Here is a 143389-nt window from a genome sequence, read left to right as displayed (position 1 = left end):
AAAGAGTACTAGACTGGCCTGCCTGCAGTCCAGACCTGTCTCCCATTGAAAATGTGTGGCACATTATGAAGCGTAAAATACGACAACGGAGACCCCGGACTGTTGAACAGCTCAAGCTGTACATCAAGCAAGAATGAGAAAGAATTCCACCTACAAAGCTTCAACAATTAGTGTCCTCAGTACCCAAACATTTATTGAATGTTGTTAAAAGAAAAGGTGATGTAGGACAGTGGTAAACATGACTCTGTCCCAGTTTTTTGGAACATGTTGCAGCCATAAAATTCAAAGTTCATGATTATTTGCTAAAAACAATAAAGTTTATCAGTTTGAACATTAAATATCTTGTCTTTGTAGTGTATTCAATTAAATATTGGTCAAACATGATTTGCAAATCATTGTATTTTGTTTTTATTTGTTTTTAACACAACGTCCCAACTTCATTGGAATTGGGGTTGAATATTACAGTTTTCTTCACACATCACTGCTTTGTGTTTTGAATGAAATATTAAGCGTTGGCCAAGCAAGGCTGGTTGTGTTCAAGTCTGGCAGCGACACTTTTAAGTTTTCAAAATTCATTTGAATCAATGTACTTGGCAAGACTGAAGGCACATTTTCAACGTCTTTGTCTTTAGACTTGGTGAAGCAGCATGTGACTAAATATCCAAGGTTACTCTTGTCAGCCCTGTTCTAATTAACAATTGTATGTTTGTTTGTAGGGCTTGTGGGCATGACCCCCTGTATCTGAAACAGCTCCTGGAACTTTTGAAAAGCTTGACCCCAAAGCCAGTTTCCTTTAGGAACACGCTATTTGGTAGGCATGTCTATGATGATTAGACCTACAAAAACGTCTCAAGAACCTTTGCCGAAAAAGACAAAGGAAGTGTGCCATTTTGGTTTGAAGCAGCCATTTTAGGAGTCATTTTTGCCATTTCAAACAGATTTTGACCGATGGCTACCAAATTTGAACTCGCTGTACTAAACAGATGGGTGCCGCTAAATCGTCAAACAAGAGTTTTTGCTATGTCTTGCTAACTACATTCTAAAAATTGCAACAGTACTCACTTAGGAACATGAGATTTGGTAGGCAAGTTTATCATTGGTAGAACCACAAGAAGTCTCACAAACCCATGCCCAAAAAGAAAGAGGAAGGGTGCATCTTTGTTTTGAAGCAGGCATTTCATGGTCACTTTGACAATCTCCAGGGGTCCTTTTAGTAGAGATTTTGTGCCATAGCATTCAAATTTGAACAGTGTTTACTAGACAGATAGATGACCCCAAAACTGAAAATCACGACTTTTTTTTTTTCCATTTGTGTTGGAACAAAGCAGTGTAGCTTTAAATTTTGCAAACTGCATGGTGGGACGCATCAAATCCCCACCCCCGATTTATGAGTTCAAGACCCGATGTTGAACTTTGACAGGCCATTATTGACATTTAGACATTGCATAACGTCATATTGTCTCAGTGACATGATTTCACGATAAAAACAGGGAAAATGTAAATGCCGCTTTGGCCCCGAGCGGCTTGCGCTGCCTTCAGGTCCGTCGTAAACCGTGTGGCCCGACAGCAAGTGAAGCCTCAATTACGGCAGCAAGGTGAGAGGATGAGACAGGCTCATCCATCACCGGTGGAGAGGACCGGCGAGGTGAGGCGAGGCAAGACGCTCGGAACTGGCAGCTGCCTGTTCTGAAAAAAACTTGGAAGTATTGTTGAGAATTACGATGCAAAGCTGCTGCCAACTTTTCAATGACACTCTGTTCCGTATGGCCAAAAGCACAAGGATGCCTTTTTTCCCCCCAACCCACTCAACACAAACAGCAACTGTTGTTCACCCTCTTGTGTAGTCATAAAGTGATGCCGTCGATATGTGCTTTAACAGCTTCTCGAAAAGTGGCACCAAATGAACTTTTAACAAAGCTGACTAGCAGTACAACAACTTTTAAATCCAAGATGTGTGCCGAGTAAGAGATTCTAAAATTATAACAGGTAAAGCCCTGAAGAAGCCATAGCAAATACTAGACAGTCTTATAAATATTTAAAAAATAAATACATAAATATAAAAAAAAAATCAGGATCTAAATATCTATCAGAAAATCTAAGTTAAACTGCATTAAAAATGCATTACAGCTGATTAAAAGTTGTGGAATCTCTCATGGGTCTCTGTAAGAACCACTACTATTTGTTTTGCATACAGTTCCTACTTGCTGCAAAATGATGGCAATGTTTGAAGTTTCCATGGGAATTAACTGGAAGTTATGATTATTATAAGGGAGAATATGATGTGAATTTTACTGGATTTAACAGGATTAACCTGGAGATAAGAAACATTGCACATTATCCTTTTTGCAAAATATTGATTTAAAAAAGTTGTGACACAAATATATTTGAAATGATTCAGTTGATTCAGTCCAAAACATCGATTTATTTTGTGTTGTTATTGTAGTCAACATCTGTTTATTGTTCGCTACATAAATTTATTTAAACTTAAAATTCATTCTACAAATCAAAGACAGTTTTCAGTGATATTAACTCAGATTAATTACCTTAAAGCCACCCATCCATCCATCCATTTTCTATACCGCTTATCCTCACTAGGGTCGCAGGCATGCTGACTCTGGGCGAGAGGCGGGGAACACCCTGAACTGGATGCCAGCCAATCGCAGGGCCCATATAGACAAACAGCCATTCGCACCCACGTTCACACCGACAGTCAATTTAGAGTCTTCAATTAAGCTACCATGCATGCTTTTGGGATGTTGGAGGAAATCAGAGTACCCGGAGAAAACCCACGCGTGCCCTGCGATTGGCTGGAGACCATTTCAGTGTACCCCGCCTCTTGTCCATAGATAGATAGACGGCGATTTTTTTTCCGGGGGAAAATCTGTTTTTCAGCTCCTGTGATGGGTAGCTGCTCATGATGAATTTATTCAGTCTCTTCAAACACGAGATGCGCAGAATGCAAAGTGTGTTTGTGGACGACTGGTGACTCCACACAGCATATGGCTTTGTTTAAAGGAAGCCTTCCATGTTTGAAATGGCCAGACGGAGAGATGCAAGCTTGAAAACAAAGCCAAGTCCTCCGAGGTGGGAATAATGTGGGTCACCCCCGCACTAAAAAAGCACCAAGAACCTACTGGCAACTTCAAGTTTACTCCTTCTCTTCCCCTTGCCTCCGACATTGGTTCCTTCCATTCAAGATTCCAAACACATTTTCAGTATGATTAGCAGGGATGTTCGTGTGGCAATATCAAATCTGTGGCAGTAATTGCCCCGGCAGGCAACAGATGCGCTTTAAAGTGCTAATGCAAGAAGCGGCGACGAGCGATGCGAAGCTGGAGTCAGCACTTTCGCGGGACGGGGGTGCGGAGGGGAGCGCTGATAACAAGGCCGCCGCAAAGTCACTTAAAAGTCAATCAATGTTTAGGGCAAGTCGGGAGTAGAGCACAATCCCGCTTTGACCAGTAAAATGTTGGTTTCAATTGTTATGAAACCATTTTGGCAACCCCTGTGGGCTTGGGAAACCTTTGCCAGATTATCCCGGAGTGTTGATCTTTTTGAAGGGTTGACCAAAAAAAAATAAAAAAATCAGCCATCATACCGCCCAAACCTCAAACTGGGCTTATTTCTCAGCCATTCAACTTGGGCGCTGCGTGTGTATTGATTGGCGGCCGGGAGAAGGCCAAAAGCTCCAGTGTTAATGATCCACCGGAGAAATGAAGCCTGCTTGTGGCTAATTGTGTTTGTGTACATACGGTTCAATGTGAGGATGTGTGGCAGCCTATTGACATGCACACCAGCTGAGTAGTGTGGCTTCTCCAGTCCCGACACATCTTTGTACTACTGAGCCGCACGACAACGCACATATGGAGAAATGCATTATGGTTAGCAAAGGCGGTAACAAGGTAATACCTTGAGGCTAAAAGGGAAAATTAGTCGAAGCGGGACTTTTGCAGCATTCGACGGTCTTTTGTGTTGTTCATCTCAGTGCTCACTGAATACTACAGCAGTGGCATGTTTAAATCATTATGTCTTGCTCAGAGAAAAGTTGTCAGGTAAAGCTGTAGGGATTTAGATGACACACCTAAAGGCTTTCTCCAGAGTGGTGTCTTGAAAAACAAGGATAATTCGTTCTAGGACCATGCTTCTAACTACAAACGTGCACATCTTAAATCATCTTTTCCGTTGAAATTAATAGAAATGCCACTGATTCGTTTCAGACTCACCCCAAAAAAAAAAAAAAAACTTGTAATGTGTCTCTTAATGAGAAAAAATACTCCATAATATTTTACTTCATGAAAAAAAAAATACAGTCATGACATAATTAAATGGAATTAAAAATAAAATTGAATGACCATTGTGCTATTCCTGGTGTGCATACGATGGCCAGTTGGGGGTACTAAAAGACAAAAAAAGGATATACAGTTCATTGAGACATCTCAACTCCTCAATCAGCTCAACAGTACGGCCTTAATTTTAGTCGTTCCACGCAGAGAATGAAGAATATGACAGTGAGTACTGTCATTTTGTCTGTCAATAAAACGTCTGTAAAAATCTGATCACTATCAGCACTGGCATAGTAGCACACTGCACATGAGTTGAATAGTTAAAAAAATTACAAACCATGAATCAACTCTTTCAAATGATCCCGTTGTTTAAAAAAAAAAAAAACTCAAGTCAGGTTTCACTATTTGGCAAGTTGAAGCTGCTGCTGCTGCTTTGGCTTTCCAATGTTAAAATTTCAAGTTATGAGGGTCCTGTTGATTAATGATGAAATACTTTTTGTAAAAGACAACGTACGGTAGGGTTTGTGGGGGGGGGGAACATTGCAACAACTGCATTCGATTACCACTGCTCACTATTTGGACAGAAGGATTGCTTATGCACTGTTGTTAACTAATGGTATACAGCAGTTTAAGATTTATAAAACATTCATTGACAACTAAACAATTAATAAAACATTCTTAAAGGTAACCCTTGTTAAAAAGCGCTATTAAACCTCCAAAGTCAAACAATCTGTTATTGTGACTCTGGTTCACTTTCAAGTTATAATTTCAAAATATTTTTCCCATAGGAAATAATGTGAATGGTATGAATTTCAATGAATCAACAAACACCATTTTAGTGGCATTTTGTGTTAATATATATAGTGCTTTATTCACTTATCACTTGTTCATCAATACAGAAAAACAACTCCCTGTTTATATTCCTGTGAGCAATAAGAGAAGAGAGCGACGTCACATGGTTTGTTGCAATGCATTTTGGTGAGCTTGGAAGTTTTTGCCGTGTGAACACCGAAATAAGGGGGTGGGCTGGGGCAGCAGACTGTTTACAAACCCATCTTCACTGAGCAGAATGCTCTGGGGAGGACGCATGCTAATCAGTGGTTAATTAGCTCAAAGCGCTGGAATCAAACTGTCAACGGCACGTTGACTCGTATCATGAAGACGACCGCTAAAATTCTCACGCTAACCGCCTTTCAAAGTCATCCAATTTCTCCCCTGTGTGGTGTGGCGGTTGGGTGGGATTAACGACCAGCTGAATTTACGAGGCAAAGTTATGGATAATGTTTACCTATAAATCATTTATAGTCTTCGACCCCATCCGCCCACCCTTGGAAATTACAGCCTCACCTCCAGAACATAAATTATCCATCAGGTTTCAATCAGTCGTCTCTGGAGCGCCCTGACTGCAGCGTCTCTGACCAACTGGAAGGCTGCAATGCAAAAAGTACAGCTACAATGAACCAGGGATTAGTCATACCATATGTACATTTGTATCAGTAATATCCCGTTTTTTGTGGACAAGTGTCAGTTGCCAGACTAGCTATTGTACTGTAGCTACTAGTGTACAATTTTGACTTGTTTTCCAGTTCTTGCCACATTCCAGTAAAACTGAGAAATTAAACATTTCACTACCTCAGACTTGCTGGGAAAGGTGCAATGTCAGCGTTTCTTACTCCAGAAGTTAAAGCAAATTGATCTACAGTGGCTTTAATGTGAGGCAATAGTCTAACATCATTCACCAAATAAACGTAAGAGAAGACTAAACACAACAGGTGCATCTCAATAAATTTGAATATTGTAGAAAATGTATTTTAGGAGTTCAATTAAAAAAGGAAAACTCATTCAGACTCATAGTCTGGAATTTATAAAAACAATTAAAAATCACATGAATTCAAAGAGTCTATTCACAAACCAAAAGAAATAAATGATTGTGGTCGTCAGCCATGTTTCATTTAGGCTTACGTTTAACTTAATTTGCCTGGAATGTTTGAAGTAAGACTTAATTGCCAGTAGATGTCAAAAGATGGTGGCAAATGACTACTTTTGTCTAAAGCAAGCTCCTCAGATCACTTCAACAGTGCCATGGCACCACAATGCCACCAGATGGCATCTGCAATACTGTTATTACTACAGCAATAATAATAACAGCAAACACCGAATATCAGTTTTTCAGTAAATAACGGAAGATAGTCCCCCGCCCCCACCCCAAAAAAACAAAACCAAAAAACCAAATAGGCCAATTTGCATTCATTGGGGTTCCTTCTCACAAACTTGAAATATACCGTGAATTAACCATGATGTAGTATTACTAATTGTAAGAGTAGTTGCATTACTATAGTAGTAGTATTGACATCACAACAATACCATAGCCCATAAACTCACATAAAGAACAATTATTAAATTCAATTCATTAAAATCATTGTGCCGACTGGTTAGAGCGTCTGCGTGCTGTACACGTGTGTTTACCTGCTAACATGGATTAGATCCTGAACATACTGCTGAATGGTAGACAAGTTAATACATGCTGTGTTTAACAAGGACAAATAAAGCCCCACATGGTCTAGCAGTTAGGATTATTTCAGTTAGATGACATCGTTACAGGTCCCATATGCTTAAGTGGTTAGGATTTGTGGTTTGGGATTGAATGGTATCAGGGTCCAGCAGTTAGAGTTCCTGATTTCTGATAGAATTCTTACAGTTGCTTACGGTCTTGTGGGTAGCTTTCCTGGTTTATGAGTTAATAGTCACAGATATCACAGGGTAAACCAGTTTAGTTAGTACTTTAAAAAACAAAGTTGTCGGCAGTCTTGGAAGGGCTAGCAATTAGGGATTCTGGTTTTACTGTAGATGGAATAATTCCCATGGGGTCTAGCAATTCGGGTCCCTAGTTTAAGATGGAATAGTCACAAGTACCTGAAGTTCTTACGATTGTGTTCTTAGGATTCCTGATTTTTGAGAAAATAGTCACAAGTGTCTTTGTGTCTGGTATTTGAGGTTAAGGTAGAAGAGACTTAGAATTCCCGTATGGTCCAGCCGGGTTACAATTTCTGGTTTAAGATAGAATAATCACAGGTTCCGCAGGATCAAACAGTTAGTTTTCCAGGTTTCAGATAGAATTGTGGTGGTGGTCCCTTATGTTCTAGATGGAAATGCAGTACCTCGGCATATATTGTATAAATTTTGACATCTTGGGCGCAAACTTTAAGTGGAATGTGAGGGTATCCTGTGGATGGTTCAGCGCATTTGACAGAAGCATTCATCTTGTCCTTGTTGATGCATTGGGTCTCACAATTCTGGCCCCTGGTTTAAGATTAAATAGTCACAAGTCCCTGAAGTTCTACTGTTACGATTCCTGGTTTTATATGGAATAATCTTAAATAGCGGCACGGTGGACGACTGGTTAGAGCGGCTGCCTCACAGTTCTGAGGACCGGGGCTCAATCCCCGGCCCCGCCTGCGTGGGTTTTCTCCAGGCACTCCGGTTTCCTCCCACATCCCAAAAACATGCATTAATTGGAGACTCTAAATTGCCCGTAGGTGTGAATGTGAGTGCGAATGGTTGTTTGTTTGTATTTGCCCTGCGATTGGCTGGCAACCAGTTCAGGGTGTACCCCGCCTCCTGCCCGATGATAGCTGGGATAGGCTCCAGCATGCCCGCGAGCCTAGTGAGGAGAAGCGGCTCAGAAAATGGATGGATGGATGGATGGATGGATGAAATCAGCGTGTAGATATGTCATCATCTATATCATCTCTGCATTAAGGCTAAAATCTACTGTATTTAAATAACCCTCAAAATATAGCGGGACATTTCCGACAGCAGGACTCCTTCCCAGTTTTCTCAAAGGCAACATACGCTGTGTTATGCTAACAGACAAAAGCTTCGCTCAGGCTTTCTATATTCAATACAAACCTCACACACAAACAACACTCGAGTCTCATCCAATTATGGCAAAGTATGCGCGCATGAACTCACAGCAGATTCCCTGATTACAGTTTAAATAGGTCAAATCCAAGGTGTCGCTTTTTAGAAAGACAGTTAAACTAACTGCACACTTCACCTGAAGCTAATCTCAAGTCAACTTCAAAGGCAGAAAGCATAACAACAATGCGATTTGAAAAATCACATAAAAAGGACAGTGCTTGGAAAACCTGTTAGCATCCAGGCAGAGGAAAGTAGCAACAGGAACATTATTCGAATCACATTTGTCATCTGAAAACAGCAAGAGACTTTATATACCCACACAAAGCTATGAGCCTCATTATGCACAGGTGAAACTAATTAGGGCGGGGCTAGCAATCAAAAAGAGTGGGAAAAGGGACAAGCAGGAAATGACCAAATATAAAACAGTTTATTTTATTATTTTAGATATTTTAATTTATTGGAATTAGATTATCCATCCATCCAGTCATCCATTTTCTACCACTTGTCCGAGGTCGGGTCGCGGGGGCAGTAGCTTTAGCAGGGACGCCCAGACTTCCCTCTCCCCAGCCACTTCCTCCAGCTCTTCCTGGGGGATCCCGAGGCGTTCCCAGATTAGATTATATAATTTAAAAATGAATAATAATGGAAATAAATAAATAAAAATAAAATAAAAATAGTTTCATATAAAGTAATTTAAAAACTCAAAAAGTAATAATTTTTAAAAAGTTATCCTCATAATGATTTCTTTTACTAGAGTCAAATCATGTTTTTATTTTTGTTTTCATATTTTATTTGGCTGTGATTGGCTGGAGAGCAGTTCAGGGTGTACCCCGCTTCTCGCCCAAAGACAGCTGGGATAGGCTCCAGCACGCCCGCGACTCTTGTGAGGATAAAGTGATTTTATTTGGTTTGATATTTTGGGTACCTGTACACCTTGTAATTTTGTATAATTAGGTATTTTTATGTATTATAATATAATTGTAGATGATGTGCTAACCAGTCATCCACCATCCCACCCAAATGTTTCATTAGTAATTAAAATAATCATCAGTTATCATAAATAACATGGTAAAATGTCAACATAATTTAAGTAAAAAAGGATTATCCTTTATGAAGTCGGTCACGACAATCTAGTTATGTTTTATTTTATTTTTAGATTTGACATTATCTGTACTAGCTATCTGGACTGGCTTTCAATTATACATAAAGTGTTAATAATCTATTATAATTGAACTAATGAAAACAAATGATAATCAGGGTAATTAAAATAAATATAAAATTAGGTAAAAATGATTAATTATTAAATAATTTAAAGAGTGACCAAAAATAAAGAATCATCATACATTTTCAATCTAAGACTAAAATGTATTTTTTTATATTTTTTTATTTTGTTTTTATTTGGATCACCACGCACAATGTCTGTTGCATAGATTATTAGTTGTCTCACTGTGTACAACCACATTGATAACAACTGGCAGTGCCCTTTGTTCCTTAATTGCCCAGCAGGGACAAATTAAGTTTACTGGACCTGAAAAGGGAAGTGTCAGTCAAGACTGAACCTTATTATCTTTATAAAGGGATAATTTTGTATCTGGTATTGGACCTGTTTTGGTCAGAGGTTGTGAATGTTCCAAACATGAATGATTTTTGTATCCTTTGATGGGGACAGTGAACTGGAAACTACAAAGTATTTGCCAGTGTTCCTGTTGTCAATGTTTTAATCTGAACTGCCACGGGATCATTACCTGAGTTGGCCCAGAGTTTAAAAAAAAAAAAAAAAAAAAGGAGCCAGACAAGGGTTTGGGTTGGAAAAAAATAATCCTTGGACTGTACTGGCAGTATTATAATTTGTTTCAGGGGAGCGGTGTGTTTAAGGATGATAAGCGAGTGCCGGTTTGGTTGAAGAGGAGTCAGCGGCAGCTTGTTATCTGTGTGGAGCAGAGGGGGGGAAAGCAGCAAAACACCCTAATAACTTTGAGAGACAGGGGGTTAGGGGGTTGTGTTGATGCTGCCACTAGCAAAAGATTTTGGGCAAAAAAAAGTACGGCGACTTAGATCAACATCTGCATATGCTTGAAAATCATCTCTTTTTTCATCATTGCTAATGACTCCCAAGGCTGTGTTCCTACAAAGCCGTCAAGCTCACACCACCGCCGGGCATCCGCCGGCAAATGTCGCAGGACCAGACCGTGCGTGCTTGCGCCTGTTAGCATCGTCGATACGTGGCCAATCATTATTCACGCTGCGTTGCAGCTGCAGAAAAGATGCAGCACATGTCAGGATGCGACTGTCAAGTGACCCCCACTGCACCCCTCCCTTCCCCTGCCTCCCGTATGATGTGAGGAGGCAGAACAATACTGGAAAAGCTAAAGTGGCTTCTGGAAAATTGCACGCCAAGATGATTTTCAACACAGCAAGACTGATATGGTTGATTGAGCGCAGCCTATTTTTGTTATCGGGTGTAAATTGAAGTAAAGTGCATGTTTAGCTTCTCCAGAAGGTAAACACACCGGAATGCACCTCTTTTTTTCCTGTCCTAAAAAGATGAATGGTGCAGTATACATCACAACACGAGCCATCTTTTGATATGAAGCCGGCCATGCGTGACAAGATGAGACGCAGTGACTGTACCAGGCTACGTCACAATGTTAATGACCCCATGGATATTTCTGGCCAGGATGTGCCTCGAAAAAGCAGTCGATGACCCTCAACCGCGTGAGGCCAGGTTGTGGAGTAGCAAGAATGAGTAGGGTCACGGGAGCACGGGAGCATATCACTATTAGCACCAAAGAATAGCACCAAGAATATTGTAGCACTGAACTTCAGCTCTTTGTTTTGGGACACACTGAATAAAATCTCCTCATAACCATAAGAAGAATATTTTGTTTTTTAAAAAAAACACTATTCAGAAAAGAAAATTAACGAAAGAAGAAGAACAACAAGAAACACCTCCCCGAGTTACTCTGAGGTGATAATGTGGCAATTCTAGGCCCTCTGTGAGACATAGACCCTATGTTGTGTCCTCGATCTATCCAAAGGTCTCCTCCCTGGCTAGTTTGACCTCGCCAGGAACACCTCACCGGGGAGGCCTCCAGGGGCCCATGGCATACAGTATACAGAGCGGCTCAGCTTTGAGTTCCTCCTGGATGACTAGTCTCAAAGAGTGAGCCCAGACACCCAACAAAGTTCAACTCATTTGTGACCTTGTCCTTTTGGTCACTGCCCAACGCTTGACTAGGTATGCAGCAGAAAAAGATAAAGGCTCTCATTTGGTGGAGGGGGCAGTGATCTAAATAGGGATGCTCAGATTTTCCTGTCACTGTCCACCTCCCAGAGTTCCTCTGAAAGGATACTGAGGTCTTCGCCAGTTTGATTTCCCAGGAACACCTCATCTGGGAGGCATCCAGGAGTCTCCCAAAATATGACCAATCCCTTAGGCTGAGCCCAAACACCTTGCTACAGGAAAAAAAAACAATTTACACTTGTACCAGCTACTGATCGATTTCCACCCAAAGCTTGTGACCATAGGTATACGACAGAATAGGAAGGGCATGGGAGATAGCAGTCTAAGTAGGGATGCCCAGATTCCCTGTTTCCTGGCCACTTCCCGAAGTTCCACCGAAGGGGTACTGAGTTGCTCCCAGGCCAGCTGTGAGACATAGTCCCTCCAGTGTGTCTTGAGTCTGCCCCGAGCTCTACTCTACCCAGGAACACCACACTAGGGAGAGGACCATAGGGCATCTAGATGTAAGGTCAATTTCAAGCCTGTTCCCTTGACCGATGTGCTGTCAGAAGATCTGGAATTAGTTCCCAGGCGCTATGTTATTGTCATCTACTGCTCCTCAGTGATGTACTAAAAACAGAGAGCACTGCACATTGGAATTATAAAGAACATTTTCGTTGAGATGTGCGAGCCACCTCTTTCTCCTATCCTCTCTAGATGTGAGAGAGCAAGGACTCCCTCTGTCCCTCCTGGATGAACTAGCTCCCCACTCTTTCGAAGGATAGGCACTCAGCGTATGTACCAGTGACCATGTCCTTTCGGTCACTACCCAGAGCTTGTGACAATAGCTGCCTGTAAAAGACTTTACACCAATTTTATTGGCCTTATCGGTATCGGGCAATAATTAGCATTTATGCTAATCGACTTTAATGTCATAATTCGCCAAAAGACATTTACTCCGTGTCGCCATCGTGCACAGTATATTTGAATACAAAAGCTAGTTTATTTTTTAGCCTTTTCGTGTGTCTTTTGGCATAGTCCTGTAAATATCTGACGGCCAATAAAGTTATTGATAAAAATTTTTAAAACATGTCAGCTGTGTGGAACAGACAACACGTCTGGGACAGACAACACGTAATATCAGACTACAAGACAAATTTGCTCTTTCACAATTGCACTATGTCAGACCACAGCAATAAAATCTCGCATTCCGATACCACCACATCCCTTTTTTTCCGATCACTGGGCTTCATTGTGTCAACGCAAATGCGATCGGATACACTCGTTTCCATGGCGACGACAACAATAATGAATCGCGCCGTGTGAATTGAGTGCTTTGCCCTTTTTGTTTCACTCTTTTTACTATGAGAGTCTGGCACTGCAGACACCACACCGATCCAAGACTCCGTCGATCTCGCTACTCAAACCTAAGACCCAGAGATACTTTAACTCCTCCAATGCGGCAGAATTTCAGTCCGAAACCCCTTTGTACGTAACCACCTAAACGTGGTTGCGTAATCCTAGGAGATATATTGCTGGTCTTCCAAGGGAAATTGGCTCTTGCAAAAACCACAACAGTGTGGGGCAACCTTGTGTGTTGACCTCCCTGAAGACATGTTCCTGGCATGTCAAAGACCTTGGAGTACACCCAGGACACACTGGAAGGACTAATGTCACAACTGGTATGTGAACTACTTGGACCTGGGAGAAGTGAATTTAAAGTAAAGCTTTCATAAAATACAATTTCAATGTTTTTTTCTAGTAAACTCTGTCAGTTTAGTCATTGTGACGTGGCCTGAGCCTGTCAAGCAAGTTTTGAAATGTTTTCTTCAGAGTCAGTAACCTTGTCACAATTAATCTCCTCCTCTCCAGCAGAGGGAAGAACAAAGGTTACTGGGCGACTGGGAGACGTTACTCGTGAAGAAGCACAAAGGTTTTAGATTTAGCCTTGAACAGTCTGTCTAGGACCATTGTTTTTATTTTTAAATTGTTCATGTAGATCTACTGTACTTTATTCCACCAAAAAATACCGTACAGGAAAATTAAATACATAATTTGAGACACCAGACCAGGGGGAGAAAGCAGAAGTGCACCAAGGTGATTTAAGCAGCACTGCAGTAAATAAGTCATCAGGAGTGCAGACACCTTGTGTGCGGAGCAGTTAATTTAAGTTCCACACATTGTGTACATTGTGTTCATTTATCATTGGCGGGACGGGCTGTTTTTCTTGCGGGGAATCTTTTAGCCATTAATCTCAATTTTATTCGCTCCGTCCAATTTAAACACACTTCTTCTGTCTTTATGGTTCACTGATGTGAAAGATGTTACCGGAGGTTTGAAATCAGCAACTTTCTATACATTCTATTCTATATATTCTTAGTCCAGTGTAGTGTAAGGGATCAGGGTTTGCATAGTTGTTAGTTTGTTGGTTCTGTGGAGGCTTTGTTAGTTAGTTAGTTAGTCTGCTAGCTATCTTACGTGTTCTGATAGAGCTGGTTAGTGCAGGGTTAGTAGCTGTTGTGACTTGTTACTCGGCTGATAACTAGCTAGGTAGGTAGGTAGCTAGCTAGCTAGCAAGTTAGGTAGGTAGGTAGCTAGGTAGGTAGGTTTGTAGCAAGCTGATTCATGGCAGGTTTAGTTACAAGGGTAATTAGTCAGTCTGTCACCCAGCTCATTAGTTACAGGGGCTCCTTGGTCTACGCTAATCCCAACATTCGACATTTCACGTCGTCCGTTACAAATGGCGCGTGATGAACTACTGTAATTTCCAGTGTGAGAATACATGGTTGCCCGACATTAGAAACCTGTCACCGCCGTACTTACTGTTTTTCATTTGAATGTTTTATATTTATGGCTGAGAAGTGTTTCTCATACAAATATTTACTGTAATTAATTTACTGTTATTTTTCAATTGACTTTACTACTGCGCTAGCAGAGGTTAGTGATAGACTATAGCGCATTCCACCTTTTGTACAGGGTTAGTACAAATTTTTGTACAAATTTGGGTTATGTAGCCTCCACAGGAACAGAACGCCATTGTAAATTGAAGACGCCGTGGTGTTAGTTAGATAGCAGAAATGTGCAGTCGAGGACAAAAAAACATTTCGTTCCATCTTTTGTTCCACATGCATGTCTATGATTATCATCAGCAGACGTCCGAGTGGCAGCTGATGTCATCACTTCTGTCAGCCATCAGCCAGTAGGTCAGCTTCATGCCTCTACGGCCTCATCATGCAATTTTAAATACTGCGTTCTCCCCTCGCAAGTGTCATCAGAGTGAAAGGCTACTGGAAAAATTTTATATTTTTGGCGGTTTGGGAACTATTTGGGACCAAATAGGAAGAATGCCCCCCACAAGGATTACACATTCAAATGAAAATGGTTTCTGCTTTGATGTAGAATAAACATGTTTATATAGACTTTTGACATTCAAAACAAACTTGCTTTAATACGGAACACTAATTCATTGAAACTTGGGAGCATATTTCCAGAAAAAGAACTGTACCGTAGAGAAGTGGTTCTCAATTAAACTGTCAAATACAAACAACCATCAAAAGGGTATGCAATTTTAATTTGGCAAAGTCTGCACTCTGCGCTCAAACTATCCATAAACTAAAATGTGTCCAAATTTTACTTAGGGGGCGTTAATATTTTTTTTAGATATTAGCAGCAGGACTCTATGCCCCACGAATAGCAGGGGAACACTATACATATTTTCTTTTGAATTAATAGGTGGTAATGTTTGACCAACTATCAATGAGCTGTAGTTAATGTAGCATGTATCGTCTGTAGCTCATGAGACTGGCCAATTGAAGTAGCGTGTGAGTGAAAGAGCAAGTGAGTGTATGTAGTGTAAATCCAATATCCTAACATTCCTTATTTATCATCAGTCCCATGCCATTTATTAAAACATGAATGTAAGACAAAAAATCCACATTTCCCAACTTCAGGTGCCGTTACTGGTTTATTGTTCACCTTCATCTTCTTTTTTTTTTTACCCTGGAAAAGATGCAAATGAGTGTTTGATTGGCATCCCTGAAGGAAAAACAAAATGTCTTCCTCTCGCCATGAAAAATGAAGCGAAAAGTTGCATCTACCACAGGCTCCTTCAGACGTACATGTTTAATTCCGAGAGAAATACTGTTTCCGGGCTCTTTAGTTCAGCGCTCTTAATTAACTGCGGCGAGATAACAAGCGGGGAGTTGCAAATGTGGCCTGGGACCACCCGGCGAAACAATATGGTGCTGCGGAATAATTCTCCCTTTCAAAGGAACGACATATTTGCACTGATTTCCTTTGCACCGCCGAGCCTTCGTTACTCGTACCGTTTTAAATGAGAACACAGCCGTACAGTCGGACTGAACAAATGCATAGTGGAAATGTACCTGCACGCGTTTATTCAATTGCTTACATGCATCACATTTATTGATGTTCACGTCCAAATAATTTTCTCTCGTCCCTCATGTACCCAGTGTAGGTCATCTTATTAGCCGCTTTACACTTGACCTGTTTGCACGATCTGACGTGCACCTTCAGTCACGACTGGCATTTACCGCCACGGGTTTCTTTTTTTAAAAAGCAGCATTTTTAATATAGCTCTGGCACATTTTTCCCCCAGGAAAAAACTGAAATCATCTCGTTCAGGGTCTAACTGTCACCATTATAGAATCTTTATTAACTGCACAGGCAATCTTTTAACATAATGTTTCAAGTTTCTTTATTGTCAAGTGTAAAATGAAGTTACCCACTGTTAACATTAATAATAGGCTAATACATTTTGGTTGAATTTAGAGCTATGCATATTGGGAGCAGCTGAATTCCAAAGTTTACTTTTAGGTGGGTTTTTTTGGGCGGGGGCAGGGACACATTTTCCAATATTTGCCAAAAAATGTTGATCAAGTTCTGAATTGTATGATTTTAGAGCAAATTTTTATTGAATTCGAAGTTCTGTGTGACTTTTGAGGCATATGTCTCGCTGGATTTTGGTGGACTTCAAAATTACACAATCCTACTTTCACTTCAAAGGTTTGAAATCATTTGGATTTTTCAGGGGCGTTTTGTCTATATGACTTACATTTTCGGAAAATAGGCCTCATGCATAATTGTCACACGTCTGCATCAATGAACGGCGCTTTAAAATGCCTTCCTCTTTCATTATGCAAATCTTAGTGTATTTTTTAAAAACGTCACCTGGTCCTCATCGCAATCGTTTCTTTTTCTTTTTTTCCTTTTCTGTTTTTGATTAGCTGACATGTAGCACAGATGGCAGAGACAACCCTGGCAGAATTTCAACATGAAAAGTTGAGGGGCAAAAGTTGATTCCATGTCAACAACAAGGAGAGACGCTGATGAGAAGCGATCAAAGGATGAGAAAACTGCGTGTGGTACCTTCGTTAATTAGCGGCAACGAATATGGAGCGCTAACAGTGCTAATACATACTTATGGATGTACTTGCTTCAGTACGAATTGATCATTTGTGACAGTTTCATATACTGTAAGCAATTGCTTGGCGAATAGTGAACAATTCTTCAAAAAAGACGCAGAAAATAAAGACAATCACACGTTGTGTATTTTAAACAACCACATAGCTTTGCCTCCGCTTAGCTTAATGCTAACAAATAGCATCTATGTGGCGATTCTAACGCTTTAAGAAAGTGTGCAGCAATACAGGTAAACAGACAATATATCACAGGCATTTATCGTTAACCTAACAGCATAATTGCCTCAGTCATTTTTAACTTACAGTCACAATATCGGCAAAATTTACAAATGTGTTTACTAAAAATTGTGTTTTTTTTTTGTTTTTTTATGTCTGTGTAGATTCTCAGTCTTACAGGTCATGGTAATCAGCAAAGGTTGAATCAAGGCAACTTGTGTTTGTGCTTCTTTTCCGAATAGGTTCAAAAATTACTTAAGCTATTAGTCTAACGAGAATCTTTATCCTCTGCGAAAAACAAAAATTATTACTGCAGTTTACTGAGTCACAGTACAGTGGTGCGTCGCAATAAGAGTTTCATTTGTTCCGTGACCACGCTCTTGACTCAAATCACTCTTATCTCAAATCATCTTTCCCAAATGAAATGAATGGAATTGCCATTCATCTGTTCTAATCTCCCCTAAAAACTAAACAAAAAATCTTGTCATGTGTTTTTAATAAGGAAAATAGCTATCTATAATACTGTACATTGGGCAGAATCCTTGTATCTCCAAAAATGTTTGATTTTGTGAAAAAATATAAAATTGACCAAATTTGGACATATGAGGTTTTGAACTGACATAAATATTATATAAAGAATTTAACAGTTTGTGCATCATGATTAATTCAATGCGGCTTCTTCTGGTGTGTACGACTTGACTACCAGAGGGCAGTAAAATACATTCACAAAGACACAAACAGAAGAATTTCACAACTCCTGTAAGTGACACATTAAACTGCAGTAGGCTAATTTTTATCGCAGAGGATAAAGAATATATGCCAGTGAGCAGTTATATTGTCTGTCTACATGTGTTGAGGCACCATTTGTGTTCAAATAGCCATTGCTAAAAGTATTACACAGCAACTATCGATCTTATTCGTTCGCCTGTCAATGGCGTTTTTCATTGTGTTAGCATTAAGCTAGAGGAAGCCAAAGTTGTGTGGTTGTTTTAAGTACACGATGTGTAATTCTCTTGGTTTTATGTTTAGTTTGACAGTAAACTTCAACTGGGAGTGGTAATAAACAGCTTCAAGCCCCTTAGTTTAAACTGTTCACTAGCTGCCAAACTGCTGCTTGTTGTCCAGTGAGTTGAGTTCACTGTAGTGCTCGACGGCTCGTACGTCGTAAAACTGTCACTACCGCCACTGCATAATTTGACTGAGAAAGATTGTATGACTCGAATTATGACATGCTTAATCCAACAAATGACTTCTTGACTCGACTTCTTGAGTTTTGTCACAGTAAGTTAGGAGTTGCCTGAAATATGAAGGTTAAAACTTGAGACTTACTCATGGCTTGCACAAACTATATGTGACTTACTCCCACTTGGAGTGGATGCATGGCTAGATGGAGGTTAGGACCTTCATCCGACACTTTGGTCCATCCTGGTCCTCCGATTAGGCGACCTTGTGCCTTACTTAGATCCCCAAGTCATCCCAAAGTCAGAAGCTAGCAAAGATTTTACCACCATCCCACCCAGGGAATATGACAGAATGACACGAAACAGATGAGTAAGTATTCATTGGCTCGTTGTCGTCTCTATCTGGTGTCCCCGCACTTTCCACCACCCCCATCCCTCCTCTCGCCATCACAGCTGTGAATGGATTCCAAGCGCACCTTCTATGAAAACGTCTTTGATTTTTCCATTTATTTTCTGCAGCTCTCCCTCAACGACTTGAATCAAAAAATCAAACGGAACGCGCTGTTTTTTTTTTTTTCTTCCCCGGGCCATTGTTTTGCTAATTGTGGGTTTTAATTGAATATAATGTGAAATCTCTCGCTGCCACAATGGAGTAATCCATTCGCCCACCCGCTTATTCGAGGCTCTGACAGGAAGCAAGGTTTCGCGGCCCGGCAGCTTGTGGAGAATCAATTGGCTGTGGCTGGAGGAGGAAAAGAGAAGATCACGCTGACAGATTAGGAACAGGCCACTCCACACACACACACAAGCACGCACACACAAACTCTCATAATCATGGAACATAGTCATAGAGTTTAAATTCATTTTCCTAACGAATAAAGGTTCATTTTGCTATTGATTAAACATTGAAACCTTGGAACTGTTTTAAATGATGAAATCATCTTCAAAAGGAGTTTTTAGGAAAATTCTTTGTTAAATAAAGTCGGATTTAATAAAGAGTTAATAAAGTTTTGAAACATTTGTGTCACATTTCACGTGACAATAACGAAGGCACTTACTAAAATCATCATGTGAGATGTAATAGCATGCAGTTTTACACATCTAAGAAAACACATTATTTTACCCAAACTGGTCGGCTCATGTTTGCTAATAACTCCAAATTGGCAAATGATGAGAAAAAGTGCTTTATAGGATTAGGATTTAGGATTTATAGTAAACTGTAATTAGCTAATAGTTGGTGAATAAGGCCTGTTCCCATTCATTTTGGAGATGAAATTGAATTGATCAACTCTGAGGAAAATAAAGTGATTAATGACATAATCGATAGAATCTTTTTTCAGCTGACTTTGGGCAAAAGGCAAACTAGTTGTGACTGAACCAACAGCACCTCCGCTGGTTGAAGTATAATAGTGCGCTCCAAAAGATGAATCGCTTGCTCTGTTAGCGCGATCCCGCTAACTTTGTGCCTTCACGCTAAGCAGGCAGCGAGACGGAGGTGGAACGGCGAATTTAAACAGTGTCAAAAGCTGCGTTCATCGGGAGCTCAGATAACAGGAACACAGCTGCGCCCGCCTCATCGGCCGCGACGCCCGCCGACGCGGGGAAGAGGCCGAGTGAGACAGGGCCCTGACGAATCAGCTGCCAGCAGCGAGACAAATTTGATTTCTCCTTTTTTTTGCTGTGGGAGTGGCACCCATTTTCACTCAGCAGCATCCAATGTAACTTTGAAGGATTGATTTTAAACATGAGTTAACTACTGAGCCAATTTTTAACTCTGTTGCTAACAAAAACAGCAGCACCCATCGAGGCAGGTAATCGGATTGGATTTTTCATGTTTTTTTCTCCATGAGAGAAGATAGAGAAGACATGTCAACCGACTTGATTCGAGTCAGACTTAAGTTGCCAATTTTAGGATTTGGGACTAAAACTTGACTCGACTTTGACTTGAACTACATGATTCGACAAGTACCGGTACTGTTTATACAGTATCTCATGAGCCTAATAGCATAATTGCCTAAGACGTTTTTAACTTACTGTCACAATATCAATAATCAATATTTGTGTCTGTGTAGATTCTCACTCATACAGGTCATGGGAATCCACAAAGGTTGAATTGAGGCAACTGGACTCTTGTGGTTTGAATTTGTTGTTGTTGTTTTTTCTTGTTTTCCGAAAACATTAAAACATGACTTGGCAATGGCAATTATGGTATTAGGCTGAACAATTTCAAAATCTGCATTTTCAAGAGAGCATGCCATCAGTTTTGTTTTCGAAAAAAACATTTTTTTTTTGTTTTTTTTTGTGTAGTGTACACAAACCTGGCAACCCAGCAGTATGCAATAACAAAGGGAACGTCAAAGATTATTACATATGGATTCAAAGATTATGTTTCTGATACAATTGCGAAAGAACTGCCGCTGTATCCTGAAAAGTCGTGATTTTGGAGATGTGAGGATTCCACTGTGACAGTGACGATATGTGATTTGTTCCGACCTTTGCTAACCGCTAAATCTAACTTAAACAGAAAATGAGGGATTAAGTGATATGCTGTAACAGTCTGGCGGTTACTCTAAGGTTTTGTTTGTTTGTTTTTAGAATTGCATGGCTGGATCAAATGCAACCTAAACTGCGGGGCTTCTGAAGGGACCTTCTTTAAAAAAAATCTTCTACTTAAATTGATGTTTGTTTACGTGACCGCTGAAACACTCTGGCAAAGATGTCGCCTCAAGGTCGGAGATAATAACCTATTAAGTGTCTAACTGGATTACAAGCAGCCATATTCGCACGGTCATGGAGAGTAACCACCCCACCCTCCGTATCTCTTTAGCTTTTTGTCTTTTGTACCTCGTGACCACTTTTTTACAGAATGCTAAGACTTTATTCCTACGAAGTGGCAGAAGTCTGCAATATGTATTCCACTCCAATAGCCACTACTCCTACCTTTCCCTGACAATGCCATAATCCCGGCAGACACATTTTTCAGGGAATTACCTTCACTGCATAACAACCTAGCGACATTTTTCTAATGAATGTCTTTCTGATCGACCCAGAGCAACGCAGACAGAACACCGAGAGCAAAGAAACATCCCGGCTGTCGGGCATCGGCGATTCAATTCAGAGCTATTCTAGCAGGAGCGCTTACGTAACGTCTTGGAGGAGGATTGTCGTGAATGGTCGCATTCTGTTTTGATGCCCAGGCAACTTCCTGGGAGAAACACTGACCTTCACCTCAATGCTCCCCTGTGCTTCCAACAACATGTTCAGTTCAGAGAGACTCATGTAAATGGAAAAGGCCTGTCAGGGTGAGCATTTATACACCACTTTTGTTCTGAGAGAATGGAATTCAAATGCATCTAACATTGAATAATTCAGAAATATACCAACATTTTGGGGAAAGGTTTGCATGTAAAGTGGCACGAAAGTATAGAAATTATATTCGTGGTACATTATTATTCACAAATTCACTTAATCACATTTTTCCCTGTGCAAACGGTCCCCAGCTGTTCCCTAAAATAAAATAAAACATTAAAAACACTTTTTGTGCTCTTTTTGAAACGCCCGAAGATACCACAAAATATTGCCAAAACCCTGTCTAAATGGGAAAGTAGTACATTAATTGTGTCACGTGTCAAGTACTATATAGTAAATATAGTGAAGTGATACTGTACATGTCAACTGAAAGTCTGAGAGTCTAATACCTTTGCATCTGTGGATGCAGCAAAATTTGTCATTCTCAATGAATAGATGTTTGGTTGTTGGACAATGGTAAAGTGGCACATCATAATTCAGCCTACTGCTTGAAAAGCATAAAAAGAAACAGTGGCTGCGTTGAATATGCAGCACAAATAATGAGATGAGTCACAGGACATATTTGAACACAAAGCTGTCCACATGAGCGCTTTTACCAGAACACACCAGGGGTGTTATGCGTGTTTAGCACAGGAAACACACACAATGGGTGACTTAAAGAGAGTGTTATCTTATGGGGTACGTCACACGGCGGCCTCCGGGCCTCCACCAGGTCCAGGCAACGGGACGTTTCCGAGTGACTCATGTAGGACGCGGCGCTAAATGCCCTTTAGCGACTTCTCTCCCCGAAGAAGAGCTGTCGAGGATGACAAGCTCCTCGGCAGGAGGGTTGGTTCTATCCCAGGAAAAAAACATGCACAGTGAGACAGATGCTGCTCGCATGTGGGAAGTACTCTGAGCATGTCCACTTGTCCTTATCTGCTAGGGGTGTCCAAAGTCTGTCCTGAAGGTCATTTGCGCCCTGCATTTTACAGTAGCAAAGTATTTGTACTTTGTTACTTCCTACCACTGCCATAAATCACAGAATAGCAAAACCCAGGAGCATTTTTGTCTGCAGCTCTGGAGTCAGGAGCACAGCCTAATGGGAGGGTTTGGTAAGAAACATAGAGTTAATGAATGTCATCAATCTGGAACACTACGTACGACAAAAGAAATGTGTTTCTTCTAAAACGCCGAGCTGTCACTGTCTCGCCTGTAAAAGAAAATGGGCGAGCGTCGTTACGAGGTCATACAAAGAGTAAGGAAGCCATTTACATCGGAGCATATTTTTTATTAACGCAGCAAGGAGGGCGATGAGCTCCCCTGATCGTTGCTTATCGCTGAAGCAAAGACAGGAGCATCAACTTGGATGTTATTATTCTGTCAGGGAAACTGCTTTAATTAATCACAGAAAAACATGGGGGACTTTCTCTCTGTAGGCCAGCTACAAGTTTTTATGTCAGTAAAGCTGCAGTGATACAGCAGATGGTACAAATAGTTTCAGTTGATTAGGATTAAGATGCACAGGCTGCAACTATGACAGGGATGGACTGGAAATTCATCCATCCATCCATCCATTTTCTGAGCCGCTTATCCTCACTCGGGTCGCGGGCGTGCTGGAGCCTATCCCAGCTATCATCGGGCAGGAGGCGGGGTACACCCTGAACTGGTTGCCAGCCAATCGCAGGGCACATACAAACAAACAGCCATTCGCACTCACATTCGCACCTGCGGGCAATTTAGAGTCATCAATTAACCTACCATGCATGTTTTTGGGAAGTGGGAGGAAACCCGCAGTCCCCGGAGAAAACCCACGCAGGCACGGGGAGAACGTGCAAACCCGGGTCCTCAGAACTGTGAGGAAGACGCTCTAACCAGTCGTTCACCGTGCCGGACTGGAAATTACATACAGAAATTCCATATGGACCTGGAAGCTGTAAACAAATTGCTTCTACTGGGATTAAGTACTGAGTACAATGGAGTTCCGTTCCTATGATGGAGACGTAACCTGCATTTGTACGTAAGTAGGAGGGCACCGTAGTCTATCACTAACTTACGCTAACTTAGTAGTATAATCATCATTACAGTAAATATTTTTTTTGAAATAGGCCATCAATATAAAACAATCAAATGAGCATTAAGCATGCCATCTACCTAGCTTTCCTACTGGAACGGCAACTCATTTTGACATTTATGTAGAGTGGACCTTGTATCAAGCCTTGTAGAACACGTTATCACCTTTCCTCATGTGTACTTAGCTATCTTAGTCACTTATTTACTCATTTTCTGTAAAACAATGTCAAGTATTGTGAAAAGCATATGTAAGTTCCAGCTATCATTATTATTACTACTACTACTACTGTAATTGCAGGAAATGTTCACATTCATGTAGCATATAGCCAAACATTGTAAAAATCTGTGCACTAAGAAGTGAGCCTTGTGGAACACCACCAATCTCTATCTGCAGGGGTCCTCAGTTTACAACAGTGTTCCATTCCTACGATGGAGACGTAACTAGAATTTGTTTTGGAACCCAGCAGTCTCTCAATAGCCTACGCTAACACAGTGGTAAAGTCAAAACAGAAAAACACATTTTCACTTTACCAAGCAGCCTGCTTCATTTTGTCCAATTTGTGGCAAGCTAGAATTCAATTATCCCACTTTGTAAGCCTGTTTTTCATGTGAACAAAATGATTAGCATCCATATTAATTTATAACGACATCCGTCCTCCTCCTTCCTCCTCCTCTTCCTTCATCTGTTTCATCCACTTTCTTTGTCCTTCATGTTTCTTCATCATCCAGAATTTCTTCTTCTTCTCTTCCGTCTACGCTCCTCTGTGTAACCTTGCGAGTTTTCCTTTAATATTCATGGCGACCGAACCCAAGGGGGATTCTTGGCCGTGTCTCTCTAATTTAAGCCAGATAAGATTCATCATTCTTGCGCTGATTTAATATGCGTCACGTGAACACCTCGTGAGCTGGTAAAAGGAGTGGTGGTGCAGCATCAATGAGGTCTAATTTGAGGACGGGTCTCGTCCACGGGCCGATGGCAAAGGACCCTTTTTTTTGTTTCATTCGCCCCAATACTCTCGTTCAATTCATGACTTTTTTTTTTTTTTTGTTCCCGACGAAACTAATTCCATCAGTTTTAGGGCTATACTAATCCTCGGGGCCTTGGAACACCTTAAACCGGCCCTGCTAATACATTCCTGCATATATAATGTCACGGAAAGAGAATGAAACCAACTGTGTACTATAATAATGAGAGAATGAAATACACTGTGACAAATATCTAGAAAATGTAAAATAATGTGTGCAATAACAACTAAAGAATGACACATACTGTGTGAAGGTGAGAAAAGTATACTGTGTGCAACAAGAATGAGAGAGTGGAATAAAACATACTTTTTATAAAGTACAATATCACTGAATGCTATTTTTCCTCATTAAAATACAGTGGACACCTGCATACTCGTGGTTCTGAAAACACTGTATAGGGTTGTCACAGAACGAATTAAACTTCAATGTAACATCTCAAGGCACCACTGTATTCTCGAGGATTAAACATGCCAAAATAAATCTCTAGACTGAAAAAGTTTGTCAAATATTAACTAGGGAATGAAACATAAACTGAGAAACTATGTAGCGAATGAAATAAAAGGGTGATAGGTCACACTTTGAGCACATCTCTCGATGGTGCACACATACAGTAGCGTGAATGTGGATGTCCTTATCTCGCCATTATGCACGCTCTCACCTCTGCCCATTATCTTTCTCTTTTCACCTCGCTATGCTAAGAGGCCATTTTGTATTCCTGACACACGTTGCCGGGGTTATCTTATCTTCTCCGGGGCCTTTGAAAAGGTTCAGATTCTGCATTTAAAGTAAGAAAAAAATATATTCCAAAGACAACTGAGGTGACTTGTGTCACTGTCCTAACAGAGTGAGAGGGCTAAGTGTAGCGAGTCTGACAGCCAATTCATCTTGACTATGAACACGGACGACAAGCGATATCCTTCGGTACGCATCAATCTATAGTGTGGGCCTTTTCAGGGATGTTGTTACTTTATTAACAATCTTTTGGGGGACTTTAATTCAAGAATATCAGAGACAAACTTGATTTGCAACTGTGCAGCCATCCATCCATCTAATTTCCCAATTGTACTTATATGGTTCTATCTTGTCCATCAATCTGTTTTTCAAGTCGTACTTACATCGATCTATCTATCTATCGGTCAGTCAGTCCACCCATCGATATATCTTTCTCCTTCTCCGGCCAATATCCGTTTCTCCTATTATACATCATCAACGTGTTGGTCGGACGGTTGGTCCATCCACTAAAGATTACAATATTCAATAAACTTCATTCATGTTTACATATATCATACATTTGTAGAAATAAATGATACAGATGTGTTTAACTTTTGTCTAAAGGCACCAGCCATAAAGTAAACAAAATTTGAGCCCGTTCGGCTTCAAACAATCATGTAATCAAAACGCAGTCATGCTCATTAGCATACACAGGAAGTCAGCTATGCCATTTTCAAGGATTGGTCACATGACGTTTATTGAGGATTATACTTCTATCCATCTATCGGTTCGTCCGATCATTCGTCTGTCCATCGATCCAACTGTCTTATCTGTCGATCTGTCTTTCCAATTATATTTCCATTGATCAATCAGTTAGTCGGTCTCATTTTTCCCAATTATATTGCGATTAATAGACTCGGACAATGTTACTACACTTGGAAGAGCAAATTTCAATTCTGGCAGTAGGGTGACCCAAAAAAAATAAATCATGTCAAGCATCTCGGGTTTATGTTCGCCCCCCTCCGAAAATGTCAGCACTGCTCCTCTTTCTGCGTATAAAACAACCACCCCGCCTCCTTGCTCCCTCCTTCTTGCCTTATGACAGCGCTTGTCAAGCCGACAGGCGCTAGCGGGAGGCAAAGCTGGCCGTTTAATCAGATGAAAGGTGTGAAAGCGATGCCAAGAAAGTGTCATGGCTGCTAGAGAGACGCCACAAAACCCCCCGTCACCACATGCAAACACCAGCTACCAGTCCCCGTCACTGGCTTCTTGTTTGGAAAAAAAAAAAAATCTATCAAACCCTTAAGCACCTTGCCTTGCTCCGAGACATACACCACTCACAAAAAGTTAAAGATATTCAGTCTTTTGGGGGAATTTTTTTAACCTAAAATACAGTATAACTTTTGCAGGTGACCTTAGTTTGACCTTCTCTAAACTTTTGAATGCACGTCCAACAAGGGCTGTCATGAGCAAATCTTTTTAGAATCGAATATCCTATGTGAGCGTTCGCAAAACATCATCGTGACGTAATTCTGCCGCATGTGCATTAACATTGGTTGGTAGAAGTCCCATTCACCTTTATATAATTTTGGCTAAGAAACCTTGTTTTCGTGTTTTTTTTATCGCCATATGCAAGTTTGGGCCAGCTGACACCAAGCAAAGCTATGCTGCAAAGCTTCTGTACAACAACGGCAACCAGAAATTGCCTTAAATACAAAGTTAGGCACAAATCTGTCCCAAGACCTGAGGCAATATATTTGATCCACTACTTTTAATTTCGGTCTACACAAAAGATTTAATGAAAGTCTACAAGTCTCTTCACGCATAGAAGTGTCAATCTTTCAATTGTTGATTGGAAAATGTTCAGACGGCGAAACATCTCCATACGTGACGTGTATTTGCATATTATAAGGCGCATATCCATTTGTAATTTGTATACGATAGTAGGCCTACTTAAGAGGTAAAATATCACCCAAAGTAACGGATGCAGCAAGTGAGATGCAAGTGATTACCTAATGTGAGATTTACATTTTGTTTGTGCCAAATATCATTAAATATGAACAATATACAGTATGTAATAACACAGTATTATATTGCAAAACAAGTTATTACAAAGTTAAGTGTCTTACCATTACAATTGTCTATTACTACTATTACAATGGCCGAAAGCAAACATGGTTGGTCAGTATACATTTCCAAGGACGTCCACTTCAGTCCCTAAAAAATCAATCAGTGTTTCAATTTATGGGCGTGGCAAGTGATACCATAATTGCATTCCGATTTCTTATTATTTTGTCCCCCGCATAAACATGACAAGCATCAAATATCACCTGTTTTTCTCTCATTACGCTTTTCCCACAAAATGTCAATCCCAACAGAGTGTGGCTCTAATCGTGTTTGTCCTGAATGCTAATGAGATCCCAGTGGGCAGATCCAACCATTTAATTTGAAGACATTTTTTTTTTTTTTTTTGTCCAGGGTCCAAATTAAAATCAACTGCATATATCAATAATATTGTTCAACATAGGGGAGCAGTGTGTATCAAGATTTGGAAGTCCTGGAAATATAGTCAACGAAAACACTGTACAATGTGACAATTGACCAAAACTTGGAACAATAAGCCTCGAAATTCGCATACAAATTCAGGAATTCAAGCCAAATTTGGTGAGAAGTTTAGCCTCTAAAGTCACAAGAAAACATCATAATTCAAAGTCTAATGGGATGGGATGGGAGTCGAAAGCTGGTTCTTTTTGATAACCTGAAACTTTCAACACTTCAGGGTTACTCCACAGTGCGTAAATGGCGATAAGGTGCGCAAATGATAGACTTAAGTGGACAACAGAAAGGGCACAGTCAGAAAAGCCCAGATCACCGCGCTTTTCAGACTTAAACACATGGGAGATTATGCCCAAAATATGGAATCTGACCAAAAATTGTAGGGAGGGAGAATACTATAAAGTCACACAAAACTTCAGAATTTAAAGGCACCCAAAATGGCACAGTTCAGAACTGGACCATGATTTTTGGACAAATGATCATCTAATTTACTTAAGAAAATTTGCCTCTAATTCGAATGCCCTTAAATGTGAATGCCCATAAGAACATATAGTTCAGAATCTAAATACTTTTTCAATTGGCCTCTAAGTTGAAAAAAATAAATAAATAAAAATCCAGAATTTTGCCCCAAAACATTTTCAGGACAAGTGTGCCTCTAAAGTTGCAAAAATGTCCCCAAGATCATAGAGTCTGCCTAAAATTTGGCTTTCAAGTCACACAAAACGTCAGAATTCAAATGCGCTCAAGATTGCGCAGCCACGTTTCAACCAAATTTGCCTTTAAAGTCTCATAGTTCTTAATGAAAAAAAAATTTCTTTTTAAACTAGCCTCTAACATTTTACAGAACTTCGGATTATAATCACCCTAAAATCGTATAGTATAGAATTAAACCTTTCTTGCCTCTCAAGTGGTACAAAACTTTCATTCTTGACGTCTCTGGAGACACTGGAGGATTGATGATATTGACATTTTGACTGCTGTTTGACAGAGGTCGGCTAGTGTCGCAAGTAATTTATTTGAATTAATCCATCTGAGATTCCCCCTCACACAAAAAAAGAAAAACTTAATTTGTCAGAGATCAGAAACTGAACTGAAATGTGTCCCGGAGCAAAACACTTTGCGCCTGCAGCTATGCCCGCAGCAAATGTGGTGTTTTGAGCCAAATGCTAATGCTAACGGAATGGAAGTAAACTCAAAACTCAATTCAAAAGGCTTGAAATATTATACAATACCATAACACCCTTTGGAGTTACACATTTAATGAGTCTCATTATAAACATTCTTATTTTCCTCACGAGAAGCAGCTTTTTATCCATTTTTGTAGGGATGTTAAGTCTTTCTTCACCTGAACATCAAGCCTTCATGCCTCGGAATGTAGTTATAGGGACGAGGATTGGGAATTAATTAAGCGACATTAAGTCATTTGTGTTGGAATTTCCATGGCAATCTGTGTCTCACTTCACGGAAGAATGCATCACTCCAAACCTGCAGCAGTCGCCACATTTAACCTTCCATCTCTTCCTTAACTAGTGGCTCTGTATTAGTTCTAAATTAACATTGACGATGAAACATATCGTGGGAAATATTAACTAGAGAATGAAACATGCAGTGACAAATGTCTAGAGAATGAAGCCACGCAAACTCCACACAGGCGGGGCCGGGATTTGAACCCCGGTCCCCAGAACTGTGAGGCGGATGTGCTAACCAGTCGCCAGCTGATTTTTTTTTCAACAATACCAAGATAATTAAACATATTATACCGAGAGTGAACTGGAAAAGAGAGAATGAAGAGACTCCACCAGGTCCAGGCAACCAATACCATGTTGAAATACAGCTAGAGAACAAAACTGATTAAACGATACCTACAGTAGAATGTGAAACATACAATTCATCTAGATAATGAAACACACTTTTAAACTATACCAAGCAAATGAAACGTACTGTTTAAAAATATAACTGGAGAATGAAACATGCAGTGTTCAAATATACAGTTACTAAAGAATGACAGTGTTTCACAATAAACTATGTTAGCATGCTACTGTTTTTCATTTGGTGTTATGCTAATTCAAATACAGTTTACATTCACATCCAGCAGCCACAATCCAATTTCATTTCAAAATTATTATCTACACTGGCCTAAATTTTTTTTAAATACGTGACGTGTTATTTTTGTACCCGTCTGGTTTTTTTCCCCGTCCTCGCCTCGTCAGCGAAGAGGACGTCTCCAGTAATCATGTCCGAAATGAGTTTGTGACAAAATGGCCGCCGTGGGAGCTGACTGCTGAATTATGAAATTAAAAATAAAGGATTTATTATACATTTACAGCCACTATGAGAGCACATGCAGCACATTAACACACAAAAAGGGCGTTAGCATGTTGCGCGTGCTAATCGCGATAAAGGACATCCATTGAGCCACGCAGATATTGATTGGACGCCACTGGATTATGACGCCGCCTCATGCGAGCTCATCCGACGGGATTATGCAAATGAGCCAATTGAGGAGGAAGGCGGTCGTTCCCCCCCCCCCCCCCCCGCCAGTCGACTTCAAAGCAGCCGCAAAGAATTAGCGCTGGGGCTAATCCTGTTGAAGGAGCGAGGAATGAGGAAGCAGGAAGCAGGGTGTCCACTTATATTAATGTACGGGAGTACAGTAGGTGAGAAAGGTGAGGAAAATAAGCAAGTGAAAAGGTTTCGGCAGGAAAAACGGTGACTCACAGCCCAGGAACAAACATTTAGAGGTATATAAAAAAGAAATCGTCTGCAGGAAAGGGAATGGGAAGAAGGGAGCGAGCGCAACAAGGAAAGGATCAAAGTGAATTTTTACAGAAGAGTGCCACCACCTACCGCATTAAGTAGCAGGAAAGTCAAGTTGTTTTAATTTTTACTTCCCCTCTCAAAAAGATTTAAAAAAAATCTGAATAATTTCAATTGACTTGTACGGGTAATTTATAGGCTATCTTGGTCTCATTTTTATATCACAAAAATCTGGCCTCTGAATAGGGCTGTGTAGACTTTTTTCTATCCACTGAACATACTATTTCCTGTTCTATGGTTGTCATGGCACTTTTCCTCTTTGGAACAATTTTGCGGCAGCATCACCTAAAACAAATTAAAGGCAAAGGAAAAGCCTTTTTGAGTAAAACTAGAACTGTGACATTTAAAAAAAATAAAATAAAAAAAGCCAATTGTGAATCATTGTTACAGACACAAATGAATGTATTAACTGATAACAGCGGAATTAAATTAAAAGCTGTGATTGGTTTGTGTGTGTGCGTGTGTGTGTGTGTGTGTGTGTGTGTGTGTGTGAGAGAGGACATCATGTTAGCCACTAGCGCCACCACATGGCCATCCTGAAAATTACACCCACTAAAGCCTTCTTGATTTAACGCCACTTGTAACTTTTAATACTTGTAAATCTTATTTTTCGCAGCGAGGCTATTAGATTAAAATTTTATAGGACACTCTTCAAAATAATTTCAATATTTTTATCATTTTTTTGTCTTGTCTTGAAATGATTTATTCATGTTGAAAAAAAAGAATAAACATTTAAAATGTAAACCCTGTAACAATAAGTGAGATATGTATACTACAAATGACACATTTTCTATATCATTAAAATGGAAAAGAATGTAAATGTGACTCTACTTAATATTTTATGTCAACTGGTTTCAAGCGATTGTATTTTTTTTTGTTGAAATACAAATTAAAGTGATGATGCGTCAAGATAACATTTTTAATCTTCAAAGAAAAGTGATTGACATTTTTTTTATTATTATTAAAACACGTTATCGTTAACTGGAATTATTTTTTCCAAACGCCCAAAATAATACATAATGATAAATAATGAAATAATAAAGTATTGTATTGTATTGTGTAAACATAATATATAATAAACATTTTTAAATCTAAACCAATCTGGAATGTGCCAGTGAAAAAACTCATTTATGAGAATATCTGACTGTACATATTACAACTCACCAAGCTAAAGTGTTTTTTAAATGTCTGAAAATAAACATAATAATATGAACTATCCAGGCACCACTGTAGTGGGAAAATATTTAAAAGGCAAAAAAATAAAAGGAATCTGACTTTAACCCCCCGCCCACCTCTTCCACCCCCAAAAAAATATATATATATATATAATATATATTTTTACAATTAAAATATCTCTTACATTGTTGGCTATAATAAAATTTTTCAAAATCAAGTACAATAAAGAATTCATCCAGTTATGCAAGCAATCCATCCTAATTCAGACATGTGAATACATTTGTATATAAATTATTATTGTCCAGACAGGACATCTTAAAAAGCGCTAACTCAAGGGAAAATTGGAGCTAACGTGCGGAGCTTTTTGCCGTCGTGACTCTGCGATGGTTATTTAGGACGTTTGTCTGGAGCTGATCCGCACTAATCCGGACGCTTTTCACGCTTTGATGTTCATGTTGCTCCACTTGCACCCTTCATCAGCACCCGTCGCTTCTTATGCTGCCAGAGAAACTGAAAGCATTAAAAAGTCTACACACCCCTGTTCAAATGTCACATTTCTTATATTTCTTTCTTCTTTATATATACATATATATTTAAAATAAAAAATAAAATAAAAAAGGGACCAAGAGAAATAATTTCAAAACGTTTCCCACCATAATGGGACCTACAACCTGTGCAACTCAATTGGAAGAAAAATAAATATTTTTGAGACGGGAAGTAAAAAAATAAAAAATAAAAAAAAAACAATTGTTATAATGTATAATATAATCCCTCTACTGGGGATGTGGCTGTGTTCAGAATTAACCAATCACATTTGGGGATGTGGCTGTGTTCAGAATTAACCAATCACATTCAAACTCATGTTCAACGGGACTCGGCACCGGCACACCTGTCACCATTTAAAGTACCTGATAACTCCAAATAAACTTCAGCTGTTCTAATAGGTTTTCTCTGACATTATTCCTGACAATCTTAAAACAGTAGACAAGAGTCTGTAGGAGATGTTAGATTTTGTGCATATTTTTGCACACTGTGACAAAAACATTTTGAGTGAATATATTTAAATGTATACAGTATCATTTAATACATTTACACTATTTAAAATATATGAACATTTGCAGAAATATGATAATACCTACAGTATTATTATACCTGTATAACGATATTTTGAAATTAATGCAAACCTGTAAAAAATTTGCAATAAATAAAAATAAATCACCAATTATTTAAATTAATTAAGGAATTGAAAAAATGAATGAATCCACTTTATTTTCAAACTTACTTACAAAGAAATTATTATTAACGTGAACAATAAATAATAAAAATAACTGCAACCATTAATTATATTTAATAACAATAGTTATTAAAAAGTATGTTTGATTAAATTACTTGATTTACCCCCCCCCCCCCCCTTTAAATTAATGAATAAATAAATAGCTATTAATTAAATGAACTTACCGGTAATTAAAATATGATTTAAAAATTATTAATTTAATTGATTTTTTTTTTTCTTTCTTCTCTTGAGAACAAAAATGAGAAAAAAAACTATTAATCAATGCAACAAATATTACAGGACTGGATAATGTCAATTCTTGGTGAGCCGGATGAAAAAAGAAGACGCCCACCCTTGCCTTTCAACACAGAGGGCATTGCTGAACATTATATTGACGATATCTTCTTTAATCACCCGTTATTAGTCTTTTGGATTTCAAAATGAAACAGAGCCATCCTTTGACTGTCTTTTTTTTATTGATTTGTGTTCTCCAATGCACATTACAGACAAATAAATCACAGCGTTACAACATCTACTCAGAACATCCAGAAGAATATCTTGAAAGCAGTAAGACTCCACTACTGCTACTAAAGCAGTATAGGCAAGGAAACATCAAAAGGCAAAACAGTGCTGCTGAATGGAGTAGTAAACAAAGCAAACAGCTGCTTCATCATTACAATTCATTATGTTTATACATCACAGAATCGTGTCTTGGTGAAGCAGCATGTGGCTCATTTCTCAAGGTTTTTTTTTTTTTTTTTTTTTGTACACTCTGTAAACAGTTGGATGTCGACCACAAGGCCACAGCAGCTGCCTGTGTGGGTCAAAAGACCTTGTGTACTGCATTCCCTACGTCTGTCTGCTTTGTACAATGTCTCCTGTTTCTTGCACAAAATTCACTTTAACTCGGATTCTTGATTGACTTTGTAAGCGTCCACTTTTGTTTATTTTAGCATAGTTAGATTTAGTTCAACATTGAAGTTTTAGTTCAGTTGTTCAATTTGGAAAGCGTCTGGTTTAATTGAGCTCACGTTTTTAGTTGGGTTGGTCAGTTATACTTGTTAAGTAGCTTGACAGTTAAATTTACTTGTATTTCATTGTAAATGTTTGAATCATTTGAAATGTACAATTGTTCATTTTTACTATCAACATAATTCAACCAAAACGTTTCAATTGAATAAAAAATGGAATAAAAAATTCTATTAAAAAGAAATAAAACATTTCATTGAAAATTACAACCAGATTGATTTTTTTTAAAATGAATATACATTTTAATTAATTAAATTATTAATTATTATGATTAACAAAAAAAAATATCAAATTAAAAAGGAAATTACATTTGAATGTTAAAAATCCATTAAAATTAGATACAAATAAATTAAATGAAATAAATCCATTGTCAAATAAATACAAAAACAGAATACAAATACAGCACTTTTAAAAGGTAATTTAAAAATGGAATACAAATGTAAATGAATTGAATCAATTAAAAACAAAATAACCAGAAGTAAAACGTAAATTGAAAACATTTTTTTAAATCCTCTACAATTAAAGTAAACAGAAACATCCATTGTCAACTAAATTTTAAAAAAGTAATTATTGGAATAGAATACATTAAATTAAATTTCATGTAATTACATTTAATCTAATAAAACATATAATTACAATAATCCAATAAAAAAATATTAATCAAGGAATATTGTCGTGGAACTCCTGTTTGTTGCCGAATGTCAGAATTTTGACCCTATTATGGTTACATTATTAAAACAAATGACAGAAATATTAAGGTTTTGTTGAAGTATGTGGCGTGTACATTAAGACATACAGTATAACGTCAATTGTTTCTTCCATTATTTTATACCCTTCTGTTGCATTGACTAACAGTGCCATGTTTTTTTTCTTCCCAACTTACTTATATCACGCCATCATTCCTAAATGTCACTAAACTGTCAACAGAGCTCTACTAAAGCCATAATAAATTCATTAAAAAAATACAATAAATCAAAACAAGCATGTTGCAACTCGTCTACACCAAATGAATCGGAATTATTGCTTTGGCTGACGGCGGACATTAAAAGTGTCACATTCCATGGATTTAAACAGAAACAATCGTTAATGTGAGAAACATTCATGATAGAAAGTGTTGTTTTGGGGGAAATAAAGGCAAATGGGAAGCATTATAATGCTATAAAGACACCATTTAAAACATACACATTCAAAATGTTGGCAAGGAGGTGGTCATCGACTAATATAGAAATTTGACAGCTTGCAGTGTCGTATTATATGTACACGTCATTATTTTTTACTCGATTTTTTTTTTTTTTTTTAAGTGCGAGATTAAGCAAAATGAGTGTAAAGAGTCGAAGTGGGGAGTAAGTCACATAAGTGCAAGTCATAAATAAGTCTCCAGTCTTAGTAACCTTCTAGTTTCAAACAAGTCTCAAGTTAACTGTGGAGAAAAATCAAGCAAGTCGAGTGGCCACTAAAACAACTGGCACGTGTGGTGCATTCGATCAGCTCTCCTAGCACCCCCCCCCCAAAAAAAAACCATGATTATGAAGCCAATGTCTTTATTTCCTTATATGGTCGCATCTGGTTTGGAAAGAGAGTAGTGTTTCCATAGCAACCTTCCTGGCTGGCCTCACCTCCAGCTGCAAGGGTCTGTTCTCCAACTCCTAAAAGTATATGCTCTTCATGGCTGTAGCGTAGTGTATTGGTAGCATGTTGGTTTACGACCAAAGGAATGCATTTTAACAGACAGGGACTACAAGGGAGTGAGTGGAACACACATTTCCACAAATGAAGCAATTATTAATGAACATCATATTTATCCGATACCTCACACAGTATCTTTAAAAATGCTGATTTTCAGATGTAAGCAGGCAGGACCTTTCGAGCAAGGTACATTCAACTCCACAAGTAAGTCGAACCATTGTGCAGGCTGTGGGGCTCTGCAACTAGTTATCATGAGTGGCCAACCGCTGGCAACTTTTTTTTGCCACGATTCGAAATTCAAGTCACAAGTGAACGGCTTCACAAGGTCACGGATGCGACAGCCAATCCAAAATGCTATGTCGTATCACATGAGCTATTACAACAACAAAAAAAAGATGTTTTAAAGTATGAAGCTAGATCCAGTTAGCCACCGCCAAGCTGTACCAATAAGTACAAATATTGTTTTACAATAATACTTAACAATATTTATGATTTCATATCTACGTGGGACTAAAAAGCAAAACGCGGAGGGTCTCTGTCGCCGAAATGCTGGAGTGCAGTCAATGAATAGCGTGATCAAATAGCCACGCTGTTGTCTTTATTTCTCGGTATTTTCAAATGCAACTCCCTTAACTCACTTCAACATAGTTCCTTGACACCAGGAATATAGTGTTGCCTGGAGATACAAGTTTATCTCGTATCTCAAGTCTACGCTCACAAGTCAAACCAAAAAAAAAAAATAATTGCTCGAATGACGGCTCATTGCTCGAAAATCTAGCAAGGCGAGTAACTCGTATTTCAAGGCATCACTGTACTTTTATTGCTTTGGTCTGAGCACAAAAACAGCTAGAAAGTTTCTTTTTTTCAGAGAATAACAGAGTAAAGGTTGAAAAAAAATCTGATTGGTGAATTCGCAAATATGATGGTGTTCAAGTCAAGTCGAGTCTTTCATTATTAAATCTCAGGTCTTAACACTGGCGACTGTCTGACTTCAGTCAAGTCATGTGAGTCGTGTCCCCCACCTCTTGGTAAAGAGTGCCATACAATCATTAAAGTAAAAGTGAGACGACGATGGTGCGACAATCGCTATGGTGATGTCTGATGCTGGTGGTGTGAGTGCGTGTATATCTAGATATATACTGTATCTATAAGCCGCCGGCAGTGACGCATTCATGACGTTAGCCCGAGCGCTTTTAATGACGGGCCTACCGGGACATCCGATGGTGGGGTGAGGGCGGCCCTAAAGGTTGACCAAGTGGAGGTCGGAGGCGGAGAAGTGTGGGCACAGAGCCGCGTCCGGGTCCCGCAGCTGCCGTAGGACCCGCCGGTGGAACTTGCCCCGTACGCGGTTGAACTCCATGATATCGCCGGGGTCCTCATCGATCCAGAAGCGGTGGAACTCTTGCATAAGGTAGCCTGACACACACACACACACACACACACACACACACCTTAAATAGTGCTCTATGGAGGCTTATTGACTTGGTATTATAAATTAAACTAAGACTAAATTTCATTAATTAATTAACATACTAAGGTTTTTCAGCAGTTCTGGGTGAAGATCAACGACCACTTTCAAGCAATCACTGGAGTCTGGCTGCACCAAGTTTTGATCTTAAGGGCCATATTTGATCTTTAAAATTGGGACAGCTGGGAGTCATTTGGAGATGGGGTAAAAATATAAATAAATACAATTAAATTAAGTTAAAAATGTGCATGTAAAACATGTAAAATTATTTTGATAATAAAATAATTTGTGCTCATTTTTAGATAGCACTAATTATCACTATATCCGATTAACCAATTATTTAATAAACTATTTTGAAATGAATATGTAAAATTGCTTATTTTATTAATACGTACTTGTTATTTTAGTATTTCCAATAAATCAATATATAATTTAATGAGATAATTACATATAAAAAAGAAGACATTTTAATCAACCGATTTTAGGGCGGGAAATGCTCAATCCAACAAATAAAACCATTTATTTCAATATTCAAATAATAATTCATGGTCATTTCTTATTTCATGATCTATAACTAATTATATCTTACTTATATTTGTTTATTATTAGTTACAATAAATCTATTAGCTAATTATTTAATGGATAAAGAATGAATAAATACATTTTAATAAACCAATTCTAGGGGTAAGTGCTAAATTAACACAACAAATACATTTTAATTATAATTCATGCTTTTTAAAATTGTATTATTTAGGATTAATTTAGTCATAATAAATTTACTATGTAATCAAATCAAATATTAAAATAAATCAAATAATAATAATTAAATATAAAATATGTTAACATTTTATTATTTTTATCTTTTGCAATTACTAAATTATTTAATGCAATAAATGAATTTTTAAAAAAAAAGTAGAAGCCTATTTAGTTGCAAGGCTCAGGCTCTAGCCCCGGTCGTCATGGTAACCAGTAGTATATGGGGCGGGGTATGCCGTTGCTCACATGCATATGTCAATAAAATGAATGTAATAACATGATCCAAAAAGTAGTCAGTGTTCCCATAAGAGTTGACTCACAGAAGGTCTGCTGGAGGTGCAGCAGGGTGGGCATTTCAGGCGCCACGTTGTACAGGTGGGTCTTCAGGGCGCCGCTCACCAGCAGCGAGTAGGCCAGGTCTGTGATGTTGATGCCCACAATGGCGAAAGAATAGCTGGAGGGTGGGAGGTCATCAAATTTTAAAAAAACAGTTCATATTAGTTGAGCCTGTTCCTGTATTTTATTTTATTTTTTATTTTTTATTTATTTTTATTTTTTTTTTGGGATTGTGGACTAAATTTCCATTTCCATTCGATTAGGTTTTTTTTACACAACAGACCTTCATCTAGATTTGTATTCTTATTTGTTATACTACTGCATATATAAATATATTACATGATTTTATTGTACTTTCTATTTATTTTGCCCCACGATTGGCTGGCAACCAGTTCGGGGTGTACTCTGACCCAAAATCTGCTGGGATAGGCTCGAGCATTAATATTATGGTTAATTAATGCTCATATTAATACAGTAAGTACATGTAAAAAATGGTTATTATTTTGCATGACTTTTTACTATTTCGATTTAATATTTCTTCTTTCTTTTTAGCACCAATGAGGATTATGTGTGCTTTTACACACACCAATTACACTTGTGGGGACTCTTACCCAATGGCTTTGTCAACATTCTTCTGCTCCCATTCAGATATGTTTGCCTCGCTGGGAAGGACACACACACAAACATACGCGGGCACACACACACACACACACACACACACACACGCACACACGCCCCTAGTAGTCAAGGGTTGGTCATGATTTACTCACAAGTTTGAGTAAAGTTTGATACAGTTCTTGTACTGAATCTTATTCGATTGTGTACCTAATGAAGTGGCCAAAAAGCGTTTAAAAAAAATGAAATAAATGTAATTGAAATGCTTTGAAGCAGGGTTGGCAAAAATGCTGCCCTATGAGGCCACTTGTGCAATTCATAAATTTAGTATGACATGCCTCCTGGATGGACACAGGTCCCCCCTGCCCTATTTTAAAATGGATTGCTGTGTGTGTGTATGGAATAATAACAATGGTGCACGGAACGTGGCTGATAAAAGCGGGTGAGTGAGCGTGAAAATGGAGTACCTGCGACTCCCGTGCGCACTCCTGCACCAGGCGTGGGAGCGACACAGAGGAGGGAAGCGTGTGTCGAAACAGACAGAAGAAGCTCACTGAGATGCTGATGGCAAAGCAATACAAAGCAGCGATGCAATCAACAGAAAATGAGGAGGCAGAGGGTCGAGCTGTGAACAATGGTGAAGAGACCACACTATATGGACAAAAGTATACGACACGCTTTTTAATCTGTCACTTGAATCTTAATTCTTAATCACAACAAGCTTTTTGGACAATTGAAGGCTTCCAGTTTGTGGGAACTGTGGGAATTTTCTGGAGTTCTTCAGGGAAGTGTTTTAAATCCTTTCATTATTCTATGGAACCCTTCTTGTCCTTGTTGGAAGTACACAAAATCTAAATTCACGAAAGTCTTGCAGAAAGCTGTGGCAGTCACCTCTGAACATCCATCCTCAAGTACCAACAAGTCAAACAAATTTTGTCAGGGAAGTGTTTTAAGTACTGTCATTTTTCTACAAGAGTCGAACCCTTCTCATCCTTGTTGCAAAAATGTGTAAAACATGAACAAGGAAGTGCTTTAGGTCCCATAATTTTTCTACAAAAGGTCAAACTTCCTCGAGTAGCAATCAGTCTGACACAATTTGGAGTGCAGTTCCTCAGGGAACTGTTTTCAGTCCCATCATTTTTCTACAAAGGTTGAACTCTCGTGTAACAATCATCCATCCATTTTCTGAGCCTCTTCTCCTCACTAGGGTCGCGGGCGTCCTGGAGCCTATCCCAGCTATTATCGGGCAGGAGGCGGAGTACACCCTGAACTGGTTGCCAGCCAATCACAGGGCACATACAAACAAACAACCATTCGCACTCACATTCACACCTACGGGCAATTTAGAGTTGTCAATTAAGCTACCATGCATGGTTTTGGGATGTGGGAGGAAACCAGAGTGCCCGGAGAAAACCCACGCAGGCACGGGGAGAACATGCAAACTCCACACAGGCGGGGCCGGGAATTGAACCACGGTCCTCAGAACTGTGAGGTAGACGCTCTAACCAGTCGTCCGCCGTGTAACAATCAGTCAATCAGTCTAACACAATTTCAAGTGGAGTTCCACAGGGAAGGTCCCATAATTTTTCAAGGTAACGGGACCGTGTCGAATAGTTTTGTCCATATGTCGTGAAGTCGTGCATGTGTTTGTGTTGCCGACAGTGAGCATGATGTACAGATGAGGTCACTTCTGTTATAGTGGAAATAACAATAATACAATAAATCCTGCCTGAGAGTCAGCATAAAGTTTTCTGACATACTTGTGTTTGGGCAGTAGGGAGTCATGGAGCATCTGCAGAGCCGTCGCCTTGTCGTGTTCCGCAAAGTATCTACAAAGAGTGCTGAAGTCAGCTCAGCATTTTAGTTTAGCACCCTGTACAAATACAATGTGTCTATCTCACAACAGATTGTGGAGACCCAGCAGGCCCATGCCTCGGAAGTCCGTCTTTGGATCGCTGCCTTGGAATCCAATCTCACACCATTGCTTCGAAATCCGTCCGGTCAGAGGAGTGTCAGGACGCAGCTCCTTCCACAACTGTGCAAAAAACACAACAATAGTGACTTGTGAGGCCATCTTCAAGAGAACACAAGCTACAAGGGTACTAGATGGGATTATTTGGATTGATAAACCGCACACCTTCATCAGCATATCCTCGTGTTCTGCATTTTCACAGTCGTAAGGCTCCCGCCGGAGCTTCTCCACCTCGGCCACCAAGTACCTGTAGCCCACAATCTGCAGCAGGCTGGCCTGTAGGGAGATGCCCAACCTGGGGGGAGGACAAACACAATGGTGGAAGAAGGTAAGAAAATCGCCTTCTACTTCACTTTGGCTAACTTTCCTCATTTGAAGAGTACTCAGGATGAGAAAGTAGCATAGCGACTCAACCCTTTGACGTTATCGATCTACAATGAAAATGACAGCAGCAGCAAAATGCCCCCGTGCACTCTCATAGCTTTGAAAAGCATTTGAAACTAGACCATTTTATTTTGTCCCTTTTGGATGTTCTTGGGTTTTTCAGCTAGTCCAAAATAAAGTTATAACAATTTCTCGTTAAAAAATATTTTTTAAATGATATGGAAAATATTCTATTATAAAAATATTTTAAAATCAAAGATTTTAAAAAATATATATAAAATATTCATAAAGAATGCATTAACATATATATAATATAAAAACGTATACATTATATCAACTTATATATATGTATATACATTCATATAAAATACCAATTAAAAATGCAAAATAAAAATAATAAACTACAACAAATATTCGATTAGAAAATATGTATATTTGTGAAAATCCTAAAATAAAAAAATGATATTGCTATAAAATACAAGGATAAATATATTTTTAAATACTGTATACAGAATAAGGAATGTATTATTGCACTTTTTATTCTGTTCACTTTTATAATTCATGCTATTGTAATGCTCATTGGAGAGTTCCCGTTCTTGGGGTAGATTTTTAACATTTTAGGCGTCTTTTTTTTTTATTTTTTTTTATTTTTTTTATACAGTCTCTTAAACTGACATAAGGGTGTGTATATAGGCTCACTGAGGGTTGGTGTCGGGATTGATCTTCTTCAGAGTCATGATCTCGTCAATGGTTTTCTCCACTTTGTCGGGGTGGGTACTGAGGGCGGACTGAAGCAACTGCAAAGAAAAGATGTTATACATTTCGTTAAAAAAAAAAGCAAACAGAATCATGTTGATAATTATTAACCTTTAATATTACCTCATTTTTGGAGTACTTCAGAGATGACTCTGTAAGAAAAGCATCCCACAAAGTTAGAGAAGATGCGATAGTATGCTCAAAATATCAGCAGGCGTGCACGCGCTCATACCGATCTTGAGTGTCCTGCGGGCGCCGTGCTTGTTGTTGTAGCAGATCCGCTGTAGTTCACAGCGTCCCGTAAACTTGCGCGCCACGAATTTCAGGCCTCGCCACAGACATTTGCAGTAGAGGAACACGAAGAACTGGGTCAACACTCTACAGGGGAGGAGACGGAAGAAAATTACACATCTTGCCTTCACAAAGGCATTCAGTCATTGCTTTGGTGCCATTTTGTGGTAGTTTGATGCCAATGATTTATGTTGACGTGAAGGGAGGAGCTTCATTTAGTCAGGATATTGCCCTATTTGTCTCCGGGTACTCTGGCTTCCTCCCACATTCCAAAAACATGCATGTTCGGTTCATTGAAGACTCTAAATTGGCTGTAGGAGTGTACGTGAGTGTGAAAGCTTGTTTGTCGAAATGTGCCCTGCGATATACTGGGACCAGTTTAGGGTGTACACCGCCTCTTGCCCCTAAGTCACCTGGGATAGACTCCTCCTCCCAAATGAGGACAAGTGCAATATAAAATGGATGAATGCAATTCATGTTATATTAATTGTATTGTGTTTGTTTAGTAACAATCAGTAGACAGTTTGGAGTGGAGTTCCTCAGGGAAGCGTTTTAAGTCCAGTCATTTTAGTCTATGATTTCAGGATAAAAGAGCACTTGTGTGTGTGTCACAATACTTTTCTCAGTATGCTGAAGTCTCAGGAGATTTGCTGATGTCACGGGTAATAATAATTTGAACGTACAAGTTTCCTTTGGCTTTAAAGGCATATTTTTCCAAAACATTCTGGTCACACTAAAAATTGCTCGACTTTTTGAGGTTCTCGACTTCAGTATGTTGATTTTTGTGGTCACACTCACGTGTGTTCTAATATTTTGTCTCATACGCACGGGCGTTTCCAATATTTTGTCCCAGTAGCTCAAGCGCCACGACACAACAAATGGAAATGAAAATAAAGGTGGCTCATAAAGGAACATTTTAGAAATATTAGACACTCAAAAAAAGAAAAAGCTATTTTTATAGGTGATGCTGAGGAGTTAGAATGGAGACACACCTCACGGGACATGCATGCTGACCCATTAAGGCACTATGTGGGACATTACTAAAAGAAATAAGTCCAACAAGAATGAACCAAAAGAAAATTCAAGTTTTGTTTTGATTGTTTGCACCCGAACGAGATAGAAAATGATGGCTAGATAAAGCACACCGAATCCATTGGCCCAAACCTCTGCGTGATCAATAACGCCAGCTCAATGCAGTAAGAGCAACAAGGGGGCTATAAATAGAACAGACGGGGGAGGGTTTGTTTACATACTGTACATAGCAGCTTCTTACTGGGTGGGATCTACACAGGGCTCAAACAGGAGTACTGGGAATTAATTTCTTTGGTGTGAACAGTTTCACACATGAATTCCATCAGGAAACGAAATGCAAGCTCGCCACACCTCAGGAAGTGCTTCATGATGCCCGGCGTCTTGTCCACTGGAGTTGCTGCTGGGGGATGACCTGCAAAGAGAACATGATGATGGTGGGCTTTACATAATGTATGTATAAACTATGATCAAAAAAGGCTTATGATTGATTATGTATAAAGAGCTTTTGGGATCAAAAGAACAAAATTAAACTATATTATGAGAATAATGATGAGAATCCAATCTTTCAACTCTTCTGAGAATAAAATTATATTCAAGAGGAAAAATAGATAACCAGCAAATGACGTTTTATGTTTTAAAAGGGAAAAAGCATTTATTTCGAGAATAAAGGCATTACCTTTTGAGAAAAACATTTTTTGTTAAAGAAGAAACGTGTACTATGCATACAGTACTTGTATAATGACAACAAAGTCAGACAGGTAATCTGAATAATAATTGTAAGAATAATTTTGAATTGATTTGAGAACTAAATAACAATTCTTCCCGAATAAAGTTGTAATTTTCAGGGAAAAACAGGTACAGGTATATTTATTCGAAAATTAACTTCAGAATCTTATTAGAAATTGTTTTACTTTTTTTCCATACATGACTGACTACGTGAGTTGGAGGGGAAAAAAAGCAATGATAATGTCTCAAAAACATCTTAATGCTACAAGTCAAGTCATATATTCAAGAAAAAAAGTAGTTTTTTCCAATTGTATTCTAATTAAGACTTTTTTCTTTAAAACATTTTTATTTTAGGGAAAACGTATAAATGTTTAGAAAATAAAGGTAGATTTTGGGGTGGAGTCTTGCAGAAAAGTAATATAATATTTGGGAATAAAAAAGTAATTGTTTTTAGAAATAGTACTATGTTCTCGAAAAAAAATCATCATAACATTACCATTTTTCTCTAAGAATAGGACTTTTTAATCTAAGAAATTTAAGAAAATTATTTTTTTCTTTATGGAATAGATATGACTGCTGTGATTTACAGGTTTTTTTTTTTCTTTGGAAAAATACTTCACATTGAAAATATATACATATTTTTCAAAGATATCCTTAATCCTCACTTTAAAAAGAAAAAAAAAAAGCATGAAACATAGTAAACTTTTTTTTTCAGTGTAGACCAAATAGTGTGTACTGGTGGTTCGCATCCGCCCCGCCGGCCCTATGTTTCCTCCCGCCGCCGCAGGCCTGCATCTGAGGAACTGTCCACGGTGCGCAGCCTTGAACGCGCGAGCCATCTCACTTGCGTGTCTACCCACTAAATTTCCTCTTTTACAACGCGCCACGTTTTCAAATGCGTGACAAAATCAAACCGGAAAAAAACAAAACTGATTTTCTGATGGATGATTAGCAAAAGCAGATTTGCATAATCCGCAACCATGCGCAGCGATGCCCTCTGCCTTGCAAGGTCAGCACGTCATAAAATGCGTCATAAAAAAAAAAAAGATCTTACCGTTTTTAATCTATTAAAGGGAGTGCAAAGCGAAGCAGGCGACGTGCGGCTTCGTGTCTCCCCCGTCACTCGGCTCCAGACGTCCGCTTCGCCTCCATGATGACGCCGTTGTGCGAAGATGCAGTCGATAGGGGGCGCCAGAGCGCTCGGCATCAGAAGACTGACGTCACGTGGTTAGTGATGAGCCTGCAGATGGAAAAAAAACACAAGGTATTCACAATATTCTGCACACAGAAAGCCGTTTCAAATATTAAACAACAAAAAAGACAATAATACACATACAGTTTAATAAATACCTCTCAAAACGGAGCATTACCCGGTTTTTTTTTGGAGGGGGGGAAGAGACAATTTCATGCAGCTCTAGTATTGCATTACAAAATGAATCAAATTTTTTTTTTTTTCAGTAATTCAGATCTGTTTAATTGTAAACAAGTGATAATTGTATTTTTGGCAAACAAAAGGCATTGTTCCGACTTCGTGGTCCACAAAACTAGTTGACTTTTCCACATAATTGAAAATAAAATTAATGCAAATAAAATGACAATCGTGTGATAAAGTCCGATACCAACATTTTAAACTTGAATTTTGGGGGACAACATAGGTAGGTTTTTATTATTAGTATTAGTATTTTACGTCAACATTTTCTGCATAATTGTATTAAGGAAAATAAAATGACATTTGTGTGAAAGTCAAGACACTGAAATGTTTTCCCACTTGTGCTATTTGCACAAAAGTCGACTTTTCCACATAACTGCATCAAAATTAAAATAAAAAAAGATTAAAAATAGATAAGCAGAAGATGGATGCATTGATTGATGGTCAATAAAATGACAATTGTGTGGAACCATCTGACATAAAAAATATCACAAAGTAGACAAAATGCATTTTTGTCACTTTTGTGGCACACTAAAATGTAGACAATCAATATTTCATGTCAAATTATTCCAAATATTTCAATTAAAAATAAATGTAAGTTTAATAAAATGAAAACAAAATTGTGGACAAAAAAAGTCAGGTATCAAAGCACTTGAGATGAGAAAATGACAATACTGAGAATATTAATGACATCAATAGTAAACAATTGACAAATTTTGGGCAAACAAAACAGCTTTTATGATCAAATGAAAAAAATAATTAGTTTAAAAAAAGTTGACTTTACCTGATATTTTATGTTACACCTGTCCACATACTTGTAAATATATTAACATTACCTTCAAATTAATCTTAAAAAAAAATACATTTAATTAAAAATTACAATTGCGTGGGAAACAATTTTTTTTTGCAAGTGATGGTAGTTTGAATATTGCGTCTATCAACATTAAAAGAGGCTTGGATTTGGCCCGTTTTAAAATGGAAATTTTACAAAACAATGCAGTGCAGAACTACAGAATAAATTATGAGAGAGCAGAAAATATCAAATTAATGGCTCTAGCAGCAAAAAAAAAAAAAACATCTTGATAATAAATAGTCTTTGCGCCGTGAATGCCCTTTGTTTTAACGAGTAACATGCACCATATATGTAGCAGTAACTTTTAAACAAATTAACAGTAGCTTTTCTGGAAATGAAGGTAAACATCAGCTTTTTCCTTTTTTCGTAACAGCATGATGGAAGACAACATTCGAGATCCCTTTCTTACAACAGAAAGACTTAGTTCTTCTTTTTTTCTGTGGTCAGAGCGCAGAGACCACCGTTACGTTATTTTGTCCGTTTCTGTCGGCCGGCAGCAGGCGGTCTGAGGCGCACAGGGCCTCCTGGTCCGAAGGGTCCCCGGAGTCGGGCTCGGGCTGAGCCGAGTGGGTGGGCAAGGCGTTGAAGGTGACGAAGCCCACCATGATGAGGATGAACGCCATGATGTACAGCGGTGAAAACTGGAACAGAAAATGTTAAATAATTCATTTTTAGTAGTGTATGTCACCTTAAAAAAAAGTCTTCATTTGACAAAGAAATCACTGTCGCACAATGAACATAAGTATATTAGCGATTAGGCATTGGCAAATTCTCAAATTTTTTTTATTGTTTAAATGACAAAAGGTGAGTGACTGTGTAACGTGCTAATGCCCATATTTGTTTGCCCATGTGTGATTTCACATCAGTTTGTGCTAGTGTGTTATTTAAGATAGTATGCTAGCTAATACTATTGATGGGCCTCACGTGAAGGTGGTTTGTTTGTGTTAATAATCATAATAAAAAAACTACTGAAGATGGTTATTTATGTAACATGTGTTCATGTTTGTGTACATGCTAGATGCATGGTGTTTTTACATTGTGATTGTCTTCGTTTTTTTATGTGCTTTGCCGCCATCTCGTGGCATCTATATGCATTTACAAACCGCTTTTAGGCAGCTGTTAGGACCGACCCCGTTTGCAATTCACAAATTCACCTGTTGGAGCTGGGATAGGCTCCAGCTCACCCACACTCCGAATGAGGAAAAGTGCTACAGAAAATAAATGGATTAAGACATACGTTGTTGTTTTTACCTACCGTGTAGTGAAAGAGGAAAAGGCCACAGAAGAGGCTGAAGAGGTCAGCGGTGAGCAGCGAGAGGTTGACGGCGGTGGCGCTAGTCCTCTTCACCACGACCGGCATGAAGCTGTATAGCGCGAACATGCACAGCACATACATGGCAAACAGCATGGCTGAACCACCCAAAAACAACACAGGAGATAGGTTAGAGCAGTGGCTCTCAAACTTTTTACACCAAGTACCACCTCAAAAAATACTTTGATCTGGATTTGCACCACCATCATGATCAACATTAAAACATGGGAAAATGTTTGTGAAAAACGAGAGAGGCTTTAGTCCATTTAATTTTATTGGAAGCCACTGTAACATTATGCATTTAATTACATTTTATTCAAAAACCTTTACTTACATAATAATTCAATGAATATGTATAACACAGAAATGTCAAATAAACATTTTAACTAAATACATGTCGAAAAAAGAAATTCTAAAAGATTAAATATAAATGTATTGTACTCAAGAGTGAAATACAACTCAACTGTACTTTCATTTGTGGACCACACTTTGAGAATCACAGGGTTCGCGCCAGGATGTCGGCCCAAACTCATTATAAAATATTAATCGTTTTTAAAAGTTAAGACAAAGAGTTGACTCACCAATGTGAAAGTTCCACTTGATTTCCTTGACTGCACTAATTTCCAGTGCGGCTCTGCAAAGGATAACAGGTTCAGCATGAGGACATTAAGTAAAATATTTCAAATATAATAATTGGAATAATTACTATAATAAATAATACTATACACGTAGATGTATATTATATACAAAATCTAAGATAATATGAAATATAATAATTATGTAAAATAACTAGTATTTTTTTTTTAAATAAAATTCTCTTTTTCAGAGCCGCCAACATAAAAATTCACTTCCATAACTTGTCCAAATTTGTCAGAATTTCCGTATTTTCAAAATTTTGTCAAGAACATTACCTTGCGACAGTCATAATCCTTAATAAATGAGGGCTTCAGTGTTTGTAATTTTAATTTTTTTTATTACAACAACCTCGTAATCGGGGACGCAGTAACATTTGCGCAACCATTGTCCCAGATTATCGCACTACTCGTCACTTTAAACCGCATACACTCCTTGAAGTCTCAGTGCCCTTTGCACAATGGTCATTGCACCGGACTATTGCGATATTAGCCATTCGAACTGCTCTACGTGCTAGAGGACTCTGCCTCTTTTTGCACAATTGTTTTTTGTCAATGTCTTTATGTCTCCAAAGTGTTCTGTAAATTGACTGTCTGTTGTACTAGAGCGGCTCCAACTACCGGAGGCAAATTCCTTGTGTGTTTTGGACATACTTGGCAAATAAAGATGATTCTGATTCTGAGTTACAGCCTGAATCAAAGTACCAGTATATAAGATTTTCACGTTCCATCATCAAAAATATCTTCGTCTCTGGATTATTTTGCATTTGACCAATTCTGTTTTCAACCCTGGTAACAAAAAAAGCAAGTGTATTCAAGCAGATGAATCAGATCGCAAACATCAAAATTAAAACTCTATTTTGCAAACAAATAAATGACATTGCTGATAGATTGATGAGGACAGTTTATGTATGGACAATAATTTTGGTCTCTATTTTATGCAATGTACTTCATGTACACGTCTTCTCTTGCAAGCTAGTTATTTTCCTTCATTTTCCGTACCGCTTGTCCTCACTAGCGTCGCGGGCGTGCTGGAGCCTATCCCAGCTATCCTATATTACAAATATTTATTAATAATAATAATATACTTTTAACCCGGTCACGTTCTAAACTGGGTGAGTAGTTTTACTTTATTTTAGTCAATTTGTATATTGCAAGAGCACTGGCTGTACAGTTAACGGTTTCACAACGGACAACATTTTGAACCTGGGACTGATTAAATCTCTATCCAATGCGACTAGCAAGGGCTCACAAATTTTTGACCATATTCTAATTTATTGACATGCATCTCTATGTATATTGTAAATCACTGAATGCTAGCAAAGAAAAAAAAAAAAAAAAAAAAAAGGAGGTTTTTGTGGTGTAAAACTCACAGCTGAATCCCACTGACGATAGTCCCAAAGAAGCCCATCATTCCCAAGAACTCCACCCGGGTCCGGTTCTTCACGGTGAACTCCTGGCACAAGTTGGACACGGCGTAGAGGACGGCGCTGATCAGCACCAAGCCATCGCCCAGCACCACGTCACTGGCTGCAGAACCCATTCATTAATGAATGATGGCGATTGAACGCGGAGAGGATAGACAGAAGAAGGCCTCCTTACCGGATCCCTGCTCTCTTCCGGCCAGGATGTCGGCGCCCACCATGGCGCCCACGCCCAGCAGGCACACGGTCACGGCGATGTAGTGCAGCGGCCTGTAGCGAGTCTTCAGCAGGAACCAGGACATGAGCATCAGCGCCGGTACCACGAAGCAGTCCAGCAGCTGCAAAACAAACAGTGGTATTGATATGATATGAATGCGCACATTTACAAATACATTTTGCACAATAAACATTTAATGATATGATTTAATTAATTTTTGACAAATAAATTATACAAAATTAAAATTACACATAACAGTGGATACAAAAAGTCTACAATCCCTGTTCAAAAGCCAGGTTTTTTTCCATGTTGTACTACTTCAATTGTATAACTATACTGTATAAAATAATGATTGCAATAATTAGCAATTTATAGAGGAATACATTATTGGGAAAGGTGTGCATTTGAGGTGAGGCATTCATTTGCAGCCAGCAATAAATTGAGGCACGGCACTTAATAGAGCGGATGCCACTATTTGAGGAAATACGTTACTAATCCACCATGTTTACGTTAGCATTGACGGACGGCAGAAGCACCAAACTAACTATACGCGAACACTGCTGACTCTCACCTGGATGCTAGTCAGCGTGGTGTAGCGGTACGCCTTCACGACCGTGTAGTTGGCCTCCACGTCGGCCACACCCATCAACAGGTACTTCCACCACTTGGTCTTCAGCACCTGCAGGAAGTTTCGCTCTCCTGTAGATGCACACAAAAGGCGTACTGCGGTGCTGCTCTTATTACAGGCCAAACGGCTTGTTCAGTGGAGCAGGGAGAAAACATTAAGGCGACATAAAAGATGTGGCGTGAACACGTGTCAGAGCCTAGTGAAACGCTAATCGCCGTTATAGTACCTGCGGCGAAGCCTCTCCTTAACTTCCACTAACAACCCAGGCTAAATTTAGCTCCTCCCCGACACAAAGCTTGTCTCTCAGTCGAGATGTATCACTTCAACATACTTCCTTGACACCAATTCCTATTTAGACAGGGCTTTGGCGGCTGGCAGCATGTGGCATTTCAGAAAGAGCACAAAAAAATGCAAATAGGTCAATTTTTCAGCGAATAGCTGGGGTTCGTTTCCACCGGAACAATAAAAGGTGAACAGTGAACTGCAAATATGCAGGGGATTACATTGGTGCCTTCAGATACGAGTTTTATTTGTACCGGGACCAAATTCGTAACTAAGAATCACAATTAATGTTTCCTCAATGAAATAAATGGAATTGCAATTTCCAGCCCCCCTCCCCAAAAAATTTTTGTAATGTTGTTGTTTTTTTAAAGAATGATATTGTAACATACAGTAATGACAATTAAAAAGAATGTAAAGAAATGAGACGGGGGGTTTTTTTGCTTCAATTCATGAGACATGCTGTTCCTTCTGGTGCACGCACCTTGGCCACCTGAGGGCAGTATAATACAGACATACACCAATGCATGGAGACGTCTCAGCTCCACAGTAAGGCACAGTAATACTAGCCGTTCTTCACAGAGGATAAAGAATATATACCTGTGTCTAGCGGTGTAACGATTCAATTTTCTACATTGATGTATCGATTTATATCAAATCAACAACAAAACAAAACAAAAATCGGCCAAACATCGGCTTGTATCTTGAAAAACTCCTACATCGGGTCACCCCTGTCTCAAGGCACTACTGCCCTGTATATACCTTTGTGTGTGCAGAGAACGGTGGTGTAGGCAAGCAATAGCAAGGCATAGTTGAGGAAGCTTTGCAACATGGGCGTCTCCGCGCCGGCGTCGGCCAGGTACTGGCAGCTCACTGCCGTGCCACAGATCATCAGGGACAAGACTTGGCCCATGACCAGGGTCTTCAACAGATCCCTGGAGGAAGAGAACATGAGGATCAACGGCCAGTACCTCAGATGACGTGCCAACGAAAACAGGCCCGCATTCCAAGCGCTCACCACGTGAAGACGTCCCTCAGCTTGTAATTGTACAGACCGCAGGCCAGCCTCAGTTTCCCACACATCTTTTCATCCACTTGGGCCTCCATCGCACTATAAGATTACAAAAGAGATGTAAAAGAATTGGCGTCCTGGCTAACGAAAGGAGTGTGTGGTATCAGTCACGCTGGAAAGTCTCATGCTTCCAATTACTGTGCAAGATTGTCTTGCTGGATAGTGTAAGAATGACTAAACTAAATTGAGGCACAACAAGCTTTTCAGTTCTTTTTCTTTCCCCTTGCTTGCATGGGTAACTTATCTTCTGTTGACACGAATTCTCCTGATAAATTGCCCAAGTACAGTAAGACACAATAAAAAAATAAATACAATTTCAGTGTAGCCTAAAATCATCACGATAATCTGACATACAGTATAGTCTCCCACAAAGATCACTTTTGGGCAGAGCTTAGAACTAGCAACGATTACAAGTGGCCGCCATCTTTGTGGAATTTTGTAACTAAAAAAAGAAAATCAGGGAATGATCACTTCAATTGGTCTCTAAAATCCTTCATAAACAATAAATTCAGGGGAAAAAAAACAATTTATTACTAAAGTACAGGACCTATTCTACTGCCCACACTGCTCTTGAATTATTAAAAATGAATTATGTTGCATACACACTATTTAGGTCAGTCAAGAGTTTTTAGGGCAAGTGATGCTGTTTGAATCTTCACAGTAATTTTGACAGGTCGACTTGGAGAACCCTTCGAAATTTAGATTAATGGTAGATAATTTTAACTGAAATTTGCCAATCCGAGAACTGGTTTCCTGAGTAGGAGACCAAACGAAAGGGCCGAGGAGATATGTTGCAAAATAATAAGGTTTTACCGCTTTACGCTAATTTGAAGGCACCTTTTAACCAGATTTTCTATAGTTCGATAGCACACAAAATCATTTCCCAAAAATGTCTTTTTTTTTCTGACACAAAAAAACTCAATTCATCAGTCATCCCATTTTCAAAACTCGTGGTGTGTGGCACTCTGGTTGAAGTGGCCATTCCATCCAGACAGACTATGTGTGATTTTTGGTTCAATCTTGTCACGTTGTTACTAGAACACGTGAGTGGTCCTCATTGATTTGGAAAATCTACTTTTATGTATAAAAGCAAAATATCAGACATAACCAAGGTTCACCCCACCAAAATGACTGATATAAAATTGTAGTTTTACATATTACCATCAATGTGGTTTTACTGTAGAAATGCCACGTAGAAATTCATTAGTTCATTCGATGACTCAATGGTAAGTTTCAATGACAACAAAAACGAACAGACAGCATAGATTTTTACCTTGACCTAATCAGCACTTCTCTTTGACACTTGAAAGAATAAAACAACAAAGATGCACTACATTAACTCACATGATTCTGTGACAGTCCGAGAATGTCAGACGAAGCCAGTCCCCATTTCTTCCTCTTACTTCGGCAAGAGTGGGTCTTATCTCGCTGCCGAACCGGAAGGGGCCCCTTTCCCTCCTCTTTCTCCTCCTACTTCTCCCACTGGAGATAAAATGAAAGCCGGTAACACTTCTTGTGTACGCAGTCAGACTTTTCGCTACTTTAATGGGACATTTAATCGCCGCTACCTCGGTGTAATTTGAGGGGTTGAATTTATCGGAGTCGCCGATCTTGTTTCTGCTGTTTGGAGAGGTGTCGCGTGGTATGGACGTCATCGGAGCGTCGACCTATCAAACTGCTAGGGTGTTGTTACGTCACATTTCAGCATGGCTTTTAAACTATGATAAAGAAATTGAAATAAGATTGGATAAATGAATTAAAACAATCTCATGCGTCAAAATGCGCCATTAAATACATCAAATATTTCAGCAGCAATGCTTTTAGAAATAAATAATTAAATGAACAGAAAATGGATGGATGGATAAATAAATACAGAAATAAATGATTGAATGAATGAATGAATACATAAACAAGAAATATAAATAAATAAATAAATAAATAAATAAATAAAACAACCTCATACGATTTGGTCAAAATAAAAAAAAATACATCGAATATTTAAGGAGCCAGGTTGTTAAAAATAAAAAAAATACACAAACATAAGAAAAATACGATACAAATAGGATAAAATAATAATGAAATTAAATTTAAAAAAATAAAACAACCTCATAAGAAGAGCATATCCATCCATTTTCTGAGCCGCTTCTCCTCACTAGGGTCGCGGGCGTGCTGGAGCCTATCCCAGCTGTCATCGGGCAGGAGGCGGGGTACACCCTGAACTGGTTGCCAGCCAATCGCAGGGCACATAGGAACAAACAACCATTCACACTCACAGTCATGCCTACGGGCAATTTAGAGTCTCCAATTCATGCATGTTTTTGGGATGTGGGAGGAAACCGGAGTGCCCGGAGAAAACCCACGCAGGCACGGGGAGAACATGCAAACTCCACACAGGCGGGGCCGGGGATTGAACCCCGCACCTCAGAACTGTGAGGCTGACGCTCTAACCAGTCGGCCACCGTGCCGCCAAGAAGAGCATACAGGTCATAAATAAATAAATAAATAAATAAATAGCCTCATGCTATTTGGTCAAAATACACCATTAAATACATGAAATACTTCAACAGCAATGCTTTTATAAATAAATGGTTAAATAATACATTAATAGATTTTTAAAAACGCACACGACTTGATCAAAATATGCCATTATATACAATAAATATTTTAAGGGCCTAACCAACTACTAAAAGTTAGGTTTTACTGAAATATTATTTTTGTATTATATGAAGTGGCTGGGGAGAGGGTAGTCTGGGCGTCCCTGCTGAAGCTACTGCCCCCGCGACCCGACCTGGATAAGCGGTAGAGAATGGATGGATGGATGGATATTCACTATATTACACTTGCTATAGTCAACTGTTTCACACCCTTTTCTAGTCTAGGCTTTTCCAAACTTATAGTGTGACAGTTTCATTTTTATGGGGTTAAAATGCTGCAAGATATTTTAGTGATCAAGTTGCCTGCTGCCACATAATTTCTTGACGAAACAGCTTTCTGATTAATTGTTTTTAAAAGTAGCTTTTCAGCCTATGACAGTAATTAGCAGGGCTCTCTATAGAAAGCAAGTTGATTTGATCAAGGCAACAGCTCTATTTTTATAAATAAATCACGTCTGAGGTTTACTGTGACCAAATGTGAGGGAGATAAGGTGACACTCATTGCAACACTCATTGCAATGAGTGTCAATATGCTTAAAGACTGCAACTGACAGATTGTCCTGCAGTTATATTTGGACAAGACTCAAATCAATTTAGTTATGGTATTAAGTTATAAAAAGCTCTATTCTTCACTTTAAAACTGCACCATTAACCTCAAATTAATTGAAATATGGCCAATTGACATCACAAAATATGACCTTAAAAGTAGTCAAATGAATCCTCCTCGTTTACTCTGCAAACTACTCTTCTTATCCTGATGTGAAGGATGAATTCTTTGCACTGCTGCAGCAAAACATCGGACCAAGGTTGTCACACGGAGAAAGAATGATAACACACATCAAAACTATCCGTCAACACTTGGCTTGTATTACCATCATTTGTAGGTACGATTTTGGTCTTTTCTGTTCATTGGAAGACTTGACTGTAATAATGCAAGTATAATGTTAAATCTGGCAGTTCTAGATACAATACTCTCGGATGTGTTATACAGTGTGTGTGTGTGTGTGTGTGCTTTTTCTTTGGATTTTGTTTGTGTTTTTTGTGTGATGACACAAAAGAAGGGTGTCAGTGCCAAAGAGGAAATATGATGATAACTATGGATCAGGAAATAGTTCAGACACACTGTTACAGGGTCATGCCCCCCATCCCCCAAACTCCCCCAACCCCTCTTGAACAGGAACTGGGCGTAGTGTTTACCATTGTTCCGAACTTTCGACTGGAGTTATATTTGTAATGTCAAATGTTACTTTAAAACATTGTCTGTACAGTTAAGAAAGGTTTAAAAGGCTATGGAAGGTTCCCACTGTACAACTATGTGATGTATTATTGTTTATTAAAATATCATATTATTTTTTGATGTAATGTAAATACATTTGCTGGTTAAAATAGACTGTATGTTCTACTCCTTTAATAATTAAAGTACTACAAATTCTAAGTACATATTCATAATAGCCAGAGAGCGATATGATAGACGAGCTCTCGCGAGATTCGGCGAGACTATAAGTTAAGGGAACATGGCGACGTCTAATTTGCTAAAGGTAGGAGCCCCCTCCAATTTAATTAATTCCCACTTATCGGCCGCCGAAGAGTGTGTCACCCGCGAGCCGCCGCGTCGCCGTGAGAGTCTTCCGTTTCCGGAAGTCCCCCGTCGGCCCACCACCGCCGGCGTTGTCCTCTTTGACGCCGGCGCAGGGAGCAATTTTAACTTGGCTAGCATTAGCTCCCAGCCAGAGATTTAGCTCCATGGCAAAGCACATTAGCTTCTTAAATGAGGGGAGTGGGGAAAGCGGTAACATGCGAAGGGTAGGAAGGCCCGGTCAAGAGGGGTCCACGGAACTGGGCGGGATGGGTTTTTAGTCCGCGCAACCCCACACAGGAGCCGTGATATCATCTGTCAAGTCAGTCAGGCACACAGGAATCTGCAGCTGACTGGCTGACCCCCTTCAAAACCACGCTAAGGGCTGCCAAAAGGCAACTATTTTCTGCACACGCCACACTGAGTCCTCACTGGCGTCAAACACAGCATGACAATCACCTATTTGGTTTGTTTTTTAATACAATAATCATTCATATGGGCAAGGCAGCAGAGGTACACATTTGTTGCATGCCAAGAATTTTCTTCTTGAAAATCCTCACTTGGAATGATATACTGTACTTGATGTATTTTGCGGCTCGACACGGGGGTTTTCAAATTTGCAAGGTAGATTATTATTATTTTTGTTATTTCCCCCCCCATGGACCCCTAAATGCAATGGTAGTTGTTTATTTTTTATGAACATTTCAACTAAAATATTCAAAATATGTTTAATAGAAACACTATTTAATTTAATAATTATTCACATTCAATTTGTATCCATAGTTTAGCAACACGGTCGTGTGGTTAATGCGTCTGCCTCACAGTTCTGAGGTTTGGTGTTTGAATCTGTGAGGAGTTTGCATGTTCTCCCCACATTTGCGTTGTTTTTCTTCCTCCCGCATTCCAAAAACTTGCATTTTCGGTTCTTTGGAGACTAAATTATCTATTGGTATGAATGTTTGTCTATATGCACCCTACGATTGGCTGGCGACCAGTCCAGGGTGTATCCATCCTCGGCCCTAAATCAGCTAGGGTAGGCTCCAGCGCCACTCGAATGAGGAAAAACACAATAGAAAATGGATGGATGGAATTGATGTTGAATTAATTATTGCTATTATTGGGTAACAGTCAGACACAGTTTGGAGTGGAATTCCTCAGGGTAGTGTTTTAGGTCCTGTCATTTTTTTTTTTTCTATGATTGAAGATGAAGGGACAGTTGTGTGTGTCCTTATACGTTTGTCCTCACAGTTCTAAGGTTCGGGGTTTGAATCTTCTGTGTGGAGTTGGCATGTTCTCTCCGTTCTTGCGTGGACTTTCTCCCGTAGTATGTCTTCCTCACACATTCCAAAGACACGCATGTTAGGTTTATTGGAGACTGTCATGAGATAAATGGTCCTTAATTGTGAGTGTGAATGCTTGTTTGTCTATATGTGCCCTGATATTGGCAGTATAGAAACCACAGTCTCAATCTCAAAACTGTGAGGCTGATTAATGAACTACAATCAGGTTCTGTTGAAGTGAGATTGACTTGGGAACAAAAACTATGAGACTAGTCCATATTGACTATATTGTCACTAATATAACCACCCCCCCCCCCCCCCCCCCCCCCCCAGAACAAAGGCTCCCTTCAGTTCGAGGATAAATGGGACCTGATGCGTCCCATCGTACTAAAGCTGTTACGGCAAGAGTCGGTCACCAAGCAGCAGTGGTTTGACCTTTTCTCGTGAGTTTGGCTTATTTAAAAAATATTAAAAATTCCTAAGGCAAACTACTCATGCTTGATGTCTTCACCATCTGCAGAGACGTCCACGCCGTCTGCCTGTGGGATGACAAAGGTCCCGCTAAGATCCACCAGGCCCTTAAAGAGGACATCCTAGACTTCATCAAACAAGCACAAGCAGTAAGGCTGAAATTATAATGCCGTATTTATCACTTTAACATACCTACTACATCTCACTTTTCATTTACAGGCCAATTTATTTGTATTAATTCCTTCAACTGGCTTGCTAACACACTGGCATATTCCCCACTGCTTTCCCCTCGTTAAAGCCACTTGTCATAGCGATGCTGCTGTGACTCAGGAGGGATTGAGTCTTTAGAGGATATCGAAAATCATGCCAGGGAACGTTACAAACACAATAAATAAAGCAGTGTATATTGGAGTGACGGCCGCTAATTGAGGAAAGTTAAACCTTTTTTTTTTCCGAGAAATAGGAGACGTGTAATTGGAGTGGGGCATTTATTTATTCAAGTGGCGACGCAACTGACAAATTAAATGCCAGCTTTACAGATGCCATGCCTGCTCTGCAATGTGTTGTGGTAATGATGTTTATCTAATTCAGTGATTAGTAGGATAGGTTTCCATGGCACACCTGATGAACTCCCAATCACTGCATTTGAGGGATGGCTGGTATTTTTAAGGAAAATTCATCCAATGTGTGCCGCATTTGTCTCAAAGCGGGTGCTGAGTCACCAGGATGACACGGCGCTGCTGAAGGCCTACATCGTGGAGTGGAGGAAGTTCTTCACACAGTGCGACATTCTGCCCAAGCCGTTCTGCCAGCTGGAGATCACGCTGATGGGCAAGCAGGGCAGCAACAAGAAGTCCAACGTGGAGGACAGCATAGTCCGCAAGGTGAGCGGCCGAGCGTTGATCGTTCGATTGCCACGAGGTACAGTAATGACCGTCGCTTGTCTTGAGCCTACAGTTGATGCTGGACACGTGGAACGAGTCCATATTCTCCAACATAAAGAACAGGTTACAAGACAGCGCAATGAAGCTGGTCCACGCCGAGCGGCTCGGGGAAGCGTTTGATTCGCAGTTGGTCATCGGAGTGCGAGAGTCCTACGGTGAGCAACAGTCGACTGAAGTGGAACCATGTGCCAAGCCAACTCTGGCAGCAAACACATACAAAAAAGGGAAATCAATAGTAGCACAAGTGGCCAAATACTGTATTTCCTTATGTTGGTTTATGGCGCTTATTAGGGGTGTGACTTGTTAAATGTCAGTTTTATAGATACCACATCTGCCTTGCAGGAAATGTGTGTGTGTCATGGTAAGGATGCCTACTGCACCTTTTTTTTTTTTTTTTTAATTTAATGACATTTTTTTTTTCAAAATATCTTTTTCTGAAGGAGAAAAAGTAGATGCCTTTTTGGGCAGCGGCATATATTGTAGTGGAAGATGCACACGGGGATGAGTTGGGGCAGGGTGTGACACTCTTTGAGGAAATACAGTATTCAAGTCATTTTAACCGTGTATAATTCCAACAGAGGCTGCTTTTGTGCAAGAACAGACATTTGATTTTTTGACTCGAGAAAACGTGTTCATGATGTTCTTCTCTTTTTTCCGGCAGTGAACCTGTGCTCAAATCCTGAAGACAAGCTGCAGATCTACAGGGACAACTTTGAAAAAGCCTACATGGACTCCACCGAGCGCTTCTACAGAACGCAGGCACCCGCCTATCTCCAACAAAATGGTGTCCAGAACTACATGAAATACGTGAGTATGAGTCATGATTGGATTGCTGGCATTTAATGGCTAAATTGAAATACAATTAACATGCCAATACATGCTCGTTTAGGCTGATTCCAAGTTGCGGGAAGAAGAGAAACGTGCACTACGATACTTGGAGACGAGGCGTGACTGTAACTCAGTACAGGCAGTGAGTATTACACACTAATACACAATAAATAACACTTTTTTATATTTAATATTTTGTACCTAATTGTATTTGTGCACATGGCCTTCCCTCCTACGGTAAGTGAACATTGAACCATTCCGACTAGGCCTGCAACGATTAATCACAACATTCAAATAATTCCTACGCCTTAACATGCACGTTATTGTGTGTAATAATGTAAAATCTATTTTTATTCAATTAATTGATGGACTAATTGGTTAAAAAAAACTTTCCCCAAAATATTTGATTGCTGTAGCCTTAATTCCCACATAGATGGAACCATGGCATCGTCCAAAATGTCTTTCTGAAGGCTAATTAAAAGAGAAAAAAAACGTACTACTCTTCTTCATATTGTGGTTGATTCATTACTAAATGTTAATTCCAACGCAATCGACGCATGCACATAGGGGAATGATGACATTTACACATCGTTTCACACGTACGAGGAGCTCAAATGAGTCTTAATATGGATTAAGCTTGTCTCTTGATTGATTCATTAGGCGGTTTATACTGTATAGTGTACATTGCTGGGCCAATAGCCAGTCCACATTTTCAGAAATAACCAAGAGATAACAAAAAATGTCAACAAAAAAGTTATTTTATTTCACACACGATGGATGGGCAGGCATTAAAAAGTCAATTTTCCATCATATGTCCCCTTTAACGTGCAAATGTCTGTTCTGCTTCCCAGTTAATGGAGTGTTGCGTCAACGCTCTGGTAACGTCCTTCAAGGAGACCATCTTAGCCGAGTGTCCAGGCATGATCAAGAGGAACGAAACGGATAGTGAGTACTAACTTCACTTTGGAGCCAGGAATTGGCCATGACTCAAACCTTCACGTATAGCGTATCAATTGGCTGTTTGTGGCTCTTTCTGACGCCAAAGAGTTGCACCTGATGTTCTCGCTGATGGACAAAGTACCTAGCGGAATAGAGCCCATGCTGAAGGACCTGGAGGAGCACATCATGAGCGCCGGCCTTGCAGACATGGTGGCCTCCGCCGAGACCATCACCTCTGTGAGTGCCGCAAAGGAACCTTTTTCTCTCCTTGACTCCTAATTTTTGGTCTTCTAGGTGTATCTCTGCTTTACACAAATATTCAAATTATGTAGTTGCTAAAAAAAACAAAAAAACATAGCATGCCGGGGAACCTTCCACACACACATCAGGACCCTCAGTGGAACCCAAAAACAAATAATAATAAAAAAGCACTTTTTAGGGCGATTTTTGTTCTTTTTGTCACATGCGCCCCCTGTCAATACGTGTGTCTCCTCTTTTGTCGCAGGACTCTGAGAAATATGTGGAGCAGCTGCTCACGTTGTTCAACCGCTTCAGTCGGCTGGTGAAGGAAGCCTTCCAGGATGACCCTCGTTTCCTCACCGCCAGAGACAAAGTGAGTCCCATGTCGGCCAGTGCCTCTTTTCCACTGCATGGTACCAAAGGCTGACATTTTCCGTACTTTTTCGTTTTCCTTGTTGGCGTTCTGTATAAACAGCACAAGGAAATGGATTTATTTCAAAAAGTAGCTATAGCCTCTGTGGTGGTTGTGGACTAAAAATAAATTGCAGTGGTGCTATATATTTTTTTTATTTACTTTGTTTTTAAAGCTATAATTGGAGTTTCACTGAGCATAATCCATTTTAAAACATGCATGAGGCGATACAGAACATTGGAGGGGTTGGTTTGTTTGTTTATTTGTTTGTTTGTTTAGCGGAATTTAAAAACAGTGCAAGGAGGGAAGGAAGCCGAGAGGCCTTGTACAGGATTCCACTACCTTGAGATAATCATATCAAATTTAAATTACTGCATTCACAGAACATGTAAAAAAAATAAACTGCAGACAGAAACAACGTAAATAACACGAGTGAAAAATAAGGGTTTCATGACAATAAGCGGAAAAGAAATGAACCAATGTGAAGACTCAGGACAAGATTTGATTTATTTTCAATTACTTTTTAAAGGCTGAGTAAGATGATATTGATCTCAGAGATACTGTATATCCAAGTCATTCCAAAGTTTGGGGCCTCCTGATGTAATATTGAGCTGATGACAAGCTATCCGGCAGAAGGGTAGACAAAAATTGCCACCGTGTCTAGTTGGGTTCAAATGAAAGTCACTTGAGAATGAAACCATAAAACATAGAAACATCCATTAACACATGTTCTTTCTTTGTCCTATAAAGTTTTTATAGATGAAAGAGAATGTCTGGAGTCTCCCCTTCACCAATTGATCATAGATGTTGCGATCACAGCATGCATAACATCACTCCCGTTCGCTACAAGCCAAGTTCAAAGTAAACAAACAACTGTAGTATCTGTTGGCGAGTAACACATGTACACATACAGAAAGATAGTCTCCATTCTGCAGTCCCATCTAGCTACGCATCACTCCTCAACTTCTCCGGGCCACTTTGCTGATGCTCCTCGTTCAGCTCGGCTTCCCGCCGCTGCCATCTGTCCATCTGTAGTGCACCATCGTGGAAGTCCACCAGCTCTGACATTTCTGCGGCTGTTACACGTGTGGTGTCTAACAAGGCGACGTGGTTTTCTCCGTTTCGGCGTGACAGTGTGACAAATGATTTTGTTTGTTCTCAACTTCTTCTCACCTCTTTGCAGGCATATAAAGCCGTCGTCAATGATGCCACTATATTTAAATTAGAACTACCCTTGAAACAGAAAGGGTAAGACATTTTGTGTGAGGTTTTTTTTTTTTTCCTCCGCAATAGCAAACACCACTATATCACGTGACTGTACTCACTGCGTTTTGTAGCGTGGGCTTGAAAACACAACCCGAGTCCAAGTGTCCGGAGCTGCTGGCCAACTACTGCGACATGCTGCTCAGGAAGACTCCGCTTAGCAAGAAGCTCACATCGGAGGAGATTGAGGCCAAGCTCAAGGAAGTGGTGTGTTTTATTTTAATTTTATTGTTATCTTGTATGAGCACACAGCCAGGTGCATTATTTGTGGTAAATGACATATGCCAAACTGCTTTGTCAGCACTGAGCGCTATTGTGAACATGTCCTACAAGATTGTAACTTGGCCACGACATTAGGTACATCCATTGTCATTTAACACAAGAGCTATATTAAAAAGTAATCCTTTACAAAGATACCATGTTTCTTTAAACTGTAACTATAATAGAAACCGTAGTCTCACGGTTTAGTGCCTCCCTTATCCATGCATCCATTTTCTATCGCGCTTCTCCTCATTAGTAAATGTGCGAACATTTGTTGATGAGCCTATTTGAATTCCTTTGCTAAGCAAAAGAGCAGCACATACCAAGACGTGTGAAACAATCTTTCATTAGTTATTCACCAAAAAAGGAATAACACAACACAGTTGGCATGTGTTCATTGTATTCATTGGGAAACATATATTTCGAGTTAATTTTGTAAAGGCAGCATTTTTTTTTAGTACAGCTCTTGTATTGGCGCTCATATAGATAGTGTACCTAAAAAACTGGCCCCTGAATATATATTGCATTCATATCATGTTTCTTTTCCAAATGTGTGGTTTTTGCAGCTGTTGGTTCTGAAATACGTCCAGAACAAAGACGTGTTCATGCGCTACCACAAGGCCCACCTGACCCGCCGCCTCATCCTGGACATCTCGGCAGACAGTGAAATTGAGGAGAACATGGTGGAGTGGCTCAGGGTAAGATCCAATGTGAAAGATTGCCAAACATTCTGCCTTCTACTACCCGTCACCAAGGTTTTTCTGTCACATCATTGATCCCAACAGGAAGTCGGAATGCCGGCGGACTACGTCAACAAGCTGGCCAGGATGTTTCAGGACATTAAAGTGTCAGAGGACCTCAACCAGTCTTTTAAAGAAATGCATAAACACAACAAGCTGGCTCTACCAGGTAAAAGTTACTACTGTTTCAACAGTAGTAAGTTCAGTTTCTTACAATGTCTGTTAACCAGTCTCTGTGGTTCTTTAGCTGACTCGGTCAACATCAAGATCCTGAATGCCGGCGCGTGGTCGCGGAGCAGCGAGAAGGTGTTCGTCTCGTTGCCCACCGAGCTGGAGGACTTGATCCCGGAGGTGGAGGACTTCTACAAGAAGAACCACAGCGGACGCAAATTACACTGGCATCACCTCATGTCCAACGGCATCGTGGGTGTCTCAAACACACACAGATCTCATTTGGTTTTATGGCTGTAGCTCATGAAGCGTCTGACAGTTCAGCGTAAGACTTCTTGTTTTATTTCTTCCCACCCAGATTACCTTCAAGAACGAGGTGGGCCAGTATGACCTGGAGGTAACCACCTTCCAGCTGGCTGTGCTCTTCGCTTGGAACCAGAGGCCCAGGGAGAGGATCAGCTTTGAGAACCTCAAGCTCGCCACTGAGCTACCCGATGCAGAGCTGCGACGCACACTTTGGGTATAATACACGGAGGGATAAACAATTATGAAGAACCTGGATGAATTTTGGAACCTCCAAAATGGAAAACAGTCCGTGTTGTGATGCTTGTTGACGTCCAAGTTGTTCTCATTTAAAAAAATATATATATTTCCATTAGAAATAATATATTGTCATCTAATTCATTACGGACTTAAACTTTCACTATAGTATTAGCTATTCATTTTTCAGTGTTTTAAGTAACATTGTAACATTTTTAGCTGAAACTAAAATAAAACTACTCACTCACATTTTAGACACCTGATAGACATGCTGAGTAATGGAAAGTAAAAAAAGTTTCTCTTCTTATTTTCATGCTAGTCATAATCAGCGACATGCTTTTTAGCATTTCCTTGTTCAGATGAATGAGGTTCCGGTTATCCGTGACTCTAATGTGGACAAGTGGCATAGAAAATGTATGGATAGATTTATTTTTTATTTTTTTATTTTTTTGGGTTGAACTCCAAATGTTTCAATTTTTCGGGGCGTTGCGCTTTGGAGGTCTTTTTATTCTATAATTTTCACCCTTCATGCTTTGTTACTTCAATTCATTATAGTCCCTGGTGGCGTTTCCCAAGCTCAAGCGGCAGGTGCTGTCGTACGACCCGACAGTGTCGTCGCCCAAAGACTTTGCAGAAGGAACATTATTCTACGTCAATCAAGAGTTTTCCCTCATGTAAGCAAAAGTCATCCGTTACCGTATTTCCTCAAATAGTAGCCCCTACTCTAATGGACGCCTTGTTACCATGACTCAACAGGTGTGTCATGCTCTTGAACAAATAAAGTGTTCCTTTTTGGTTAAAAAAAAAATGGTACTAACTGTATATAACTCAGATCATAAACTCTATTGATACATGTACATTAAAAAAAAAAAATATATATATATATATATACACACACACACAGACTTTTTATTTTGGCGTTGTAGGACCGTCGTAGGATTGGTCGTGGATTATATCACACTACAAGTTGTCTTGTCGTCCCTAACAAAATATGTCAGGCCCGATCTGGGAAGTCACCCACGAGAGCAAATTCGGCCAATAACGCTGCTAAAATCCTATAGTCTGATCCAGGCTTGAGCCCATTGGAACTCTGTTACTAACCAAAACAGCTGCACCTAACAAAGCGGATAAACATTCTCTCAGTTGAATTGAAAAGTGTGGTGTGAAAACAAATTCCCTGCGCAGTATTAAACATGTTATGTAGCTCTTTGAATTTTGAGGACAATTAACACTCTAGTAGACTGACGTGGTCACTCCACATTGTGTGCCTCCATGTTGTGACCCGTTCCACCGTGTCTGCCTCAATTTGTGCTGTTTTTCTGCATTTCTTTATAATAATCCCCTTTTATTTGGTTTTAAAATATACTTTCACTTGACATACATTGTAATATACCGATATTGTTTAAATTTTATTTAAAAAATTAAGGCCTCCTCTTTAAAAGACACCTTCTTCCCATTAGAAGGTGAATAAATAAACTCCCCCATGGGCCATTTTTTGGGGGGAGCAATACAGTAAATTAGTATTTTATTTCCTTTAGCTATTTTGCATGGACTGTGTATGAAAATACAATTTAAAACTAAATGTCAAGTTCCCCCTTTGAAAGAACATCCTGTACATTGATTTGGATAAATGTCCTGTTTTTGTATATATAAATATGTTTACAGAAAAAACTCCAAAGTTCAGAAGCGGGGAAAGATCAACCTGATAGGTCGACTGCAGCTCACCACTGAGCGAATGCGAGAGGAGGAGAACGAGGGGATCGTACAGCTCAGGATACTAAGAACACAGGTACACAGCCATCACCATACTGTGTAGCGCTCTCCCTACTGGTCACCCACAGTGTCACCTTAAATTTTTACGTTCTTTTTTTTTTTTTGGGTAAGGTAAGTGGGGAATGAAAGGTGATGCCCACCATGTCATTCTAAATGATGGAAACTATTATAAATGCTTAAATATATGTATTAATTAACATTTGTTCTATTATTTTCACCAACGATTTAGCATTTATAATCTGGATTTTATTGGACATGATGCCAACAGTATTTCCCCCCCCCAAAATGACTTAGAATACGGTGTTCCAAATTATTATGCACAAAACAAATGGGTTTCACAAAAAAAAAAAAATATCTGGAGAGAAAGTTACATTACCATAAGAGCCCTTGTGATATTCCTAAACTAGTCTGGCTCCCTCTAGTGGTACACTAACTAATAATTGCCTAAAAGCACTCAGTTTTACATTCAGTACATTTGCATTTATCTTTACAAACTGTTTCTAAACATTTATTTAGGTACAATTTTTGTTGACCTTTTATGTGCAATATGTTTTAATTTAATCATTTTGGTAAAACATTTTATTTTCCTTAAAGTGTAATGCTAACATTCAAACTGCATAATCTTACAATAACATTAAACATACTTTTTAGGAATATAAACTCAAATTTTTGATGAACACTTAGGGCTCCCATATTTTAATGTTGCTCATGATGGTGGTACTAGGAGAGCTAAGTATTTTTTTAGGTGGTACTTGGTGTAAAAGGTTTGAGAACCACTGAACCGAAGCAACTCTTCTCCATTGAACTTGTAAGTTTATGGCTAGCTTCTGCCTGTAGGTTCTCAATTGGGTTGAGGTCAGGGGTTGATGATGGTTATGGGGTTCGTCTAATTTGGCTCATTTGAGAAACTAATTATCGTGCCTATCTGATATTTTTCAGTGATCAAATCATATTGGAGAAGCCACATAAAATATTGTAGTCACCATAAAACTTATATGCGTATTAATTTGGAACAGAGTGTATGACTAACAGCTCTTGATGTCATTTATTTTCTTTCCCGCACAGGAGGCCATCATCCAGATCATGAAGATGAGGAAGCGCATCAACAATGCCCAGCTGCAGACGGAGCTGGTGGAGATCTTAAAGAACATGTTTTTACCACAGAAGAAGATGATCAAGGAGCAGATCGAGTGGCTCATTGACCACAAGTACATCAAGCGGGACGAGACCGACATAAACACATTCATCTACATGGCATAGCACAACAGTTTGGACTTTTGGCTTTTTTTCCCCCCCGTCAATCGGGCCTGATGGACGCTAGAATACTTCCAGGCCCACTCAACCCCTGCGCTCCACAAATTTCCACTCCCCCCCTTCCTCTATTTAAAACTAAATCCTGTGCAGGGAGGCATGAATTAAAAGACTATTTAAAAACACTTCCTGCCTTAAAGTTGTATAAAGAAGAAAAGCAAAGTCTGCACCTAGTGGTTGTAACTGTTTTTATTTGGGAGGCCGTCATTCATGGTTTACTCTTTTCGGAATGTTACTACGGCGTGCCGGCTAGCTCGCTCCCACCAGACGCTTGTGGAATTCTACAGACAAACGCTGGAGGATCTGGGGGAAAACATCAGCGCTCCACTTTTTTGTTTTCCAGTGCGAGCGAAGCCCTCACGGCACTTCAAATCCAGCTAGTCGCTTCTTGGCACCGTGGGGGGTGGGGTTTGTTTGTGTTGTTGTTGTGAGAGTAAGTATCACTTAATCAGGACTTTTTTTCTGCATACAGTGCCAGATCGACAAGTCACCGCTTTTATCCCTCGGATTCAAATCTCTGTTTTTCTGCAGGGGAGATTGAAAGATGTAGGACGGACGTTTTGGATTTCGAAATGTCCTCAGGGTCAGCGGAGAGCGGTGTCATAGATTTGAACCGGGTGAGGAGAGGCCCGAGTCAGTATTAAGTATCAACAGCTTTTCAGCGGGGTGTACCGTGAGATGTGAATAAATGAAATAAACAGCACCTTAACATGAAAGTATGCCAAGATGCCTTTTTTTCCCCCTGCCTTTATCATACAGTCTGTAAATGTTCACCTCCAAAGTGGTACTTCAGTCCCATTTTTTCCACACATGGAAAAAATGTACAAGGTGTGTCACAAACGTTTCTGGATTAGTGTCCTGAAATGGATGAATATTTTCTAGAGTCCTACGCACTCGAGCCTGACTGATTTAGGATTTTTGGGGCTGATATCGATATTGGGGGCTAAAAAAACGCCGATAACTGATATATCGGCCGATATATGAGACAAATCGCCATAGGCTCTCAGTGTGTGGTGTATTCAAGATTAACACAGCACACGACACATATGAGAGTATGAATGGTTCCTTCTCTCTATTCCCTGTGATAGAAATGATGTAGGTGGCGGGATATTGTACTGGGCAGCCATTTCGATTTCTATGGTTATCACTACACCTTACTCTCACTAATTTGAGCCAAAGTAAGTCGAGCGATATTTGCTGACGTCTCACGTGATGACTGTTTGTACCACTGAAAGTTGGACCATGGAAACCAGAGGGGAGCAATGTTGGCCAGTAGGTGGCATCAGAGCAATGTTGTTGTTTTTTCTTTGTTTTGTTTTGTTTTTTAAATGCAGTTTTATTGGTTTTATTATTCAGTGGAAATTTGGGCCGAAAGCATGTATACACTTATTTTTATTATTGTTATTGTTTTTGGACCATGTACTGGGACTAGTGATTTGAGTCAAGAATAAAGAAAGTGGATTTTTAAGCAGTATTAGACAGGTACCCGAGGAAGGCAGAAAAGTCGTTTTAAGCAATGGAAGGAAGGATGCAAAAGAAAAATCAAGTCTGAGGTGGAAAGAAGGCAGGCATAAAAGCAGATTCAAGCGAAGGAAGGATATAAGAATGTATCGATAACAACTTGGAGAAGAAAAGCAGGGAAGAAGTCAGAAAGAAAGGTTGGAAAAAGGCAGAAAAGTAGGTTTGCTGAAGGATAAACGAAGCATGGAAACAAAAAGGCAGGTTAAAATGTTTTGCTGAAGAAAGGAAGAAAAAAAGGTCTGAGGGAAACTAGGAAGGAAGGAATGTAAACTGAAGCAAAGGAATTAATATTGTAAGGCTTCATGGATAAAAAGAGGGTCTGAGGGACGGAAGGTAGAAAAGGAGGTTAAGCGAAGGAACTAAGGATGTAAGGATGCATGGGAATGAATGCAGGTGTTTTGATGAAGGAAGAAGGGATGTAAGGATGCCTAAATAAAAAGTGAGTCTGAGGGCAGGAAAGAAGGGATGAAGGAGTTCAGTAAGGTAGAACTGTAGGTTGATGTATTTATCTTATTTCTTTACATATAAGTAGGGAATGGCAAAGAGAACTGGCCCGACTTTAATTAGGCGGCTCGTTTTCCTAATCATAGCATATTGCATCCTCTTGTTATTTGTGACAAAGAGCTGAGGGATTACAGCAGGCCGCTCGACTCTGCGCATGCTCAGTCTGTCTCTGATTCCCCCTCATCCCTTCCACAATTGAAGACTTCCTGGGAGTAGCTTTCAAAATAAAACTCAAAACCATTTTTAGGGAGCGTGTTTAATGTTAATTTTAGTATATTATGAATTGTAGGAGTATTGGTAAACATTGTAGGCTTTGAATAAGCAGAATGTTCTGATTTAATAGGACAAAGCGTCGAGTTTAGTTGATCATCTTTAACGGTGACGCTAGCTACGCAACTAGCGCTGTGAAGTTATGCCGTCGCGCAACAGGCTTAACTTTATAAAATATTATTTCTGTATTTCTAGTTTAAGGTTGACTTAATGTTGTTAAAAAATTATAATACAATATTATTTATTTGTTTGAAAACGCAACCAGCTTCCGGTATCACCGCGGAGTGATACATGCTGGCTTGACGCTCGCTTTTCGGCTGAGGAGGCGGAGGAGGAGGAGAGCGGTGCTCCGGCGGAGGAGAGGACCAGGCAGGGAGCGAGCGAGGCGAGGAACCCCGGCCGGCCCCCCCTCCCTGCCCCCGGAGAGAGCGAAAGTCGGAGCCACTGGACTCCCCACCGCCCCCCACCCCCCACCCCCCATCCCCAGCCCCCGGAGGAGGACCCGAGGGAGAGAGAGAGAGGGAACCGCGTTTCCACGGGAGAGGCCTCGGTGCAGGTAACCGAGTGCTCGGCATCGCTCGCCCCCGGGGGCGCAGGTGCTCGCGTGGGGGGATGCGACGGTGGGGCGGCTCGGTAAATCTCAGGAGAACCGCGATGCTATTCCTTACTTAATACTTCATTGTTTTTGTACTTACTCCCCACAAAAGGGTAAAATAGGGCATAAAAGCATAACACTGGACATCCTTCATGCATACACTGCGCATAAAATAGCTGAACATATGTAATAAGAGCACTACTGTGCTATTATTTGTGTACATCTTATGTTTTTTTTCCGAGCAGACTTTAGAAAATAAAATAAATCATAGCTCATGTCACATGATAGTCTTTAAGAAACACCCCATAATCCAGTGTTTTCCAATCTTTATTGAGCCAAGGCACATATGTTATGTTAGAGAAAATCTCACTGCACACCACCAAACAAAAGTCACAAAAAGTACAGTGCTACCCTGACTTAAGAGTTTATTTCGTTGCGTCTCAAAGCTTGAAACTCAGTACATCAAATTAGTTTTCCTAATTGAAATAAATTGAAATGCTTTTAATCCATTCCTCACACAAAACAGCACATTTTTTCTTACATGTTTTTAATCAAGAAAAACAGCATTGTATTGTATCAAAACTTCATTAAAAAAATGTAAAGAAATGAACTGTTTTTGTGAAGTGTAATTACTGTACATACTGTAGTACAGCGAACACACATATTTGTGGTTCTGCAAATTCTGGGCAAATTCTTCTGATTCGCCAATTTGTGGATTTTTTTTAACCTATCCTCTACTAAGCGCAGAAAAACTCACATATTCGCTGTATTTGTGCGCCATTTTGTGACATTATGTGCTAAGAAACTATGTTGAAGAGAATTTAGCTTAATTTAGACAAAAGTAGTGCTTTGGCACATATTGTGGCAGCTTGGTGCCAAGGAGCTATGTTGAAGTGAGTTGTGGATCCTCATTTAAACAAAAGCAGGGCTTTGGGGCCACCTTGTGGTATTGTTGAAGTGGCTTGAGGAGCTTTAGACAAAAAGTAGTGCTTCGGCAGCCGCTTGTGATATCATGGTGCTGAGGAATTATGTTGAAGTAAATTGAGGTGCTAAAACGAGCCAAAAGTAGTGCTTTGGTGGCCTCTTGTGGCATCATGGTGACAAGGAACTAAGTTGAAGTGAGTTGAGGAGACAAGAGTAGTGCTTTGGTACAATATTGTGGCCTTTTAGTGGCATTTTTGGAAAATCATAAACCATTTTAGTGAGGGTCTTAAGGGATTTAAAAATAATAATAATAATTTGACATCTACATTTTAATAATTCTATAAGGCAAAAAAAAAGAAAAGTCATAAAAAGCCTACGAGAACAACTTTATTTGAGGTTAAGCAGGGACACTTTAAATGGTGGCAGGTGTGTGCTGACTCCCATTTCACATGAATCGGAATGTGATTGATTAGTTCTGAACACAGCCACATCCCCAATTGCAAGTAGGTGTGTCCACATGTGCAACCAGATTTTCCCAGTTCTTTATTTATACTTCCAATCGCCAAAATATTTTATGTTTTAGTTACAGGTCACATTAATGGTGGAAAAAAAGTTTTGAAATGATTTATCCTGGTCTCATTTTATGTTTGATCGCAAAACCTGGCATTTGAATAACAGTGTTTAGACCTTTCATATCCCGTGTATGTTTTTTTCAACCTTACATTTTTCCGGGGAATGAATGATGCCCCTCTTCTGACGCCGCATCCATTTCATACAGCCAAAGTCTCTAATTGCCATGTGATCCCATTCATTGCGAAAATATCAATATTAAATGCCCCCAAAGTTTATTAGCCTCCTCTTTGGCCTATGCTTCACTGCCTGACCGACTTTAGTGACTATCGACTGGTATGTTTTTGTGTAATAGTCACAGAAAATCGTCTCTTTTTTCAAGCATTAAGGAGCAATTTTACAGATTGCGGCAATTTTTAGGAGAAATAAAACATTATTCTCCTAAACTTAAAGCGACATGGAACAGAAAGTGGAACAAACAATCGCAATTCTGGGTTTTATCAAATTTTGTGTGATTGGTGGAAAACAAGGAAGTGAGAGATGAGGAGAAATCTATTTTTCTTCACTTCCCCTGCTTTACCACCCAATGTAATAAGTAAGTAAGTAAGTAAGTAAGTAAGTACAGTGGTACCTCGACTGACCCAATTTACGAGTTTTTTTTTTTTTTTTTTTAATTAAATTCTTCAGTTGTACACAAAAATTTGAGCACTAGCTATAGTGACAGCAAACTTCACAACAAGTGGCAGTTTGGCAGATTGTGAACAATTTTTCATAATGCCACTCTCAGTTGAGGATTACTATCAAACTTAACTTCGTGTACATTCAACGTAAGCAGTGTAAGTAGGTCTTACGAAAGTCTGCTAGCTTTTGACGCTAACACACTATGTAAAATGCCATAGACGAGCCAACGAAACTAGCATCAATTTTGCGATCATTGTAAACCATCCATCCATTTTCTGATCTGCTCATTCTCACTAGGGTCACGGATGTGCTTGCGCCTATCTCAGCTGACTTCGGGCGAGAGGCAGGGTACGCCCTGAAGTGGTCGCCAGCCAATTGCAGGGCACAAAAAAAAAAGGGCAGGGCACAAACCACAAACAACTATTTGCACTCACATTCACAGCTACGGGCAATTTAGAGTCTTCAATTAACCTACGATGCATGTTTTCGGAAAGTGGGACTAAACCCACGCAGGCATGGGGAGAACATGCAAATTCCACACAGGAGGAGGCTGGATTTGAACCCGGGACCTCAGAACTGGGAGGCAGATGTGCTAACCTCATTCTAAACCTTTCAACAAATTGTATTTGAACACAAGCGCTAGCAACACATGCAGAAAGAGCATGCAACAATACTCACAGGCACATATTCTTTATCCTCTGTGAAAAAGGATGAATACTATTGCAGCTTTTCTGTTTCTTCATCAAATCTACGTATAGTTTGTCTGTGTGGGTTATACTGCCCCCCTGGTGGCCAAGATGCACTTTCTAGAATGAGCAGCATGATGCCCATTGAATTATCATGATACACATACTGTTTAATCATTTACATTTTATTCTATTATGTTATTAGTGTATGTTTTTTAAAGTATAATTCTGTAGTGCCATTTTTGTTATAATAAGAACACATCACACCATTTTTCGGTGTGTTTTTTGGGGCACTGCAATGGATTAATGTCATTTCCATTCATTTCAATGGGGAAAGTAGGAGCAGGTTTTGAGCGTGGTCACGGAACATATTAAACTTGAATAAGCAGAATGTTCTGATTTAATAGGACAAAGCGTCGAGTTTAGTTGATCATCTTTAACGGTGACGCTAGCTACGCAACTAGCGCTGTGAAGTTATGCCGTCGCGCAACAGGCTTAACTTTATAAAATATTATTTCTGTATTTCTAGTCAAGGTACCGCTGTCGTACAAAGCGAGTAAATGACACGGCCCATGTCAATTGTTGATTTTAGTACTTAATAGGCCTAGGCAATTTTTGTTTGCAAAAATACTATACTATTGCAAAGCCGGCAGAAGTGGACACGCCACCGCTGAATAATGTGAGGATCTCAAGGCCTCCTCTGATAATCAACCAGATCGGTATACGGGATTTATTTGGCGTTGGGACGTGGGAGATCACCGAGCAGCCAGGCAGTGTCGCATGTCAGGGCCAAGACTGCAGTTGGGCTGGCAGCAGGAGACCATGATGCTCCAGAAGGGGGGGTGGGAAGCCTGGGATAGCCCTCTTCCTTCTTCTCTTCCTCTTCCTCCACCACCCTCAGTTGCGGGGTAGATGAGGTATGAAGTGCAAGAACCCGCCTTCATTCTCTCCCTCTGTCTGTCTGTAGTGTATGCATTACTGCTCCGTCTTCACTTCTGTGGGTTTAATCAGTCTGTCAGCGGAAGCAGACTCAATCAGTCACCCTGGCACCACTGCTGCGTCCCACCCCCCTTTAACAGCAGAGCACACTTGTCCCTGATCTCTGACCAGCCAGAATGTGCCGCTGCCTGCTGTGCGCAGTCTTGATTTCACGTTGCTTATAATCACCCTTCCCAGGGTGGAAAATTGCCCGTTAGGGTGTTGTTGGTTTTTTTTTTTGTCTGTTTGTTTGTCACGACTCCTCTACAAAGCATCAGTCGTGACTGTCAGTCTCCTACACCAGTCTTACTGTAAAGTGACATATTGCAACTTGAGGCAATATTACCCTTTCAAAGATGTTTTGTCATTCTATATCAGAGGTGGGAAAACCTTTTTCTCAAATGCCATATTTGATTTTTAAAATGAGCAAATGGGCCAGGATGAGGTTTTAAAAAAGAAGTATAATGTGTACATAAAATAGTCTATTTCAATAATAAAATGTTAATTAAAAGTATTATTATTGTATTATGTATACTGAATTTAATTATAATTAATTAACTGCTTATATTATTATTGACTAGCATATTTAATTAACTGTCATTATCAATTATTTAATAAAATAAAAACAATTCAATATACATTATGTTTTATTTAATAATTGTATTATTTTAAATATTTAAATGAAGCAATTATTTAATGAGTGAAATACATTTATGAAATACAGTTTAAATAACTGATTTTGTTTGGGGAAAAAAGACAAAATGAATGCAACGAATATTCATCCATCCATTTTCAACACCACTTATCCTGGTTAGGATCACGGAGCGCTGGAGCCCTTCCCAGCTGACTTCGGGCAAAAGGTGGACTACACCCTGAACTGGTCACCAGTCAGTTACAGGGCATATACAGACATGGACAACCATCTGCACTCACATTCACACTGTCACTGAGTGGGAACTGAACCCACACTGCCCACACCAAAGTCAGGCAAGTGTACCACTACACTATCAGTGACACAAATATTCTATGTTCTATGTTCTATATCTGTGGTGGGAAAACCTTTGCGCGTTTTGCTTGGACATGGGCCAAGTAATGTGTATGTTAAATATATAAAATATTTTTTTAATAATAAAATATTCACTATTTGACCTGCAATTGGCTGGCGACCAGTCCAGTGTGTATCCCGCCTCTCGCCTAAAATCAACTGGAATAGGCTCACCAGTAACCCTAATGAGGATAAGCTTTATAGAAAATGGATGGATTTATATTAATTATTATTTTATTCATTGTTATTATTATAAATAATGTTATTGTAATTAATTGATCGATTTGTGGATCCAATAAATGAAATCCTTAATTACAAAAACAAAAAAGGTCAGACAGTCGATCTTTGCGGGACTCCTATAAACAGATTTCTCATTTAGATACATGTTTTCTTGTCCTCTTAACCATATTTGCATTCACAAGGGCCGCATTACAGCAAATATATGGGACAGTTTCACTTCGAATGATGGCTTCAAACACTGTTCGCTATGAATGCTATATGCAGACAGTCCAAAAACAGGAAGAAGGAGGCTAAAGAAACTTTAGGAATGATTTGATAAGCTCGAGGCGCACATTCTCGAAGTTGCATGCCCAGCCTTTGATTAATGCCCATCATCCGACGCGCTGCATTGCCCTACACTATTATGTCCACCGTGCTGAAACATCTGTTCTTGGGAGCACTTTATTTCCTTCCACTGACTTCCTGTGGACGACTGATTATTGATGGAAAGGGTCATACTTCCAGCTTCATTTTTCTGCATTGCAGCAGCTGACACGTTTTTTTTTTTTTTTCTAAATCATGCACCAAGAGGCAAAGCTGGAATTCTTGAATGTTTTTTTTTTTTGTTTGTTTTTTTTTAACTTGGCAATTCAAAATATCAATTAGCACCCTCCTTTTTCATGGCCAATCCTCAAAATGATCATCACATTTTGACGCCATGCTCCGCCCACAAGCAAAAAATAAATCAACTAACCAATTATTGAATGAGATGAATAATTTCCAAAAATACATTTTAAATAATCAATTTTAGAAAATAAATAAATAATTAATGCAACAAATACGGTGTACTATATTCTTTCTCAATCGTGTGCAAACTTTTGTGCAGACAGATGGGCCAGGTGATTTGTAGAAGAAGTAAAAGAAGAAGTTAAACTGTAGATATGTCAAATATTTTTTCATTAATGAGATTATATATTTTTAAATTATAATTAATAATATAGCTTAATACAGCATATATATAATATAACACAATATAGCGTGTCTCATCTGTCTAGGATACCTGCTTCCCATTGGGCCTCATTTGGTCTAACTCCCGAGTATGATCCCAAAATGGCCGTTGTAAACAAAAAATGACCATCTCCCTGTTTAATTTCGGCTCTTGTGGTCCTTGAAACTTTGTCGTACATCTTGTCACGATAGACATCTTCACCCATCTCAACCCATTTCCATTTCGTGGTGATCGGTCAAAATGGTGTCGGGGAGCCGAGAATCTTAAAAATGATGAACAATGTAACGTCGCCCATTTTGGGTACCTGCTTTCAATTGGGGATTATTTGCCCAAAATGGGCAACTTCAGGCATGGGTCCTTGAGACTTTTTCGTGTGTCCTGTCACAATTGACACCTCTGTCCAATTTCATGTCGATCAGTCAAACTAGTGTCGGGGACAGTTTCATTGTTTTTTTTTTTTTTTTTTTTTTACTTTACGAGAATCTTCGAAATGGTGATCAAACTTTGAACTTCACAATGTAGTGAGTGTCGCCCATCTGTCTAGGCTACCTGCATCGAATTGGGGCTCATTTGTGCAAATTCCCTCATAAGAATTTAAAGTCAAAGAACAAACTCTGGAATTTGCCCAAAATGGATCCATCAAGCCAAAATGGCCAACTTCCGAACCAAGGCACCGAGCCATCTTCAAACTACAACCTCAGTAATACTTTATCACCCAGTTTAGGAGTTAATCGGTACATGCATACTGGTTTATAACATCTTAACTGATATTGAAAATGTGCGAGATCACACATGACGGGTTAAATTTGAGCATTTCTTGTAATCTAAGGTCAGCAAAGCCCAGATTCTCGGATATCTCTAAAAGATTATCCAGACTGATTATCCTATGGTGTGGGATGTGTTAAGAATTATTTTTCCTCCCCGCGGGGTATGCTTGGAAAGGGGTCGGGGGTTAACAATCGTAATTGTTAAAAATGTTCAACGTTTCCGATCGCAAATGCTTATTCATGTGGTTTCACTGTTCAGTTTTGGTATTACAACATCTGGTTTGGAGATATCGTTATGTGTATGTTGTGCTGTGTTGGTCATCACGACTATCAGAACAGTAATTACAAATGTGGCAGTATTTTTCTTGGTGGTGCTAGGTCTGTATTTAAAAATTTGGTTAAGATATTAAAAATGGGTGTGTGTGTGTAGAGATACAATGCAAGAGTTGCAAGAGTATCCCAGTTTCTGTTCTGCCAAAACATCTTGGGTACGAATAGCACTTATCCAAAACAATCCGTTGAGTGATTTTATGGATAATGAAATGCAATGTTAAAACATTTGATGGGGTAACTCAATCTTACCACGGTGTCCAATGAATAAACATTGTACGGATGGAGGTGTACAATAAATTGTCCATTCGTCTAATTCCACAGACCCCAATATTTATGGGGAAATCTTTTGCACAGTCTGCAATCCAGCCTCATTAGTATCAGATCAATACTCCGACGCTAGCGCAATCATCCAGGTATGACATCAGTATTGATATTCATGAGATTGACCAATCGCGTTTGCCAGACGAATTAGGTTAAATGATAGAGAGGTTTGTCCAGTGGCGTAGTTATCGATCAGGACGGCTGCATTTTAGCACAGCCCGGCCCAGATTCTGCCTGGTGTGTGGGGGCTGATCAATGCGGACATGTCTGCCTCTGCATAGCTGTGATAATTAGGCCCTGGAGGACGTCAGGAGACAGATTAATCATTGGAAACCCAGAAGATTCAGGTACAAGCGCAGCAGGACTTTTAGTTCATACTGAGACGGGTCTCTGTGGAGGTGTCAGTCAAGTGTGGAGGCGGATGCAAAAGTGTTTGCTTGCAGTGATGGGACGTAACAAAGTACAAATACTTTGTTACTGTATTTAAGTAGATTTTCCAGGTATCTGTACTTTACTTGAGTCAAGTCATGTGATTTGGGCTGACCGCCCAACCAGGCTACATGTGCTTTGTGGACTTGGAGAAGGCTTTCAACTGCGTGTCCCTCAGGGAGTCCTGTGAAGGGTGCTTCCGTGAGTATGGGGTCCCCCCTGATACAGACTGTTCGGTCCCTGTACAACCGGTGTCAGAGTTTGGTCTGCTTTGCCGTTAGTAAGTCGGATCCATTTCCAGTGAGGTTGAACTCTGCCAAGTCTGTGCCTAGTCACTGATTCTGTTCATAACTTTTTGGGACAGAATTCAAAGCACACCCCAGGTGTTGGAGGGGTCTGGCTTGGTGGCCTCTGTATTGCGCCTCTGCTTTTTGCAGAAGTTGTGGTCCTGTTGGCTTCATCAAGCCGTTATCTTCAACTCTCACAGGAGCGGTTGACAGCCGAGTGTGAAGTGGTTGGAATGAGATTCAGCACCTTGAAATCTAAGGCCATGGTCCTCAGTCTGAAAAAGATGTTTGGGTGCCATCCCTAGGTAGGAAATAAGATCCTGTCCCAAATGCCCCAAACGTTAGGAGTTTAAATATCTTGGGGTCTTATTCACAAGTGAGCGAAGAATGGAGTGGGAGATCAACAGACGGATTGGTGCAGCGTCTGGAGTGATGCGGACTCTGCATCTGTCCATTGTGGTGAAGAAGAAACTGAGCCAAAAGGCAACGCTCTCAATTTACCTGTTGATCTATGTTCCGACCATCACCTATAGTCACCTATGGTAAGGTATGGTTCCTGACCGAAAGAACAAGATCACAGATACAAGCGGCCAAAATGAGATTCCTCTGCAGGTTGTCTGGACACGCCCTTAGAGATAGTCTGAGAAGCTTGGTCATCAGGGAGGGGCTCAGAGTAGAGCTGTTGCTCCTCCGCATCAAGAGGAGAGAGATGAGGTGACTCAGGCATCTGGTAAGGAGTTCTGAGCATGACCCACCAGGAGGAGGCCCCTGGGAAGACCCTGAACATGCTGGATGTCTCTCGGTTGGCCTGGGAACGTACCCCAGAAGAGCTGGATATAGAAGCTGGGTAGAGGGGAGTCGGGGCTTCTCCCCTTATGTTTCTGCCGCCGTGACCTGACCTCGGATAAGCGGAAGAAGATGGATGGCTGGAATTCATATGACGCAAGTCCCCGGCCTGCGCCAGTTGATGTTTTTATAGCGTCTTTTCCCTCTGCGCAGGGCTGCAGCATGTTTGCGTCGGTGATGGCCTTTGAGGGACAGCAGTACTCCACTCTGAAGAGGCAGTGCCTGCAGAGCGGCCTGCTCTTTGAGGACCCCCGCTTCCCCGCCACCGATGACTCACTTTTCTACCAGGGCAACAGGATCGGACGCGTGGTGTGGAAGAGGCCGCGGGTAAGTCGCTTGAAATAAACGGTCAAAAGTACCGAAATCTCAAAAAAACAGGTAGAAGGCACAGAATGTTTATTAACTTAAGCAAGTGTTGAAAACAAAGGCCACAATTCTTGTCCACTTGTCTATGCTGCAGTGTTATTCTCTGCAGTCTCCGCTTTGCTGCGACGCTCCTGTCGGATATAATCTGTCTCCTTATCGTGATGACCAGTAAATTCAGGAAAATCATGTTCTCCTAAAAACAGCGAAAATCAGAGAAAAAAAAGTTTTTGTTTTACTCCACAGTCTCCACTTTGCTTCAGCGGCCCATTTTCTCACCGCCCTCAGTCTCCTCTCACATGAAATGTACCTTCTTATCAGTGAATGCAGGAATTTTACATGTAGCCATGTAAAAAAAAAAATAATAATAACATTCTCTAGACACTGCAATATTACACTCCACAGTCTCCATTTTCCTGCAGCTCTCTGTTTTCTGGGTGCCCTTAGTCTCCTCTCAAATAAGATTTGTCGAAATAAGCAAGAATGTACACCACGATATTGCGATATTTGACAATACACGGCACACATGCTAACGTTATCTTATCCTGTGTCTTAGCTCTGGATGCTGCAATATTATTCTCCACTCCCTGATTACCAACCATTATGTCAGTAATCATTAATAGTAGCTCTACGAAGAAGTATTTGTTTCTATCTGCTGACGATGTGGTTGTGGATGGAGTAACCTTCTTCAGCAGTGGCGACAGGCGGCGTGCATTGCCATAGAAACTGGGTCACACAGATTATATGTTTTGGTCCGCGCGGATGTCAGTCATGCGGACCGAACGCTGTGAGACGAGTGGAAGGAAGAAGAAAAAAAAGCAGGAGGAGCCAAACCGAGCACATTGTAGCATTATATTTTAAAATCACACGCCGTTGATTTGCCCTCTGTATTCACACGCATAGATAAACATTATTCCCTCTATTCATTCCTCAGATTAACTCCCGCACAAGTAGATAACGACTGCACTCTAGCAAGAAGGTTAGACTAATGCACCTTTTAATAATGAAACCGTAAATGAGCATTATGACAATAACAATAATGGACATTTACCACACGATTTCACTCCAGCATGCATTTGTTCATGGGAACCATTAAGCACGTTTCCTCGTCTTCCTCCTAATGGCTACTGAAAGCTCGCCGCCACTGTGTGAGGGTTTAGGGAAAGTGCAGAATAATCAAGTTTAACAGCAAACTACTACAGGAATCCAGAGAGAAGCAAATGTTCTGAACAATCATAATTGAAAGTGCATTTAGTTTGTTAGATTTAAGAATTTACTACTACTTCGACACGGAGGTCTGCGGTGTACCTGCGTCCTGACATAGCATGATTGGAGGTTATGAATGTCGTCACCCCAAATTTTGGGGAATTTTAAAAAAATATATTTTTCGTGAAATAGTGGCTTTTTTTGAGACTTTTTTTATGTGAAGTATTTTATCTTTTTAATTCGTGATTTTTTTGGGGGGTGTATTTTTCGTGATTTAAAAAAAAGGCTGAATTAAAATGAAATTGTGGTGAAAAAAGTTGTATTCTTATGAAAAAAAGTTATATTTTTTCAAGAATTCTTTTTAATGAAATAAATGAGATTTTTTTAAATGAAAAAGATTTTCATTCGTTTTTTGTAGCAATTTGTTTTTATCAGTTGTATTTTTGTGAAAAAGTAGAATTTGTCCATAAAAATTGCTTTTGGAGGAATTATGCTGTATTCGTTTTTTCATTAAAAAAAGATATTTTCTTGTGAAAAATGTATTTTTTAAAGATTTTTAATGAACATTTTATATTTAGTTTTGTGAAAATGTTTTTATTTCTAATTTTAAAATATTTTTTTCATGAAACACATTTTTGATTGGAATTTAAAAAAATCTTTTGGTTTTTTTAAAAACTTGTATTTACTTCATGAAAAGATATTTTTTGGAGAAGTTGCATTTTTTTGCTAAAAACATTGTTGAAATGTTGAACTCACTTTCTGAGTTCTGTAACAGAGGCCCTTTTACAGCATTTTCCCATCGTTTCTCCCATGGTGCTGTTCAATATAAACGGCAGTATTTTATTTGCTGCATCAGACGCTAACACTAATGTTATTTTATAATCCGTGTGAAAGTGCACACACTTGACACATGGGCTGGCAGCTCTTGTTTTTTTTTTTAACAGCATTGAAATGCAAACATGGAAAGCCGCCGGGGCCTCGTTGTTGTCATTGTCGGGGCGAAGGTTCACGGGCACCCCGGCGAGCGGGATTATTATCCTCGCTCGGACGCATCTGGACCAAATTTATGGCCCCCGCCAAAGACACGGCAGCGGGGCAGTCAAGCATAAAGAACGAGCGATAATCAATCGTTACTCCTCTGGAAATGTCTCGCATGACTGCCGCTCTGCCGTTTTTTCCTTGTCCATTTGTCAAAAAAAGTGTGCGCTAAAACCAGTGGCGGTTGCGGACAGGACCCCGCCCCATGTCGACAAAATGAAATTGACTCGAAAATTTGCAGACATCACCCCCCTATTGATGGACGGATACCCTTGGACCCAGTCTGGCCACCCCGCTAATGATGGACTAGAACCGCCACTGGCTAAAACATTCACTTTGCGGCAGTGTCCCGTTTCAGTTCTGCCCTCAGTCTCCTCTTGGGTAACATTTGTGGCCAAGTGTAAATACAGGAGAAGTTAAGGTTAGATCACCCCGCTTCTGTGCCTAAGCTCTGAACGCTGTAGTGTTATACTCCACAGTCTCCACTTTGCTAGGGCCCTCAGTCTCCTCTTGGATAAAATTCATGGTCAACACTAGAAACAGGACAAGCTAACGTTACCTCTTTGCAGTGCCTTAGCTCTGGATGCTCCAGTGTTATACCCCATAGGCTCCACCTTGCTGCAGCATCATGTTTCCTTGCTGCCCTTAGTCTCCTCTTCTATAACACATGTATAACATTCGCTTCCCCACTGGTGTGCTGTAGCACAACAGTTAGTGATGCAACGAAATGAAAACGGAACCCGAAAGTCGAGAATGAAGAACCCCAAGGCCGAACGGCCATAACTTTTCCCCCCAAAAAATGTTTCAACACTTTTCCCTGCCACTGGACTCCTCTAAGATAACGTTGTTCTCCGTACTGTGCCCAACTCTCTCAAGAATGCCAGTCTTATTAGTAATATGGGCAGATGGATGCGCCATAAAGTTGTTGGCCATTCAAAGCATGTCATCCTTTATCCGCCTTGCGCCCTTTACAAATGTTTAATGAGCACACAACCAGGACCACGCAAAAAATGCCACGCCTGAGTGAAAATGTTTAGCTAATTTTTGCAAGTCTGGTAGGTGGTTGGTACTTTCTCTCCGCGGGGCTGATGGATGGCGCCAAGTTCGGAGCCGCTCGACAGCTTCTCAGCCGGCGGGTAAATGATTAGACGGTACTCGGCCGGAATGTTCACATTACGATCGATACTCTATTACTCTTCTACCTGAGACTCCCCATCGCCTCCCCTTCAGCCCCCGGATGACGGGTCGCCGGCTGTGCGGAGCCCCTCGTCGTGCTTTGCTTCCGCCGCACCGCGACAATCAATGCTGCTGCAGACAGAAACCTTCGCAGTTATACATACAGTACATAGTAATTGTTAGGCTGGGGGTTTCAGCGGGGTTGTGCTTTGGAAGTCTTGCAGACTCAGCGAATGACCGACCTTGGCCGCATCGGGCTATTTTGCATCTGAGCACATTCACGTGCGCTTTGAAGGCCGGTGTCGATATGGGGATGGCTTCATGTCACGTTCACCTTCACCCACCGCTCTATCATAATCTTCACCCGTGTGCTTATGTGCAGTGTAGTGTACACATTGCATTTTTGAGCAGGTTTACTTTTAGCTGCACAACCGAACAAGAGCTCATCAGAAAGGGAAACAATAAAGTATGCTGAAGACAGGCTTACATAATTTTGTTCAGTTTTGTTAGGCAAACTCTAGGCCACCTCAGTTCCCCCCTTAGTCCAGTCTGATATCCTAAACACATTCTGTGCAGTCTTGTCCGCAACATCTGCTGAGTCATCCTAGTTTTAAAGCATTTGTACAAAAAAAAACGCAGCATGGAGTGTTGTGGACAAAAAATGGAGGAGGACAGCGTGTCTCTGTAAATGGCGAGGTTCCGACCCCAGCCGGCACATTGTGTGCGTGTGCGTCAGTGTGTGTGTGTGTGTGTGAGAGAGAGTGAGAGAAAGTGAGAGAAAGAGAGAGAGAGAGAAAGCGCTGCAGCAGCTTATTGAGCACCACATTGTTAGCTGTAATGAAAGACAGCGTGTCCGCACAGAGGCTGAAAATGGACCCGGACACGCTCGGTAAATGTGATTTCACAAATGCATTTAAGGCCCCCTACACGTCAGCGTAAGACGTGGTGGTCTCGCTCGCCTTCATTACCACTCCCTCCCCCGCCCACCTCTTTTTGCTTCTCTGTACAGTGGTACCTCCAAAGTGGAACGACCCAAAAGTGGTACCAAGTAATCCCCCGCGTATTTGCATTTCACTATTCACAAATTCACAACTACAATCCTAAAATGTTACAAGATGGCGCCAAAGCCCAGTCTAATAGGAAAGTAGTAATTGGTCCAAGGAAGTGTGTTGAAGTGATACATCAACTGAGAAACAAGCTTTGTGTGTTGGGAAGGAGCTAAGTTTAGCCTGGGTTGTTACTGAGAGTCTTCCTCGCATGTGGACTTCGGTGCATTTTTTCAAAATCAAATAATCTATAAACCATTTATTGTTTTATTTATTATTTTATACATTATGTAATGTATTTGAAAAAACATAATAAATACTTTGCAAACTTATTTTGTTATTGTGTTTTAGAAGTTTTTTTTAACAAAATAATATTTCATATATGGTATGAAATGTTATTTTGATTTTGTCACACAACAGTTGATTACCTGAATTAATAAGTTTTATTAAAAAATACATTATTCAAATATGTTAACATTTTTAAACTCTTTTATGGTTTTGTAAAAAAAGTTACAATTGTTTTTACAATATAACAAAATAATGATTAAAAGCATACAAATATGTCAAATATTTTAGAAATGATAATTTTTCCATATAAATGTATAAAATTATCAATCATTAAAAATTCTTAACAAAAAAAGTCTTTTTACATTTGCACATATATATTGTGTGTAGGAGCTGTGTGAGGACCCTCACTTGTTCGTGGATGGCATCAGTGCGCACGACCTCCACCAGGGGCAGCTGGGGAATTGTTGGTTTGTGGCGGCCTGCTCCAGTCTGGCCTCGAGAGAGTCCCTATGGCAAAAAGTAAGTGCTTTCCTTTGTTTGTAAGTCTAGTAAGGTGGCCAGTGTAAAAAAAAAAAAAAGTGTACAGGTGTTTTGCGTAACATTCTACACCGTTATTGGTATACTATACCTATTATAGTTTTTTAATCTAGTTAATCTAATGATATGTGTTTTATGTAAAATATAGTATAGTAATACTATACTGCTATTACTACTAGTAAATACAGTATAGTAATATAAAATTGTAATATAAAATATCATAGTAATATAAAATGTAGTATACTAATATAGAAAATATTTATCATTTTCCTTACAAAATAATTAGTAGTACATAATTATATAAAAACAATATATTTTTTAAATGTGTTTTATTTTATGTTTTAGTAAAAAAAAAAAAAAAACTGGCTTATATATTTTTTTGGGCGGGAAATATTCAATAATGCATAATTCATAAATTATATTACAATTATATTATATAAAACTAAAATAATTAACTCATAAATTATTATTATAATTTTTTTATTTCAGTTTGATGATGTTACAAAATAATACAGAAATAACTATATATATATATATATATATATATATATATATATATATATATATATAGTTATATAATATATAACTATATTAAAAAATACTGTTTTTATAATTTGATGTTTTAGTATTTTTTTTAATCAAAACTGCAAAATATTTCCAAATACATAATGGGTTTGGACTGTATACTATCTATCTATCTACATATATATATATATATATATATATATATATATATATATATATATATATATATATATATATGTGTGTACGTGTATGTGTGTGTGTGTGTGTGTGTGTGTGTATAAACCTTCCTGTTGTTAACTGTGTGCTAAGAGCTCACATTTCACAGCCTCACCACAAGATCTAATTGTTACTATTCATCCAAACACTGGAAAGAAATCCAAATGGAGGGTGGGAGGAATAATTTGTAGAGCAGATGAAACCATAAATTCTAACTGGACCAGTTGCTTTGTTATTAATTTGGACTTTGAAATCAGATAATAAAAAGCCAAGTAATTCAAAGTTTTGGATTCTCTTTTTAAATGCAGTTCGTCTGTTAGTCTCACTCTCCTATGAGATATTCCCCCCCCCCCCCCCGTGTGAAACCAGTTCTTCAAAAACACTTTTTGTTTCAAAGTGTTTGGATGTTAATCACCCGCCAATATCTGTGAGTGCTTTTTCATTTACGGCCTCCGCTTACCACCCGCTTAGATCTTTTTAATTAGCCCCCGTGCAGTCTCTAGTCGACTGGAGTAGTAAAGTATATGCATGCAGCCCGTGCCAACCGGTCCGCCGGGCATCTTCTTGCTTAATACCAACCCATCCTCATTTTGCAAAAACATAACCCATTTGTTCGGCTCCTGCTCATAAACCAATACACACAGACACACACACACACACTGAATAATGAGTTACAGTGGTCTTAAAAATTCTACACACCCCTGTCAAATGTCAGGTTTTTTGAAAAAGAAAAAAAAAAAACTGAGACCAAAATAAATCATTAATGTGACCTATAACCTGTGCAATTTCATTGAAAAAGGAAAAAAAATGCATGGGAAAGTAAAAATAAACAACTGAGATAATATGGTTGCAAAAGTGTCCACACCCTTTTATAAATAGGAATGTGGCTGTATTCATAATTAACCAATCACATTTAAACTCCCCCCCAAAAAATCACTATTTTTAATAAAACATGTTTTCTTATTCATTTATTTACATGGTTTTTAATCTATAAGAAGCAAAGTTTTTTTTTTTTACTAAAACACATAAATATGAGCTACTAAATTACTAAGTTAATTACTGTAGTTGAAGCTACCAAGGTAGGGTTACTTAGTTACAGCATAGTTACAGTTGCTTAGTTACAGTTACTCAGTTACAAACTGTGACGTAACTGTGTTCAAAATTAACCAAATGGAAGCCAGCACACACACCTGCTATCATTGCGTCTGATTAACCTAAAAAAAAATTTTCAAATATTATAGTAAGCTTTTACTGTAAGTATGCACGAGGTGGGATTGTTCTTTTCTGATTTGTTAGATGTGCTGGATTTTCAAAAGAGTTGGGCGAGGCTAAAAACCAATTTGCATTTTTTAATCATAAGTGGGGTATTCATCAGAGTCCAAGGTCACCTTACCGTGAGATGAAAGATCATTTTTTGGAATTGTTTTTCATTTGAGCAAAGCCATTCTGGTGCGCTGCACAACCCTGATGGTTAAGATAAAGCTGCAGTACATTTACACTATGTTCCTGGTGGCCATGCCAGCACTGTTTTAACTTTTTTAAATGATATTTAAGTGCACTTTGTTTTGTTTTATTTGTGTTTGATATTATTTTTATTTTTATATATTAGAATGTGTTCATTTATCCTCATCGCGTGTAATTATTTCTTTATTTATGTGTCATATTTTACATAAATGTGTCATGTTTGTCATACAAACAAACTCTGTGCCTACGACCCCTGAACTCTGCTAAGCAGTCGTCCGCAGTGCCGCTGAATCCCAAGCAATCGTAGAAAATGAAGACAAATACACAACAGTTGCGTCACGAGGGAATCTAATGACCAATCCTGTAGTTGTCAAACTTTTTACACCAAACGAGACAAAGGTTTTATTCTCGAAAAGTATATTTAACAAGTAAGCCACTGTAACACGCACATTTTGAACATTAACACTGCACAAAATAAAAAATGGTACTTAAATAATGAATCAATTCAAATATATTGCACAAATTGCACAAATATATTGCACAAATATAGGTTAAATAAAAATAACTAGTATTTTAAATATTGAGTTACAGTTACTTAGTTAGAAAACTGGAACTGTGGTTGTGTTCAAAATTAACCAATCACATTCAAACTAATGTTAAATGGGAGTCAGCACACACCTGCCACCATTTAGTCTCTAAGTTTAGGTGTTCTAGTCGGCTTTTCCTGACATTTTTTGTTTACTTTACTTTGCTTTAGTTACAGTTACTTGGTTACAAACTGGTGCTGTGTTCAAAATTCACGAAGGTTCCATAGAAGGTTTTAACTGTCCACCGTGAAGGTGATGGAGCAGTCCACCGTCTCCGGGCTGCATCCCTCCCCGAAGGCAAACAGGAAGTACATGACCTTCCTCACCTTGGCCAGCTCCGCAATGCGCTCGCCAAACTCGTGCGCGTCAGCCTCGTAGCACTTGGTCCCCCCCTCGTGGGCGTCATCCGCCGCTCTCCAGAAGACCCCCGGGGGCTCCAGGAGCTGGCGGGTCATCAGGTGGGTGAGGTCGGGCGTCCACAGCTGCGACGTGGCTGTGATGGTGAGGCAGCCCGAATGGGCCAGACGCACCGTCCAATGGGAGAAGCCCAGCGACTGCTTGGTGAAGTCCAGGCGGTACACGGCCTCGTTGGGCTGTAGAAGGCGCTCCCCGTCCTGACGTTTCTGGCCGCGCTGCTGCAGGGACTGCACACGCAGGCGCATCACCTCGGTCAGCTGGGGGTCCGGGCAGAAAAGCAGCTCCAGGGTATTCGCCATGACTGCTAAGATGGATTAGCGGCTGTATAACACTCTCCACTCTCGGTGTGTACGGGGGATGAAGAGGGGGGGGGGGGGGGGGGGGGGGGGGGGGGGGCGCGTCTTAACTACCAGAGATGCCTGGCAACAAGATCTAATGACATTTGGGTTTTGTCCTCCGGGGAGGGACGCCGCTTGCCTTTGTTTGCTTAATCATTGGGATATGTGACACGTACACGTAAATCCAACCTGGATAAGTCATTGTCAATAAGTCTTCAGGAAATGTTTAGTATTCTCCAAACTGTTGGCTGAGCCTTTACGTCAACAAAGGAGTTGGCTTACCTCTGACAAGGGCGGTTGGGTTTAATTGCTGTTTGTAGCAATTACGTAGGAGGATGCAAACCTGGTCAACTTAGGGTGGAACAACCTACTGGGTTTTTAGTTAGTTCGTTTGTTTTGTCTGGTTGGTTGGTAGGTTTGTTGGGCAGTTGTTTGTTCATTGATTAGTTGATTGGTTGGTTAGTTACTGTAGCTTGCCAGTTACTTCATTTAGTTAGTTATTTGAGTCATCCATTCATTCATTCTATAGTTGGATGCTAGTAATGCGTTGGTCGGATATTTAGCTGATTATTTAGGGCCATATTCTACCATTTGTGCGTAAGTCTTTTTTTTTTACGCAGATGCATCTTTCATCTACGCGTATTCTCCCATCCAGACTTCTGACACAACTACCTGCTTAACCTGGGAGTTTGTGCGCAACCACCACAAAGGGGGGAGTTCAGCAGTAAACTCTTTGAGGGAGGCGTTTATTTATCTCCGGCCACCGTGTAATTGGGAGACGTCGTCACACAGACACACACACACACACACACACATCCACAAAGCAGTTATTACCTTTCACCTTGTTCCAGCTGGATTTATGAGTGATGATAGGCGAGGCGATAAAGCCTTGACATGATTCACGATCCGCATTTGTCTGTTTGGCTAACCGCCTGCCCGCTTCCTCCCCAGGTGATTCCCGACTGGAAGGAGCAGGAGTGGGACACGGAGAAGCCCGACTCGTACGCCGGCATCTTCCACTTCCGCTTCTGGCGCTTCGGCGAGTGGGTGGACGTAGTGATCGACGACCGGCTGCCCACCGTGGACCACCAGCTGGTCTACTGCCACTCCAATGACAGCAATGAGTTCTGGAGCGCGCTGGTGGAGAAGGCCTATGCCAAGTTAGTTTACTCAAAATAGTACATTGAATTCATCAATTACAAGTGGAAGAAAATAAACATCTCTCACCAGTAGATGCCCACCATGGAAAAAAAAAAAAAAAAAAAACTCAGTTCATAGATGCTTTTGTTCACACGTGGCCTTTAAAGAGGTAACTACTGAGGCCCAGTCGAACTCTGTTGCTAAACAGAACAGCAGCACCAAAGCATGCAAGCAGTGTTTCAGATGGATTAAAGTGTGGATATCAAAATGTATGCCTTTGGAAAGATTTATTTCACTCATTGAATTTGTTAGTTTATTAGCTCATTCATTTATCTGTTCTTTCATTAAATATTTAGGTCTTAAGTGTGTAAGTTATTACTAGTTAGTTCATTTGTTTGTGAATTAATTTGTTTGTAAATTAATTTGTTCATGCGATAATTTGTTTTCTCTTCAGTTTGTTTGCTAGTTAGTTTGGTCGTTCGTTAGTAAGTTGATCTGTTTCTTTCTTTGGGCATTTCCTGTTTATTTGGTTGTCAGTTTTGTATTTTTTTAAATTGTTCATTTGTTCGTCAGTTAATGTTTGTTTGTTATTTGTTCACTTGGGAGTTTTTTCATTTGTTCTTTAGTTCATTAGTAAGCTTGTTCGTTAATTAATTCATTTGGTTATTCCTTATTTATTTAGTTTTTTAAAAATGTCATTTAGTTGTTAGTTCGTATTGTTAATTTGCTCATTTGTTAGTTTTTGTTAGTTAGCTAGCTAGCGAGAGACTAACGACCAGCACGACTTAATTTTTGTTGTCAGAGTGTACGGCTGCTACGAGGCTCTGGACGGCGGCAACACAGCAGACGCTCTGGTGGACTTCACGGGCGGGGTCTCAGAACCCGTGGACCTGCTGGAGGGTCAGATGGCAACGGACGAGGCGGCCCGCAATCAGCTGTTTGAACGAGTCCTCAAAGTGCACAACCGAGACGGCCTTATCAGCTGCTCCATTAGGGTAAGCGCTCAAAGAATAATTGTATTTTCTCTGCGTATTGTGACTTCAACAGCTACCTGAAGAATTCCACCTTTTTTTGGAAACCTTTATTATCGTTGATTGCCAAACATGTCAATCACCCGCAACAGAGAATTCATGTTATTGTGATACAGACTGAACTTGGGGGTGAATTCTAAAACGATATTGCTCCATTATATGCATGAGTTTTCACGCCGCGCTTTATTTTCCTACAGCAAGCGTAACGAGAGCCGCATAGAAATGTACATTTTTCCATTGTTCTCATTACTTTTGGGCTGGTTTCCCAGGCAACCACGGTGGAGGACATGGAGGCGCGGCTGGACTGCGGCCTGGTGAAAGGCCACGCCTACGCCGTGACCGACGTCCGGAAAGTGCGGCTGGGTCACGGGCTGCTGGCGTTTTTCAAGTCGGAGAAGCTGCAGATGATCCGCATGAGGAACCCCTGGGGGGAGAAGGAGTGGAGCGGCCCTTGGAGCGACAGGTAATTGCAGAAAAATTGACAGGAAAATACACCGCCATACTTAATCTTTTTGAGCTGCCTAGTTCCTAAAAGGTTTTGTTTCGAATTTTTCCAAAATTTGCATAGTACCGACCGCACACTTATGTTTCCTCACCTGTGACTAGCAGCTAGGCTGTGCGAAGATCTGCCATTTTCAAGTCATGGGCGGGCGACACTGTCTGAAACATTTTGTCAAAACCAAAAGGTAAGCAGAGCTGCAGTGGGTTTTGATGGATGCACTGATTAGTAACAGTCTTAGTTTCTGAGAAGCAGTGAAGTTGCATGGTGAAGTTGTGATGGTGGTGGTGGGAATTTTTGGAATTTTATGAAGTGCCACCTCCACGGGTGAAAATTGTCAGGTGCACAGATTAGCATTAGCTTCTGATAAGCCCCTCATCCTTGATTGCTCGGGGAAGTTGTCGACATGGTGATGGTGGGGGAGTGGGGGTGTATCTGTTTGTGTCCACTGCATGCGCCACATGCACAGATCTGCACTCTAATTGAAAAGTGTATGAAGTGCTGCCTCCACGAGTGAAAATGTCTTTAGGTGTGCTTGCTTTTTTTCCATACTTGAGGGCTGCGCTTCCACAAGTGCAAGCCACATGCCTCGTTGAACCCCTTAGCTCCACTCCGGTCGTCCTGGCAATGAAAACCAGACTTACCACTGGTGACCAGTGGTTCCTTTTTCATGAGGCAGGAGAACCTCCTCACAACCGCTTTGAGAGGCTTAAAAATGGAGTGTAATTTGTGCTGTGAATCTTGATGATCTCTGGGCTGCGCTTCCACAAGTAGAAGCTGCTCGCCTAGTCGCAGCACCCTAGCTCCGCCCTCCAAACTGATTAATACAAGCAAGACAATAAATATGGTGCATAAACTGTTATAATGGTGGATCCTTGTGGTATTTTGACAAAAGTATGTCCAGGAACTGTTTTAAATGTTTAAAATGTATTTTATAATACAGGTCCTTTAAAGCTTTTCCTGGCAAAAGAGGGGAACATGCCTCAAATTTCCATCTACGGTAAACAAAACATTGATAAATGGGCCTGCGCTTGATCCATCCATCCTAATCGTGTCGCTGTCGAGGTGGGTCTGAGCAGAAACATATCTCCAGCAGCACAAACAAGCCCATAATCGTTTTAAATGGGACCTTGTTTGGACTCGCTCCAGCTCCACCGAGTCCACTTATTCGATTTTCCAAAATGTCAAAAGCGCATCGCTCCCCCGAGTTAGACTCCCCCATTTGCGATGTGCCGGTGCACAACAAAATCCGTCCGATCCATACGTAACCCACACAATACCGGGAAGCAAATGCTGTATAGACCATGATAAATGGGAAGGCAATCAAGCTAATAGGTCAGAACCACACGAGACCACGCACTCAAGCTTAAATGCCATTTTCCGCTTCGCGCCACTCCCAAAACAATCTGGATAAACTTCAGATGATTGAGCCTTGAAAGCAGTGGTGGGCAACCTTTAGGCTCGACATGCAACTCTAAGAAGGGACTGTTTTAAATGGGCCCAAAAAATGTAATCCACAAATGCTTATGGTATATAATATTTACAGATACGAGCACTGCATGGTGGCAGTGAGCTCAACTCAGCTAACAAATTATTATAATATCAAAAACAATGTAATTATTACATTTTTTTTCATAAAAATTTTTAAAAAGCATGTTTCCCTTAAAGCAACCCCTCAAAAATAGATTTTTTTAATTTGATTTTATTATATGATTTACAACCCCAATTCCAATGAAGTTGGGACGTTGTGTTAAACATAAATAAAAACAGAATACAATGATTTGCAAATCATGTTCGACCTATATTTAATTGAATACACTACAAAGACAAGATATTTAATGTTCAAACTGATAAACTTGATTGTTTTTAGCAAATAATCATTAACTTAGAAGTTTATGGCTGTAACACATTCCAAAAAAGCTGGGACAGGTGGCAAAAAAGACTGAGAAAGTTGAGGAATGCTCATCAAACACCTGTTTGGAACATCCCACAGGTGAACAGGATAATTGTGAACAGGGGGGGTGCCATGATTGGGTATAAAAGGAGTTTCCCTGAATTGCTCAGTCATTCACAAGCAAAGATGGGGCGAGGTTCACCTCTTTGTGAACAAGTGGCGTGAGAAAATAGTCGAACAGTTTAAGGACAATGTTCCTCAATGTACAATTGAAATTAATTTAGGGATTTCATCATCTACGATCCATAATATCATCAAAAGGTTCAGAGAATCTGGAGAAATCACTGCATGTAAGCCGCAAGGCCGAAAACCAACATTGAATGCCCGTGACCTTCGATCCCTCAGGCGGCACTGCATCAAAAACTGACATCAATGTGTAAAGGATATCACCACTTGGGCTCAGGAACACTTCAGGAAACCAATGTCAGTAAATACAGTTCGGCGCTACATCCGTAAGTGCAACTTGAAACTCTACTATGCAAAGCAAAAGCCATTTATCAACAATTTTTGGAAATTGTGGACGTCGTGTCCTCTGGGCCAAAAAGGAAAAGAACCATCTGGACTGTTATGGACGAAAAGTTCAAAAGCCAGCATCTGTGATGGTACGGGGCTGTGTTAGTGCCAATGGCATGGGTAACTTACACATCTGTGAAGCCACCATTAATGCTGAAAGGTACATACAGGTTTTGGAGAAACATATGCTGCCATCCAAGCAACGTCTTTTTCATGGACGCCCCTGCTTATTTCAGCAAGACAATGCCAAACCACATTCTGCGCGTGTTACAACAGCGTGGCTTCATAGTAAAAGAGTACGGGTACTAGACTGGCCTGCCTGCAGTCCAGACCTGTCTCCCATAGAAAATGTGTGGCGCATTATGAAGCGTAAAATACGACAACGGAGACCCCGGACTGTTGAACAGCTGAAGCTGTACATCAAGCAAGAATGGGAAAGAATTCCACCTTCAAAGCTTCAACAATTAGTGTCCTCAGTTCCCAAACGTTTATTGAATGTTGTTAAAAGAAAAGGTGATGTAACACAGTGGTAAACATGACCCTGTCCCAGCTTTTTTGGAACGTGTTCCAGCCATAAAATTGTAAGTTAATGATTATTTGCAAAAAACAATAAAGTTTATCAGTTTGAACATTAAATATATAGTCTTTGTAGTGTATTCAATTAAATATATTAAATATAGGTTGAACATAATTTGCAAATCATTGTATTCTGTTCTGTCAAACATGATTTACAAATCATTTTATTCTGTTTTTTATTTGTTTAACACAACGTCCCAACTTAATTGGAATTGGGGTTGTAGCTTAATTTGATTGAATTACATTTTGATGTTGTTGTGTAGATTCAATTTAATTCATCTTCTATTTGATTTCATTTAGATTTAAATTAATTTGGATTTACTCTTCCAGCCTTCCATCCATTCTCTGTACCGCTTATCCTGTATTTATTTTATTAAATTCATTTAATATTTTGTATATTATATTTTCCAAAAATTAACACATTTATCATATGTTTCCTTTGGGAAATTATTTGTCAACGGAGGGTGGTCAGGGCCTCCTGAGAGCAGTCCTACCCTTTTCCCCCCCTGTTTGACGTGTATGTCTCCTTTAAAATAATATGACAAGTGATATTATTGTCTCTCCTCTGGAAACCACTTTTCCTTCCGGAGCAATGTCTCATTCCGGCTTTTATTTTTTGCATTTTGCCTCTGTAATCCCTGAGACGTAAGTCGCTCCCTGGACGGTGTTCCATCTCTGAATTGGTAGTTCCCAGCCTCTCGTGAAACAAAACAAGGCGGCTGGTAAAGCGGGATAATGGAGTCTGAATAATTGACGAGGTCTACAGACAAGAGTCTTATTAAAGAGAGTCTGCGCTCCTCTTTCTCAATCGCACTCTCACGGGATAATCTATGTGTGCTTTGATGAAAAACCTGTTACTTAGGCGCTGTGAATCATCTTCCACGCAATTGCCCTTGATGCTTCGCGATGACACGTTTAATAAACCCCCCCCCCCCCCGTCGGCGCTGAAAACGTTCACGTGATGCAATGAGATGCAACCCGCTGTCTTTTTTTCTGTTGTTGTTGCAGTTCGGAGGAGTGGAACAAGGTGAGCAAGAGCGAGAGGGAGAAGCTCGGCGTCACCGTGCAGGACGACGGCGAGTTCTGGTGAGGAAAATAAACGCCAATGCCACTATTACTGCGGTGACGTGTGGTGAGGCACCGACCTCACAGTCAGGTTTACAAATTTATGAGCCAAACAGAGTGCCGTATATGCCACTAAATTAGCAGTTTGACATGAAAAACTGGTAAATTGGTATTTTCTGAGCTGATATTTGAGGCAGATCTCTCAGCTCTCAGCTTCGATTGGTAGTCGAGTTTTTTTTAAGGTTCGATACGGTATAGTATCGTCCATTTTCATTGTCATCTAGAGCAAAATTTTAGAATGCATGGCCAACAATTTTGTTATGCTACCATCTTCCTGGATCAAGTCTGCGCAGAAAGTGGACTAGTCCATTGCGTAAAAAGGGAGAGAGGAGCAGTCAAAACGATTGCGATAGGTTAAGCATTCTAATGTGCTTTTAAGCACGTCAATTAAGACTAAAACAATAATAATTGCTTTAAACCAAAGAAAACGGAATGATTTTTGCGGGTCCTTGGCTCTGCCTCCCCTTACCGCACGTCCCTGCAGCCACGGATGATAAGTCATTAAAAAAAAAAACTATGCAACTTGTGCTTTTATTTTTCTCAGTCCAAAGACTCACTTTTGAAAATGTTGGACTTTTTCAACAAGAAGATGAAAGGCAAGCTGAAAAACATGTTTGCATGGTGTCTGGGGATTGCAGTGATATGCTGTGATTTTGTTAACAAGCGTCCATCCATCAAGTCATTTTTCTACCGTTTATCCTGTTCAGGTTCACACCCTGGACATTTCTACTCCCTAATGTAGTCTCTGTTACAATATCGTAATTTACTGCTGATGTAATTAATATTTTCCAAAATTATCATCCAGTTGAAATCAAGTTTGGTTTCATTCAATCAAATGTCATTCCATTGTTTTCATTTGTTTGGTTTACCGTTGTACTTTGACTTACGAGCGACGTGACTTGCGTGTTTGTTCGAGATACGAGACATTGCTCTTCCAATTTTTTTTTTTATCTCGAGTTGCGTGCAAAAATGGGAGTTAGTTGTTTATTGCCATTCCCAGTTGCAGTTCACTGTAAAAGTTAACATAAACAAAAAGAATTACATCTTGTGCATTTAACCAAACCACATAACTTATAAAGTCCGCTACGTTAATGCTAACACACAATGCAGCTGACTCCATCTTATTACCGTATCTGATTGCTGGATGCCGTGTTTGCTGTGTAAAAGTCACACACTGTATGCTTGAATCTGACACTGCAATTTTGCGGGATCCCTTTAACCAGCGTCCTTTTTCCTTTGCTCCTGATTTTTATTATCTCCTCTTCTTTTTTTTAACCCATCGAAGGTCTTCTGACTTCTCCTTGTGCGCTCTCCAGGATGACGTTCGACGACTTCTGCCAGTACTTCACTGACCTGATCCTGTGCCGACTCATCAACACGTCGTACCTGAGCATCCACAAGACGTGGGAGGAGGAGGTGATGCAGGGCTCCTGGGTCCACCGCCAGGATCCCCTGCGCAACCGCTCGGGCGGCTGCATCAATCACAAGGTCACCTTCCTCCAGAACCCTCAGGTACTCTTTTAGATCATATCATATCCATTTCATTCAATTTTGATTTTGTTTAATTATGATGTCATGTCATTTTAATTTTATTAAGAATTTATTCAATTTATTTTTGGTGTAATTAAATTTCATTACATTTTGAGTTGATGTAATTTGGATTTAATTTAATCATTGTAATTTGTTTAATTGTATTTTATTGTATTTTGATGTATTTGACTTTGAGTACTTTTTAATTTGATTAATTTTTATTTAATTTGCTTTCATTTTTATATGATTTAATTAAATTTTGTTTTTATTTAATTTGATTTCTTGAAGTTGTGATCTAACTCATTCTGATTTCGTTTAATTATATTTTTAATATATGTTCTATTTAATTTAGATTTTAACATAATTTCATTTTGCTTTAATTATACATTGTCATGTACTTTGTTGTTTTTTTATTTAATTTATTTTTTATTTGATGATTTAGACACTTATTAAATTGTTTGATGTAATTTATTTTGAATTGAATTAAATTTGATTTCTTTCAAATTATTTTACAAGGCCAATTTCCTCCAGAACCCTCAGGTGGGTGCACTGCCTTTGTCACTAGAGCAGGGGCTACTTAACTATTATTTATGTATTTATTATATATATATATATATATATATATATTTTGTTTTTTTGTTTTTTTATTTTTTATTTTATTTATTTATTTATTTTAACCACAGAGCCCAGGTTTTCCTATATTAAACCAATCTGGTTTAATAGACGTAACTCAAGGTCAAAATGGGTTTGCTATGTTTAAGAATCACTTTACTTTATATGTTACTGCCTTCCTTCCTTCCTTCCTTCCTTCATTTCTCCAGTACGTGTTTGACGTGAAGAAGGTGGAGGATGAAGTGCTGATCTGCTTGCAGCAGAAGGAGAAGAGAGCCACGCCCAAAGAGGGGAAAGGGGAGAACCTTGCCATAGGTTTCGATATCCACCAGGTAAAAAAACAACCAAGGAGTAAAAGAAAGATTAACATTTTAAAATTGCAAAAAGATGAGATCCACAAATTACAGACTGATCTTTTTTTTTTAGCAAGAAGTGTTCATTTTCTCAACACGGATGGAAAGAGGCATCTATTAGGGGAGAGGTCTTTATTTGTTTAGTGTAGTATATCGCAATTAGTCAAGTGAAAGTAGAGTTTAAAACAAAATAAAAAAAAGGACTATTGTGGAGAAATGCAATAGGTAATGAGAAAAATAATAAGTTAGTGGAAACATAATGCACATCAGTTTACATCATATTTCATTGTCATCATTTCATGTAATCAGGATCACATCTGGATTAAACGGCATACACAGCAACATTTTCATCAAAATCAAGATTGCACAGACATGATTTTTCTTTACACATAGAACCTCGTAATACATGTTTGTATTATGCATACTGTCCTCTTCTCCTGGATTTAACAGAAACATCCTTTGATGGATGGATAATTTAAAGAAAAATATTAAACATTAAAAGACAAACACTGATGATACCGTGAGCCTCCTTGGCAGAGGTAACCTCCAACATTCGGTTCGGTCCCTCAGGTGGAGGTGAACCGCAAATACCGCATGCACTCGGCCCAGCAGAAGGTGGCGGGCTCCATCTACATCAACTCGCGCTGCGTCTTCCTCAGGAAGGAGATGAAGGAGGGCCGCTACGTCATCATCCCCACCACCTTCGACCCGGGCCAGCAGGGAGACTTCCTGCTCCGCGTCTTCACCGACGTGCCTTCGGACTGCAAGTAAAGCCCGCGTGCTTCACTTTCACTACCAAATTCAAATGGAATAGGAAATCTAAGTTTTTAAACATTTCTAATTTTGTATGTAATAAGAATTTAATTAAATCGAAATTAAAATTAATCCAATTGAATTGATTGAAAAAAATGAATCAAATTACATCACAATTTTAATTTAATCAATTATGTATGATTTAAATCAAATAAAAATACATTTAATTAATTACAAAATGAATTAAAACAAAAATGTGAAGTGAATCATAAAATTGATTTAAGTTAAAAATGTAATCAAACCTAATTTAATAAATTAAATCATTAAGTATATAAAATCGCATTTAAAAAAACAGTAAATAAATCATCAAACATCATTTAAATGAATTTAAATGAAAAGTAAATTAATTAAATTAAATTCATTTTAAAAAATAATCATGTTTAACAATCAATTAAATTCATCACAAAATGTTGATTAGATTAATAAAAACAATTATTCATTCATCTTCCGTTCCGCTAATCCTCATTAGGGTCGCGGGCAGGCTGGAGCCTATCCCAGCAATCTTCGGGCGAGAGGCGGGGTACACCCTGTACTGGTCGCCAGCCAATCGCAGGGCACGTAGAAACAAACAACCATTCGCGCTCACATTCACACCTACGGGCAATTTAGAGTCTTCAATCAACCTAGCATGCATGTTTTTGGGATGTGGGAGGAAACCGAAGTGCCCAGAGAAAACCCACGCAGGCACGGGGAGAACATGCAAACTCCACACAGGCGGGGCCGGGGATTGAATCAGGGTCCTCAGAACTTTGAGGCAGATGTGCTAGCCAGTCGGTCACCATAAATAATAAATCAATTGTAAAATAGGTTGACCCACAAGAAATGGAAATTCACTGGTCATTCATTACCTTCAATAATAAAACAATGGTTTTGAAATCAAAACAACTTCAACAGGAAACATATTCCACAGTGGAAGGGCTACCGTCGGTGGAACCAATATTAGCTTAGAGTGCCCTCTGCTGGCTGGATGTCACAATGACATGCACTCCCGGTTCGCTTCAGAGAGCTGACCCTGGACGAGCCTCCTCAGACGTGTTGGACGGGCATGTGCGGCTACCCTCAGCTAGTCACGCAGGTGCACGTTCTCAACGCAGAGGGTCTGCAGGGACAGGATTCCAATGGAGGTAGACTCACACACGTGCGGTAAAAACATGCAGTAGTGACATAATTGAACAGTTGTTGCTACATTTTCTTTTTGCCTCAATTCAATGCACATTGTGCCGCTCCTTTTGGTGTGCGCGGCTTGGCAACCTGGCCAAATGATATGACTATAGAATCTTTTCCCTTCGTCTTGTTTCCAAAGCGGTAGACCCGTACGTGATCATCACCTGCGAAGGCGAGAGGGTCCGCTCGCCGGTTCACAAGGACACCCGGTGCCCCAATTTTGACATCAAGGGTCTGTTCTACCGCAAGAAACCCAAAGAGGGAGTCCACATCGAGGTGAGGCCCGACCACCTGGGAAGCTAATGTGTCGAACATTAACTGTCACGCAATTATGACATCAAATCATGTCATGTAATGTAAAAGGTCAAAACATAACACAAACTCATAAACCAGTCAATGTTTTGATTACGGGACAAGCAAAGGCCAGCTAGCCAGGCAGCTGCTCGCAGGAGACGCTAACGTAGCAGTCTCCATCTTTAGTCAGATGGGAACGAAATAAATAGTAGAAAAGTAGAAAACATATCTATTTTTTCCAAATCAGATCTACAACAAGAACATGATCGTGGACACGTTCCTGGGTCAAGTGGTGATGTTCAGCGACCCCAACGAGCGTCAGGAGCAGCACACGCTGCACCTCCGAGACAAGGGCAGTCGCCAGGACAGCGACCTGCCCGGCACGCTCACTGTGCGCCTCATCACCTCCACCACGCTCACCAACATCTGACCGCCACTCTCTTTCCCCGGTTTCTCTCGCCAAATTGTTTGCTTTCCCCAAATCTCTCGCCATGTTTCCGTTATGTTTCTCTTGCCAATTGTTTTCTTTCCCCCTTTTCCTCTCAGAAATGTATTCTTTACCCTATTTCTTTTGCCACTTTTCCCCCACGTTCCTCTCACCATTTTTTTTCAACATTTTTCTCATCAATTTTTCCGTCGTCAATTCTCACCATTTTTTTTTTCTCACCCCATTTCTCTCCCTTTTTTCTACCCCCATTCCTCCCATTAATGTTTACCTTTCCCTTTTTTCTTACCAATTGTTTTCCCTTTCTCCACTTCTCTCCTCAATTTCCACCATTTCGCTCCTCATTTTTATTTTCTTTCCCATTTCTCTTGCCAATTTTTTTCTTTCCCTGTTCCTGTTTCCAATTTTTTTCCCCCCACCATTTTTTTTCTCGGCAATTTTTTTTTAGACATTCCCCCGTTTCTCTCGCCAATTTCTCCAACCTTTAAACTGACATTTTAATGGCCTTTATTTACTTCAATATCTTTGTTCAGTGTCGCTGCTCGCGTTGCGTCGTAGGTTTCGCCGCTGAAAAAAAGGCCAAAATAGAACGCGTCCTCTATCTTTTACTTTTTCACTGTGCGAAATCACACCCACATGAGATGCACATGTATTACATATGCAGACATTTCTGCTCTCCCATGCATGTGCCAACGTCTCCAAGGGCTATGCATTGCCTTAAGGCTGCGTCTGTCTGTCTTTCACATGGATTGGGGTCAAGGGTGGGTCAGGTGGGTTTTTCGCTGTCTGTCAGCTGTCTGACTTCGTGTTCGTGTGGCCGCCATGTTTGTTTAGAGAAGGGTTTCCCAAACCTTGGCGCAGGCCCATCAATGTGCCCCAAAAACTATGAACCCCCATTGAGCATGTAGCTATGTTGATTTTGCCCTTGCGCACTACAGTTTTCACTCTGCGACTGGTTTTGGGCCCCCTTCCTCTCAGTTTGGGAAACCCTGGTTTCTATCATGGCAGCATCTTACTTTCTCTTTTCTACCCGTATATGCTGACAATGCATTTTGTATCCGTGGCTCCAGTTCAATTTTTGGCGAGCATGCACCGTCGTCCCTCAACCCCACCCCAGCCTCGGACGAAAGCCAACAGCCGCAATTGTGAGACCTCGCTTTTTCCCGTCTTCCTTCACTTTCAAACCGAGACGCTTCTCTGCCGGATGCTATGGACGACCTTCGAACCGCATGGCCTGGAAAGACTTCTTTTTTCCACCCGTGCTGCACATCTCTGCGGTCGTAGCTTAGTAGCTGGCGCCTGTCCTCGGAGTTGCTACCCCCCGCTCCTAAACAAGCGCTTTACGGGACCAAAGAGCAGCCAGCCAGCCAGTCAGCCCCCGCTCCTTTGTATCCCTTTCCAACTGGCACTTGGGCTCGAGCCTAGCGATAAAATGCCACCCCCTGTGCCACATCATCTTCTTAACGGCAACACCACTGCCTGACACTGTGTGTGTGTGTGTGTGTGCGTGTGCGTGTGCGTGCTACTTAAACTTGTGTATTTGGGCGAATGTATATCTGTTGATGTGAGGAATGGTTGCGAAACCGGCAGATTACCATTTATTGGGAACACACACCTTCCACTTTTGTTTGTTTTTTTTGCTGGGGGAAAACCATGAAGAAGGCGAAAAACCTGCCAAACAAACAGTGCCATGGTGGTTTCAGTCCAGGTTTGCCTCCTTAAAAAAATGCAACTTTGGGGTCCTTTTCTTGGATTTTTCTTGGAACAGTCACTGGTACTTTGTATTCTGTTGATTTACCCTTCTTTATAGGGCTGGGCATTCAATTTAGCAATCAGTTAATTGATTATAAATGATTTAGAAAAGGGAAGAGGAAAAAAATCGAACCCCTTTCACATTTCTGTAATGAGTCCTAATGAGATAATTTCATAACTTGCACTTTGAAACTTTATGTAATCTTTTTTTGAAAGTCAACCTGAAATGTTTCTGGCTACATCTTATTACGTCAATTTTGAACACTGACACTGAATAGAAGTCGACCTGGCAATTTTCCTGCTTAGATGTCCGTAGCCCCTTTTATTTATACTGTCTGGAAAAGCCGATATTTTCCGCCATGTAAATTTGTACGGTTTTCGAGGTAGTGTCAGAGCTGTATCAAATGCGACGGGTGGCTTTTGTTTATGGAGAGCTCTTAAGCTGCAATTTTGCGTGTTTTGTGTGAAAAGCGTCTCGTCTCCAATGTTCTAAACACCTTTTTCGATGTCCTCAAGATAATCAACAATCGATGCTACACATTGCACAGACTTCTCAACAACCAAAATTCCCTAAATTCTCTACAATATTCTCCACAATAGACAATTATGGTGTTTCTTTTACGTTGAATGTAAGACAAACATTTCTAGTTCGCTCCTCGCCAATTAGATTTTTTTTTTTTTTTTTACCCGCCCGCCAATACTTGAACTGTTACACACTTACGTGGCATTTACTGTATGTGAGCGCACACACTTTTGGTGTACAGCATCTTGACAAACGCATGACTCGTTTTTTCCACATCCTTGTATTGTACCATCCAAACTGTATCCTGCTTTTGCTTTTTTTTTTTCTGTGAGGTAATGGTAGTTCGTGTGATCATATCAGCGGGCTGGATTGATGCTGTGTGCGTAGCGATGCTTTCGTGATGCCGTTTAGGTGCTACATCATCCCCCCCCCGTTGTTGTCGTTGCATTGGAAAAGGGACAGAAAATGAGGGTTACGATGGTAGTAGTGCCAACATTCTGAGGCTGAAGTGTCCTTGAGTAAGGCGCCAAGTTCAGTGGAGCCGCCCAAATGCCAATGAACGGGGTAGCTTGGATTTCATTCCCGGAGATTATTGGTGCCAAAAAAAAGTGGCTATATGACAGCTGGCCTAGTTTTAGAAAAATAAATGCCCTACTACCAATAATAATCGACCTTTTGAGGTAGATTTAATCAGGGTTTACATTACAGACTCCGAACAGTTATTACACACACGGTTGTTCTGCAAATAGTGGCAGACTCAACTGCAAATGGAGCGAGGTGTCTATTAGGGGTGAGGCCTTTAATTTTGGAATAATATGTAAGAATGTTACCAGTGTATTAGACTACATGTCAAACAGGAATTTAAAAGGAAATGGGAGCCACACAACATTGTGGAGTGACGGCCTGTCAAACTGCTCCAATGTTTGGGTTGTCGTTAATGTGCCATCGTATTCTTCATTATTTGCTTTATGGATGATAAACCTTCCTTAAACTGATGCATGTGCCATTTTAAAATGTTGTTATAGTTTATTGAATCCATGTATTTTTACATTTTTTTAATTTTTATTTATTTTTTTTAAATAATCATGTAGCCTTTTGTTGATTTGTGTGGATGTGACATGCCAATAATACAGCTAATACAAAGCGGTGATGCGTACGAAGAAGCATTAGCGGCACACTGGAAAGAAGAAAAGTCGTAATCTTATGAAAATAATGTAATTTTGATATCTAATGTTGTAATAAATGCAGAATATTTGGATTATATTGCGGATGAAGTTTTGATTTTGTAAGAAATCAATTTGAATATTATGGGAAAATCTGTATGTTATGGCATAAACTCATAATATGAGAAAGAATCTGCAAAAAATCTGCAATATTTACATGAATCTTTGTAATACTTAAAGTTGTACTTTTAATATTACTATAATTGTAATATTTTCTAGTGTAATTCTATTCTCATCGAGTGAAGATTTTTCCATTTGTGATCATGTATTTTGATGGAAAAAAAGTAGTCATTTCAAAATGAGTTTGTAATATTAAATAATTAAATATGAAATATTACAACTTAATGTCGTAAAATGATCCCATAAAATTATTCTGTTCTCGAAAACATTGCAATTTTTTGTAATGTCACATTATTCTTGTAAAAATGACATTCTGATTAGAGTAAAATCAGCATGTTATTAATCGTAGAATTACAAGTTTATTCTTCTAACATAAAAATACTATGTCTTAAATTATCACATTTGTATTCGTAGAACTACACTTTTCTTGTCCCAACATTTCACTTTTTTCTTGTGAAATTACATTTAATTAACTATTCTCATTAAAGTACAAGTCACTTCTTGTCAAATTATCACATTGTTAATCATGGAATTACAACTTTCCCCCACGCAATGCTACAACTTAAACCTTGTCAAATTCTTTTTTTTTTTTTTATTTCTTGTGAATATTTTCTTGTACTCTTACGACGTTTTTCTCCGAATATTGACTTGTGACATGTTCTCATAACTTTTACGACTTTTCTTCTGGTTACTATCTGAGCCGAATACGTGTATGTTATATTGTTTGGACACGGGGAGAAAGGTATTGATCCCCATCCGAAAAACTGAAAATCTGAATCTTATTGATGTGTTTTTAATTTTGAAAAGATGCTTACGACATTTGGTTCATCTCGTTGGATTTCACTGTAATGTATAAAACCCTGTCGGAAAGTACCCGAGTTTCCCCCTTTCTCTCGATGCCAAGTCGCTGCCGTGACTTTTTGTACGAGAATGCCAGTGCATGTAGCAAAAACGGCTTTGAATTCATGGCAAAATATCTATATTTCTATTTTGGGGACAAAAAAGAAGCCACATGGCAAATGCGCTATTGCTACTTTGATAAACACACCAGGCTCGTGTTGCACTCGCGCATGCATTTGGACTGTTTTTCTATTAAATAACCTGTCGTGTGTGTATAAACGTAGCAGCGATCAGCCGCGTTTTGATGGACGCTACGCAGGCTAGCGCTGATGCTGTTTCTCACTACCTCTGCTGGTCATTCAGAGGAATTGCGTACATTGCTAGCTAGGGTGATTTTTTGTGGCTTTTATCCCATCCCGTTGTTGCGTGTTGAAAACAATGGCCACGTTGCATCCTGCTGCATGAAAACCACGCAAAATGAAATATTACAAGAAATATTTTGGTAATGTTAAGAGAATAAAGTCGTAATAAAAACGATACTTATATACTTGTTCGTACGGGGAAAGCAAGTCATAGTTAAAAAAGTTTTTTAATTTTAAAAAACTGAGATAAAAAAGTTGTAATAGATTGAGGAAATATTAGCAATATTATGAGAATAAATTTGTATTTTTTTTGTCAGGAAAATGTCAGAATTTTGATATTGTTCTGATGAGAATTTTTAATAATATGACTGTTCTCATAAAAAAAATGTTAGTTGTTCTCGTAAAATTACATTTTTCTCATAAAATCACGACTGTTCTTGTAAAACTACGATTTTATTCTGGGGAAATTATTCACGAGAAATGATTTCTTTAATCTCGTAAAACAATGACTTTTTTCGTGAAATTACAATATTTGTCGAGTAAAATTACGACGTTGTCCTTGTCTTGAAATTTCAACTTTATGCATGACTATCCTCGAAACTGGACATTTTCTTCCTGTAAAATTATGATTCTATAGTCATAAAAAAATTATGCCTTTATTCTCTAGAAATTACACATTTTTTCTTGTAACTTGACAACTTTATTCCCGAAAAATTACAATTTTAGTTATCTAAAATTATGACTTAATTCTCTAGAAAATATGATTTTTTTTTTCTTGTAACTTGACAACTTTATTCATGAAAAATTACAATTTTAGTTATCTAAAACGATGACTTAATTCTCTAGAAATTATCCTTTTTTTTCTTGTAACTTTACAACTTTGTTCACGAAAAATTAAAATTTTAGTCATCTAACATTACGACTTAATTCTCTTGAAATTATGACTTTATTTAAAATTCCGATATCATTTTCTGCAAATGTTGACTCTATTCTCATACGTTACAACTTCCCATAAGATAACGTCAGAAGAGGATGTGCATTTGCTAGCTCGCTAGCTTTTATTCCTCCCTGTTCTTACGTCTTGAAAACCAATGGCCATGTTGCATCCTGCTGCACGCAAACCACACGAGCAATCAAATCAATTTGACGCTGTGCATTGCCGACAACGTCATTGCGTTGGCTTTTCCTGCCGCGGTCGACACGGAATATCGAGACGGGAATGAGCTTGTGATGGTTCTTGTACTCTTCTGCTCGGAGACTGGAAAACCTTACTGCATGGTGGCACTTCTAGAAGACCTTTTATCAGTATTTTATAGCCTTGTTGATTTTATATATCTATATACAGTACATATATAAATATATATACAGTATATCTCTATATCTATACCCACTTTACCTTGGGATAAAGCCGGTATGATTAGCTATCTAGCTATCGGAGAGCTGTACTTGTCCGTTGTATACTGTGTGCTTCTTTGTGTCTTCTGTTTATTTATTGTTTTGCCTTTGACTTGATGCCCGCGCTTTCCCTTCTCGGTTACACTGTGCTTATTTTATAGCTACGATCTGGGGGGGGGAAAAAAATCATATTTTACTTTTTTTTTTTTTTTTGGGCATTTGTATTTAATGTCAACTTGTGGCATGACTTTGAAATAAAACTGAAAATTGTATTCGTACGTCTTTTTCTTTAACGAGAATATGACAAAAAAGTTAGATTTTGAGTTTGAAACTACTTAATTATCCACTAAACCTTAGCTTACCACAAGGAGTTGAATAATTACCGGTATATTTAATACTAGGAAAACTCCACTGATGGACAGGAGACAAATGTTAAGGCCTTGGTGGAAGCCTGATCCAAGTCCAAAATCATCTCATTTGGCAAAATACCAAAATCAGAAGAAAACCCCAATTTCTGCAAAAAACAAGTCTCCAAAAGAAGCAATCATTGTCACATAAATCACAGAGCTAGAAATCCCCTCGATGTTATTGCAGCCATAAAACTTGAAATGACCCTCCTGCAAAATGTCCAAATTAAAGTTTTCCCACTCTAGTTACCAGTGGCTCAAATAATCTCAACCAAATGGCTCCTTAAAATGATCCAAAAGGAGGGGAAAGACACCACAAAGCCACTTAGGAGGCGGAACAAACAGTTGCGTTGAGTAAGGAATGATGAAGTTCAAGAGGACAAAACTAAGACGATTGGCACAATTTTTGACCTACATTTTTACTTTGGACTGGAACATGCCAGACGATAATAAAACTAAAATGGTAAAACGACTCACACACTTGGGAATTGCTAACTCCAAGCGGACTCGTTGGCTTTAAAGGTGACATATTATGCTTTTTTTTCCTCTCTCTCCATCATTTCTAACAGTTCCCAGATTCTTATTCAGGCTACTATGCTAGCTAATACTGTTGATGAGCCTCATGTGATTTGGTTTGATTGTGTTGAATAATTTAACTACTGAATCCAGTCATCTGTGAAACAATGGGTTCATGAGCGTGTAAATGCTATAAAAGCATGGTGTTGATGCTTTATGATCCTCTCCATTTAAGTGGTTTGCCAGCATCTAGTAGCATTTATGCGCAATTACAAACCATTTTTGGAGCCTCAAATTATTAGCGGATTTTCGCTATTCACGGTAGTGCTCGGCTCCTATTGGTTCACTGTATGTACTGGCAAAATTTAAGAAGGGCTTGCTCATAGACTCAATAAGAAACAGTACTTTAACTCAGTTACATTGAGCTACATTCCGCTGGCTACTTTTATTTTTAGTCATGATTTATTGCTTGCATAATCTATTTTTCGATTAGTCAGAGAAACTTCAGCCTCGGGTGCGGTCTTAAGTGGCACAATCCTATTTTATTTGATGACAATTTGTGGCTACCTTAGCCACCTCTACCCTAAAAAGTGAATATTCCATAAAGAGGGTAAGTCTGGTTAGCAATGTTGTACCCGAGTCACAACCTCCTCCACCTCACCCCACAGGCTCCACCCACCACCCTTCTAATCAGGATCAGCAGCCAAGAATGAGACTCAGCGAGAGTCTGGAGGACTCCTTCGCTGGCCCTGCACCACAAAACCCCTCAAAGACCCCCTTGTCGGACCCAGTACGGATCTCCAAAGAGGATTTAACGCAAGGTCTTGAAAGGTAGAAACCATCCAACTTCATCCACTATCTTCTCAACTGCAACGTTTCTCGTGGATACACTGGAGACCACCAGGAGAGACAATAAGGGGGGGGGGGGTCTTCATTTTGAGAGGTAAGTGGGGGATTTGATGTGGGTTGGTGGGTCACGACCGAAGAGTTTTGCTCACCATCAGGCCAAATCGACTCGCAGTTCTCGGTGGCCCCAGCTTTAGGCCAAAGCCTCTTACGCTGGCTCTGTGGTCATTGGTCAGCTCTTAAAGAAGACTTCATTAAACTGCATGGACACCTCCAGTCGAGCTTCAAGGAAACGTCTTTATAATATGCAAAATGCATTACAATTCACATACAACTATTTAGTCGTCACCAACTACTGAAGAACATTTTCGTTTACAAACAGTCTAAACTGATATTAACAACTAAAAAAAAAACTGCTGTTTTCTTGTTTAAAAATGCAAAAGTGTCTCACGTTCTTCCTCACAATCGCTCAGGCCCGCAAAAAGCCGACTGATGATTGGCCGGTTCGTGTCACAAGGGAGGGGTTACAATGCACACGATTGGTCTGCGCGTTTCCTGCGCACTTTAAGCCACTGACCAAAAGTAGCACATTTTTGTATATTTAATGGTTTCAATAATAGACTGTATATAATAAAGTACACATTCATTATAATTCAGTAATGTTTAAAGTCATTGTTCCTGTTTTTGTCAATTTTCTATTGTTATTTACATTTCAGGAAAAACTTTCATTTTTTAATTATAAGCTGTTGACAGTTATGTTAATATTTGTATTTTGTTTTTATATTATTATTATTATGACTATTGTTTCTTTTACTTTTTTCTTTATTTACTCCAAATCACTTTAATCATGCAGTACATCGGTTCTTATTGTTGTAAATAATTTAATAATTTTAATATTCCAATTTTTATTTTATTTTAACTTTATCGTATTTTTTAAAGTTATCAAGTCTTATTACTCCTGAAATAAATGAGTAACATTACATTCAAGAGCCTAAACATCCCATTAGCTATAATTATGACAGCATTTGGGTATTTCATAATATTTAGAATGTTACAAAAATAAATTTTATTTCAATAATATTTTATTATTAGCTATTCCTTTTTTCAGTTCAATGTTTTAAATTTCAGGAAATGAGCAGGACAAATATGTATATTTTTAATCATATAATCATAATCAATATTATGATTAATCTTGTACTTTTCTACATATATTTTCCTAATATAATTTTATATTTACATTTTTTAATTTGGTTTTATCACTCCTCAAATTACTGACCAAGGATCTGATGAGCAATGATTCTGACAGAATCAAGTCCACATATGAAATCAAATAGTAAACACATAAATACTGTAGCTACAAACATATAACACAGCAAAATAGTTACTTTTGAATCACCTAAGCCAGGGGTGTCAAACTCATTTTTGTCACGGGCCACATCGTAGTTCTGACTTCCCTCGGAGGGCCGCTACGACTGTGAACCCATATAAATGAAAGATTACCTCATATACTGTAATTACATACAGTATACGGAACACATTGATGAAGAACCAGTTTTGAAATCAGAAGCCTATAAAAACATGTTTTTCAACTATTACATTTCTTTTCAAAGGGGGATTGCTAACACAAAAAAAAATAAATGCGTGCAAATATCTCAATGGTATTACACCAGAACACAATGAGCAAGTTTGATTTGCTTTCGCGGACCACGTAAAATGATGTGGCGGGCCGGATCTGGACCCCGGGCCACCAGTTTGACACCTGTGACCTAAGTGATTAATAGTCATAGATTTATAGACTTTTTTTTTTTCTTTTTATTAGAGCTAAGCTAGCTGTAACAAATGTGTGTCACCTTTTTTTTTTTTTTGCAGAGGTGCTTATGGAAGACAATGGGAGGTCTTAAACCCGCTCGGACGACAGTGAAACCCGCTCACGCTTCCTGCCATGTGAGTCGAGTTCTGTTTCCGGTGCATTTCTTTTCAACTTTGTTGTCATTTTGGCCTTGGAAAAAGTCAGATATCTCAGAAACCTACGCAAGTATTGTTTTTGACTGTTACTTACTGAACTTCCTGTTCCATTAACAACAAATGACGCAAAACTAAAAAAAAACCTCCTCTGTGTTGTATCTCACAGTTTTCTATATTACTTGAATCGGGGAGCAAATGATTGAGCAGTCATACGAATGACTGTACAGTAAAGTATGCTTGCTGGTTAAGTGGTAGGATTAGCTCCAGGAATCCAATAAGCCCGTGGTGGCAGCCCCCACCGGGTCCCCTTTTAACACCTCCCACTTTTTCCTTCATTTCCCAGCACATATACATCATGTTGAAAATGTATTTCTAATATTAAAAGTCATCAATATTAGTAAAAGTGCGCTTTGCAGGGTCCAGTCATGTGACGCCTGATGTCCTGGAGTCAAGCCAACGCTGAACCATGGTCATTCTGCAGCAGGTGCGTCAGAAAAGAAAAACAATATATAAAAATAAGGGATGAGGTGTATTCAACATTGTCTGCTGAAAAGCATGTATGGTGAACTTTTCTTCAGAAACATATATTTTTTTTAATTGTTTTTTTTTTAATCTAAAAATAACAAACACAAAATGTGTTGATTTTTTTGGGTGGTATTATTTAAAAAAATGCTAAATCTTCTCAAATAAAAGTAAAAACTCATGAAATTTGTGTTATTTACTTAAATCAAAAACATAAATGAAAAAAATACAAAGACTAACAAAAATTGTTTTTTCCGATGAAAAGCTACGAGACAAAATCTGTTGTTTTTGGGAATAAAATAAAAAAGTGTGTGTTTTTCCCGGTAAAAATGTTAAAAACATAACAAATTTGAAGTTTCATGAGATTTGATTTTCCATGTGCTGACAGCTACTTCGCTATTCGGAACTTATTTCCAAGCCATACATTTCTGCCGTTTTTTTCCAACGCAAATTAGCTACTCGGGTATTAGCACGTTAGCTTGCGATGGAATGTTGATGTTAGCATCTTGTTCTCGCTAGCCTTGTTGGGTAATCATAATCAATAATCATCTGTCATTATGTACGGTCAAGCTCTGCATATTCACGGTTCGGCATTCACAAATTCACCTATTCACTGATGAATTTTTTGGGGAACATATCTGTTGTTATTCACTTTTCTGCTCAGGTCATACCAATAAAAGCATTCCTTTGGTAACCTCTTGTTAGATCTTGCTATGAAGGAACTATGTTGAAGTGAATTGAGCAGTTTCATTTTGACAAAGATAATGCTGTGCCGCTATCTTACTCGCAAATTTTCTCTATTTGCGGCAGAACTCTGAACAAAAATAAAGGTTTGGTGCAATAGTGGTCTAAGTACAGACATCAGTCAAATCTATCAGTGTTTGATAGATAACATTCACTTATACTAAAATCAGAATCAGAATCATTTTTATTTGCCAAGTATGTCCAAAAAACACACAAGGAATTTGTCTTCGGTAGTTGGAGCCGCTCTAGTACGACAACAGACACTCAATTGACAGAGAACACGTTTGAGACATAAAGACATTGACAAAAACAGTCACTGAGCAATAAAAGGTTGCTAGTTATCCTGTAATGCCGGTACAAAATTATTATTATTATTTTTTACATTTGTTTCAAAAAGATGCAGAGTCCTCTAGCACTTAGAGCAGTTTGAATGACTAATATATCAATAGTCCGGTACATACTTTCTGAGTCTTCTAGCAGTTGCTGAACCTCACCCTTAGGGATGTTTTATTTTTTTTTGAGAGGCATTTCTGCACTTGACTTGAAAAAGATAAAAAGGGAGTTTGCCCATTCTCCTTCTCAGTGGCTTACGTGCCCTGTGTTTGACTGACGGCCAGTCCAGGGTGTACCCAATGGATGGAATGTATAGGGAAAAAAATGGATGCCTTACCTTGGATGTTGTACAATCAATCCAAACGGGCCGTAATCCCCGGTGCGTTTCACTTTGAGAAGGCCCATTACTGACTGTGATCCCAATCTGGGAGTCAATTGAGTGCGACTGCAGCTGTCACTCGCCATTTTAGTCACCGTCACGTACACCTGCCCACCCCAAAGCCCCAAACAAAGACACATTTCCTCAAACCCCGATAATCACTAGCCAATTACGCTATCAGCCACCGATAAGATAAAAACATGATCGACTTGGAAGAAATCAGGTGCATCAAAGGACGGCAATTAAATGTTATTAAAGGGTCACTTCCCCTGATTTATGATAACGTTATCTCACAAGAATTACGTTCGAAATCCGGGGTGGGGGGGTCGGGTGGGCATTAAGTGGTGTGCTACACACTTTTAGGACGTACATTGGACCAATTTGACCTAAAATATCAAGAAAATCGGATGAGAAATAATTACACGCCAAAGGCAAGTTTACAAATATTATGAATAGTAGGATTTTTCTGTAAATTCCCATACATTCACATTAATTTTCATGAGTTCCGACGGTGTTTTGACTACGTGTTGTCCCTTGCAGGGCGACTATGTGTGGTTGGACCTCAAAACGGGCCGCGAGTTTGACGTTCCTGTGGGGGCGGTAGTCAAACTGTGTGACTCTGGCGAGATCCAAGTCCTGGACGATGAAGGCCGGGTGAGCTGCAGTACACTGTCCCCTAATAATATTTTAAAATATAATATTTGGTGTTTTCCAGCGTTTATACTACGGTACTATAAAAAACAATGCCACAAAAGGGTGATGCCCCTTCCCATGTCCAACCCCCCCTCCCCTCTTCCAGGAACACTGGATCTCCCCTCAGAACGCCACCCACATCAAGCCCATGCACCCCACCTCCATCCAGGGGGTGGAGGACATGATCCGATTGGGTGACCTCAACGAAGCGGGCATCCTGCGCAACCTGCTGATCCGTTACAACGAACGCGTCATCTATGTCAGTAAAAAAACAATCATACTATAGTTAAGATACAGGGTGGACTAAAAATAGGTATCATCATTTTAGGAGATTTATAGTTTTTGACCTTCCTTTTTTGCCTTCCTTTCTTTGCTGCTACCTTCCCTCCTTCCTTTCTGACCTCTTTCCCGCCTATTTTATCCTCAGACCTGCCTTTTTTTCCCCAGGCATCTTTCCCGTCTTCACCGCCTATCTTCCATTCTTCTTTGCTTTTTTTTTTCCCTTCCTGACTTCATTGAAACCCATGTTACTTACATCATTCCTTCCTTCGCTTAGACCTACTTTTCTGCACTCCTTCCTTACCTCCTTCCACCTCAGATCTGTTTTTTTTCCTGGCCGACATCCTGCTTTCCTTCCTGACCTCCTTCATTCCACCTCAGACCTGCTTTTTTTTTTTTTAAACTACATTTCTGCCTTCCTTGGGTACCTGGCCAATCCTGCTTTAGAATCCACTTTCTTTGTTCTTGACCTAAATTATTTGCCATTGTTCATGGAACCTGTAAAAAAAAAGAAGTGTTACTTTAAAAAAAAGTGTATAGACACTTTTGGCCCACGCTGTATAGCATCAGAAAACGTTGCTTTTTTAACTCGCTAGCTGTTAGCCTCCCGACCACATTCACTAACAGCCGGTGGCCTGACGATTAAGCTCTCACTCGGGTTAAGCTGTTTGCTTGCGTCTGCGATGCCCTGCGGTTAAGTGTACTTGTTACTATAAATAATTGAAACATTAGGTACGCCCACACAATCTAACGATAGATGATACTGGTTTATTTAACTCATTCACTGCCAGCCTGTCCAGTTAACATGGATATTTGACTTGTAAAGCCATCAATGGCAGCGAATGGGTTCAATAGCCTGTTATTAATACAGAATCAAATGCGGCTTATATCAATCATCAGGATGTGAAAGAAGAAAATATTAAAATATACAGGTGTATCTCAATATATTACGGTATGTTAGAGTCCTTTTATTTCAGTAGTTCAATTAAAAAAGTGAATCTCATGTAGAGATTCATGAAACACAGGAAAATACAGGAAGCCAATTCCTATCTAATTTCTGTATTAAAAAATATTTGTATCTATTATTTAGTTGTCTTGTACATTTTTTTAATAATATTGAACAATGTTAACGGTGTATTACAATTTATGTCGTGTGAAAGTGCCGTTTATGACGAAGTATTAAGAAGTATCCTGCAAGCGAGAATAAACTGGCTGCACACAACATTGCGCCACGACCATTTGTCAATTTCCTTCAACCCTAATATGCATTAAAGAAACCTTCTCCAGATAATCTAAGATCATCTTTAATACTGCACACGGGATCTTTATGAACCTGAGAGAATCTTTAGGCGCTTCGGTAGGTGCTGCTATTTTGGTTAGCGACAGAGTTCAAATATATAGTGCTTATCAGGACACCCAAGGTCTAATCTTTCATGTCTTTGTGGCAACAATATGAACTGAGATAATGACACTTACAACTGTTTTTCTTTTCCTGATGGGAAAAGGGAGGTGTTATCATGAGAGAGGCGTTCATTATTCCATTTTTATTGTGGAGTGCATTAAGACTAAAGTTAGATTATACGTGGTGTATTTAATGAATTATGTAATTGAATATAGCCAAGTACATAAATTATTTGTGTAATGTGTCTTTTGGTTGTTATTCTCTCCTCATGTAGACAAATTGTGGTGGAAGGGTGAGTATGGTTGGTTGCGCCGCGCGTATGCTAACGCACCTTTTTGCCAGCTTCGCCTCCTCCAGCTAATGCCTCGATTGTTTCAAGCGGATGGCAAAGAGAATTTTGATTTCCCTGTAGTTGAATTACATAGAAAATGAATTGAATGGAAGGCTTTGCAAATAATTGTGTCCTTGCTAAGGCCGCTGTAAAGCGTTTTAGGTCGTAGACATAACTAGAAGCTGGAATTGATTCACATAATAGAGCAATGACTTATTTAATCAGTACAGAGGCGCTTTGAGGTATGAGTTGAATTCATTTCGGAACCATGCTCATACCTCAAAACACTCGTATCGCAAATCATATTTCCCCATTGAAATAAATGCAAATGGCATTAATCCATTCCAGCCTTCCCCAAAAGCCAATGAAAAAAAGTAAGGTATTTTTAATAAGAAAAACAACACTCTCTATTAAAAACATACAGTAATGATGTAATTAAATTGAACGTAAATGATTTAACAGTTTTGGGCATATTTTTTGCTTCAATTCAATGGACATTGTGTTGCTCCTTCTGGTGTGCGTGCCTTGACCAGTTTGGGTCAGTATAATTCAGACATTGAGACAGACACGAAGAAGCGTTTTGCAACTATGTCCCTCCGTTCTGTGATTCTACCACTTACAGCAACATGGAAAAATCATCAGTGTACCACTAGGGGGATATTTGCATCCTATCTGGGAATTGTTATAACATATGAACCTGTGTTATAGTTTTAATTCATCTACTTCTTTGTTATTTTCATTTATTGGCATTCACATGCGAAATAACGATTCCACCGGTCCTGTAGTTGACAGGTTCTTCCCTTGAAATGAAAAAAAACCCAAAACAAAACGGTTGAATTTCCCATCCTGTGGTTGCCTTGGCAGACATACACCGGTTCAATTCTAGTGGCCGTCAATCCCTACCAGCTGCTGCCCATCTACACTCCCGACCAGATCCGCTTGTACACCAACAAGAAGATAGGCGAGATGCCACCGCACATCTTCGCCATCGCTGACAACTGCTACTTCAACATGCAGCGCAACAACAAGGACCAGTGCTGCATCATCAGGTGCGTTTGTCCATCCATGCCACACTTCCGCCGGTGTATAACCTACATTTACAACCTTTATTCTAATATTTGTTCCATGGAATTGTATTAATTGATTCCCAACGGTCAGTTATTTCCCTTTCATAGCGTTTCTCATGACTGCATTGCTTCAAGTACGAGTAGGTGTATGTCGGATTTTTTTTGTCCAATCAGATTTCAACCTCTGAGTTGCCATGTTAATCTCATCTACCTAAAGGCCTTCAGAATCAGAAGCAAACTGTTTGTTTAACCAATCAGATCCCAAACTCGTCCTCTGATTGCTTGGTCAGAGCAAAACTGTTATACCCAAGTTCGACTAGCAAAAATGTTTGTAGTCCCAGGTACCAAATGCACAGCCCACCTCTGCTACAAGCCCTAACTTGAGAGTCATTTTAGGCAATGAGGAGCCTTAAGAAAGTCATTTCTGGAAAGCAACGGGAATTGAGTTAACGATAAGCATATTAAGTCGGCAAAGCCAACTTAACGTGGACCAAAGTCTGTAGGCTATGGCCTGATATTTGCTCACGGTGGCAGCGGTGAGTCCGGAGCCGGGAAGACCGAGAGCACCAAGCTGATTCTTCAGTTCCTGGCGGCCATCAGCGGTCAGCACTCCTGGATCGAGCAGCAGGTCCTGGAGGCCACACCCATCCTCGAAGGTAAACCCAATTCATCTTACAAGCTATGGAAATATGACAAAGGAGACACATTTTGCATTTTTTTAAATTTTTTATTTAAAACAATTGCCATTCCTGACCACAATTCTGAATAGGAAGTACCTCAAGATCAGAACTGTAATCTCGTTGTCCATTTTTTTTTTTTATTCAGCCTTCGGCAACGCCAAGACCATCCGCAACGACAACTCCAGCCGCTTTGGGAAGTACATCGACATCCACTTCAACAAGCGAGGGGCCATCGAAGGAGCCAAGATAGAACAGTACCTGCTGGAGAAGTCCCGTGTGTGTCGGCAGGTGAGAAAAATGGAACTATAAATCATTACAGTAATCCCACACACATTTGCAGTTCACTATTCGCAAATTGACCTATTTTCGGATTTATTTTGGAACCTATCCTTAGTCGCTGAAAAAAATATTTGCGGCTTTTGTGCTCTTTCTTAAACGCCCTAAAATTCCATGAGGTCTTAAAGCCCTGTCTAAATAGTAAAGTAATACAGTTGAGCTAAGAAAGTATGTTGAAGTGATGCATCTTGACTGAGGGACAAGCTTTGTATTGTCAGGCAGGAGCTGAGTTTAGCCTGGGTTGTTACGGCGAGTCTTAACCGCATGTGAAGGATGTATGTTTTTCTAAATAAAATAATCTGTAAGTCATTTCTTTTCAAAGGTAATGTTGTGCGACGACTTTGACGTGATATTAAACTGTTTTTGTTTCGGTGTCATAGTTTCTGGTATATTTACGGTTTAAACTAGTGATACGATTACAGTGGTACCTTGACTTACAAGTTTAATTTGTCCTGTGACGGAGCTCACTTTACTTGATTTGGCATTCTCTGCCGCTATCTAGCAGCGATGTAGCTGAACCTTGCGCATACCTCAATTTTGGCTCGCAACACAGCAAAAAATCGACCGAGCAACATCTCATAACTGAGCAAAACTGATAAAGTGGCGAACTCGTAAGTCAAATTTCCACTGTATAAACACTTTTAGCAGGGCGTCAATTACTAGCATTTTTTCGCTATTCGCAAAAAGGCTTAGTCCCAATCTATTACTGTTGACTTAAAGAATTGACTGTTGAGTGTTTCTATGTTTTTGGTCTCCAGGCACCAGATGAGAGGAACTACCATATTTTCTACTGCATGTTGAAGGGCATGCTCCCAGAGATGAAGGCCAAGCTGGGCCTGGGTCTGGCTACAGACTACTGCTACCTCACCATGGTAGGCCTTCACAACATTCCCTTACTAATCAATGGCTGCAATCATTTTTCATCAAAACATCATCAATTCTGTATTGTTATGAAAAATGATTGGACCTCGCAGGGTCACTGCAGCGAGTGCGACGGTCGCGACGATCTGACCGACTACTCCAGCATCTTGGGGGCCATGAAGGTGCTCATGTTCACCGAGACGGAGACCTGGGAGATCTCCAAGCTGCTGGCCGCCATCTTGCACATGGGGAACCTGAGATTTGAGGGTAAGTCACCAAACTCATAAGCTAACTTTGTTGTTGTTAATGTGAATCTATATTAGTTGTAAGAAAGAGAGAAATACATGTAGGTATGATTTATCTACTGCAGTCAGTTGTGACGAATTTGATCAATCTAAGGTGCTTTGAGTTGTTGAGATAAAGTCAAGATTCAGAGCCATTGGGACCAAGTCAAGACCAAGACTTTGAGGAGTTGAAACCAAGTAAATACTTTGAGGAGTTGTGAGTCAAGACGAAGACCTTGAAGACGGGAAGCCAAGTAAAGGCTGTGAAGAGTTGAGACCAAGTCAAGACCAAGACTTGGAGGAGTTGAGAGAAAGTCAAGCCTAAGACTTTTGGGAGCAAGTTGGGAGCAAATCACAACTGATATTTTGAGAATTTGAGACTAAGTAAAGCCTAGTAAGAATTGAGATTAAGCCATGACAGACTTTGGGAGGCTGAGACCAAGTTAGGACTTTAAGGAGTCAGCCAAGTCATGAATGTGACTTTGAGGGTTTCAGATTCAGTCAAACCAAGACTTTGATGAGTTTTTGAGTTAGAATTAAGTCTCTTTAGTATGTCTTATTTCTTCTCTCCTGTTTCCATCAGCTCGTACATATGACAACTTAGATGCCTGCGTTGTCGTCAGATCACCTGACCTGGTCACCGCTGCTTCCCTCATGGAGGTGTGTCATTTACCAACATAAACAGATGGAATGTTTTAACGATGATGCAGTTTTGATTTCCACTCCCTGGCGATGCTTCCCAGGTGGAGCCCAAGGATGTCATGGTGTGTCTGACCACTCGAACTCTGATCACACGCGGCGAAAGTGTAGCCACACCTCTCAGTGTGGAACAAGGCCTGGATGTTCGCGACGCCTTCGTTAAGGTTTGGATCTTTAATGACAATAAAACACCTAAAGGTGGAAAAAGAACTCACACTCTGGACTTAAGTAGAAGTACAGATACTTGTGTCGATAAAGACTAGAGTAAACGTAGACGTCCTGATTCCCTCTTACTGCAGTCCCTATTTTTTCCGCCTCAAGATCTCAACCATGGTTGACTTTACCGCTCTCTATTTACATCTTTTTGACATTGTGTCGTCATCCTCGTGGGTTGAAAATAGTAACGGGGCTAATTTGACAAAATAAGGAGTAGAAGGTACAGAGTCATCTCTCAAGAGAGTAAAAGTAAAAAGTCATCAGAAAAATACATACTCATTTAAAGTAAGGATACCCGAAAAATGTACTTGACTTCAGTAACAAAGTATTTGTACTTTATTACTTACCACCACTGAAAATATCACCGCACTGTTTGGATGATTCGAACTCTCCTCAGTACTCTGTTTTTGACTTTTAGGGTATTTACGGCAGATTGTTTGTGTGGATCGTGGACAAGATCAACGCTGCCATATACAGACCGCCGTCCTGCGATGACAGTAACATCATGCGTCGGTCCATCGGCTTGTTGGACATCTTTGGATTCGAGAACTTCATCGTTAACAGGTTGGCTTTACTGGTAGAAGTTTTTTTTTTGTTTTTTGTTTTTTTTTATCACAGATGTGACACTTTGAGGTGTTAAGTCCAAGTTAAGACCTTAGGAGTCAATGCTGAATCATGGCTTTAAGGAGGCGAGACCAAGTAAAGACTTTGTGGAGTTCAACATCAATATTCTTTCAGCCATGAGACCAAGTCAAGAGCAAGACTTTGAAGAGTTGAAAACAAGTCAAGACCAAGCTGTTTAAGGAGTAGAGACCAAGATTTTGAGGAATTGAGACCTAGTCAAAAACAGCACTTTGAGGTCCTAAGTCCAAATTAAGACAAAGACTTTGGGGAGTCAAGACTGAGTCATGAGCAAGACTTTGAAGAGTCAAGACTGAGTCACGACCAAGACTTTGAGGAGTCGAGACCAAGACAAGACTTTGTGGAGGTGAGCCCGAGTCAAGGCTAAGGTCGAAACCATTGTGACGAAGTCAACACCAAAACTTTGAATAACAGAGACCAACTCAAGAGCAATACTTTAGGGATGAAGTCCAAGGTAAGACCTTGAGAACAAGACTTTGTGGAGTTAAGATCAAGTCAATACCAAGACCATGACATGTCGAAACCTTGTCAACAGCCAGACTTTGAAAAGTTGAGAACGAGTCAAGAGCAAGACTTTTAAGAGTATAGACAAAGACTTTGAGGAATTGAGACGAAGTCAAGAACAAAACTTTAAGGCGTTGAGTTCAAGGAAAGACTTTGAAGAGCTGAGATAAACTAAGACTGAGGAGTTGAGAGTACGACAAGACCAAGACTTTTTGGAGTGGAGACCTAGGACAAACCAAACCCAAGGCAGATTGAGACCAAATCAAGACCAGGTTAAGGCTTGTGTGACTGAGCGGAGTTGAGGTTTGGTTCTCCTTTTACCTGTTTTTTTTCCACCATAGTTTTGAGCAGCTGTGCATCAACTTCGCCAACGAGAACCTGCAGCAGTTCTTCGTGCGGCACGTCTTCAAGCTGGAGCAGGAAGAGTACAACTTGGAGGACATCAGCTGGCAGCACATCGAATTCACCGACAACCAGGACGCACTGGACATGATCGCCAACAAACCCATGAACATTATCTCCCTCATTGACGAGGAGAGCAAGTTCCCCAAGGTACGACGCCAGGCAGGAAAAAAATGTTTGATCCAATATATAGAAATCACAGTTCATTGAAGTTTCTTCGTCCTCTGCCAGGGAACTGATGCCACCATGTTGTACAAGCTCAACTCACAGCACAAACTCAACTCCAACTACATCCCGCCGAAAAACAGCTACGCGAGCCAATTTGGTATCCAACACTTTGCTGGTGTGGTGCACTACGAGACCAGAGGTTAGTTCAGTCTTGTTAAGGTCATTGTTTTGTTATAATACTTGAGATCTCAATGTGAGCCAAATAATTATATATCCTCCTTCAATTTCGACAAAAATTTTGGGCTGACCAAATTATTAAACACGTGTGCCAAATTAGTACTTCTGAACTATCTTTTTCTCTAAAAAAAAAAACTGTTGAATTGATCGAGAAGGATTTCCACTGTTGCATAAGAATAATTAAAAAAATGATCAGAGGGATGCATTGTGGGGTTTTTTTCCCCCAAGCAATATCTTTCATTGCATAGCTGTGGTTCTGTAGCCAATATACTATAATGGGACAACTTTGGAGCCATTTTTGTTGTTGTTGTTCTCCCTCCTGAAGGCTTCCTGGAAAAAAACCGTGACAGCCTCCACACGGACATCATCCAGCTCGTCCACTCATCTAAGAACAAGTTCATCAAGCAGATCTTCCAGGCAGACGTGGCCATGGTGAGAACAAAGGCCCTGTTGCCAGCGAGATTTCTCACCACTTCTTTTTTTCCCCCACTTTTGAGCTTTAAGCTGTTGCTGTAAAGCAGGGGTCCTCAGTTAAGAGTCAAAGAGGGCCCAAAGGTTGTGCATGTTAAAATAAGCCCTGTATATACCGGATCTGTGACCCTCCACCATTTTTAAAAAAACATTTTTATTTGTATTTCCAAAATAACACTGACAAATAAAGTCTTTAAAAATAATAATAAGAAAGGTTCCACAGAGTAAAATCAGACTTACCAGAAATCCTGTAAAATTTGTGCAGGTTAAACTAAGACTACCCAACCATAATGCCCTAAAAGTTACTCAAGTTAAAATAAGACTACCATAATTTCATAAAAGCACTGCAGGTTGAAGTAAAACAAATTTCCCAAAAGCCCATCCATCCTTCCATCCATCCATTCTCTGTATCTCTTACGTTAAAATAAGACTTTCGTCAATACACCAAAATGTGTGCAGATTAAAATAAGGCTACCATAAGTACTATAAAAGTTGTGCAGTTAAGAATAAGACTACCAGAAGTCCCCCAAAGTTGTGCAGGTTAAAATAATGCAACCATAAATCCATCAACGTTGCGCAGGTGACAATAAGACTTAACTAGAAATACCATATCGAAAATTGTGATTATTATAAAGGGACTACTATAAATCTGCCATAAATTGCACTGGTTAAAATAATACTTAATGTAAATCCCCCAAAAGTTGCACAGGTTAAGATTAAAGTACTGTAAATCTACCAAAGGTTGCAGAGGCTAACATGACTTCACATAAAGTTGCAACAGACAAAATAAGGAATACTGAAAATTCCCTAAAATAAAAGTTGCCCGTGTTAAGATCAAACGACTATAAATCCCTGAAGGTTGCGCAGGTTAAAATAAGGCTACTTTAAATCCCCCCAAAGTTGCACAAGTTAACAATCAAACTACTGTAAATCTCCCAAAAGTCGGACATCAATTGAGACTTTTGGTCAAAAATCATATAACAAGATGCCTTTATATAAGCAGCCACAGCTAGCTCCTTATATAAAGGCATGTGGGTCCTGATCGAGACCAGATCCACCAATTGAGGACCACTTTTTGCTTCCCTTCAGCTTTTCTTTTTGTTGTTGTTGTTGTTGTTGTTGTTGTTGTTGCTAATGCCACCGTACCCTTCCTCCATCAATCTGCTGTCTCTTCACTCTTTGCCATCAGTTTCTCTGTGGCTATCAGCAGCCCAGCACGCCTGCTCCCAAGGTAACCTCGGCTCTCTAGTGCCTGTATGCTCCCCCTTTCAGAAAGTCCCATGATCCTTACTGAAGTCTCCCGCAGAGTAGCGCCCCCTTCTTTCTTTCACAGACGCGTGCCGGATGTCGGTGTTGATTTTTTGATTTTTGCATGGTAATTATCAAAGAATCGTGCACTCTCTCTGACAGACCACTGATAGACCCAAACTAGACATTTTTATTCGACATAAGCTCTCAGAGGTGTTGTTGTTTCTTGTGTTGTGAGTTGTGGTGTGTTTCTACAGTCGATGTGTGTTCTTGTTTTGTGCAACAAGCACACAGAACAACGTTTGGATTCACTGGAAAACTGCTCAGCGTTGTTATGTGTCTGTTCCTACGCAGGGTGTGGAGACCAGGAAGCGCTCGCCGACGCTGAGTAGCCAGTTCAAGCGTTCGCTGGAGATGCTGATGCGCACGCTCAGCGTATGTCAGCCCTTCTTCGTCCGCTGCATCAAACCCAATGAGCTCAAGAAACCCATGGTGAGTTATGCAAGCCTTCCATTCAACTGTCCAATTAAAAAGGATGTACAGCTCTTTCTGTGACCACGCTCAAAGCACTATGTCAAATCATCTTTCCCCACTCAAGTGAAGGGAAATGCTGTTAATCCATTCCAGCCCCCACAAAAATAACACAAATAAATGTGTAACTTTTTTTTTTTGAAATCAGAAAAATATCACTCGACTGTATTGTACAACTCAATTGGGAAAAAAAATAGTTTTCGAGTGGGGAAGTAAAACTAAACAACTGAGATAATGTGGTTGCACAAGTGCGCACACCCTTTTAGAACTGGGGATGTGGCTGTGTTTAGTATTCATTGATTCCAAATTAACCAAAAGCCTACTAGAAGCTGAACTTTATTTGTGACAACATTTTTACTTTTTAACGTTTGTTCTGGACTCTGCGTCTCTTCCAGCTGTTCGACAGAGAGCTGTGCATCCGTCAGCTGCGCTACTCTGGTATGATGGAGACCATCCGGATCAGACGGGCCGGCTATCCCATCCGATATTCCTTCGGCGAGTTTGTGGATCGTTATCGAGTCCTCTTGCCCGGCGTCAAACCTGCCCACGTACAAGTGAATAATGCCAAATGTTGTCATGCGTACACAGCTTTTTGTGGGGTAATAAACCTGATTGTTTTTCCATCCAGGAGAACCTGCGAGGAACTTGCCAGCAGATAGTCCTGGCCAGACTGGGAAGACACGGAGACTGGCAGATCGGAAAAACCAAGATTTTCCTCAAGGTACTAACCTGAATTTTATAGCATCAATCTGGTAGAGGCATTGAGACATGGGTTCTTTGTCAATGTCGGTGAAAAATGTTTTTTTTTTTGGGGGGGGGGGGGGGAATCAATGAAAATGACCACATATAACATGCAAAATAAAAAAAAACAACACATCTTGGGATTTTTGTTTTTTACTGAAAACCAACAAAATAAAAATTTCTTGGTTTCCGATAAAAAGCTCCATATTTTTTGAAGTCTTTTTTTGCTTTTATATAAAAAAACGACAAAAATGACTTCCAATGTTTCTAATAAAAAAGCTCCAACTTTGTAGCATTTTGGCCTTTTGATTTCGTCTGGGAAATTTCTTTGTTTTTCCAATAAGAAGAGAGGGCATTTCCGGAATATTCCTAACCTCTGCTTAAGTCCACGCACCGCCTTCTGGATGAGGATGACCCAATGCTTTGGGGAGTGTGTTTTTTTTTTTTTTTAATTGCCCAAAAACATCAAAAATGAAATTTATTTTTGAAAGAAGCTCTAATTTTAGGAGTGTTTTCAACACATATTTTCTTAGTTTCTTTCTTTTCAATAAAAAGCTCAAACTTTGTTTCGGAGAAAAATGACATCTTTGGAGTATTTTGTTGTTTTATCCCAAAAAAAGCAAAAATGAATTTGTATTTCTGATTTTAAAAAAAAATTTTGGGGGGGAGTGTTTTCCGCAAATATTTTCTGTTTTCAATAAGGATCTCCAACTTTGTGTGTTTTTGTTATTATTTAAACAACATCAAATGTTTTCCTTTTCCTATTAAAAAAAAAAAAGAAGCCAAAAATTATTTTTTTGTTTTATCAGCAAAATAACTTGTCTTAGTGTTTCTGATAAAAGGCTAAAAAAAAAAAAAAAAAAAGCCCCAAAAATTATTTGTGTTTCCAAGCTATTGCAAGCTTTTTTTGATGGTTTCATTTGATCACTTCCTTTTTCCCGTCAGGATCACCACGACATGCAGCTGGAGATTGAGCGGGACAAGGGCATCACCGACAAGGTCATCCTCATCCAGAAGGCGGTGCGTGGACTTAAGCAGAGGTTAGGAATATTCCGGAAATGCCCTCTCTTCGTATTGCACTTCAACATTCCAATCTTTTTTGCGCCCCATCTACCAGGACCACCTTCCTCCGACTGAGGAGTGCTGTAACCGTCCTCCAGAAGCTTTGGCGAGGTTATCGCTGCAGGAAGAACTACAAAATTGTAAGTCAGATAAACGATGAATCAGCAATTTTTTTTTTTTTTTTTTTCGGAAAACAAACACAGGAGGCTGTTAAATCTGTTTGGATTTTTGGGATTTTGAACAAAAATCGATGCTGAAGTTGTGTAGCTCCCTGGAACATGAACATAGAAGCGCACAACATTGTGGAGTGATCATGTCAGAGTCTACAGGAATGCTAATCGCCCTTAAGGACCCTACCTAATGTGAGATTATCTTTGACACTGCGCAGGTAACAAGTCGAGTTGGTGGGTAGGTGCTGTTGTTTGTTCTTATATGAGAAGGCTTTTGTTAATTAAACTACTAATAACAAAGAATAAATAATGGTGTGGCAAAAGGACATTATGGATCAGGAAAACAGAACATGAATGATGAAGCGTACGAAAAAAAAAGATGGCGCTTGAAAGCAAACAGCTCAATTTACCGCAAACAATAAAATGTATCCCTCCCCAGTCACTAGTGCATCAACCCTTTATCTTGATAATTCGATATAAACTCACTTGGAAGACGAGCGGCGTTTGCGTCCATAATTGATGGGGTGGAAAAAGAGGATGGATGAGGCACTGGAGGCTGATAAGGAGGGTTGCGTCTGACTCGGTTTGGTGGACCCTCCTGTCTCTCTCGCGCTTGAGCGAGATAGCAGTTGTAGAAAACTGTTCTTGGACTCTGACTGGTATTGGTAAAGCCTCTCTCTGCCGGCCCGAGGTGCATCTTGTTGTAGCGTTAGCAACCCTGTGTGTTTGGGAGACAGCGAGCGCTGAGAATTCTCCGGCGGCGCTTTTTGCACACAGATTTGTTAAGGAAGTAAAGAGGCGGCCAAGGGTATGGCAAACTTTGTCAGAGTGGCGCGCAAGTCTTCAAGAGAGCAGAAGGTGGCAAAGAGTAGACGGTCCATTAACTTTTATCTGTTTTCTCGTCCGTCGCGCCAGGGTTTTCGATTTTTGGAAGAATTTGGACGTTCCGGGACCCACCCTATCACTCTTCAGTCAGCGCTAATGACACTTCCTTCCTCTCGCCTTCCAGATGCGGCGTGGGTTCCTGCGGCTGCAGGCCGTCTACCGGGCCAGGAAGTACTACACGAGGTACCGCGCCACTCGCCGCCGCTTGGTCCTCATCCAGGCCCGCTGCAGAGGGTTCCTCGTCCGCCAGACGTTCTGGCGGCGTCTCCACGCCGTGTTGACGATCCAGGCCTACACGAGGGGCATGATAGCCAGACGCCTCGGCCAGAGGCTCAGGGCCGAGGTAAAAACACATTATTACGTTTACTACTGCTATTTGTACCACGTTAGCATGCCCGAAAGACACACTTACAACTGCTGAAGTCACGTCATGTCCTAAAGCCTTACTGGACTGCAAAACTGACATTTGCTTCAAAAAACATCTAAAATGTCTTCAAGTTTCCAAAAAGAAGCTTACATTTTGGCAGTATTTTTTTGTTTTCAATACGAAAAATAACCCACAAAACTGTGCTTTTGATAAAACGCTCATATTTTGTGATTATGTTTCCATTTGTTTTATGAAGAACAACAAAAGTATTTTCCTTCGTGTTTATGACAAAAAGAAGAAGTGTGTCTTTGTTTTTATGTGGAAAAACTAAAAACAATGTCTTTGTGTTTAATGATTTTAAACAAATAATCCCATAAAAAAACGTTTTTGCAGTTGTTTTTTTCTTTTGATACGAAAAACATCTAAGATTTCTCATCTTTACAAAAAAGTGATTTTTTTGTTTGTTTTTTTTTAATATTATTGTGCTTCTGAGGAAAAAAAAAAAAAAAAAAGAGTTTCTGATTATTTTAAATTTTATCTGGAAAACAACAACAAAGCCTTGTTGCCAATCATAAGCTCAACATTTCACCAGTTTCTTTGCTTTCATCCCAACAACAACACATTTTCTGGTTTTTCTTCATGTTCATGATTAAAATGTTGCAATGCTGTGATGTATTAACCAACGTTACACTTGATTTAATTGTTTGCCTTTCAGCTCCATGACATCATTCCTCAAAATGAATTTTCGAATTGAAGCATGCAGTATTTCTTGCCTTTCTTCCCTGTGATTCTTGCATGAATCTTGGTGTGTCACCACAGGACCTTATTTTATACCTTTTTATTTTTATTATACAGACAATTTTGTATGTGAGCTTAAAATGTGTTTATTTTGCCTCTTTGTTTCCCGTTGTCATATCAAAGACTCAATAAATATGATGTACTTTTTTAACCGTGGGTTAAATGTCAGTTTATTATTGAGTCGATCATGAGGAGCTTTTTGGATAATCGTACCGAGAACGGCGGCGGTTTCCCGTTCCGATGCGACGAGGAAGTCACAGAGGGTTGAGTTTGCCGAGTTCCTCATATTGAGAATAGTTTCAACCCTCACCGCACAGCTGCTGCATCGCCTGGACGCCGAGCGCCAGCGTCTGGCCGAGGAGGAGCGGCTCTGCAACCAGATGACGGCGAGGCGCGCCAAGGCCGAGGCGGACCGGAAGCACCAGGAACGCCTGGTCCAGCTGGCCCAGCAGCAGAAGGAGCGCGAGCGCGAGGAGCGGGAGGAAGCGCGCAGGAAGAAGGAGTTGCTGGAGCAGATGGAAAGGGAGCGCGAGCAGCCGGTGGACCACTCGGACATGGTGGACCGCATGTTCGGGTTCCTGGGGAACCCCGGACCGCTGCCTAACCAGGACGGACAAGCCCCCGCTGGCTTTGAGGTATGCGCTCGCGATCGTCTGCTGTCTGTACACTCGCCGCACACTTTATTACAGTAGTCCTACACCTGCACAATATAATGACAGCTAGTCAGTTAGTTACAGTAGTTGGTAGGTGGTTTCTCGGGTGATTGATTAGTTGGTTGGCTGGTTGGTTGGTTGGGTGGTGGTAGGTTGGTTGGTTAGTGAGTCACTTGAATGGTTATTAGCTGGTTTGTTTTTTAGTCAGGTGCTTAGTTGGTCAGTACATTAGTTGGTTAGTAGGTGGTTTGTTTGTTGTTAGGTTATTAGTTGGTTGATTGTTGGTTGATTATTTGATTGGTTGCGTCATTGCTTGGTTGTTTTGTTTGTTAGTAATGACTTGATTGGTTTTTGGATGGTAGATTTTAGCCACTGTTGGTAAGGGAAGGGAAGAAGAATAAGAATAAGAAGAAGAAGAAGAAACCATAAAATGTCAGTGACGATCAGGATAAAGGTGCTCGTGGAATTTTTTTTTCACAGATGTACCAACTGTTGCAATCTCTTTGAAAACCTCTTCTTGTGTCCCTCTGCTCAGGACTTGGTGAACATGCCCCGTGGTGAGGAGGCCGAGGTGGAGGTGGTGAATGAGGCTCTGCCGTTACCAGATGAGGAAGATGAGGATCTGTCCGAGTACAAGTTCTCAAAGTTCGCAGCCACATACTTCCAAGGCGTCTCCACCTACACATACATCAAACGACCGCTGAAGCAGCCATTGCTCTTTCACGAGGATGAAGGAGACCAGCTGGTGAGACTGAAGTTGGACACGATCCAAAAGCCACACAAGAGAAAATGCAACTTCCCTAGTGTCCTGTCCTGTCCTCTCCGCCAGGCCGCGTTAGCCGTGTGGATCACCGTGCTGCGGTTCATGGGCGACCTGCCTGAGCCCAAATGTCAACTGGTCCTAAATGACGGCAGTGAAAAGATCCCCGTCATGACCAAGATCTACGAAACCCTCGGCAAGAGGACCTACAAGAGGGAGCTGCAGGAGTTGCAGTTGGACGCAGAGGTGAGGGAGTGACATGTAGTCCAACAACTCAAAGTAGTTGCTGTTACATTTTTTATTTTTTTTGTTGTAACTACAGAACAGCTCCATCGAAAGTCAGAAGAGGAACAGTGTTCGACATAAGCTTGTGTCTCTCACCCTGAAGAGGAAGTCCAAGATCACTGAAGAGGTGTGGACAGTATACAGGATTGTGTCCAGAAAGTGCAATTACAGCCACAGATGTTTAACAAATTTGACATCCAAGAATGAATGGTTGTCGGTTCTTCAATGTCGCAGGTGACCAGGCGGTTGACTGAGGGGGACTACGGCCTCCAGGGGAACAGCATGCTGGAGGACCGACCTACCTCCAACCTGGAGAAACTTCACTTCATCATCGGAAACGGCATCCTCAGGCCTGCCCTCAGGTGACCACTCTCCTCAGATGACTGAGATTCCATAAGTATTAAGGGTCCCGTTTAATCTGTTTCAATCTGGATTTGTTCCCCAGGGATGAGATCTACTGTCAAATCTGCAAGCAGCTCTCTCAGAATCCGTCCAAGAGCAGCCATGCCCGTGGATGGATCCTCCTGTCACTCTGTGTCGGCTGCTTTGCACCCTCAGAGAAGTTTGTCAAGGTAAGACATGCTAACAAAAAAAACAAGGGTCGGGAGAAACTGGAGGTTTAAAATGTGAAAATAGTAATTAATTGCTTTGGTCTATTCACCAACATCAGTCTTTAATCAGATATGGGTTCCCAAGCCGACTCCTTCTGGACTAAGCTACTCCCGTCGTGATCATTTTTAGTAGCTAAAAGCTTCAACAAACCTTCTATTTGCACGTTGTCAGTATTTGCGGACATTCCTGGTCAACGGCCCTCCCGGTTATGCGCCATATTGCGAGGAAAGACTGCGGAGGACATTCGTCAACCGCACACGAACGCAGCCCCCGTCTTGGTTGGAGTTACAGGTAACTGAAGAAGTAGACAAGCCTAAAAAGCAAATACAAGTTTGTTTGATGGTTTATGTTTTGTTCGAATATCTGAGTATTTCTTCATCCTGCAGGCTACAAAATCAAAGAAGCCCATCATGCTGCCAGTAACGTTTATGGATGGAACCACCAAGACTCTCCTGGCGGACTCTGCCACCACCGCCAGTGAGCTTTGCAACGCTCTGGCAGACAAGATCAACCTCACAGATCGCTTCGGTTTCTCGTTGTACATCGCTCTCTTTGACAAGGTACATCACTTACTTTGACAACTTGAGACAAACCAATGAAAAATGCTGGGAATCGAATGACAGTAAAGATGATGATGAAGGCTTGAAATCAGTATTAAAAGAAGCTCGTTAATCTGTCGAGTCAGGTGTCATCATTGGGCAGCAGCAGCGACCATGTTATGGACGCCGTCTCCCAGTGTGAGCAGTATGCCAAGGAACAGGGCGCCCAGGAGCGCAACGCTCCATGGAGGCTGTTTTTCAGGAAGGAGATCTTCACTCCGTGGCACGACCCCGCCAACGACTACGTGGCCACAAATCTGATTTATCAGCAGATCGTGCGAGGGGTGAAGTTTGGAGAGTACCGCTGCGAGAGGGTGAGCGACTATAGGCCTCGTCTACAACATCTGGCTCTTGCCTTAATCTGGTTCTCAACCTTCAGAACTGTTCTCACAGTATTCCTTCAAAGATATGGATCCTTGTTTCAGTCTTGTTTTCTCAATATCTTGTGTTTTCCCCTAAGGAGGAAGACCTAGCTGAGCTGGCCTCTCAGCAGTATTATGTGGATTACGGCATAGAAATCCTGCATGATCGCCTCCTTAGCCTCATCCCCTCCTACATCCCCGACAGAGAGATTACCTCCGCCAAGACTGCAGAGAAATGGGCTCAGCTCATCGTCACCGCCCACAAGAAGGTAACGCTCGACAAACCTGATGCGTCTTTAGTTTCACCATTGAGTCGTAACCATGAATATCCATCCAGGGACTGTACAGTAAGAGGAGGCCCAACACACAGAAAGTGAAGGAGGATGTGGTGTCTTTTGCTCGACTTAAGTGGCCTTTGCTGTTCTCACGCTTCTATGAGGCCTTCAAATTCTCAGGTCGGGAACAAAAAAATTGCTAAAAGGTTGCACGGTGACACTCTAGGCAAATGATTACTCACTGTGCATTTATGCTTCTTCATATTTGCATTCCCAGGGCCAAGTCTGCCCAAGAATGACGTTATTGTGGCAGTAAACTGGACCGGCGTTTATTTTGTCGATGAGCAGGAACAGGTCCTTCTGGAGCTTTCTTTTCCAGAAATCATTGCTGTCTCCAGTAGCAGGTATTGTGCAAGAAATCTCATGATTATGGATGTATTATTCTGTTGGGTTTATGATGGGTAAAACGGTGCAGAGGAGGAAAACTCCAAGGCCAGAGTTTTACGTTGGCCACCATCAAAGGAGACGAGTACACATTCACATCCAATAACGCAGAGGACATCAGAGATCTAGTGGTCGCATTCTTGGAAGGTCTGAGAAAGCGGTCCAAGTTTGTGGTCGGACTGCTGGACTGTCCCAACCCTGGTGAGACTCTGCAAGTGCCCAGAATCAAGCATAAACCTTGACTGCCTTGTGTGTCTTTTATCTCCTAGCAGGTGCAGAGTCCACATTCCTGAGTTTCTCCAAAGGGGATCTAATCATACTGGATGAACACGACGGAGAGCAAGTGATGAACTCCGGCTGGGCTCACGGGATCAATGACAGGACCAAACAGCGAGGAGACTTCCCGGCCGACTGTGTTTATGTTCTGCCCACTGTCACCAGACCGCAATACGACATTGTGGTGAGTAATATTGATGAAGTCTCATTGATGGCATCCGCATTCTAATCCTGCCATGTTCTTTAATCAAAGGCGCTGGTGACGATGACTCCAGATCAGCGGCGGGAATCTGTGACGTTGTCCCAGTTGAGCCTTGCCGACAGCGAGGATAAAAGCAAAGCCTACACGCTGGAGGAGTTCTCCTACGATTACTTTAGGTTCCTAACTCTTTGCATATGTAATTCATTTTCCAAGCTGCAGTTGTAATTAATCATCCTTCTCCTCTGCGATGTCTCCAGGCCTCCTCCAAAGAGCACTCTGAGCAGGGTGATGATCTCCAAAACTCGAGGGAAGGAGCGTCTGTGGAGCTGCAGCCGCGAGCCTCTCAAGCAGCCTCTCTTGAAGAAGGTCTTAGCCCACGAGGAGCTTTCCCAGGAAGCCTGCCAGGTGTTCATGGATATCCTTTAATGGAGGTTTACCCCCATAACGGTCATCCCTCGCTATATCATGGTTCCCTTATTGCAGGGTCAGTGCATCCCAAATTGTTTTTAACTGGACAGTACAGTTACTCAATTGCATGTCTCAGTCAAAGTGAACATTGTTAGCTAATTGAATGTAACCTACCACCACTAATTAGAACTAATTGTTATCCATAACAGGTGGTATAGATAAAGGGGGGATGGAAACAGCCGCTGGTGCTCTTGCAATCGCTTTGTCAAACAAACGGTAACAAACTACAGTAATCAAAAAGTACATTCTCAGCACACCTGCCGGTAGCCTCAGCTGGCACTGTCACTGTACACCTCAGAGGCTAATGCTATAGTCAGGAAATAGCCGACCAACAGTACGTTCTCAATCCGCCCACTTCCATGTCACTTAACCGAGTACACCCGCCTTTAAAAGGCATACGCACATTCGCAGTCATAGTTACTATGGTGAAGAATGTGTAGACTGTGACCCCAAGTAGACAAAAATAATACCTGCACCTCACATGAATATGCTGTATTGCTTATTGGGGATGAAGAGTATGCATGAAACTATATATATATATATATATAATAATAACAATAATATATAAATAATACCATAAGTACTTGGTCAATACTTTGCGGATTTCATCTATTGCAGGGGTGGTCTGGAAACCCCTGCGATAAACGAGGGACTACTTACTGTACACCAAAACAATTTTAGTGTTAGTGCTAGCCAAGCGCGAGAGCCTTTTCTGTGCAAGTTTGACTGCCAATTTACTCTAAACTGGTTTGGTTTCATCGATATATCATCCCGTTTGGTGATACTGCCCGACTTGTTCACAAATGATTGCCTGGCAAAAAAAAACATTCCATCCGCACTCCACTCCTCAGCCAATGGAAGGAGATGTCTTAGGTGTTTACAACCTTGACTAAGACTGTACCTATGATGAAGTACATGGGTGACTACCCGTCCAAACGAGCGCGTTCTGTCAACGAGCTCACCGATCAGATCTTCGAGGGAGCGCTGAAGGCTGAGCCGCTCAAAGACGAGATCTTTTGTCAGATTGTCAAACAGCTCACGGACAACCACATCAAGTTAGTTCAGCCATGCTAAGAGTGCTAATGTATGGACTCAACATCACGCTTGTGTGTCTTTTCAGGTACAGTGAGGAGAAGGGATGGGAGCTGTTGTGGCTATGTACAGGCTTGTTTCCTCCTAGTAACATCCTGTTGCCTCACATCCAGAAGTTCCTCCAGGCCAAGAAGCACTACCCTCTGGCTCCGGATTGCATGCAACGGCTACAGAAAGCCTTACGGTAAAACAGTAACTCACATATCCAGTGCTAGTTCTTCTGATCTACTCTTCTCTAATGGATCTCACTCGCCTTGTAATTTGCGGTAGTAGAAACGGGTCAAGGAAATACCCTCCTCACCTGGTGGAGGTGGAAGCCATCCAGCACAAAACCACCCAGATCTTCCACAAAGTTTATTTCCCAGATGACTCGGACGAGGTGAATGTTAACATTAAAATAACCGACCCCCCTTTTGATCACGTGCTTGATATCGCCAGAGGTGGGTAGAGTAGCTAACTATTTATAATCAAGTAAGAGTACTGTTACTGTAGAATAACATGACGCAAGTAAAAGTAAAAACTAGTCCTCCAAATATTTACTTGAGTCAGAGTAACTCCTGATTTTGTTGTTATCGTTTTTTTTTTTAAATCAGAGCATAAACGTCAAATAAAATAATAATAACATATGGGCTATATGGGACTCCGCACACACCTGCCACCATTTCAATTTTTAAGTACCCAAAAACCAACAACACGTGCATTGGCAGAAACATTCTATGCTTTATTCACTTAAATGACTGAATAACGAAGCTGTTTGCTGACAAGACTTGTTGTGATTGTCTGTGGATGCGAATGTGTGAGAGCACGAGTGAGCGAGATAGATTTCAGCATGGCCCGTAGCTCCAATGGAGCATGTTTAACTGTGACTTATGACCATAAAATAGGGCTAATGTTGCCTTATACACTGCCAAAACAACACCAGAAACATTTGTAACTTACTGCAAGGTGTTTTCTCAAATTAGAAGTGCGCTGAAGTATCCACGTTTGGGCAGATCCAACACACACTACACTCCATCATAAAACTATTTTTCAGGGTCTGTAAAGACTTGTGCAGCTGTTTTCTTTTTTCCCCCAAATTAGTCACTTTGATTGGTGAATTGGAGTCAAATGACTCTCGTAGTAATGTTGGATTGGCGCAACGGCACCCTATGCGGAAGTTGAACATTAAGTCGAAAAATAGATTGCGCATGCAATAATGGATGAATAAAGTAGCGAGCGGCATAATTATCGATTCCTCTTAACATAAATACTCAAAAGTAAAAAGTATGGTGCATTCAAACTACTCTGACAAGTGCAATTTATCCAAAATTTTACTTGAGTAAATAATGGAGTAAATGTAGCGCGTTACTACACACCTTTGGATATTGTTGGCGTCAGGTGGAAAGCTTACATCTCCAAAGCGATCACCAAAAGAACACGACATGTTTGTTGCGTCATTAACATTGCATCGTCAAAGAGAGCAAGCCAATTTCAACACTTTTTAGATTGGTCCAGAATTAGTCAAAATAATAAACCCACATGGGGACTGACCAATATCGTTTTGTGAAAAAATGTCAAATTAACGAAATTTGGACATAAATGGTTTCGGGCCGACATCAGCGATATGTAACACTTGATTGTGCGTTTGATAGCGAAGAGTTTAGGTTTAGTACTTAGCGTGTTCAGTTTGTTCCATTTGTATTCGCAGGTGTTCGAAGTGGAGTCGAGCACCAAAGCTAAAGACTTCTGCCACAACATTTCAGGACGTTTGATGCTCAAATCGTCTGAGGGGTTCAGCCTTTTTGTCAAGATCACAGACAAGGTACAAAAGATGGTTCTGTCCGATTGTCCAGAGAAACCTTTGAAGTTGTGACGACTGCTTGTTTGGTGTTCCAGGTCATCAGCGTGCCAGACGGCGACTTCTTCTTTGACTTTGTGCGCCACCTTACCGATTGGATCAAGAAAGCCAGACCCGTGAAAGATGGTAAAAAAAAAAGACGCTTTTCAAACTTTACTTTTAATAAACAAGGCATTGTATCCATCCTGTGTGTGCAGGTGTGTTGCCTTCACTGACCTACCAGGTGTTCTTCATGAAAAAGCTGTGGACCACCACCATGCCTGGGAAAGACTCAATGGCTGACTCAATCTTTCACTACTACCAAGTGATTACACTTCCTGATAGTTTACTTGTGCATAAACTTAAATATTACTTAGTGTTTTAAAAATATATATTTTTACTGGTTCTGCAATGGTCCTCTGTAAGTTCTTGGTCTTGTGTGCAGGAGCTGCCGAAGTACCTGCGAGGCTATCACAAGTGTTCCAAAGAGGAAGTGCACCAGCTGGCGGCGCTCATCTACCGGGTGAAATTTGAGGACGACAAGTCTCACTTCCAGAACATGCCCAAGATTCTCAAGGACCTCGTCCCTCAGGACCAGAGCCGACATCTGTCCGCCGACGACTGGAAGAGGGTGAGTGGGGAACGCCATATCCGGGTTCTACACCAAACTTCTGATTAATCAAATTGTTTTTGTTCCCCAATCAGTCGATCATGTCGGTGTTCAACAAACAATCTGGAAAGACGAGAGAAGAAGCCAAACTGTCCTTCCTCAAAATCATCTACAAGTGGGCCACTTTTGGTTCGGCCTTCTTCGAGGTCAAGGTACAAACGTCCCAATCACCCAAACGTCATGGTATCATGAAATGCCACATTTAAAACGTTTGTTTTGATGCAGCAAACCACCGATCCAAATTACCCAGAAACCCTCCTGATTGCCATAAACAAACATGGAGTCAGTCTGATTGACCCAAAGTCGAAGGTAGGCCCTGGTTTTTCAGAGCAAGAGTTTTCCTTTTTTTTTTTATTCGGGGCCATTCCAAATTTGCGTTTGGGATTTTAAAAATATTTGATCGAAGGTTTTTTTTTATTGTTTTGTTTTTAGAATTGTATGGTGGGCCAGATCAAATGTTCTAGGTTCCCCACCTGTTTTAATGCCTCCTAAAGCTTACTGGTATGAAGCAGATTTTTTTTCTGTGTGTGTGTGTGTTGCTTCCTGCAGGACATCCTGACTACGCACCCCTTCACCAAGATCTCCAACTGGAGCAGCGGTAACACCTATTTCCACATCACCATCGGCAACCTGGTGCGTGGCAGCAAGCTGCTGTGTGAAACCTCGCTAGTAAGTGCCAACCCAATCTCCACCAAGGCTTAGCTGTTAACAATATTGACCGCAATAATGTGTGCCATATTTGTGTGTGGTTTTTCATCCGTATGATATATTTTATTCTGGGACAGGTGGAACTGTTTCTGTTGTGATTGAAATCTAGAATTTATTTATTTTTAACAAACAAACGGGGGGAAAAAGTCATTTTTGTTTTTCAGTATGTTAGGTTTGCGGATACTTTGTTCATGGAGCATTACATATGGCATTAAGAATAGACCGATGGAACTGAGATTTAAACAAAAATAATTCCTCTAACAAAAATGAAAAACGAAAAAAATCAATTCCATTATGAAAGCCGAAAAGAGCAAATACACAAATGATGTGTTAATATTCATTAGTAAACTTAGCATAAACATGAGATTTTTTGGGGGGGAAAACGTTAGCAATAGTATTCTGGGACTGAAAGTATACACACACACACACACACACAAATCTGTACGTGACGTGGGAGGTATTTGTGTCATCCACCCCTAAAATGAGCCAATTGCGGACGAAATTTGTCTTTAAAAACATGTATCATTCTTGATCCTTGGTGTATTTTTAACGAAAGCACGTCGCAGATGTTATTAAGACACAGGGGAGCTGTTTTAAATAGATTTTTACAAAATGCTCAATACATAAAGCATTTGTGTCAAATTTGATCACCCCCAGGGCTACAAAATGGATGACCTGCTGACATCGTACATCAGCCAGATGCTAACCACCATGACCAAACAGCGAAGCTCTCGATGTAGCAACAAGTGAACGACCAGCGACGCCATCTTGGCCATTAACACTCACTATTTGCCTTCCAATTAGCTTTTTTTATGTTAGTTTCTCACCCGTAGGTGGTGTGCGTAGTTGACTATTTCATGGTTCAATGTTATTTATGTACATCACATCTTTTTCAGACTCAATTCACCGTTAAGATCAATTTAGATTTTAGCCCAGTTACTCGTAAGCTGTTGTTTTAGGAAGCTAGCTAGCTTATCCATTTAAGAGGTAAGTAGCTTTTCTTATTTAAATCAAAATTTCTCGATAAGTAAGCAAACAATGTGTCGAATGTGTTCACCTCCATTCAAGATATAATATATAATATTTTGTTTTTTTTCTAATTGTACAAAGCATTAGTGTTTTAAACATCCCCCAACACTCGACAACATCTGCTGTAGACATCAATAAATGACATCGGAACACATTGGAGCATGTTTTTATTTAACTAAAGTAGGGCTAACGTGTACACTTCTTTGCCACTTTTCTGCATTGTGTTTAGAGTTCAAATGTTTGCCCTCTTGTGTTGCCAATAGGGCAAGCACATTAACATGTTAAATACTCTACGTACCTTGGTGAAAAAAAATTACATTCTGATATAAACCGCATTAGTTTAAATGGATGACATCGTTAGGTATTAGGGGGACGGTTTTTATTTGTGGAAATATTGACTTTGTTTCCTATGGGCCATGCCAAAGAATCGCTGTCATTTGTGTCCCCAGGAAATAACGTATAAATGCATCATACAATTAAATAATTTAAAAAATTACCAAGGCAAAGGACCAAAACATTGGTCTGATTACATAATAACAAAATTAAATGACCTTGAACAATGGAAAAATAGATAACATTGAATATTTGGTGGCATAACCCTTACTTGCGATAAGTGCATACAGCCTGCGACCCATTGACCTCACAAGACTGTTGCATTCTTCATTTTAAATGCTTTTCCAGGCCTTTACTGCACCCTTTGTTTCTAGGGGTTTCTCCCTTCAGTCTCCTCTTCCGGAGGTAAAATGCATGCTCTATTGGGTTAAGATCCGGTGATTGACTTGGCCAGTCTAAGACCTTCCACTTTTCCCCCATGATGAAGTCCTTTGTTGTGTTGGCAGTGTGTTTTGGTTCATTGTCTTGTTGCATTATGAAGCTTCTCCCAATTAGTTTGGATGCATTTTTCTGTAAATTGCCAAACAAAATGGTTTTGTAGACTTCAGAATTCATTCTGCTGCTCCCGTCATGAGTTACATCATCAGTAAAGGCTAGTGAACCCGTTCCAGAGGCAGCTATGCAAGCCCGAGCCATGACATTACCTCCATCATGCTTCACAGATGAGCAGATCCTTTCTTTCTCCATACTTTGGCCTTTCCATCACTTTGGTCGAGGTTAATCTTGGTCTCATCACGTCCGTAAAACTTTGTTCCAAAACCTTTGTGGCTCATCTCTTTGCAAAATCAAATCTGGCCTTCCAATTCTTTTTGCTGATGAGTGGTTTGCCTCTTGTGGTATGGCCTGTATATTTCCTTTCTGGAAGTCTTCTTCGAACAGTGGATTGTGATACATTTCACCCCTGCCCTGCGGAAGTTGGCAGTGATGTCACTGACTATTGTCTTTGGGAGTTTCTTCACAGCTCTCACAATGTTTCTGTCATCAAGTGCTGTTGATACCCTTGGCCGACCAGTTTGATGTCTGTTGCTCAGTACACCAGTAGTTTATTTGTTTTTCAGGACATTCCAAATTGTTGTATCGGCTATGCCCAATGTTTGTGCAATAGCTCTGATCGATTTTCCCTCAGCTTCGAAATGATTTGCTTTTCTCCCATAGACAACTCTTTGGTCTTCCTGTTTGCTTAACAGCAAATGCAGTTTTCACGGGTGAAACCCAAAGCCAAAAACACGCACAATCTAATGTTTAACCAATCAATCTAAAAGGCAACATCTGAGCAACGAGAAACACCCATCAGTCACGTGTTCCAATACTTTTACTCGCTTGAAAAGTGGGCGGCTTCAAACCAAAAGTGCTCTGTCCTGAGTTGTTTAACACATCTAGATGTCAATACCATGAAATAAAAGCTGGAATTCTGAACTTTTGTCTCATATTCATCATTTGAATATGAGACATAAATGTCTTCAGTATACAACAAAAACAAAGGAATTGACCTTGCTGTATCAATACTTTGGAGGGGACTGTATATTTACTCAACTGCAGAAAGCACCAGGCATCTTTTCAGGAAAAGGCATTGAATTGCACAATACTTTTTTTTTTACACAATATTTTATGAAAGTATTTGACAATATAATATAGAATAATACCCCAGTGACATATCAATCTCCATTGCCTTCTTTCTTATCATTACACCGTGAAACGCAGCTTTACAGATGCCATCTATGCTGTTCCGATGGTATCAGTTATAGCAAGGGTCATGTGAACAGAACAGCATTGTAATACATGTAATGCATATTGTTTCTCTCGCTCGTCATGTCAGTGTATATTTCAGCTTTACAGATGCCACTTATGTGGCAAAAAAAATGTCTTAGGCCACCATTGTAGCCAGTCATCCCAGTTTGAACATCAGCTTTACATATGCCACCGATACTCTGCAGGAGGTATCAGTCATCGTAAATGTAATGCTAAAAATACCGTATTATAACATATACGTATGTGTCTACGTACACGTATAAGAATAAGGAGGCGTCTACTTGAGTTAATGCGTGTATTTATTCAGGCGAATGACACGCATGAATTATGCACAGATGCTGTGATTAGCCTCGGGCTAGCTGTCGCGCGATCCTGTGGGAATATTTTTAAGTATGCAATTTACTTGTCTCAACCACACTTGCGAAAAGGAAGCGATCAAGTTCCAAGTACTGCACAACAAATAGCGCAACTTCCTTCCAACACTTACAAATTAATCTTTCTTCGCGACGCATGTCTGAAATCCCAAGAGGGCACCCATTTCACATGAGAAAAAGTTCACGGCGCACCCCCCCCCCCACCCAAAAAAAAAACAAATGGCACAAAAAGTATTTAAGTAAGCTGTATTTCAATGTTGGTCATGATGGTGGAACTTGGAGTGGGGGTCCACTGTACTAATATGGAAGATCTGAGTTTGCTCTATTCATTTCTGTACTTGACTTAAAAACTTTAAAAAAGTGGCTCAAATAATAAAGTAGTCATTGAAGTCGTCGGCGTTCAACTTAGCTTTTATTTTGAAAGTCCGATCGCCCTACTTTCCGTCACATGCGCAAGAACTTTGGCAGCGCTGAAGGAGGAGGGGACGGCGGACGGGTGGGGGAGATGTACCCGCTCGTCCCGCTCGTCGGAGTGCGACTCGGCAGGGATGGACGACGCGTGGGTCTCCGTGGCGGCGTTGGCATCCGCGGTGCTACTCAGCGAGCTGGTCCGCCGCGCCGCCGCTCGCTGCCTCCGCGGAGCCGCCGGGACCGTGGCGCTGGAGGCGGCGTCCACCTTCCAGTTGTGCTGCTGCACGCACGAACTCAAGCTGCTCGGGGACGCCGCGCGTCTGGAGCCGGCGTACGGCCTGACGCTGGGGTACTTCGTCACGGTCGTCCACTTGCTCTCCTTCCGCGGAGCGTCGTGTAATCCCTGCGGCGTCGCGGAGCGCGTTTGCCGGGGGAGCTGCCGGGCCGGCGCGGCCGTCGCCTCGGTCGCCGGCCAGTTCGGCGCCGCGCTGTCGGCGCGTTACGCCGCCGCGTCAGCGTGGTCCCTGGGTCTGGCCGAGCACCACGTTCGCCAGCGACGCTTCGGCTTCAGGTGCTTCGACCCGCTCGGCGGAACCGTGCTGGAGGCCGCCGCCGTGGAGCTGGGCTGCGCTTTCGTGGTGCAGGCGGCGGCTCTTCATATCCACAAGGTGGACCACAAACTCCGCGTCCACGTCCTCGCCGCGGTCATTACGGCGCTGGCGTACGCAGGTGAGTGTTGGTGACGTTTACACGCTACGCAGGTTACACTTAATTCGGGAAATCGCCGTTTCCTACCTTACTCCTTTGCTCCAGGTGCTACGATTCGATTATAACGATATTCACGATTATCGATTATTGAAGTGTGACCATTCAAATGTCATCTGTTATCGGCTCTGTGATAAAGCTGTCTGCACTATGTCTTTAAAATGGAGACCACAGCATATGAAACATAACCTTTAATCTAATGATAATTGTCCAGACTCGGTGCTTCGAAATAAATCAACAAACCCGCCTCAGTGATTTAATTAAAAATAGAGGACACAGGAAGAATGCAGATTTTGTTCACATTTCTGGAATTGCTCTATGGGCAAAACTGGTGAAATTCATAAATTGCTCATTTTAGAAATTAGTGAGTATTCAGATAATGTCACATTTTGGGCAACCTTTATGCCAAACTAATGAATTCATTGCTAATTGGATTGGATTTAAAAAATAACAACGAGTATTTTCACAGTTGACATTTGCAAAGATGTCATTATTTTTAGAAACTAACAAACATTGACGCAAAGTCAAGTTTTGGACCATTTTGAAGTTTGTTTATAATTAAACAGAATTTATTGCTATTCGGATTATACTTAGTTTTTTTTATGGGGGAAACTCCCAAAAGTTGTATCATGTACTTTCACTCTTACACAGGCGACACATTTGAAAACTGAAAACAAAAATTTTCTATTTTTTTTTTTTTATCTACACTGCAAAAACTAATCTAACCATATTAAATACCTGAAATCAAGGAAAAATATGCAAGATATTGCTTGTTACCAGGCAGTTTTTGTGTAAGATTTCACTTGCTTCAAACATTTTTTCATGCCTTAAAAATCTTTAAACGATAACATAACCAGTAATCAAATCTTGACAAAAAGTTATAAGGTTTGCTTAAAATAAGAAGTACTTTCAGGTAGTATAAATATATTAGTTTTAAGACATCGATGTGGGGTTTTGAAGCTGGCTGGCTGACTATGTCTATTTGTTTTAAGACATTTTGCCAAGTCAAATTTTCCTGTTCTATTTGCAGATGATTTTGCTTAAATTAAGTAATACATCCCTTATTTCATAACTTTTTTTTTTTTTTTTTTTCAAGCCCCGTTTTTTTGAACTGTACTACTAACAACATTGAGGTGTTCAATTTCGTTTTGAGGTGGAAGCATCTCGGGAGCCGTGTTTAACCCCGTGCTGGCCTTCTCCGTCAACTTCCCCTGCAGTGGCCACACCTACCTGGAGTACTGCTTCATTTACTGGCTGGGACCTGCCTTGGGTACGGAAACGAATTTGTTTGTTCGTTAGTTCATTGTTTAGTTATCGACTGGTTCTGTTGTCACCCTCAGGTGTCACCAGCTGCATCCTGCTCTTCGAGAAGATCCTCCCGTTCCTCTCCGGCACAAACATGGCGGGTCGAGACATAAAAGCTGCGCACAAGCAGAAAGCTCACTAGTCTCATGTTAGCACTTTGTTGTACAAAAGGTTTGAACAGCACATTCAAATAAACAACTGTGGATTTTAGCTACGAGGGAGTCAGAGGCACAAAATGAAGGACGGACGTTCTGTTGTCATTGTTGTATTTTGGTAAAATGAGATAGTCGCGCTAACCTTCCTAACCTTGTAAATAGCACTTTGTTTAGCCACAAAACGTTAGCAACCAAGTTAGCTGTGCTAAAACGTAAACTGTTGGCGATGTTTGTAAACCCTCAAACCCCAAACGTTCTTTACACA

The 143389-nt window shown here is 40.2% G+C and overlaps 7 protein-coding genes and 1 long non-coding RNA gene across 20 annotated transcripts in view; 5 read left to right on the top strand and 3 right to left on the bottom strand.

Moving 5' to 3' along the window:
* Positions 1-33642: 33642 nt before the first annotated feature.
* Positions 33643-45448, bottom strand: elmod1 (ELMO/CED-12 domain containing 1). Of its 5 annotated transcripts, XM_061752065.1 has the most exons (12): positions 45291-45448; positions 43862-43922; positions 42420-42565; positions 42311-42339; positions 42131-42228; positions 41213-41342; positions 40977-41110; positions 40836-40904; positions 39543-39563; positions 39072-39122; positions 38445-38578; positions 33643-37316 (listed from the first exon to the last, which is right to left on the bottom strand). In XM_061752065.1, exons 2-12 carry the CDS (start codon positions 43876-43878, stop codon positions 37141-37143), a joined length of 1005 nt encoding a protein of 334 aa, XP_061608049.1. In that variant the 5' UTR covers positions 43879-43922; positions 45291-45448; the 3' UTR covers positions 33643-37140. The 5 variants fall into 5 exon arrangements, 4 of the variants coding, with proteins under 4 accessions (XP_061608049.1, XP_061608050.1, XP_061608052.1 ...); XM_061752066.1 differs by lacking the exon at positions 39543-39563; XM_061752068.1 differs by lacking the exon at positions 45291-45448 and having other exon boundaries at positions 42420-42563; positions 43860-43893.
* LOC133467323 (uncharacterized) lies at positions 41036-45446 on the top strand. Its single transcript, XR_009785191.1, has 4 exons — positions 41036-41174; positions 41250-41375; positions 43815-43944; positions 45310-45446. It is a non-coding gene; the product is annotated as an uncharacterized LOC133467323 (long non-coding RNA).
* Positions 45449-46247: 799 nt separating the features above from the next.
* Positions 46248-53804, bottom strand: LOC133467321 (solute carrier family 35 member F2-like). 2 transcript variants are annotated; one of them, XM_061752063.1, is made up of 10 exons: positions 53651-53804; positions 53427-53564; positions 52029-52121; positions 51773-51945; positions 50675-50802; positions 50065-50224; positions 49836-49992; positions 48412-48464; positions 47774-47928; positions 46248-47159 (listed from the first exon to the last, which is right to left on the bottom strand). In XM_061752063.1, exons 3-10 carry the CDS (start codon positions 52115-52117, stop codon positions 46962-46964), a joined length of 1113 nt encoding a protein of 370 aa, XP_061608047.1. In that variant the 5' UTR covers positions 52118-52121; positions 53427-53564; positions 53651-53804; the 3' UTR covers positions 46248-46961. The 2 variants fall into 2 exon arrangements, with proteins under 2 accessions (XP_061608047.1, XP_061608046.1); XM_061752062.1 differs by having other exon boundaries at positions 53427-53783.
* Positions 53805-56186: 2382 nt separating this feature from the next.
* LOC133467484 (cullin-5) lies at positions 56187-68201 on the top strand. 3 transcript variants are annotated; one of them, XM_061752404.1, is made up of 19 exons: positions 56187-56274; positions 57926-58035; positions 58113-58212; positions 58771-58947; positions 59021-59162; positions 59669-59814; positions 59897-59977; positions 60687-60780; positions 60881-61011; positions 61280-61387; positions 62610-62674; positions 62764-62896; positions 63517-63648; positions 63736-63859; positions 63938-64113; positions 64220-64381; positions 64957-65075; positions 66067-66190; positions 67240-68201. In XM_061752404.1, exons 1-19 carry the CDS (start codon positions 56251-56253, stop codon positions 67432-67434), a joined length of 2343 nt encoding a protein of 780 aa, XP_061608388.1. In that variant the 5' UTR covers positions 56187-56250; the 3' UTR covers positions 67435-68201. The 3 variants fall into 3 exon arrangements, with proteins under 3 accessions (XP_061608388.1, XP_061608389.1, XP_061608390.1); XM_061752405.1 differs by lacking the exon at positions 56187-56274 and adding an exon at positions 56287-56778; XM_061752406.1 differs by lacking the exon at positions 56187-56274 and adding an exon at positions 56288-56707.
* Positions 68202-70222: 2021 nt separating this feature from the next.
* capn5b (calpain 5b) lies at positions 70223-107207 on the top strand. 2 transcript variants are annotated; one of them, XM_061752467.1, is made up of 14 exons: positions 78827-78929; positions 79002-79166; positions 79237-79797; positions 84975-85106; positions 89623-89831; positions 90614-90806; positions 91112-91305; positions 95393-95470; positions 96826-97021; positions 97861-97983; positions 98575-98771; positions 99820-99941; positions 100121-100257; positions 100523-107207. In XM_061752467.1, exons 3-14 carry the CDS (start codon positions 79543-79545, stop codon positions 100703-100705), a joined length of 2019 nt encoding a protein of 672 aa, XP_061608451.1. In that variant the 5' UTR covers positions 78827-78929; positions 79002-79166; positions 79237-79542; the 3' UTR covers positions 100706-107207. The 2 variants fall into 2 exon arrangements, with proteins under 2 accessions (XP_061608452.1, XP_061608451.1); XM_061752468.1 differs by lacking the exons at positions 78827-78929; positions 79002-79166 and adding an exon at positions 70223-70336 and having other exon boundaries at positions 79624-79797.
* LOC133467522 (olfactory marker protein-like) lies at positions 87653-88664 on the bottom strand. Its single transcript, XM_061752469.1, has one exon. The coding sequence runs from the start codon at positions 88630-88632 to the stop codon at positions 88150-88152; it is 483 nt and encodes a 160-aa protein (XP_061608453.1). The 5' UTR covers positions 88633-88664; the 3' UTR covers positions 87653-88149.
* Positions 107208-108561: 1354 nt separating the features above from the next.
* LOC133467027 (unconventional myosin-VIIa-like) lies at positions 108562-138126 on the top strand. Of its 5 annotated transcripts, none has more exons than XM_061751423.1 (50): positions 108562-108801; positions 110574-110648; positions 111086-111153; positions 113188-113301; positions 113447-113599; positions 116217-116401; positions 116954-117075; positions 117245-117387; positions 118194-118307; positions 118410-118563; positions 119164-119240; positions 119324-119443; positions 119914-120059; positions 120983-121193; positions 121275-121410; positions 121774-121880; positions 123109-123150; positions 123522-123659; positions 124094-124252; positions 124327-124419; positions 125385-125479; positions 125557-125641; positions 126681-126899; positions 128039-128356; positions 128910-129119; positions 129204-129380; positions 129457-129546; positions 129654-129781; positions 129865-129991; positions 130203-130322; positions 130418-130591; positions 130717-130944; positions 131091-131261; positions 131330-131447; positions 131545-131671; positions 131743-131912; positions 131984-132171; positions 132241-132365; positions 132447-132604; positions 133559-133712; positions 133778-133933; positions 134023-134128; positions 135437-135550; positions 135625-135712; positions 135784-135890; positions 136011-136196; positions 136271-136387; positions 136461-136544; positions 136785-136904; positions 137601-138126. In XM_061751423.1, the coding sequence occupies exons 3-50, from the start codon at positions 111136-111138 to the stop codon at positions 137691-137693; spliced, it is 6585 nt and encodes a 2194-aa protein (XP_061607407.1). In that variant the 5' UTR covers positions 108562-108801; positions 110574-110648; positions 111086-111135; the 3' UTR covers positions 137694-138126. The 5 variants fall into 5 exon arrangements, with proteins under 5 accessions (XP_061607407.1, XP_061607405.1, XP_061607404.1 ...); XM_061751421.1 differs by having other exon boundaries at positions 134020-134128; XM_061751420.1 differs by having other exon boundaries at positions 131981-132171.
* A 2817-nt stretch (positions 138127-140943) lies between these two features.
* The window catches only part of aqp11 (aquaporin 11), a 6424-nt gene continuing 3978 nt past the window's right edge, over positions 140944-143389 (top strand). Inside the window, exons 1-3 of the mRNA XM_061751425.1 lie at positions 140944-141628; positions 142818-142934; positions 143005-143389. The exon at positions 143005-143389 is cut by the window's right edge and continues 3978 nt beyond it. Coding sequence (XP_061607409.1) covers positions 141037-141628; positions 142818-142934; positions 143005-143111 — 816 coding nt within the window. The 5' untranslated portion in view covers positions 140944-141036 and the 3' untranslated portion in view covers positions 143112-143389. The remainder of the gene's footprint in view (positions 141629-142817; positions 142935-143004) is intronic.

This window comes from Phyllopteryx taeniolatus, chromosome 17 (assembly GCF_024500385.1).
Source record: "Phyllopteryx taeniolatus isolate TA_2022b chromosome 17, UOR_Ptae_1.2, whole genome shotgun sequence".
In the NCBI taxonomy this organism is placed as follows: Eukaryota; Metazoa; Chordata; class Actinopteri; order Syngnathiformes; family Syngnathidae; genus Phyllopteryx; species Phyllopteryx taeniolatus.
This window is presented reverse-complemented; position numbering and strand designations above follow the sequence as displayed.

Bases quoted from the DNA above. Each gene is read 5' to 3' on its own strand.
- elmod1 (XM_061752065.1), bottom strand. The intron at 42,229-42,310 runs GTAATATTAAAG...TTTTCTTTGCAG, and splicing joins TGAAGTACTCCAAAAATGAG to TTGCTTCAGTCCGCCCTCAG. The intron at 39,123-39,542 runs GTACTCCATTTT...TGTCCTTCCCAG, and splicing joins AGTGCGCACGGGAGTCGCAG to CGAGGCAAACATATCTGAAT.
- LOC133467321 (XM_061752062.1), bottom strand. From the start codon at position 53,737: ATGACGTCCATACCACGCGACACCTCTCCAAACAGCAGAAACAAGATC. The intron at 52,122-53,426 runs GTGAGTTAATGT...GTAATCTTATAG, and splicing joins TCGGACTGTCACAGAATCAT to TGCGATGGAGGCCCAAGTGG. The intron at 49,993-50,064 runs GTAAGGAGGCCT...TGGGTTCTGCAG, and splicing joins CGGAAGAGAGCAGGGATCCG to CCAGTGACGTGGTGCTGGGC.
- LOC133467484 (XM_061752404.1), top strand. From the start codon at position 56,251: ATGGCGACGTCTAATTTGCTAAAG. The intron at 64,382-64,956 runs GTATAATACACG...AATTCATTATAG, and splicing joins AGCTGCGACGCACACTTTGG to TCCCTGGTGGCGTTTCCCAA. The intron at 66,191-67,239 runs GTACACAGCCAT...TTTCCCGCACAG, and splicing joins TCAGGATACTAAGAACACAG to GAGGCCATCATCCAGATCAT.
- capn5b (XM_061752467.1), top strand. From the start codon at position 79,543: ATGGATGGCTGGAATTCATATGACGCAAGTCCCCGGCCTGCGCCAGTT. The intron at 79,798-84,974 runs GTAAGTCGCTTG...TATTGTGTGTAG, and splicing joins TGGTGTGGAAGAGGCCGCGG to GAGCTGTGTGAGGACCCTCA. The intron at 85,107-89,622 runs GTAAGTGCTTTC...CTTCCTCCCCAG, and splicing joins GAGAGTCCCTATGGCAAAAA to GTGATTCCCGACTGGAAGGA.
- LOC133467522 (XM_061752469.1), bottom strand. From the start codon at position 88,632: ATGGCGAATACCCTGGAGCTGCTTTTCTGCCCGGACCCCCAGCTGACC.
- LOC133467027 (XM_061751419.1), top strand. The intron at 119,241-119,323 runs GTGTGTCATTTA...GATGCTTCCCAG, and splicing joins CCGCTGCTTCCCTCATGGAG to GTGGAGCCCAAGGATGTCAT. The intron at 131,262-131,329 runs GTAACGCTCGAC...ATATCCATCCAG, and splicing joins TCGTCACCGCCCACAAGAAG to GGACTGTACAGTAAGAGGAG.